At 46.5% G+C, this 118783-nt stretch overlaps 8 protein-coding genes across 14 annotated transcripts; 4 read left to right on the top strand and 4 right to left on the bottom strand.

Annotated features, from left to right (window-relative positions):
- Positions 1-5285: 5285 nt before the first annotated feature.
- On the top strand, positions 5286-16778 carry LOC136946118 (PDZ domain-containing protein 4-like). Its single transcript, XM_067240339.1, has 8 exons — positions 5286-5345; positions 11461-11514; positions 12046-12356; positions 12589-12676; positions 12802-12900; positions 12995-13057; positions 13203-13304; positions 14805-16778. The coding sequence occupies exons 1-8, from the start codon at positions 5286-5288 to the stop codon at positions 16776-16778; spliced, it is 2751 nt and encodes a 916-aa protein (XP_067096440.1).
- A 1173-nt stretch (positions 16779-17951) lies between these two features.
- On the bottom strand, positions 17952-31433 carry kdm5c (lysine demethylase 5C). Of its 4 annotated transcripts, XM_067240334.1 has the most exons (29): positions 31164-31433; positions 29722-29869; positions 29507-29584; positions 29261-29383; positions 28968-29138; positions 28667-28801; positions 27050-27106; positions 26033-26156; positions 25523-25782; positions 25058-25216; positions 24784-24903; positions 24509-24667; positions 24165-24346; positions 23883-24045; positions 23673-23792; positions 23379-23573; positions 23014-23195; positions 22802-22926; positions 22476-22623; positions 22273-22363; positions 21792-22156; positions 21530-21668; positions 21210-21389; positions 20911-21030; positions 19987-20760; positions 19728-19770; positions 19439-19638; positions 19105-19296; positions 17952-19025 (listed from the first exon to the last, which is right to left on the bottom strand). In XM_067240334.1, exons 2-29 carry the CDS (start codon positions 29863-29865, stop codon positions 19017-19019), a joined length of 4758 nt encoding a protein of 1585 aa, XP_067096435.1. In that variant the 5' UTR covers positions 29866-29869; positions 31164-31433; the 3' UTR covers positions 17952-19016. The 4 variants fall into 4 exon arrangements, with proteins under 4 accessions (XP_067096435.1, XP_067096436.1, XP_067096433.1 ...); XM_067240335.1 differs by lacking the exon at positions 27050-27106; XM_067240332.1 differs by having other exon boundaries at positions 24165-24667.
- A 3132-nt stretch (positions 31434-34565) lies between these two features.
- Positions 34566-41162, bottom strand: iqsec2b (IQ motif and Sec7 domain ArfGEF 2b). 2 transcript variants are annotated; one of them, XM_067240336.1, is made up of 14 exons: positions 41079-41162; positions 40649-40940; positions 40199-40519; positions 38955-40003; positions 38620-38781; positions 38384-38506; positions 38125-38291; positions 37793-37932; positions 37486-37611; positions 37247-37346; positions 36912-37073; positions 36540-36734; positions 36140-36189; positions 34566-35875 (listed from the first exon to the last, which is right to left on the bottom strand). In XM_067240336.1, exons 1-14 carry the CDS (start codon positions 41126-41128, stop codon positions 34697-34699), a joined length of 4116 nt encoding a protein of 1371 aa, XP_067096437.1. In that variant the 5' UTR covers positions 41129-41162; the 3' UTR covers positions 34566-34696. The 2 variants fall into 2 exon arrangements, with proteins under 2 accessions (XP_067096437.1, XP_067096439.1); XM_067240338.1 differs by lacking the exon at positions 36140-36189 and having other exon boundaries at positions 35727-35875.
- An 18582-nt stretch (positions 41163-59744) lies between these two features.
- On the bottom strand, positions 59745-91947 carry LOC136945804 (membrane-associated guanylate kinase, WW and PDZ domain-containing protein 3). 3 transcript variants are annotated; one of them, XM_067239866.1, is made up of 17 exons: positions 91648-91947; positions 81976-82265; positions 79902-80018; positions 76265-76384; positions 75167-75367; positions 73941-74118; positions 73735-73805; positions 72526-72687; positions 70800-71343; positions 70159-70711; positions 69998-70061; positions 69481-69900; positions 64505-64705; positions 64298-64374; positions 63890-64036; positions 63680-63818; positions 59745-62605 (listed from the first exon to the last, which is right to left on the bottom strand). In XM_067239866.1, the coding sequence occupies exons 2-17, from the start codon at positions 82253-82255 to the stop codon at positions 61584-61586; spliced, it is 4296 nt and encodes a 1431-aa protein (XP_067095967.1). In that variant the 5' UTR covers positions 82256-82265; positions 91648-91947; the 3' UTR covers positions 59745-61583. The 3 variants fall into 3 exon arrangements, with proteins under 3 accessions (XP_067095967.1, XP_067095968.1, XP_067095969.1); XM_067239867.1 differs by having other exon boundaries at positions 91635-91947; XM_067239868.1 differs by lacking the exons at positions 76265-76384; positions 79902-80018; positions 81976-82265; positions 91648-91947 and having other exon boundaries at positions 75153-75261.
- Positions 91948-92942: 995 nt separating this feature from the next.
- On the top strand, positions 92943-97310 carry gpkow (G patch domain and KOW motifs). Its single transcript, XM_067239773.1, has 11 exons — positions 92943-93196; positions 93373-93539; positions 93699-93838; positions 94365-94471; positions 95059-95263; positions 95400-95532; positions 95924-96101; positions 96290-96410; positions 96637-96706; positions 96835-96920; positions 97030-97310. The coding sequence occupies exons 1-11, from the start codon at positions 93015-93017 to the stop codon at positions 97156-97158; spliced, it is 1518 nt and encodes a 505-aa protein (XP_067095874.1). The 5' UTR covers positions 92943-93014; the 3' UTR covers positions 97159-97310.
- pqbp1 (polyglutamine binding protein 1) lies at positions 97302-98926 on the bottom strand. The gene is made up of 6 exons (XM_067239775.1): positions 98708-98926; positions 98497-98608; positions 98274-98374; positions 97957-98127; positions 97793-97850; positions 97302-97689 (listed from the first exon to the last, which is right to left on the bottom strand). The coding sequence occupies exons 1-6, from the start codon at positions 98772-98774 to the stop codon at positions 97539-97541; spliced, it is 660 nt and encodes a 219-aa protein (XP_067095876.1). The 5' UTR covers positions 98775-98926; the 3' UTR covers positions 97302-97538.
- A 302-nt stretch (positions 98927-99228) lies between these two features.
- Positions 99229-101262, top strand: timm17b (translocase of inner mitochondrial membrane 17 homolog B (yeast)). Its single transcript, XM_067240362.1, has 6 exons — positions 99229-99257; positions 99661-99760; positions 99857-99920; positions 100053-100181; positions 100321-100431; positions 100515-101262. The coding sequence occupies exons 1-6, from the start codon at positions 99232-99234 to the stop codon at positions 100601-100603; spliced, it is 519 nt and encodes a 172-aa protein (XP_067096463.1). The 5' UTR covers positions 99229-99231; the 3' UTR covers positions 100604-101262.
- A 743-nt stretch (positions 101263-102005) lies between these two features.
- Positions 102006-117832, top strand: cacna1fa (calcium channel, voltage-dependent, L type, alpha 1F subunit a). Its single transcript, XM_067239053.1, has 46 exons — positions 102006-102018; positions 103334-103529; positions 103633-103738; positions 105073-105212; positions 105356-105501; positions 105631-105783; positions 105953-106149; positions 106266-106369; positions 106476-106618; positions 106722-106796; positions 106876-106942; positions 107051-107077; positions 107204-107364; positions 107482-107707; positions 107879-108086; positions 108178-108298; positions 108463-108535; positions 108647-108710; positions 108846-108903; positions 108988-109084; positions 109204-109333; positions 109581-109640; positions 109756-109862; positions 109987-110074; positions 110203-110310; positions 110415-110467; positions 110676-110822; positions 110978-111179; positions 111295-111453; positions 111655-111765; positions 111883-111966; positions 112231-112254; positions 112441-112569; positions 112734-112799; positions 112934-113025; positions 113315-113474; positions 113608-113735; positions 113836-113932; positions 114400-114502; positions 114631-114732; positions 114870-115084; positions 115257-115504; positions 115609-115839; positions 115969-116501; positions 116593-117035; positions 117632-117832. Exons 1-46 carry the CDS (start codon positions 102006-102008, stop codon positions 117830-117832), a joined length of 6396 nt encoding a protein of 2131 aa, XP_067095154.1.
- Positions 117833-118783: the final 951 nt, after the last annotated feature.

Here is a 118783-nt window from a genome sequence, read left to right on the forward strand (position 1 = left end):
GAACATTGTTAAAATTCTTCGGGTATTCCATCGCTCCCTCTTTCTTTGCCAGCCCTTCTCTTCCCTGCTCCCTCCAAAGCAAAGCGAAATCTTCAGAAAGGGATGGAAACCACTTTTACATGTGCCTATCCCACCTTTTCTTTAATCTATCCTGCCTTCTCTCAATTCTATTTAGTCAAATGCAGCTCATTCTGCTCATTTCCTTTTCTCAAATATACATGCATGGCATTTTCAATAAATGTTGACAAGACAAAATTGGTTCTCTCCATAGGACTTTCACAGTTCCCTAGCCTTGTATATCATTAGCTGTTTATGTTATTTATTCAACATCTACACTGGTTTTGGTCTAGATTTACAAATACATAACGAGAGACAAGCAGGTGCAGAATTCAATAACTGATCAAATGTGTGTTAAGGTCATCTCTGTAGCACAGCTGGAGCGCTAGTGACAACATCTGCCCTTTGTAAAGATGCAAGAGTGAAAGGGATGGTGAGATGGCAGCCCCTGATATTTAGACTTGCCTATAGACTGTGGCAGTACTGCTGCCCCAGACTACTACATGTCATGAAGAGGAGACAGCTGATATTTTCCACTATTTCTCTTTGCTGGTTGGTCTGACCTTTTCTGTGGAGATAGAGATCCACTGCAGCCTAGTTTATTAGGGCAGGATGTGACTGTGTGTGTGCATGTGTGTGTCTGTCTGTAATTGTGTGTGTGTATGTGTGTACTATGTACGTGTGTGTTCAGTAGAAAATGAACCCTACAATGTAGTCCAACATGGTGAACTGATGGTAAGCCTGTTGAGTCAGACACAGACACCGTGAAATCCTGTTTCTAACTGGCTCCCTGAGAGGGTCTAAGGCTCAATACACCACACAGAAGGTGTGACTACAAGTGGAGTTATCTACACAAGGGAAGTGTGTCTGTGTCTGAGTGAGAAAAAGAGTGAAAGAGAGAGAGAGAGTGAGTGGGGGGAAAGAGTTGACTGGCAGTGTGCTGACAAAGCAATGGCATGTTCTCTGCGCCTTGGTCAACTGATAAATGACTTTGAGGTAAATGGGAGGGTGAGAGTGATGACAGCTAATGATGATGGAAGACAGATAATGATGGGGAGAAAGGAAGGCGGAAGGAGAAAGATAGCAGAACTTTTATATTATAAAATGACCAAACAGAAGCCCAACCCGACAAGAGCATAGAACTGCTATTTTTATATTGTTTTTCTGATGTTAACACCACCATGCTTTGTGTCTGGCCTGACTGAACTAATCCCCGGTCCCCAAGACTGTCTCGTAATGCTGGCAGTACTTGGCAGTGAGATGGCTACAAATGTGCCATCCAAGCTCTTTTAAATAGAAAATTAGTAAGTGAGTTTGGAAATGTAGCTGGCTATTCAGAGGGGAGACATACGTGCTGGGAGAGCAAATCGAAAAGAAAAATACTAAAGGCAAAATAGAGGACGTGCATAGCTGTGCTTATATGACCCACTGTCTTTATGTGTAGCCCAAATAAGCAAATGCTTTTTGTTATTGCGCATACTGCTAAATACACTCTGTCCACCCCACCACATCCACCCCCCCTCCACCACTCCCACACATCTCTTGGCATCATTCCATATCTGTAGATTCATCCCGTCACACCTGTTATACACTTTCTCTTTCTCCCTCTCGTTTCCCTCTCCTCTTCCCACTGTCTGTGTGCCAACCTTTCTCCTCATTTAAATTCACAGGCAGTCATGAGTGCTTTACCTGCTTTAGGCATTTATATCTACAGTGTATCCAAGCACTTCCTGCTTCATATGTATCCAATTGAATCTCAACTCCCAGGGACTTAAGGTGACTCTGAATTGCCTGTTTGTGTCACAGATAACTGAGAACTTAACACATGTCTCCTGATAGTGATACGGCATGAGTGCCTTGATACTGCATTCGCTTTAATCTACATCATTTGCCTCCTGCAAATGATGTACATCATTTGCCTCCTGCAAATGATGTAGATCCACCTGTCCACCTGTACTGGCTGGAATAAAATAAAAGATACTGGAGCTTGCCCCTACTAGCCTGTGGAGAGGCAGACAGAAAGAAAAAGAGAGGTGCATAAAGAGAGAGAGGGAGAGAGAGGTAGGGGTAGCATGTAGGAGGAGGAGGACAAGGAGGAGGGTGGGAGGGTAGCAAATGAGGTGAGGGCAAAAATATGGGGGGCCAGAGGAGGGAGCGGTTGCTTATTCTGTAAAGAGAGAGAGAGGAAGAGAAACTAAGGGAGGGTGGAATAGAAATAGAAACACAGAGAGAGAGGGGGAGAGGGATAGAAGGAGAGGACAGTGTTGCATCCAGAAGAATTCAGCAGCAGTCATGCTTCATGGTGCGACGTGCAGATCAGCAGGCTCCTTACCGCTGGGCAGAACCGCCTTTGTGTTCCCCGCTGCAGTGGGGGAGCACATTTACCGTCACGCCTGAGGGTAGAAGCCAAGAAGTCTCCTCCAATCAGTCGCCAGTTATTTCTCTCATCTTCAGAGTCTGGCTGATGGTGATTTATGATCAACCTAACAGATGCTCTGCTCTCTCCTCAACATAGCAACCACCTGGAATAATCCCAGCACTGTTGTTCTTCAAGACAAACATTGGATTCTTACTGAATGTTCAGCAGACAGACGGTGGATTACTACAGAGTCAATGCTTTGGGGGTTTTCCTCTGCAAGAGGAAGAACTTTTTTCAAGCCCAGCACAGGACACAATTTGACAGAAGTCCTTCATCGCTTACATACTACTCCTGTCTGAAAGAGGACAATACTTTTTCCCATATAATTGATCATCCCCACATTTCCCATGTTCTCTCTCCTTCTTTAGTTTATTTCCCCTGTTCCAGGTCCTGACCCCAGGCCAGTGACATAGCAGGCAATGTGTGACAGCAGATATCTGACTCTAGAAAGCAGGTAGGTGTAGTGTTCACATCCAATTTTCACATGGTGATGGAGAGAGTAGAGAAGCCTTGGGACATTTGACACGCCTGCTTGATTTGTAGCACCTGCTGTGGCTGTCTGACACAGTTCTGGAGCTAGACAGACTAATGTGTGCTATCTAGTCTACAGGCTGCAATGCTGTCTGGGAAACAAGCTGGGAGTGGTTCTTACCAGGAGTGTGATTTGTGTTGATGGTTTATGGGAGAGAGCTGGTGGTACATAGTGTGCTGGAGCCCGGGAGGGACTCCAGTGTGGGATTACACAATCTATCTGGGGAGCATGCAGGTGTAGAAAAGCTTTGAATGAGGATTACACTAACACCTTGTTGCTAAGAGCAGGGATACAGTAATGTACTTGGCTCTCACTGCTCAGTGATGTCCAGACTGCAGGGTCTATCTGGGGGACCAAAGATAAGAGTTACAACCTCAGCAAAGGTGATGAGAGGGAGAGAAGGGCAGAAGTGGGTTGAGATAGACACAAGGAAAGGTTACAGTGTGTCTTTTCCATGCATGAATTAGCACTAAGGACGCAAGAAAGCACAGCCTGAAGGGAAGAGAGATAGCCTTCTAGCCTTCTAGACCAGGTGAGGATTGTTTCAAATAAGACAATTGTATGAGAGCAAGCTGTAGAAGAGAAAACATGTTTTAGTGTTAGAAAGGACAGGACGCACAATTACAAAGGAGACACCGGGATGAACAAGCACATGGTTTATTTAATGGTTTACCTTTGGCGGTAAACCATCTTGATTTTTCCAATAGCACAGCAAACACAATGTCCAATTCATAGACTTGATATCGATTTTTTACACATGGCCAGTTTGGAGGGCTGTGTGATCTCTGCTTAAGAGATCCGTAATTTGATTATAATCTTCTGTTCACTAACACCCTTAAGCAATAGCCCTGAAGTGTTTGGTTAAATAAAAATTCTGTGGCTTCCATAATCAATGAATGAATCGATCTTATTATATCCAACTGAATCTCTCAGCCTATCTCAGTTAGTCTTTCACAGACAGCTGTGCTTCTGATAAACACCATGTTGTTCACATGAAACACACATGCATTTTGAATACAGCCATTCAGTGTGGAAACAGTTTTAAGTGGTTGTCAGTGACAGTTGGGGTGACAGCTACAGAACGTAACACAGAGTTGTTGAGAGAACCGCCGTAGCTGTTGTGCTTTCTTGCGTGTGCATGTGTGCGTGTTATTAGGTTTTGTCTGTCTTGCGAATACGGCTTATCTAGGCAGCACAGCCTGGGCTCAGATCCAGGGAGTGAATGCTTCAGTGGGCAGGCCCCCTACTCTTTCTCAGCCTAGCCTAGCCAAGCCCACACACCCCACCTCTCCTTCTGGAGGGTTTCAATGGACCTAAATAAGGAGATGTCAGTGACTGCCCCAACACCAGGGGGAGGAAAGTGCTGAGCAGGTAACAGTCCTGGTGAGAGAGCTGACAGAGCCTTGTCAGAGCCTGAGCAAAGAGAGGTTATCTCAGGAGCCGGTCCCAGCCATCCCCCTCTGAACCTAGAGAGCTGGGAAACTCAGTGTGGGAGTCGGGAAGAAAAAAGAAACGCGGAGAGGCTCTTTGATACCAGCGCGGTTGGTATCTGAAACTTTGAAAGTGTTTCGTACAGAGCGCTGTCGAACAGATTAGAGCTCAGAGGACGAAACCTGGGGGTGAGCGTGGGCGAGTTCAGTGGAAGTTGTACTGGGAAAAGCTCCCCTCTCTCAGCACATAGAGTCAGACTCTGTGCTGTATACCAAATAAGAACACGACACTGCCACGCCCTCATGTAGCTGCAGGGGAGGTCAAGCAGCCATCACTGACAAGTCATCTAAAACTGTTACATTGCATTCAGTCTAATGTACATACACATCATAAAAGGAAAAAACTGCTGTTGGTACTCAACCTCATTCTCTGTTTCCACCTATTCCTACAAACCTCCTTTTTTTACCTGTGACTCAGCAGTGCAAAAGCAAAGAAGTTGCCGACAACGTGATTTGAGACTGAAGCTACTCTGTCCACATGAACTTATCAGCACTTTGTCACTCTGCAATGGAGACAGAGACTGATGGATGGACTGCTGTATTTGTTTCGCTACTGCCTCTGAGAACACTTTGTACAGGATCTCCTCTCAATTGTAAAACGTGAAATCGGACTGAAAAGATAGAAGAACCAACTGGGAAACTCTGTTGTCCAGGCCTGAGAGGAGAGAGTCCAGGTGACAAGTGTCTCCACACAAAGCGACACCCCAACTCTTTTGGTCTGGGTGGGACAAACGTGTTGATTTGGGCATCGGTGTTGATCATCTGGGTGAGCCAGATCCAGGTCACCATGGGCTGCAACATGTGTGTGGTCCAGAAGCCTGAGGAGCAGTACCGGGTCATGTTCCAGGTGAGTGGGTCTGTTTCCTCCCTTGGTTCTTTTACCAGCATCTAAACACCCAGACCGTTCTGTTAAGCTGATGACATCTCTTTGCACTAGTTATCCATCACAATCAGCCCACCAGCATCAGCATGCTCACTGGTTTGGAGATCCCATCCCACCATACATATTAATCACCATAATCATTCCTAAGGATTGATGAACATGTCTGAACAATAATATCAACAACTCATTACTGAACAACTCATTACTGAATTTGGCTGAGTAAATCATTGTTCACAATGTCATTGAAATGATGATTGAAGAATTAGTAGACCCTAGATAGGAAATGCGTGATAACAAAAACATAGATAAGATCATAAAAGGATGCGGAAATTATACATCGCAACTTCTTATGCATCCTCAAAATAATACTGATATTATACTAATTAATATTTTAATACTTTCATCAAAGCCTGTGTGAAGGGCTAAAGTGAGTGTGAGAGGGAGATTGGAAGAGATTAGAACATGCATCCTCTGGGACTGAGCGAGGCCCAGAGAGAGAGAGAAGGAAGCAGGGGGAGGGTTACAGGCTGGCTGAAGAGTTATAGTAGGGGGTGCTCTCTAAGGTTGCCACGGTTACAACCTCAGCTGTGTCTGCTAAGTGAAACCAGACTGTACAGTCCCTGTTTAAGCACATATAGCAGAACAATTCTACTGAAAGGATTCTGTCTGGTGTTGCATATGTAAAAAAATAAATCAATAAAGATTGTTCTGGTGGAGCCCAGCTTTGGGATTCTGTGTGTGTCAGTTAGCAGAGCTGCATCTGGTAACTGAGGCCACGCCAAGACAGAGGAAAGGACAGAAGGAGGCTGGGCACAGCCAGAGGTACAGTAATGAGGCTGAGGGGAAGGAAAGATTGAAGAAAAAACTGGGGGAAAGAAGGATGGAGAGGGCTATTTTTCTGATGTTTGCCCTCAGATGACAGAAGTAATTGATTGCAGAGAGAGAAAGAGAGAGAGAGGGAGAGGGAGAGGGAGAGGGAGAGGGAGAGAGAGAGAGAGAGAGAGAGAGAGAGAGAGAGAGAGAGAGAGAGAGAGAGCATGTAGTAGTTTGAAAGGCCTGGCAGTGTTTTCAGCATTCAGCGACCCCTATTTAACAGGAGTCAGATATAAAGGCACGGACCATATGCAGGTCACACGACTCAAAATAGAAATGAAATCATGCCACCGATCAGGTGCTTAAACTTCTGTGAAGTCAGCAGTGCAGAAGGGTGTGTCTGCCTATGGGAACAAGCTCCAGCAGCCCACAATGCACCCCGCTCCTCCAGACAGCCGCATCCCCAGACTGACTGTGGTTCCCAGACATGGGTGTGGTTGGGAGCCGAGCACGGAAGATAGTTGTGTCTGCATGTCTGTGATTGTTTTATTTTGGGGTGAATGAGATTCAATCAAGGTTTAAGGTTTAACATTTAAGGTGGTGAAGGGGTGTGTGTGCTTGTGTATTATCAGATCTAAAACTCTGGATCCAATCCTCACAAAGAACACAAAGTGCATTTCTCTACTCTGAAGTGTTTGTAAAGAGTAAAACAACTACAAAAAGTAGCCTTTGTCAATTTAAAGCAAAAAAAGTCAAAAAGGCTAACAAATTGAACTGAAATGTAATTACCATGGAGTCTGTTACTCTGACAGTAATTTAGAAACAAAACAGATGGTTGTTTGGCTCAAACACCATGCCAAAAACACTGTACAGAGAGATTCTCTTCATCAAAAACACTTCATTACATTTCCTCCACATTTCACGGGTTTGTGCAACACTGCATGCCTCTTTTGAGGTTTACAGCTTTGTGTCGCATATTTTACAAACATGCCCAATTACACAACCAAATTAGAGTCAGTCCACTGAGTGTTATATTTTCTCACAGTTACATTAAAATGGACTGGGTCTATCTAGACTTTGTAGGAGCAGATTTTGTCATTTATTGCACTTTCGTTTGCCAGAGGATGTAATAATTACAGACTGCTGCACATTTTCACAAGGGAACACGCCCAGAATAATAAATGCCATCACTTCTGCCTCCTCTTTCCCTAGACTAAAGAGATACATGGTACTGGATACCAGCCAGCCTATAATATTTAGAGGCCTTGGTTAGAGGACATCACATGGGTGCAGTGCATGACTAACAAACTAACCAGAAGATCAATGTTCCCCAGTAACCATTTTGTGTTGCACCCCCCACACCAGAGTCTCCCTCACCACCCCTAAGCCCCTCAGACTCTTTCCCCTCTACTCTACTCTCTGTAGAATGGGTTTCGATGGGAGGTAGTTGCCACGGCAACTGAAGTCATTAAACAAGCCTAATGTGTTTTTTCTCGACACTGACAGAAAGACACTGACATGCACAGAGTGAAATCAGCGATCACCCATACATATCAATAACATGCTGACACAAACATGTATTAGGGGGGAATGTTCCTGTACTTACTTACTGTAAGTTGCTCTGGATAAGAGCGTCTGCTAAATGACTAAATGTATTAGATCAACACACACAGACTGGAACACACCCACTAAAACAATGGATATACTCAAAAACACCTCCCTCGGCTGGATCTCAATATGCAGCCATATCAATGTATTAATAAGTGAAATGAATTGATAAATGATTTGATAAATAATATGTGCATGATGTCGATACCATCGATATCTTAATCACTCCTGCCTCACCTCCTGGGCCTTTTGCCTGGATAGTTAAATGCAGTAGACATACCTGTTAATATGGAGTCTAGCGTTGCTGGACTGAAAGCATCATCATTACTATCTGCTTGTCATCCTGTTTATGAACTGTATTTGATTAAATCTGCCTCAGAGTGTGTTTACTGTGTAAGTGTTAGTGTGTTAGTTTGTTTGTGCATGTGTGTGTATATGTGGACAGATGTGCTCCAGTTCTTTCACCTTCAGGCTTGTCATGCTTATGATTGGGTGAAGGGCAGATGGAGAGAGTTTGTGGGCTGCACATCTCTCCCATTCCTGCATTGAACAGGAGACAGAGACAGGGAGAGAAAGATGGAGACAGAATTTTTAATAAGAGGGGGGGCTAGGAAGACAGAATTACAGACAGATAGACACCATTAAATAGTACATTATGAAGATAGATGGTGAAGTATCAATTTACTGTACATTGACAGAAGAGTTACGTACCCTGGTTGGACTTGATTCCAAACCAACTCTCCTCTCATTCCTTTGTTTTGATTGGGTATCCCTTCCCTTCCCTGTCTGGTAATTTTTCCCAGTTTGTCTAAATGTCTGACTAGTCCTTAAATCAATAGTAGCTTGAATTTGTCAATTTCTGATATCCAGTGGCCTACATAAATGTCCCCCAGTGATATCAAACAACTGGGGTTAGCAGTGGTGGAGACGAGCTGTGTCTCTGGATTAATTGATTTTCTGAAGAGGTGCAAGCTGTACCCTTCAAAGCATGGGAGATGAGAAAAATCAATTACTGAACAAGTAGAATTCAATATGTGGGGGGCAGGCCTGGGGCACTGTGGAGCATCTGCAATAAAATAAAAAACTCTGGACATTAACAATATGCCATTGTTAAGCATTATGCTAAAATGCGATGCAGAATTTTGGATTCTGTGTGAACCCCTCTGTGAACTACATATGTGTGTGTGTTGGTGTCTGGTGTCTGGTGTACTGTAGACCTGAGTCTGCACATTAGGAGCTTAGCTAATACTCTCATGTATCCCTCAGCCACTAGGACCTACCCATTGGGCTTCCTTTGCGTGTTCCTACAATTTGCCAAAAAAATGTAGAACTGTAAGTCACTCTCACTCAATATTTACCACACACTAACATTCCTCAAAAGCTCCATGTCTCTCTTTGTCCCACTATTTCATTACTCTTTACTCACCTCCCTTCACCCTTCCTCCCCTTCCCCCTGTTCTCTCCATCAGCATCTACCCAGAATTTTTCTCGCTCCTGCCTTTGAACTATGCTTCTCTTTCATCTTCCCCCTCCCACTATCTCCACTGCCTCCACCTCCACCCCCTGCCGTGTAACTCAGAATAAGGTAGGCAACGCCATGACAGGAATATACATCAGAGCTAATATCAATTCAGTCCCGTATAGTACACACCCTTACTGAAGGATTGGGCATGACTGTAGAGTGGCATGAGCAGAACAATTCAGTGGTCAGACTGGAGGTGTTGACCTCCTAACCTCTGTGTTTGCTAACAGGCCAGTGAGGTGTACAATGCATTCCACCTGTCAAGATTGTCCCTCTAATGCACCACAACCATTACCTTGTATGAAGTCATCCTCAGAGCAATCTCAGTAGCTCTCATAGATAATGAATGAGACCCCCCTCAGTCCTAGTGCTCTCAGACCTGTCAGTCATGTCCTAAGGGCAATCTGCTAATAGGCCCAGCCTCTCGCCGCTACTCAAGACAGTGTTGGAAAAACAACTCATGGTTTTCCTGTGGATACAAGCTGTAGGAACAATGGGCAACACCCATTCTGAGGGAGACCAGCGAGAGGTGGAGAGCGGAAAAGATAGAGGTTGAGGTAGACAGTGAAAATCGAAAGCCAATGTCTCCTCCTAAAGAATTACAAGCTATTTGACTGAAACAATTTCATTACACCTTGAAATAAAAATCGCTGTATTGCTTTATGTAAATTCCTTTTCACTGTGAATGAGAAGTGAAGAAGCGTTCTACTTATTTGTCTTCAAGTGAGAGAAGCCATTAAGACAGAAGGACAGCAAGAGATTTATGGAAGGCCATTAGCATGAGGAAGGACAAACAGGCAAGGAGAGGCGGAAAGAGAGGAGATAGGACAGGGGGAAGGAGAGGAGAGAGGGGGAAGGAGAGGAGAGAGGAGAGGGGGAAGGAGAGGAGAGGGGGAAGGAGAGGAGAGGGACTGGAAGTATTGTGCTCATGCCATCTCTAGGGAGGGGCTAGGGAAGGAAAAGTGCTGAGACAGCACTGAAAGGAACGAGACAGAGTCAGGACACAGGATGTGAAACAGAGAGAATGCACAGACAGAGATACCGAGAACAGCAGAGCAGAGGGGAGACAATTGGAGGTGAGGGGTGTGAACGAGGAATTCTAGGCGAAACGGATGAGAGAAATGGAAGGACGGACAGGGGGAGGGAAGAACAGGGGCAAGAACACCAAATGGAAAGGCGAATGTGGCAAGAAAGTTTTTGTGGTTGGCTGCACAGGGGAACATCAATTTGACATGCAATTATATGAAGGGGACAAGAAACGGGAGAGGAATGGGGGTTGGGGGGAGGCAAGAGAGGGGGCGGTATAAGGGAGACAGAGGGAGAGAGGGAAGGTAGTGAAGATGTGGACCCCCTCAGACAGCCAAGGTCAGTGTATGCACTGTGTACTTACACAATGGCAGTCTGGCTATGTGGCTGTTTCTCAAGGCTGTGTACAGCTCTCCATAAAACAAATGGAAGCGCTAACATTTCCACACACATGTACGAGCGCAATCACATGCAACATACTGTCATTCTGACAAGTCTCTAGAATAGTCTTAGATTCTGCCAATATCGTTACCATTTCATGGGAACAGTAATGTAAATAGATATTTCACCTTCAAACAGATTAAGGTTAGAAGTCTGGTTCCCTTTGACCAGGATCACTACTGTACATGCTGTCCTCTGAACACATCCCTGCTGTTTAAATGTGACTTCTTCAGCAGATTTACACTCACTAATCCCTAATTATGAATCACTCTCTCTGGCTCTCCCTGTGTGAACTGGCAGCGGGCATTCAGGAGATATAGGCACAAAGATAGAGAGATACTGAAAAGACTGCTTTTATTTTGAAATAATATTTACTTTCAATTCTCATATCATGAGGACTGAAAATGGCCACCTGTGTAATACAGACTGTGTCTTTTATGCTGTGACAGGACCTGCAGGTATCGGGTTATTTAGTGTAGGTAAGCTGTGTGGATCCACACTTTGAGAGTCATGTAGACCACAGCCTGGCCAGACTACTGCAGTATGCCAGGGATTGTCAACAGTTATTAACTGATCATAACCTGGTCTCCTCCAAGGTTTCTCACAGATTAACATTTAAACTCTTAATTTCTCCTCCCTCTTCTCCTCTCTCTCCTCCTCTCTCCACAGAAGAGTCAAATCAGTAGCATGCTGTGTTCTTTTGATGCAGACGGTCGATTGAAGGTTATAGTATACATATTTACTATCCCCCTGCTCTGTGTGATGTCATGTATGAACCACTCCTAGGTGATACATGTGTAGCTATTTAAAGCTACTTAGATACTACTGTATGTAGTATTATGTGTTCCGGGTGTTCTGAACACATTCTTTTTTCCTTTTTGCCTGATAGACTAACCACTCTACAGTAGATCTCTGTTTTAGGTCTGTATGTGTATACTGCTATAGTAACAGCATTTCTCTCTTTATGTTGTGCGAGTGATGTTTGTGTTTATGAGGGTCAGCTTGACACACCGTGAGCTAACCTTGCCTGTCTGAAAGTACAGCTGATGAGGGTCAATTCATCTGCTCACCTAACCCTCTGCAAATTATAGGCTGTCCTTGCACCAGTTCAAGACCTGTCCTGTCTCATTACAGTGTCTGTCTCCTCACTTTTCAATGTGGTGCCTTGCTTTCTGTACGCTCTTTCTCTCCCTCTCCACCAATCTCTCCCCTCCCCTCCTCTCCTCTCTGATCTGTGTTATCCCTGTGATCCAGGTGAATGGTAAGGAGCTGACTCGTCTGTCTGGGGAGCCCAGCCTGGACGTGCGGGACCCCCTGCTGTCCCACATGCTGAGGCGGGGGGCCAGGCGGAGGGCTGGGCTGGCCGCGGGCCTAGGGGGGCCAGGGGCCCTGACTGTGTCCATGGCTGACTGTGTGGACAGCTGCACCCAGACTGACATCAGCTTCCAGCACATGCTGACCCTGGGCAAGAGCAGCCACCACCCCTGTGGGGCCCCACCTCCTCCCCACCCACCCCCCTCCCCTCCTCTTCCGCCCCTGCTGGAGCCCTACCTGCTCAACGAGCTGTGAGTACACTGTGTGTCCGCGTGTGTGCGAATGTGTATGTTTGAATGTGTGTGTGTGTGTGTGAGACAGAGAGATACCGAGAGACAGAAAGATAGAGAGCCTAATGCAAGTGTCAAATCCCTGACATTAGTGGATGTGAAGAGTCTCATCCCATCCATTCATGGAGTCTGAGTAAAGGGCAGCCTGTTGGTCTCCATTACTGAAACCCCCTCTCTCATGATTCCCTCACAGGCTCATAGAGCCTGAATATTATGATCCCAACGACTACTTTGACATCGCTCATCATGAGGTGGACAGACAGGATGATCTGGAGTATGAGGTATTGCTTCATAATCTCTTCAGATTGTCCAACTTAGACCATTATCAACCTGTTTATCTTCTGCTTCAGTACCTCAGCGTGTTCTCAACTCAGACCCTATGTGTGTCATGGTGTGTTTGAATTAGGAGGTGGAGTTGTATAAGTCTCGCCAGCAGGACAAGCTGGGGCTGACAGTGTGCTATAGGACAGATGAGGAGGAGGATCTGGGCATATATGTAGGAGAGGTGAGGAAGCCTTCAAGGTTAAAGAGACACATATCATCTCTACGATATTCAAGACGCTTATCACCCAGCATTCACACTATCACCCTTTGTCTAGGTCAACCCAAACAGTATAGCTGCAATAGATGGCCGCATTCGTGAGGGAGACAGAATCCTGCAGGTACATCCCTTTGTACTGAACCGGTGAATCACCGCTGTTCACTGTGACATTTACACCCAGTAAAAATGCCACAATTCAACAGACAACTGGTCTTAATAATGAACAGGTGTCATAGCTCTGTTTCATATCGTGGTCTTTGTCTCAGATCAACGGGGTGGACATCCAGAACCGGGAAGAGGCCGTGGCCATTCTGACCCGAGAGGACAGCACCAACATCTCCCTGCTGCTGGCCCGGCCTGAGATTGAGGTGAGGCACACTTTCACTCCTGCCTGGGAAAGGGGCTGCTACCATGACATGAGAAGAGATGCATTGCAGTAACAGATCACAGATTATCTACAGTATACTGATGCTCAGCTACACTGCACCACCATCTTTATTTACACAAATATCTAGCTGTGCCTCCCTTCCCTCCAAGTGCACTTGAAAGTAGACGAGAAAGGTGAAAGGAGTAAAGACAATGAGTAAGGGGAAAGAACTGATAGAGAGGGAGAGGCAAGGAAAGATAACGAGCATAAAGGGGAGAAACGGCTGGTTTTCACTGTGCTAAGAACATGTTGCTTTGTTTCCCTCAAGGTCACCCTGCTCAACAAATTTGAGAACACAGTCCCGCTCTCAGGACATCCCATAATACTCACTCCCAAACAGCTCGTCACTGAGCTCACACACAACCAGATGGGGCGGCACCGTTTACCATTTTAATACTGAGTACACACACATCAAAATGCGTGCATGGGTATTGTACACAGAGAAATCGGAATTCTATTCACATGGGCAGACAAGAAAAAGCTAGAGGGCAGATTTAAGAGGCCATTAAAATGTAGTCTTCTCCCCAATCCAGACAGTCACGCACAGAGCCACGTGCATACAAATTCACACACACACACACGCACGCACACACGCACGCAGGCACGCACGCACACATACACTTTACTGCAGAGATGTTTAGAGCTTTTGTATCTGGGGAGCATTGTGATGTGTAGTATGTTAACATTGAGATATGATTACAAGATCTACTGAATCAACCTAGTCTCACACCTAACATACCAAGGTAGGGAGGCGGAGGGAGAATGATCAGGATAAATATATGAGCAGAGATTAGGGGCTTAGTTCACTGTCTGGGGAGCAAGAGAGAGATGGAGCAAAGGGCCTGCTAGACTACAAATGAAGATGAAGACAATCAATGCTATTGTCTCGCAGCCTGAAAACAATTCCAATTAGAATCATATCAATTAGGCGTGATCAACTTTGATTAGAGTAGTGAATTGTTTGCCAAATTAAACTAGATTATTTGCATATACATTTGATCAGCATCTCTGGGGAGGCCAATCACAATGCTATGCAGAAAAAACAAACAACATTAAAAATATCACACATAACATACACCAACAACATCATATTAACAGTTGTTTGGCCATTGTGTTCTCCTACAGATATCAGTTTCAAAGGAGATAGTTCAGTTCCTTCTTGTTGATTTTGTATATCATATGTATTTCATTGACGATAAATTCACTCTTACCCAGTCAACCCATTCAGAGAAAACAGCCCATGCCACAGAATCGTTAAGCGATGTTTAGGTTTCACATTATTCTGGCTCCACCTAGTGATGGAAATGTGGTAGAGAAACATTAGACATGGGCAGTGAAAAAGATATCATAATACATTTATCTCAATGTCTTTTTCTCCCTTTCCCTAAACACTCCACAATGAATATGATCTACAATCAACTCCATAAACCATTCATCTTAGAATGACAACCAGCTGGACCCAGACGAACTGGACCTGGAGCCTCTGGACAATTCTGTCCACCTGCCGAGCCCACACAGGCTGAGGAACAGCCCCTCCATGCTGGGCACGGGACCAGGAGGCGTGGGGGGCAGTGTGATGGGGGTGCGAGGCCGCCCCCTGAACAGGGACTCTCCCGGCCTGCTGCAGACCGTGCTGAGTAACAGCCAGGAGCTGGACAGCGGCGTGGGCCGGACCGACGAGAGCACACGCAACGAGGAGTCGTCCGAGCACGACCTCCTGGGAGACGACCAGACCAGCACGTCCAACACCAACGCCACCAACACGCCCGGCAGCATGCGCAAGTTTCTGTCCGGCCGCGGGGACACCCCACCCCTGATGCACTCTCGCGACCTCCACTTCAGTGCTGACTCCCTGCTGGGGCTGGACTGTGTGGGAGGAGGGGTTCTGGAGCAGGCGGAGAGAGGGGAGAGGGCCTACACGGGAGACCCTGTGATGATGATGATGCCTGGGCTGACAGATGAGGAGTACGAGAGGTACAGGGAGCTGCTGGAGATCAAGTGCTACTATGAGAAGAACGGTAACGCCCTGCTGCCGCTGGGGGGCCCAGGAGGGGGCGGCGGGGGGCCGGTGCCTCTGGACGTGAACCGCAACGAGAGCATGATGCAGCATGAGATGGCCCTACTGGAGGAGGAGCTGCGCCACCTGGAGTTCAAGTGCCGCAACATCCTGAGGGCGCAGAAGATGCAGCAGCTCCGGGAGCGCTGCCTGAAGGCCTGGCCCCTGGAGGAGGAGGAGGCCGGGGCCGCACGGGGGGCCGGGCCCTCTCTGGTCATTGAGGAGTCCTGTCACCACGAGCTGTCGGACATTAACGAGGTCCCTGAGAGAGAGCGCTCCGACAAGGACAGCACCAGCGCATACAACACTGGAGGAGAGAGCTGTAGGAGCACCCCTCTGGTCAACGATCATGGACACAGCCTGGAGGGGGTAGACTCCCAGCTGCAGCCTCGCATCCCCAGCCGCCACAGAGAGAGGGTGGGGAGGGGAGAGAGGGCCGAGAGGGGACAGGCTAACCTGAACCAGCCATATTCTCCAACCAGCCACAGGAGAGGAGTGGGGGCTAAGACCTCTAGCCCAGGGGCCAAGTTCAGATCCTTGTCCCGTGACGGTGGGGTCAGGAGGGGTTCAGACGGAGCGGCCAAGAGGAGCCCCAAGGCTAACAGCACACCAGAGGGCGGAGGGGGCCGCAGTGCAGAGAACAGCCCCTATCTGTCTCGCCGCCAGTCAGGCTCCAGGCTGCCCCAGCGCTACCAGAGCTGCATGCAGCTGCACTCCCCCTCTGCCTCTGAGGGTCTGGGGAGCACAGCCAGAGAGGGCAGCCTGGGGACTGAGGGTGATGCCAGCCCCATGAGCCTGGGCAGCACCTGCAAGGACATCCCCCAGGGCCCAGCACCTGTCCCCCTGCCTGTCCCCCCGCCCCTGCCGCCAGCCTCCCCCCGTATGGAGTGGAAGGTGAAGGTGCGCAGCGACGGCTCGCGCTACGTGGCCAAGCGTCCCGTGAGGGACCGCCTGCTGAAGGCCCGCGCCATCAAGATCCGAGAGGAGCGCAGCGGCATGACCACGGACGACGATGCCGTGAGCGAGATGAAGATGGGCCGCTACTGGAGCAAGGAGGAGCGCAAGCAGCAGCTCCTGCGGGCCCGCGAGCACCGCCGCCGCAGGGAGTTCATGGTGCAGAGCCGTCTGGACTGCCTGAGGGAGCGCGACAGGGAGCAGGGCGGTGGAGGCCAGCAGGGGGCGCCACAGCCACAGGAGCCTGCCACCATCCTGGAGCTCTGCCACCGGAGGAGCATGAAGAAACGAAGTCGCAGGATCCTCGACAACTGGATCACCATCCAGGAGCTCCTGGCTCACGGCACCAGGTCACCTGATGGGAAGAAGGTTTACAACCCCCTGCTGTCAGTCACCACCGTCTGACGGACAGGACACACGGATGGACAGAGAGCGGAGGAGGAGAGAGGGGGAAGCGGTAGAAATGCGGGACAAATTCTTGAGAAGGGCTGTGAAGCTCACAGCACCGCCATCTGTGCTCTGTCACTGTAGATAGGAGAGAGAGAGGTGGTGTGAGAGAGACAACACCAGCTGCTCCTGCTTAGTCATCACAGCCTGGAAGAGAGGACGATACGGCACAGAGAGAACAACCACAGTTAAGCAGAATGATTAGAAGCTGCCTGAGTGATGAAGCAGGTGAGGAACAGATCAAGCCCACAGAGCCTTCAGAGTGTGTGGTGACTGTGGGTGATCCGCCATGTTAGAAGCACACTGGGTACCAAAGGAGGGAATGCTAACTATTTCTAGGTACTTGATGGAAAATGCCAACAAATTAGACGGGACATTTAAAGGCACAATAATCCGTCTGGGCACACTGAGCAGGAGGAACAGGGAAGCACATGCCTGCTGGGTACGGCACAGTACAAAGGTACTCCCTAGGCACAGGTCACATGACTGCTACAGGACATGCGTCTTCAGGAAGGCTGAACATTGTGCACCTTGCAGATAGAAGTGAATAGAATTTCCTAATTCATTCCATGACAGATACTGTCCTTCGAAAAGGTACGCCAAACTCCCAGCTGTCAGAATTACTTTTAATCACCGGAGATGTTTGCTCAGGTCCAGAAAGACAACACCAGGATCTGGATAGGTACAGATGTACTCTGTGGACCAACCGTACAGTTAGGGACATCTTGGGTAAAATACTACAATACTGCTGGTCATTTTCTGTGGTACAAAGGAACAATCAAAGGTTTGAAAGGGGTTCTTCAACAGTCTTGTTACCTGCATGTTCAATAAATGTTAAAAACAACTTTTCATATACTGTACGTAAGAAAATGAGTCAAATCAGTGTGAAATTGTGGACGTGCCTGTGTTTTACTTTTTATGAACGTGAAAACTGTTAAGACTATAAATATAATGTGACGTTTGTTCAGTAGTGTTTGTGATGAGTTCAATAAACATTTCACAATAAAATGTTTTCTAATGAAATAGTTTAATTCAGGGTGTTTCAATATAATTCCAGAAACTTGCTGTGTGAATACATTTCATTTTCAGAATAGGAATAAGGATTTCCAAAAGAGGACAGGAGTCAAGACATCCTAAAACAACTCTAAACCTTTATTTTCTAACAAGAGTGAAAAGAAACAAAAGGCAACATTGAAATGAAAAGTTTATACACAAACTCACGACATCTGCGTGTCTGCAATATCAATATCAATAATAATAATAATAATATAATCTGAACCCAGAGAACAAGTAAATTGTGATAAAGTGAGTTACAGTGAAACTTTAATTTAGTTCTGAGTGAAAGCGCGAGAGCAAATGAAAGAGCGAGAACGAGGATCAGACTGTAAAAGACAGAATGAGTCAGAATGAGTCAAGATGGGGGTGAAAACTAATACACAAAATGAGAGACTGACGAAGGAGAGAAAGAGGTCCAGAAGTCTATTTTGGGAAAGTAGCACCAAAAACATGAATGCCTGTTTTTCACACTTCCCAAAATATTCTATGAATTCATTCAAAATGCAAGTCCCCTCAAATACCCTTAACAAACACAAGAGTCAATACAAAAAATACAAGTGTTACCACGGGGCTGTCATCTAAAACCGCCCCGCCACCAATTCGCTGTAGAACTCATGACCCATGAACGGACTAAAGGAAACCAAGGATTCATGTCTACTTCAGTAAGACGGGGAGATCAACTGAACGGCACTGTCCTGCGTCGACAGGCGCCAGTCGGACTTCCGTGTAATACAGCTGAGAACACATATCATACTGACGACTGACCTCTGAGACAGCTTCCCTATTAAGACCGAGAGCCTCTCTCCTGTGACAATGCCAGCTCACACACTCCAAACACGTTCACTGGGAGGGGGGGGAGGGATTGGCTGGAGAGCACTGGGGAGGAGAGGGAGGAGTGGATAGAGATCGGGTAGGGTAAGATGGGCGGAGTGTAGACGATGTGGATCTGTCAGTTAGTGTTTGAAGGGGAAACGTGTGAGAGAGGGATGAACAGGGGAGAGGGGGACGGGGGGGGGGGGGTGTCCTGCATCTTTTCAACATTTTGACACCGTCTCCTGGCCCATAATGATCTGTCCATTCCATCTCTCTTCCAACGCTTGATCCGTTCTCCTTCCCTCTAGAGCTGCATCCCTAACCATATCACAATATCTGAGGGAGAGAGGGAGAGAGGTTAGGAGGGCAGAGGTGAGGTGGACATTGGGGGAGATGAACAGAGAGGGAGAGTTACCTCAGGGGGCGTCTGGGCAGGTAGGTGAGGTGAGGGGGTGTGGCTGAGGGGGCGGGTTTTCTTGGACTCTGAGGCGTCCTGGGAACGTGGCCCCCCCTCTCCCCCTGAGTCGCCCCGCTGGCTCTTCCTCTTCCTCTTGGAGTCCTTGGCTCGCCCCCCGCGACCTGCCCCCTTCTGCTCCTGGAGCTCAATCTGGCAGGGGAGGAGAGAGAGGGCACAGGACATGACTCCACAGAGAACTGCACTGCACTGAAACCTCACTGGAGTCAAAGACAACTATTTGTGTACAGCAGCTGGGCTGTGAGGTGGCTGGCGTGTCCTCCTGGTCTCTCACCTGTATGAGTGTGCGCAGGGCAGGGCGCGGGGGCGTGGATGCGGCCTGCAGGACGCGGTACAGGGTGTGGGTCTGGTCCAGGGTCACCTCCAGGAGGTCTCCTTCCAGCTGCAGCTCCTCCAGCTGGGCCTTGGTGCTTGGGGACAGCTCCACCACAGGACCCTTTAGGGAGGGGAGGAGGCCCAGCAGGGAGCCCACGTCTGGGGGGGGAGGAGAGGGGGGGGACCGTCAGACACAGGACTGGCTGGCTAGGGGACCAGAGCGATGGAGACGCCTGCTGGCAGCTTACCTGTAACATGCGTCTTCTTACTGATGCCATTTTCACATCCAGTCTGCAGGTACACACACACACACACACACACACACACACACACACACACACACACACACACACACACACACACACACACACACAGGTTATTAGGGCACTAGAAACTGTCTGACAGTTCTCACCGCCTATAACAGCAGACTCAACTGGATGTATGTCAACTAAATTCCTGAGGGACTTTTAGCAAGGGAGGTCAAGTGGTAACATTCAAGTCCTTTACCCGACTGCCGTTCAACTCCTTGGCACTCTTCTTGGGAGAGTTCCCCTCCTCCGTCAGATCGATCACGCCGTCCTCTCCCTCTCCTCCTTCCGAGTCTGAAAGCACAATCACCGAGTTCCCTTTGCCTTTCTCCTCTTCCTTGTCCTGCTGCTGCTGCTCCTGCTGCTCTCCCTGCCGGCTCTCCCTGCGCTCCTCCAGCCTCTGCAGCAGCCCCTGCAGCTCGGGAGTGTCCAGGGCCTTCTTGGCCCGGCCCTGCCAGGTGATGACCCTCTCGGTCAGACACTGCAGGGCCTCGCCCTCGGGCAGGCGCACAGGGAGCCTCTGCAGAGCCACCAGGAGAGCCAGGATGGTCTCGAGGCGCGGGCGCCGCGAGCGCTGGCACCGTGGGCACAAGAAACGAGTGTCCCAATCCCACCAGCAGAGGGGGTCGGCGGGCAGCCCCGACGAGGGCAGTACGGCGGGGAAGGCGACGCACCCGCCATGGAAGCAGTCTTTGCACAGGTGGCAGCGGAGCTGGGGGGCGCGGGGACGCCCGCCGCACACGCACACTGTCTGGGGAGGGGCGGGGCCCATGCGGGCACCGCTCCCGTTCTCCTTCACAGAGTTCTCGGGGCAGAGGGGCGTGTCCAGCTCCATGGCGTCCTTGCCCCAGCAGCCGTTCTCCTTGTCCTCGTGGTGGGGGAGCTCCTCCGGGCCAGCCTTGGCCAGGTTCGCCTTCTGGAGCCGCAGCATGCCAGCCTTCTCCTGGTGCTCCCCCTCTTTGAAAGCCATCACCTTCACAGAGGCACAGGCAACACGCATGTTACACACACAGGAAGCACACTCCCCTCTTCCTCTTTCTGGGTGAGAGAAGGGTTGAAAGGTTGGAGAGTGGGGCAGGGCTTGAGGCAGGGCTAGAGGCAGGGCTAGAGGCAGGGTACTCACGATGGCTCCAGGGTCTCTCAGGTCCTGAGCTGACAGGCCCAGGGTGTTGACGTCAGACTCCTCCAAGGGCCCAGACTCCTCCCCGCGCTCCTTCCTCTTCTCCACACAGGGACACAACACCTGCAGGGCAGCGAGGGCGTTAGAGAGACACACACACGATAACCCAAGATGCATCACAAAAGGTCAACCTACTACATTTATTGAAACTCTACTAATCTGACTTGGCCTCTGCAATCATGAAAGTACAGGTGGGTTGTGTACCCCCCCCCCCCCCCCCTCCTCCCCCCGCCCCCCCTGACCTCCAGCAGGCTGTGCTGGCTGCTCTTCTTCAGGAAGGTCTTGGTGGCCTTGTCCCTCCAGGAGTGTGCGCTGGCCACCTGCAGCTCCAGCTGCCTCAGCTCCTCCATGCAGACAGGCAGGTCCCTGCCGATGGCCACCAGGCCCTCCAGGTCATCCAGACACGGGTAGTGTTCCCCGTTCTACACACACACACACACACACACACACGAGTCAGCAGGAGACAAGCTAATAGGATGTTTTTACAATTCACAAGGAGATATAACAGGGATGTAAGAACTAGTCAGTGTTGTTAGTTATGGAGCGTGGTGTGACGGGGTACCTGGATCTCCTCCAGGTCTGTGACCCAGGCACGTGCCCGGCTGAGGCAGCCCTGCAGAGACAGGATGTTGGGCAGCTTGACTGGGATCAGCTGGGCCTCGTTCACGATGGCCTCCAGGGTGGAGAGAGGGTGCTTCTGCCTGCAGGCCACCAGAAGACAGAGAGTGGGGGTGTAAGAGGTCTACAGCAGAAAAGCTGACCCCAGTGTATGACCCGACTCATGACTGACTGAGAGTGTGTGTGTGTGTGTGTGTCAGTCCCACCGTTGCTCCAGGCAGATCTGGGCCTTCTCCTCCCAGCGCTCCGCGATGGTCAGCAGCTCCTGCAGCTCCGCCATGGCCGTCTCCACGGAGACGCTCTGCGTCACGTTGCAACCCGTCTCCATCAGGTTCCTGAGGACGGCCAGGGTGACCTCGCCCCCCAGGGTCCGCCTCACCTCGCCCAGCCAGCGGCCCTGCTCCTGCAGGCCGCGCAGCTGCTCGCACTCCGGGGCCTCGACCCGCAGGCCCGCCCCCTGCTCCAGCAGGGCCTGCAGCCGCTCCGCGGGAGGGGAGTCCCTGCGCCAGTCCCGGTCACTGACCACGGCCTGAACCTGCTGCTGGAACTCCTCCACCGTCCGCAGGACCGCCTAGCAGGGAGGAGACGGAGCGATGAACCGACAATTTGGGCGCCACAGTGGAAGAGAGGTGTGGCGGCTGCCGTGTCGGGCGGGTCAACAGGCCCCGGCCGTGGGTCTCTGCTCACCTGCACCTCCTCCAGCTGGGTCATCACGCAGGGCAGGTTCTGCATACGCTCGACCAGGGCCTTCAGCTCAGCCAGGGTCATCCGCTGCTCACTGAAACACAACCACACAACGGCCGGTCACTCCCTGCGCAGCGTCTGCTGCGTGTGCAGAAGGTGGCTGTGACACTTTGGAAGGTGTGCGTGTGTGTGCGCGTGTGAGTAACCTGGTTTGAGGGTCGCTGAGGAGGTCAGTGCTGGTCTTCTGGCAGTGTTGAGTGTCAGTGAGAACAGTGTTGAGTCTCTGCAGTAGCTCGTTGTCGGGGAACTTCTTCTCTGCGGCCTCCTGCTTCAGCACCTCCAGGTCCTGGATGCCTGCACGGCAGCAAACAAACTCTCAGTATCTACCGTGCTACTTTCATGGCCCATGCTGAGGGGCATTGGTGTCTACAGGAAATGCACTGGTGTCTACAGGAAATGCACTGGTGTCTACAGGAAATGCACTGGTGTCTACAGGAAATGCACTGGTGTCTACAGGGCGATCCTCTCGTACCGATCTTGTTCCCCTCTTCCTGCTCCAGGGCCTCCTTCACCCGGTTGGCCCACGAGTCAAAGGACTCCGCTCGGACCTTGAGCCGGTGCAGCATGGACAGCAGCTCGTCCAGAGTGTACCGGTACCTGGGAGAGAGAAGAGCGGAGTGTGAGGAGTAGGCCAAAATTTGAGGGAGGAGAGAGTTAGAAAGAGATAGTGGTAGGGGTGAGCACCTGAGGTAGAGTTTGCTTGTGGGGCAGCTGCACAGGTCCTGGGTGTGGTAGAGACAGACGAGGCGCTCAGGACAGTTCTGACACGCCAGCGCAGACAGGAAGCACGTGGTTTTACACTTGTCACACTGCCTCTCATCGTCAGGAAGCAGCTCAAAGGCCTCCCGCTCCGCCTCCGTGATGCCCTGACGACACACACACACACACACACATCAGGCTTCAGGAAACCACAACCCCACTGCTGCTCCCCATCCTACGACAGCCACAGTCGTAATCAAAATGTCTCACGCCGACCACAGGCAGCGAGACTACCAACCAAAACAAACATTCACACAGAAACCATCCCCCATGTCCCTTGTCTCTAGCACCTTCTCTAGGAGCCCCTTGCGCAGCTTCCTCTCTTCCTGGACGATGGTGAACATTTCCTTGTGGGTGGCTGCTGCGAGGTTCAGGTCCAGCTTCTCTGGGCAGGCGGCCATCTTGCAGGTGAGCTCCTCGTGGGAGAACACGCAGTACCTCCTGAGGCGCCGGTAGTGCTCGATACAGGAGCGGCCCGCAGGGAGCTGGTACCGAGGGAGACGGGGAGAAAAACATGACCCACTTGACCCAAATATCAGGACACAGGGGAGTCGTTTGTGAAGACCCAAGGAGGGGAAGCTCACCCAGTCTGCGGTGCAGAAGTTGACAGCCTCGGCGAAGTTGTATCCCTGGTTGAAGCCGCTGTGGTACGCTCTGGGGAAGGTGATGACAAACTCACCAGCACACTGGTTGGTACGCACAACCTGCAAATACGCATAGAAACAAACATCCCTCAGTCTAAAAGGTCCAATCCCAGGACGAGCTCTGTGAATGCGAGTGTGACAGAGACTGACCGGGACCCCGTGGCCCATGAGTATGTTGGGGTTCATGATGGTGACCAGCTGGTGGAGGAGGTCAGGCTGGAACTCAAACAGCTCAGGGGTCAGCTTCTTCATCACCTCCTCCAGACGTTCGGCCGCAAACGAGGGAACCCCGTACCACGTTTTGGGCTCGCCCCTGCACCACACACACATGTTAACCATCACCCACTAACTATACACCTTCTGCTGCAACTCGTCTAAAACCCAACAACCTTTCTTCAGTTAAAACCCTGTTAAACAGCCCTGGTGTCTCACCAGTGCAGGTAGTTGATGGAGTAGCTCCAGTGGTCTTCAATGTGCCAGCAGAAGGCTGAGAAGCACATGCCCACGTACAGCCAGGGCACCTTCATGCCCGAGATGTCAGCGTTGATGTGGCACAGCACCGACTGCTCCAGCACCGGCATCACATTCAGGTTCCAGCCGCTGCGGGCGTACTCCTGGCCCAACCCAGCACGCGGCACAGTTTGATGGTTCGGTGAAAAATAAACACATCGCATTTGTAAGTAAGAAGGTAGTAACATACTGTGCATTCTAGCCAGAACATGGAGACGGACTAGTCTTTTATGGATGGTGGGGGAGGGATATGGTGCAGCTGGTACCTCCTCCTCCGGGGTGAGCTCCTTCAAGCCGTTGTTTATTGGGAAGCCGCTGCCAAACTCTTTGGAGTGAATGTCTGCTCCGTACTCCACTGTCACGTCCTCCTCTATACTGCTGACCAGACGCCAGAACTCCCTCTCCACCAGCTCTGTGGGAACCATCTACACACACACACACACAGTTAGATAAGACTGTGTCACAGATTGATATATTGCTTAGTTAGTTAGGTATTACTATGCTATGTATCAGGGTATATAGGGTAGACAGCTGAACTCACATGGACGGGCATGTTGAAGTAGTCTGCTTTGAAAGTGTCTGCCATCTCCCCAAAGCTCTGCAGAGTGTACTCCCGCGTGGCCTGCTCAAACCCAAAGGCCTCCGAAGGCCTCTTGCACTCCTGAGGAGACAACAGACAGATGCGTCACAGGCTGTGGTCTGCTAGTCACCAGCCAGGCCCAGAGGGTCATGCAGTGAGAAACTCTCAGAAATACTTGTCTCCACAAACACAGAATGCGCATAAAGGGTTGCATGAGTTTGATCGTGGTCCTCACCTCAGCCACACACTTGGGACAGCGCCAGTTTCCTTTAGGGGGGTCGGTGAGGGGCGGCAGCAGGCAGAAGGTGTGGTAGTTGTCATCACAACCGTCACACAACAGAAGCTTCTCATCCTCGTCACCACGACCACACATTCGACACACAAACGAGTCCACCTGGGACAGGACAGAGGGGGGATTGTGTGAAGATAGGAGGTCTTTGTTCACTGAGGCCGGCTCTTTATCTAACATGTATCAGGTGAAGGAGACGTAATGTTCATACTACACAGAGCCCCTGATTAAACCAGAGCAACGATTACCCTCATACTACAAAAATAGAACTTTCACAAATTTTTCAAACAAGCGCCTGCTTTTGTAACAAAAATCTATCCAATCTAGGTCCGCTGTACTCTAGTTCCCACCATGAGACTGCAGAGAGCAGTGGAGACGCAGTGAAGGATGCAGGAGGTGTCTGCTACTTACAAACTGGGGGTTGTTGATGTTGCGCCTGAGCCTCATGGTCATCTTGGTGCAGGGCCCCTCTCCTTCCCCATCCTCCTCCTTCCCATCTCCTCTCTCCTCCTCCGGCTCCTCCTTCACCTCACTTTTCACCGTGACGTCAGAGGGAGGCGCAGGGGGAGGCGCCGTGCTCGCGTCGCCCTCCTTGGCGGGGACCTCCCCCGGCTCCTCCTTGACCGGGCCGGCGGCGGGGTCTCGGACGGTCACTGTCTGAGGCAGCTCTTCTACGGGAGCAACAGTGTGACCGTCAACATACTGACTGACTGGATCATAGGCTACGTAGCATTACTGTGGTTAAAACCAGCTGTCTTATAAGGGACTTTGCATGGTTCAGCCCTTAGTACTCCCATCGAAATCGACTCATTAAACTTGTGCGCTGTCATTGTGCTGAAACAAGAACCTGCACTCCCCTATGTTCCACCCAGATTTCAGGTGACACACCTGGCACAGGATAACCCGTGGTGAGGTGAATACCTTTCTTCCTGACGCCCTTGTCTCTGGGCACCAGCCCCAGGCCCATCATCTTGGGGCCCGCGCCGTAGATCTGCAGCTTCTTCAGCTCCGGGTTCTTCTCTATGTCCTCCTCTGTGGGGTCCGGCTGAGGAGCAGAGGTCAGAATGGGCTCATCTCTGACACCTTGCCGAGAGAACAAGTGTAGCTTGAGGATGGATACAGGGTGTGGAAGGACAATGCGTAGCTCTGGACCACTGGAGGCTGTGATGCTAGCTTAGCTCAGAAGGGGAACTATAGGCTCTCCTTTGCAAAGCTGGGAAACCTGGGGTAGCATCCACCACTGGGATAGAGAAGAAGGCCATCCAGAGACACACACACACTTACCAACGGATGACTAGAAGAACAAGGAGCAATAATGGGGGTACGCTGTCTAAAATGATCTTCAACAGACTAACTGGTAAATTAATTATTGGAGCATCTTCTGCACTCTGAACTTATGTATCAAAACGATTTGCATTACAGAGGAACCACACAAAAACCTTCCCCTTTCCAACTGTGACAGATGCTTTGACTAGAACACATGCAGTCACACGGTAATGCTGCAACACTCAGCGACTAGGAGCTTCACTAACAGGCATATTAGCACAGCACAGAGGCACACAAGACTGCCTAGCAGTAAAGCAACCCAAGCAGAGTTCACCCAGGGACCGAGAGGTAGAGAGAGTGAGAGAAAGCACCGTGTGAGTGTGTGTGAGTGAGAAAGAGAAGCAGACTTGGACAGACAGGTGAGCTGGTGCCGTGACACAGAAGGACTGAAGCAACACAGTGAGACAACCACACACAAAAACAGCTCCAGTAAGCCAGGTTGCTGTTGAACCATTCTTGTTGTTAGTTGTAGGTAAGAGTAGCTGTCTGCCATCAATGATAAGGTAAGAAGGGGGGTGGGGGGGGGGCTGTGTCTAAAAGCAGACACAGCTAGACATAAGAGCCAAGAGCAGGAGAGCGAGCACACACGTGCGCTCTAGAGAGAGGCAGTACCGCAGAGATGTGTTGAGAGCCAGTGGTGAGAGGGTGGGGTGCCAGATCCTCTGGACCCTGCATGGGGAGACAATAACAGCAACAATGGACTAAGACATGGGGAGGGGGGAGGGGACCAGGAGATGGGGAGAGGTACACAGAAGAAAAAGAATCTGGAAATATACAGTATGGGGAAGGGATCTCATTTGATATATCAACCTAGATGTGTGTGACTATTTATAGCCTAGTAGTGAGGGTGCTGGCAAGAGGCTTCTGATACCTACAAAAGGATTCTTGTCAAACATGGTTATGCTTATTTTGACAATGCAAGCCCCTCTTAGTTCATTACAAAAACTAAGAGAATGCACAGCTAGTTAAAAGAATGAGAGCAAAAATGGAGGAATCAAGTACATGAAGCCTACTTGAACCCTATCATCAGATATGTATGGACGAAAATGAATCATCTGATGATTTCTCAGTGAAAAAGCTTTCCGGTTATTTTTATCCTTTATATGACATTTATATGATATGTTCTATCAACTTGAGTTAGGTTCATGGGAAGTAAATCAAAGATCCCAACACACCACAAACAAATAGACCAATGCTGTATGGGTATTGATGTATGGGTGAAGTGCATGGTGCTAAAGTAACTACAATGGGCGAGGGAAGTCTATGGTAATGGTCACACAATGAACAATCTTTATGTAGTGAGCATTTATATTGGAAGTCGCTTTGGATAAAAGCGTCTGCTAAATGAATAAATGTAAAATGTAAATGTTATATATATATATATATATAAAAAAAAGAAAGAAAGAAAGAGAGAGACAGAGAGAGAGAGACAGAGACAGAGAGAGACAGAGACAGAGAGAGACAGACAGAGAGACAGACAGACAGACAGACAGAGAGAGACAGACAGACAGACAGACAGACAGACAGACAGACAGACAGAGAGATGGTGTGTATAGTAGGCCTTTATAATTTGTGGCCGAAACGTGAAAGGAAGTAAACTGCATTTTGTCTGTTTAGAATAATTATTATTCCAAGTGCTTAACCGTGTGTCTGCTTGGCCCATTTCCAAATGAAGACAAGAGAGTCGAAGACAGAGAGACATGAGGCAGACGGCAGAAGTAGCAGACAGAATGCATTGCAGCAGCATGGCAGCACATGGAGCAAGGCATGCTGGGATGTGCTCTGAGTGCCTCATCACACCCCTACGTATTGGATCTCTCCGTTTGGCACTAGAGCTGGAAGGATTGGGTTTATTGCATTTGGGTTAGCTACCAATTTAGAATTAAGACAGTCAGTCAACACCACAATTACACTTAGAAGAGGGAAGATTGGTCCACTGACTGCAACATGTCTAAAAATGGAAACCAATATAGCAAGAGCAGGTGCTTGTTCTTCAGCTGTTAACAGATCAGTGTTAGAAAGTTAAGTTCCGATAGCCAGTTTCAGAAGCTAGACTATTAAACATGTATAGCTCTCCCCTTGAATGAGTCTATGTGATCGTCCTTGCTTTAAAAACAAAAGGGGAAGTGATCTGGGACAGAACATAATGCATTGTGGGGAAACAGATTCATGTGGGGTTCTACAGGTTGAGGGTTAAATATGGGTCACTATTGTCACGGTGCCACTCACGTCTGGCTGGAGGCGATTGGCTCTGCGTCCGTAGCTGCTGGTCTTGGAAGGCTGGACCGACTGGCGCAGGGGGATGGAGTGAGGCTTGTACTCCTTATCCACCTCCTCACTGTCGTACAGCTTTGGCTTACATTGCTGTATGGAGACAAACACAGCGGTAAACCTTCCACAACCATCAAAGCTCAACGGGCATCAGCCATGAACATTGAGAAACATTGTGTGAAAGCCATCAATGATCTGATAGATGACCCTTGCAAGCCCCCCAAAAAAAGATAAGGGGAGGGGGACAGTATAAAGTTACCGTCAGACTGGCACCAGAGTGGGACATTTCAAAGGGGTAGACGATCCTCTCGTAGTGCGAGCGCAGGAGGGAGCCGATGTTCTTGCCTGGGGGGTAGCCAAGCTTCTGGGCCACACGAGCCCAACGGCGCTCCTTACTGACCGTCTCAAAGCCCCCCTCCTCAATCACAATCTGCAACAGACCACACTCCATTTGTTATTTGTTTAGCGCAGTTTCATAAGGGAACAGTTTATAGCTAGCTGGCACAGGTCTGCATATGCAGGAGGTTTCGTGCATTTATGTGTCTGCAGCACCTTGGATAGGCTGAAGAGGTCCAGGATCCGCCTCTCAATGTTTGGAATCTTCAAAGAAGATCCCTGGATCTCCCAGAACTTGGCGATCCGATCTAAGTAGTTGAGTTTCACTCTGGTTTCGGCCTATGGGAGGACAGAGGGGCACGGTCAGTATGAATTGAAATCTTCTGAACAGACTGAAACTGAGTCCTGGGGTTAGGGTTAGGGTTATCCTCCACATATATCAGAAGTAGAAGAGAGACAAACCTCCAGCTCGTTGAGCCTCTGTATGCGAGGTGTGAAGCGGAAGTTGTCCACCTCTACAGCAAAAGGGGGCTGCCAGTTCTGTGGGGTACACAGTCCTCTTTTAACTCTACATTAATTCAAACACCATTTACTTCAAAACACAAAGGGCTTAAGAATACCATCAGTTCAAAATGACTCAGGGTTCACTTAAAGGTGTGTGAAAGTAAAGCACTTACAGCAGGTGGGCGAATCTTGCAGATTCCAGACTTTTCTGCTATTGGACGGATCTTGGCAATGTAGCCCAGGGGATCCTGAAACTCCTCCCATGAGGGCTCAAATACTGGGCACTCCGGTGGAGGCACAAAGTCTTCCCCCTCCATCGCCCTGGCAACAATAAGGCAAAAAGACCCAAGTGAGCTGAGTGCATCACTATTAGTTAAGATATGGAAACAACTATATTGTTGACTCCTGCACAATGTAGATACATTTTACTAGTTCACCTCCTTCTAATCAACTGTTTGGACTGGACTGTGGAGTGGGCTTAATTGAGCCACACTTAAAGCCTTACAGAGAGGTTCCAAGTTCTTCCAATTGGAAGAAACAATTGTTACTAGTAATGTTTACTCAATCTTACATTACACAACTTAACACTCCAATTTAATTTCAAAATAAATACAATTCCAGACCTTGGTTAACCCCAATCGGGGCAGGAGTTCACGTAACTACTCCCTTTTCTTACCCCTCCCCCACACTACAGACAACAATCAAATTAATTTCATTTCGCTTGCTTGTAATTGGATTTATATCCATCCCATTAAAGGGTATTGGACATCAACCCAAATAAACACTTGCATAGCAAATCTATGGCTGTTTATATGTGGTTTAACCCCCTTATGAAGTTTGTTTTGTGAGATCCAACTGATTGCCTAATCGTACCACGGTGGTCTAGACTCCTCGATATTTATAAGCCAACAAACGCAGACATTGAGCGTATCCACTCCAATCTGATTTTCTAATTAACACCTGGGCCTATTGAATCACAGTGGCAGGAAAGCCATTTAAACACCTACACAAACCACAGCAAAATACAAACAAGCGGAATCTTGATATTGGTCTATTTCTTGATTACATCGCAACCACTACTAAAAGACGTTGGCTAAACTACTGCCAAAAGAAGGACATTCCAAAGTAAAACGTCCACGACAACGCACTAAATATTCCAAAACAAGCTAGCAAGCATACTGACCAGACGTTACACTGATTAGTTTAGATTGGCTAGCTGGCTTATTTACATTATTAGGGACCTGGCCACGTATTAGTCATATTAAGTTCAGTCAAATAGGGCCAAAGGTAATGAAAACTTGGTGATAATATGGTGTATCCAATTCGTGTCTTGCGAGCTCGAGGGGTCTTTTGTTCAGCTCTGGGTCACGATAAGGTGGCTGCAGCTAACGTTACGGCCTCCACTTCATAGCAGCCCATCCCAGCAGCCCCGTCTCTCGGGCAGCAATGCAAACTTTGCAATCAGCTGCATTAGATACCAAAGAACTATCCCAGGTCTGTTAACAACTGACGTTTAATGGTAACAGTAGTTATCCATTTGGTTCAATTGACTCCATACAAATCACACTTCCTTCTCCTTGCACTCTGACGCTAGCTAGCGTAGCTACTGTCTTACCTCACTCTGTTGTTGTTTGATAGAGAACTAGCAGGCTTGCTTGGTCCAGTTAAGCTAGTTAGCTAGCTAGCAGTAGCGCTAGCTACCGACGAAGTTGGCCGTTTTCAGCTTATTTTACAAGTGTACTCCGTTCCGTTTATTTATGAACTGAAAAACATTCACTTAGTAAACTCATTTGGATGTTAATGAGTGTGCCTGAGCTCATTGGATATGTCCCCATCGAATGAATATGTGACCAACATCACTATCCCCCGTTCATCCTGTCTAAGCTAAACGCCATCTTAGTTTCATCACAGCCGAAGCACAGCCGAAAGTCTCTAGACGCCCACAAGCTAGCGTAGCTAGAGCTAGCACTACTACGCATACTACTAAGACGAGCTAGCTAACTGACTACTAGTCGGACATTTTTGAAGGCTAGGGGCATCCGGTTCTCTGCACATTGGGTTAGGATTTAATTTGATCAAGTGTTTATTCCATCGTAACGTGAGTTTCAGAAAGTATGTGTACATGGATTAGGCTATCTGTTAAATTTTCCTCAAAATATCCAAACAAATTGGTACTATTTGCAATCCCTGGTTTTTAGTACATGATTACGATTCTGAATCAAGGAGTTGTGGCGATCGCCGGCGTATAAAACACGCTTACCCTGAACAGAGTGGTGATTAATCCTTCCACATTGTCGTTTATCAAAAAATAGTCCGTATATTCTATTGATACCGGTTCAACTTTTGCCTCACCAATCGTTATAATATGAGGGGGGAGTTACATACATTATTTTGTTATTATAAAAATTTCAATTGAAATAGAGGTCGACATTTTTCACTGCAAGGACACTTTTTAATATATATCAGAAGCAATAAATAGAACATCTCAATCCTCTAGTCTTTCAGAACACTTACTACATAAAAATATATTTCAGAAATCATACTTTTTGTAGGATGTGACTTAAATAATATCAATAAATCCTCAAACATACAAACACTTGTACACATAGCACTCTTTCACCTTCACCTCTAAAATATAAAATAATGAATTTTATTTGCCATCCATTATTGGCCATCTCTCTCTCTCTCTCAGACAAAATGCAGTTTACTACCTTTCACGTTTCGGCCACAAATTATAAAGGCCTACTATACACACCATCTCTCTCTCTGTCTGTCTGTCTGTCTGTCTGTCTGTCTCTCTCTCTCTCTCTCTCTCTCTCTCTCTCTCTCTCTCTCTCTCTCTCTCTCTGTCTGTCTGTCTGTCTGTCTGTCTGTCTGTCTGTCTGTCTGTCTGTCTGTCTGTCTCTCTCTCTCTCTCTCTCTCTCTCTTTCTCACACACGCGCACACACAAACACACAAACCTAGTAAATCATACACACTCACCAAAATAACAGAATAAGAATAATTAATCCTGTAGACATTATGTATTTGTATAGTATATACACTCAGGTTTATACAGTACAATCCATTCAATAAGTGCAGATATATTCATGCAAAAAGTGACACTACAGAGGAATAGCAAACACAGAAAATCTTCCCATAACACCCAATCTTTACCCAGCTTTTTTTTGTTTTGTTTAGTGGATCTGTATTTCTGTTCTCCATTGTCGTTGGACTAACAAAGCTCAATTCTGAAGCTTTCACTTTTCAACTAAATGTCCAATCTCACTCAGGTCTACTGGCACTGGCCTGGGTCCCCCTAGGACCCTTGATATTCTAGAGAGGTGGATAGTATGTGAAAAGAAGAGAGGAACTGAATTGTACAGAAGCAGGATGTGGTAGTGTTTGTTCTATTTACAAGACTATAGGCATACTAGGGTGTCAGAGAATGAAGGGAGAGATATCTGAGATTTACATGGGGAGTTGGTGAATAAAAGAAGGCCATTATTGACTTAAGACACCACATGTGTGCAAAACCACAAAACTGCATTAAAGAAGCGTGCTTGTTTGAAGACATTGACTGTCCCAAAACACGCTGTATGAGTACATTTCAATATCACTAGATTCTTATGAGAGAGTGAGCATGTCAAGGGCCATGGGAGTGGCAGTCACCGATGGAATTGGGGTCATTTTACATGACCAGGTCAAAGCCCTTTCTAATGTTGGGAAGCTGGTCTAAATAAAAAGAAATCCTGAAAAGCTATCTATTAAAACATAAGTTCAGCTGTTTTTTCTGTTCAGATGACATTGGAAAATGACCCCATTTTAGAAACAGTGCCATTGCTTTCTCACATAATCACCAGTGTTTAAAAAAAAAGGAATAAGTAGAAGGTATATAATTCTATCAGAACAAAATAGTAATTAATGTTAACATTTTCAACAATCAATGATAATAGCTATAATAATAGAGGAAATCAATGGCAATCTTCTTAAAGAACAAAAACAAACCACACTCCACATATCATAACAGCCTCATGTCATATCAAGGTATGAGGACATTTCTGTATGTGCATATATTCTGTAATCATATACAACCAAATATACAGTGTGTTTATATCATTAATCACTGGTCAAAACAATTATTAGACAATATTCATCATACTCATAGCAAGTATATATAACATTTAGGCTATACAACAGCAAAAAGCTTGAAAAACATTCAAATATATTATTTGTTGTATCATTAATTTCTACATTCTCTGTAGGGAGTGTGTGTAAATTCTATGAAACCAGATGACTCATGTTGACATGTAAAAGACCATAGAGGCAAAGACTGTCATAAACCGTGCAAAGATCATAAAAGTATGAGACAAAGAAACATTTCTACAGGTCTACATTAGAAAAGGATACCTTTCAGCGATGAAGACCTGTATAAACTGACAAATACATTTTTAAGCTAGGTAAATTATTGCAAAGTCAAGGGACATTTTTTGCAACTTTCCTCTATGGCTGTTTACAATGTACAACCCTGCTGGAATGTATTAAATGGTTGAAGTCTTTTAACATCCATTTGGATGTAGCTGGTCTCTCAGATGTTCAGTTCTGTTCCAGCACTGCACAATGGTAAGTGTGTAAACAGTCTTGCTCATGTCTCTGTGCAGTCTGTTACCCCAACTAAATTTCAGACAGTGAAACACTGGGCTGTACTCTACATTTACTATCATCATTCATATGGCTATAGAAGTAGTTAATTGTGTATGTGTGTGCCTGTGTGGACGCAATCTGTCTTTACTTTTCACGTCTCTAATACTTTTCCTGCCTGAAGCCGTTTTCATACACCTGAGAAAATGAAACTCAACCTGCAACACTCTGTAGCATCTTAAAGACGACATGATTGTGCTAACATCTTTGTGTAAATAAAATTCTGATTTGTATGTTTGTCACAGCAGCCACACCAATGGCGCACACCAATCAGCGTAGATCCGACTACTCTCTCTACATGTGCGGAAAGCGGAGGTGGAAGTAACAGAGGCGAAGTAAGCTGCGTTTCTTCTTGTCACTGGGGCTACTGCTGTTACTGTCCTGCTCCGTCCTAGCCCTGGACCTGACCCTTGCCACCTCCCCCACTCTCCCTTTTGACCTCAGACATCTGTGTGGCCACATCCTGCTCAGACCACCGTACTGATCCGGTTGATAGGTTTGGATTTGGAACTGCCCCCTGTGCCTGTCGCCCCAGCTCCCGTTACCTGGGGCCCCTGCTGGGGCTGTCCGGGGTGCTGGGGGGGGTGAGGGGAGAGAGGCGTAAGAGGGGTAAGGGGGGAGGAAGGGGGGGGTAAAGGGGAGTGGGGGGGGGGAGGGGGGATGGAAGAGAGAGGAGGGTACTGGGGCAGATACTGGGCGGCGGAGGCTGCGTGATGGGCATTGACGGAGCCGGACGTTGACTGGTGGGGCAGCGTGCCGAAGATGAAATGTGCCTGATGGGTGGGGTGGGTGGCTGGGTGGGGCGTGTGTACGTGTCCGGGGTGGGTGTTGGAGTGTGCGTGGGGGTGGGGGTGCGGGTGGGAGTGAGACAAGGTCAGAGGAGGCTTGGTGCCAGCGGCGATGCCCCCCCTGACAGAGTGTGTGGGCTGTGTGTGGTAGAGGGCGAACTGAGGACTCGGGGAGTGTGGGGAGTGAGGAGAAAGGGGGGGAGGAAAGCCCACCACCATGTTGGCGTAGCGAGCCTGTATGCCATGCTGGGAGAGCTGGGAGAGATGGGCCAGCTGCTGGTGCTGGAAATGTGGGGGGCCAAGCGGAGGGCGACAGTGTAGAGGCCCTCTCTGTAGTGTATGAGAGGCCATGGGTTGCATGGGAGGGGGGCCAGTTTGGACGTGGTAGCGATGGTGATGGTAGTAAGGAGGCGGGGGCTGCACGCTGCCCGTGTGACAGTACTGTGCATGAAGTGCCTGGATCTTGGAAGGGCCCCCGTCGGACTGGCAAAGAGATGAAGGGGAGTGAGGGGGGGGCCCTCCAGTGGTGGGTGGGGGGACAGGGGCGGGGTAGGGTGGCCCCGGTGGGATAAGGGGCCCTGGCGGTTTGGCACGTTTGCTGCCGAATAGGGACCCCAGGAAAGAACCGGTGTTGCTCCCCCCAGGGCCGCTCCCCACCCCCCCCCTCTCTACACTGCTGGGTACTCCCCCAACTCCCGTCCCAGCAGGGATGTGTTGTTGCCCCGGCCCACCCCCCACCCCTGTTCCGGGGCTCAGGATGGGGCGGTGAGGCCGGTAATCTTCTGTTCCGTAGCAGCTAGGTACCACTCCTGGCACCGTGTAGCACTGGTGAGGCCGCGGGCTGCTAATTATGGAGCCCTGGGAGCAGGAGAAGAGGAAGAACCATCTGTATCTATGACATCATGTCTGAATACATTATCGCAGACACACATATTACCACATCTGTGACTCAAGGAGAAACCAACCAACAGACAGCATTAGTGAGAGCACAGAGGCATGCCAGAGATGCAAGGTCACTCTCATGCATTACACACACACACACACACTGCATGCTTTGGGTGTGCTAAGGGATTAGGGATGTGTTGGTACATTAGGGGGACAGGTCTATCCACTCAGACTTACTTCCATGGTACTGTCCAGGGAACCAACACTGTTCCTGCGACCACGTTTCCCTGCACCCGCCCAGGAGGAGTCAGGTTAGGAAAGATAGAAAAGATAGCAATAGAATCTTTAAGAAGAGTGATAATGAGTGTGTGTTTGCCTGTGTGTAGGTGTGTGTGTGTGTTTGTGTGAAAGAGAGATCAGAGTTGCAGCAGCTGCATTTTACTGTGCCGGAGGAAACAGAGCAAAATGTGCCCAGATGAAGCAAAGAAGACAACATGAGCTCTCTCAGTAGACCCCCCTGTCTGTCTACAGATCTATTAGCATCATAGCATGTCCAATCCTGTTCAGGTATTTCCCGACCAAACCTGGTGACATGATATTATATGGAGTTGTTTCTGTGTTTAGTGTGCTGCCTCACCTGTGTCTGACAGGTCCCTGAGAGAGGAACTGAGGGCTGTGCGTTTCAGCCCCTCCCCCGCAGAATAGTTGTCATCCAGACTGGGCCTTCCCAGAATGCCATTTACCACATCACTCTTCACACCCACACCTCCTCCAACCCCACCTCCGCTCAGCAAGCTGGGACGCATGACACCTTTCTGCTTCTCCAACTCCGCTAAAGAGAGAGCGAGAAAGAGAGAGAGAGAGAGAGAGAGAGAGAGAGAGAGAGAGAGAGAGAGAGAGAGAGAGAGAGAGAGAGAGAGAGAAAGAAAGAGAAACGAGTCAGTGAGCTTCATATTTTGTGTCCATAAATAGCTGTAGTTTCTCATCCAGACCAGCAGGGGGTACTCACACTCCACTCTGTACTTCTCCATCTCCTGCACCTCAGCGATGCTCTCTCTCAAGTCACTGACAAAGCGGGTGCGGTCCTGCTGACTGGGTGCCATGAAGACGATAAGGACCTTCCTCTCCCCACCCAGCACTGCCGAGGTCAGACGGATGCCGTGAGGGTAGTCTGAAAGACACAGGGAGAAATAAAAAACGACCTAGTCCAGCTGCCAAACACAACACACACCCACAGTCTCAAAAACTGCCACAGTTGGATTATTCTGTGGTCAAGGAGCACATTTTCACTCCAGTATTAGTGATGAGGAAGCTTAGGTATGCCAAGGGGAGACCGTTTCTCACAGGAGTTCTGGAACATGTGGACCTGCATCTCCACCAGAGGGAAGGACTGTCTGAAGCTATATGTCACTGAGGTCTTCTTCTTCTGAAAGATCTTGGTAACCTGAGGAGACACATGGACAGGGCAGGTTTTGACGTGGGAAAAGAAATGGCTGGAGTCATGACAACGTACTGTAAACACAATTGGGCCTTGATGCTCAGGTAGAAGTCAAGAGTCGAGGACTATTCACGGGAGTTCTTACCACCAGTAGGTCGTTGAAAAGGAAGACCTCTCTTTGGTGCAACCCTGTCCTCTGGGGTCGGTTAGCGTCAGGTACTTCATACAGCTGACAGCAACACACCAACCTGCGGTGGGGCAGGGAGAGCACCTACACACACAAACATGGACAACTAGTCAAATAGCTCTTCACAAGGCCATTTATAACCAGCGTCTGGAGTTTATTCTGATCAGGTGACATGACCAGGTGAAACCCCGGACCCAAGTTATAACCTAATAAACAAACACAAAATGTTATGTCCAACAATGGTATTTTTGTTCAGATATCTCACAGGCTTCTTGCCCACAATGACTCTCTCCACAGCCTGCACTTGGGACACATGGTCATCATTGGTCCGTAACTCCCACTTCTGAATGCGCTGGTAGATGCCAACTAGCAAGTCCCTGGGGATATCCTGACCATTGTCCACTCCTGGGAAACGCGTCCACACAGGCATTTACACACACACACACACACACACACATGCACACACACAGCTTATGAGCATCAACCACAAGGGGGAGTCATATCAAATAGGATAGGAAACTAGCTGAACGTCCAGTATGTGTTTTCTTAGTGTGTGTGTGTGTGGTGTGTGTACAGTATTTGTCTGTTCCATTTCACCTCTCAGGTTCTTGATGAAGTCCTCTATCTTCATCTTCCTCTCAGCCTTGACATTAGGGCTGTACATATCAGTGTTGAGGAGGATGATGGCAAAGGCCAATATGAAAATGGTGTCTGGGTTCTGGAACTGTCTGACCAGGGTCGGGTTACACACACAGTATCTCTGACTGAAAGACAGAAGGGAATAGGTGAAAAAGCTGTTGCCGTTTAGATACACAAGTAGGCACGTTCTTTCTTTCCCAGACACACACATACACACCTGAAAGCCTCTATTAGCCTTTCTACTTTCTGGGCCTCTCCTTGAACTCTGATCTGGGCTTGGAACTTTCTCAGCGCATCATCCAGGTCCATCCCTGAGAAGTCCATCTCATCCACCACACAGCTACAACACAGGAGACAGGAGAGTCAGTTGCAGACAGAATTCGATGTTGTTTATGTAGTGGCTGTGTTTCCCCTTAAATTTGACTCTGTATTAATTAATTTGGTTTCCCTTACTCCAGTACATCCTTGTTGAACTGTTTCTGCCGGTTTCCCAAGAACTCTCCAATCATCTGTCTGCTCAGGCCCTTCCTCTCCAGGATAAAGCGAGCGATCCCGACAGGGGTGTCCGACACAAAGCCTCTCTCGATCAAGTACTGGATCCCCTTCTCCGGCTTCCTGGGAACAGAAGTAAGATCTCAGGTGACGCAAAAACCTTAATCACAACACCCTTCCTACGACACCGAAAGCCATTGTATGTTCAAACAACGGTGCCTCAAGTATAACTAACATTTGGCATCCCATACAACAAGACTCTTCCAGTCTGCACAGGTCCATGTTCCCTGTCTTACTTGTTGAAGAGGTTGAGGCCGATGCGGTACTGGCGTCTCTGGACCACGTCGTTGTTGAATGGGGGGGAGTCCCAGCTGTGGCGGCTCTCCCGCTGGTACGTCTGTTTGCCCAGCGGGGGCAGAGGCTCACGCAGGCTGTCCTGGGAGGAGGAGCCTGAGCTGCAGTTCACCGTCTCGTTGGAATTGGTGGTGGAGTTGAGCGAGTCGTTGTCTCCATCGGAGCAGCAGGGCTGCTCCAGGCCACCAGAGGGCAGCGCTGTGGAGGAGGAGGAGGACAGGGGGGTGGTGGGCGGCTGCTGGGGGGAGGAGGAGGAGGAGGGCGTGTCTGGGTACTGGTGGTGGTGGATGGAGTGGTGGTGGTGGTGGTGTGCCACGTGATGGGGGATGTGTGTGGGTAGGGGCCGGCTGGGGGCACGGGTCTGGCCCTGGGCTGCGGGCGTGGAGGAGGGCCGGGGCCCCGTGTTAGGGTTGTGTTTTAGGGTTCCCTGAGGAGAGCCGGCTCCTCCCCCGGGCTCCTGCTCGTAGACCAGCTGTCTGCTGAGGGACCCCCGGTCCGAGCGGTCACTCATGTCCACCGAGCTGTCGCTGGGGGGCTCGATGGTGAGGAGGGGCAGGTGGGCGCCCCTCAGACGATAGTCCCGACACTCTGTGCAAGGGGTGCTCCGGCGGCTGTTGCTGCTGCCCCCTCCCTCGGTGTCCCTGCTGTCCTCGCGGCCTCCCACGCCCCCTCCGGGCCCCCAGTACTCTGTATCTGTGCTGCTGGGGGCGCGGTCCAGGGAGAGGGGCGAGGAGGGCATACAGTCATCCATGTATAAGGTGACGTCACTGTAGGAGGTGGCAGTGCTGTCACCGTGCATGCTCAGCCCCCCGCCCCCTCCCCGGGGCCTGTCTCCCAGGCCTCTTTGAGAGGACGGGTTGCTGCTGCTGCTCCACACACACTCGCCAAAGTCCTCGCTGAGGCCCCCACCCTCCCGGCTGCCGTCCTGGGAGTCATCCCTCCCGGGGCGGCAGGTCAGGGCGTCATCTATGGAGTCAGCCAGGGACTTCACCTGGGGGAGACAGAGCAGGCAGTCAGAGCTGAGAAAACATACTGGTCTATAACTGGCCTCTCCCCTACTTCACATTATCAACTTTGAATGAACACAAGTACTTTTGCAACATTATAAAAAAACGCCTCCTTCCACAGTCCATCTCATTCATCAAGCCAATACAAGACAAGATGGCTGCTTAAAATGCCAACAGACCTGTTTGGAGAAGGAGTCTTCCAGGTGAGTGTAGTCTGGCCGGTCGGTGTCCCTCTCTGGGCTGCACACGGGTGAGTGGGGCGGCCCAATGCCCACGCTGTGGGCAAAGTGCGTCTGGGCCTGCGGCTGCCGCTCGTCAAACGAGTACTGCAGCCGCATGTTGGACAGGATGATGCGTCGCGTCATGCGACTCTCGGAGGCGGAGCTGCGGAGCCGCTCAAAGTTCTTGTTCATGCGGTACTGACGGAACGCCGTCTGGATGATGCGGGCTGCTCTGCGGCTCATGAAGGACCCACCGTACTTCCTCTCCAACATCTCCACCTGACACACAGGATACAGGAGCTTTACTAATGGCTATATGTTTAGAGGACTGTGTAGTTATTTCTATTAGCCATGCCACACCTCGACCACCATAACCTGTCGCCACTACTATAGCACGAAGGTCGCTACCTTCTTGTCCTGCAGGTCTGTGGAGAGCTCATAGCTGTCTGAGAGGGCCTTGCACCTCTTGTTCTCCTCCTCCTCCTGTTTGCGCAGGGCCAGGCTGGCAGGCTGGTGGCGTGTCCGCAGGGCCCAGGCCAGGCTCGCTGTGCTAGGGGAAGCCACGCACACGGGGCCCCTCGGGCCCAGAGGACCGGCGCTGCTGTCTGTGTAGCGTTCTGAGCCGCGCAGGAAGGGAGTCTGGTTGTAAGGGCTGTTTGCGTGGGTGCCCGTCTCTGGACACTGAGACTGCCCTTCCACACTGGCGGGAGAGAGAGAGAGAGAGAGAGAGAGAGAGAGAGAGAGAGAGAGAGAGAGAGAGAGATAGACACGTTAGATCAGAGAGTTGGATATACTGTCCCTTTTCTCTTGAGTTGTAGACGCGGCAGACATCACTCACATGTACACATGAGACCGACGCGGCAGAAAACGTCTCTTGCTGGATGACATGAAGGAACACGACTGAACTCAGAAAATCACTTCGAAATGGTAGATCGAGATACTTTCATTTCAACTTCACATAAACTCCTTGGCAAAGGTCACAAGTGCAATAATATGTAGACTATTACAGGAAAAAGCCTTCAAGTCCAACTGGTGATCATAAAACACCATGTGAGCAGGATGTCCTATGGCTTTACACACTGCTTCTAGCAGAGAGACAACATCACATGCCATTTCCTGCTTTGGAAGCCAAAGTTCTGAAGGGGCCAAGGGTTCTGCCCTCTCTCTGCTCTCTTCCCTCCCTGTCCTGTATGAGGGAGGTTTATGTACTACTGCGTACTACTGTTGGAGTTATCTTGTTTAGAATATCCAGTCAGTCTCTTTCTCTCTATCTCCTCTCATTCAGAACTGGTATTAAACCAGTGAGGGGATTCGTCACTACCACATACCTGTAACTCCACACCTAACTGGAAAAAACAGGCTGCCACTGCAGTTCAAACAATGCTTTGTGAAATAACACCAACAACAACACACACCTCACCCACTGTACTGGGACGATGCTACCCAACCACACAAACACAGATTGTCTCAGAACTGTGAACACCAGCAATTCATGCTCCAACAAAAGATAATCCCATCAATATTTCCCAATTCACTTTTGACAGTCTATTAAGATCTACTGACATCATCCAGGTAATCCAACAAGCTCTCCGTCCTCCTCTCTATCCCAAATCCATGTGTGATATGAAGAGGACGAGTCTCCCAGCCAGTCAGTAAGAGAGTGAGGGCAGCCTAGTCCTCCAGCCCTCCAGCCCAGCCTGACCATGGTCACATGCCCCAGCCCACGTTTCCTCCCTTCCCTAGCCACACCTCCTTTGTCCCTGAAGACCGACTGGGGTTGGAAATGGAAGAACAGTTTAGGAAAGGAGGAAATCAAAGGCTCAGCCAAAGTGTTTAGCTATTTGCATACTGGAGAAGACAAACAAACTAACTAAGCCTACTTAGCAGGCAACATATAGAGCACATGTGTGAGGAGTCTGTCTTTAGGGTGAAAGTTCTCAATGTTAACATGTTTCTCTTCTCCCCTTCCTGCTCCCTGTTCCTTGGCTGCAGGAACTTCCTGTGTTTCAAATGAGATGAAAGAGGAAGGAAAACTCTTGAGGAGAGAAAAACAGACAAACAACATCATCAGAATCTGATGTGGCTGAGGGAGGGCTGTAATGGAAGGAGAAGTGGGAGCGAAGGAAGCTTTTTACTGCCTAGGGAGCAGTTTTCACTGCACTTCCAATCTGTTAACAGTGAGGTTGTGAGCAGATCACACAGGGGACTGGTGACATAATACAGGAGTCAGACTGGGGCTGTACATCTGAAACTCTGACCTCTATTGGGAGGTTTACCGTACTGCAACTCTGTTCTCTAAAGGCTCCATTTACTTGAAATATAGGAAGTTTTTTTTAGTTTTTCTCGATTGACCTGGAATCAAATCATTCAACTGGTTGATTGATTCCTCAACTTCAAGTTACATCTTCTTCAACGCTGACTAATTCTGTCAACTGTCCTTATGATCAGCTTTCACAGAGTCCACTGTTGACTTCCTCTCCTTCCTCTTACTCACATTTTCCCCTGTGGTTCATTTCTCCCTCCTCCTTCTCTGATCCTTTCTTTCTCTGCCCCCACATCCTCACAAATGGAGAAACTAGGGGGGTTGCTTGGTGACGGTTGCTGTGAGACCTCTGTGGGCGGTGAGGCAGTTGATGGGATGAGGAGCGTTGTTTCCATGGCGATAGATTGACTGTTAACACCGTTTAGGTGGGTGTAGATGTGTTGTGGGTTGTGGCAGTGATGGTTTTATTTCACTCCTACAATACAAACGTGTTTTGTACGCACAAAACATACACCAACATACACATTGAAGCAGATTATTCTGCACTTTCATAACTGCTGTTAACATGCCTGTGTTTTATTAGAACGTATAAATAGCCCATCTTCTTTCCTCAGTGGTCTAGAGCTCCCTTTAAGGAGTGGAAACCCAAGTAGTGTCCAAGTGGTGCTTTACACTAACAGGTAGGGACAGTTCGGGACATCAGCTTGCCACAGCCACCGCACATTAAAGGGAATAGCATTTCTACATTTTTGTCTCTATAATATACAACTCTGTAATATGCCAAAACACAGTTCATATCTGTGGTGATATATTTATTGTCCATGAGTGTGGTTTGGTAGGCCATGGTGGCTATATGAGTAAAATGTTTGTTGTATAAGTCATGAGTAAGGCCATAACACTGGTGGCATCGGAGCCTCATGTTTTATGCAGTAAACAGTGTAGTCCTGTTACAGTGCCACACAGAGGTCCTGCCAGAGAGCCTTCTAGGAACAGACGCCGGTGACATCGTGACGAGAGACACTGTATGGCACTGTGGCTGACAGATAACAAGCTGACAGAGAGGAAAAGTGGAGAAGTAGATAGGAGTGAAAAGTAGAGGAGAGCAGAGAAGAGACGAGGAGAAGTAAGGAGAGGAGTGGTGAGGAGAGGAGAGTTGGGATAACTGAGAGGAGCAGTGTGCACTGAAGCATAATGTCAGCTCCTGCCCTCTACCGCCTGTCCCTCCTTCATCCATTAAAGATGTCCTGTCAGTATGCGTGTGCGTGTGTGTGGTGTGTGTGTAAGGCAGAAGCAGGACAGAACAACACTTTGGGGTTTTGGAGTGTGACCACACTGGCCACTGAAAGGCTTGTATACATCACAGATCTGTCCCTCAGCCCTGGGTGGCCACCTATCAGGACATCCTCATCCCACTCCTCATTCACTCCTCTATGTCCCCTCTCTCTTTTTGTGTGTCTCTGGAGGCCAACAGCTTTTGGTTCTGTCCCCGGTGTTGACACCCCCACACACAGACACCAGTGGTGAGAGTGTCCAAAGCGTTAGCAACAGTCGCCCTGTGTACAGCTATGTGCGACATCTAGGACAAGTGAAAGAGGAACAGTCACTGTAGTATAGATCAGATGATCTGAGCAGAGCAGTACGACCCTGCTCTTCATATGACATGGCTACCTTCACTCAGCGTTCTTCTGAGACTTACAGAAAGGGATGACGCAGGCCTTGGCTTTATGTAAATAAGGGAATGACTGCAGCATTTTATCATCGCTATTGAGGCCTGCATTGTGAAGGTTCTTCGGAAAACAAAATTAATATTGTGGAGAGAACAATCCCATCATTCATCTGTCAGATTCCAGCATTCCCTTACCGCCAACTCTAGCTCAAGACATTCTGTCTGTCTGTGCTTTTCACAAGAACCTCTTAGTGTACTAACTGGACCTCTACACCAGAGAACCAGAGGCAACATGCGCATCAGAAGCTTTCATCACATCACATCAGTACTAATACAAGATGTCACTGTCCAGTGCACTATTTCTGTCCATGCACAGTTAATGAAAAGGGGAAACTCTACATTTCCATTTGATTTGTCCTCAGGAAATGAATGTATCACTAACTATATCCACTAACTTTATCCACTGCTTCAGTGGATGACCCATGGGGCAGAATGCATGTGTCCGGGTATGTCTCCACAACAAAATAGATCAAGTGTCAAATACAATGTATGTGCTCAAGTGTGATCTCATGCGCTCTTTTATCTGAGTGTTGGAAACCGTCCCAGGTAACACCCTCATTATCACGCTCCGTCTTTCACTGAATTCCTCTTGCTCTACTTCCTCCCTTAGTTCTATCTATAGTAAACATACAACATGGAGTACATGCAGAGTGCACCTCTCACTGACCCTCATCAAAGACTTCTGGATGATTAAAGCATCTAATGGTGTTCAAATAGGAGGTTAAGATGGACATACCTGGTCTGAAACCAAGAACCCACTCAGACAGCATGTCTGATACAGTCCAAAAGACTGAGTTGAACACATGTTGTACATTACCTGACACACACAGCAATTATAGTCCAAACTAGTCACATGAGTAGCAGATACCAGTTGGAGTGTCCCAACTCTTGACATTACTGGAAGCAAAAGACAGAACCCAGGAGTTCTTACCGTGCTGCTGCGGGTGCTAATGTGGCTCCAGTCCCACAGGGACTGGTGGAGCGTGATAACAAACACACCCTCTGACACACACGCCCTCTCTCTCATTCATTCACACACACACACACATAACCACACACACACACACACGCACACACTGACTTTTTCGATCGGTTACTCACCCTGCAGAGCTGTACAGGCAACATTCCTGAAAGTCTTTTGACAGTTCTGGGCTTACTCACCCCACCCTCCACCTTATTTCCTCAAGCCAACTCACGGCAGCGTGCACGCATGGACACACACGTACACACACACACACACACACACACACAAACAAACACACACACACACACACAGTAATATACATGACATTATGTCAGATGAGAACAGAGTGAGAGGAGGCCAAGCAAGGGGCCAAACATTTATTACAGTCATATAGAAATCATATAACATTTATGGCTAGAAATAAGTAGACATCAAAAACAGGTATCAATCTTATATAATAATCAAGTGGTCATTTCCAAGTGGTCATTTTTCTATAGCTTTCCTTATAATAAACAATGACTGGGTGAAATAAGGACCATCCTTTATAGTGCTATTGTATAGTCAAAACTAAATGTGACTGAACTGACACAACTCAGATGGAACAAGATGTGAAAGACATGAATAGAGAAGTGATAAACTCAGACAAGAGACCAAAGGACACAACTATGACAATATCAACATTCATGACAGTAAACATTGATAGTTGGAAAAACAAGTACTGTACTGCGTAATCACTGTCAATGAGACAAGAATTCACATGCAACTAGTCTAATTACAAACACCAGACTTAGTTTATATGGTGTGCGATTATCATGTACACAGTGAGTTCTCCATTTCCTCTCAGTCAAGGTGAGGGTCCCTCCAGAGTCCCATAAAGCAGGCCGATTGGCTGAAGGGTTGTGATTGACGTCATGAGAGATCAGTCAAGCTGCGGCTCATCGAGAGGAGGGGCTACTGCACCCTGAGGCGGGACAACAGAACTGATGGGCAGCATCATCCCCAAACTCCTCTCTATGAAACCAACAGGGACGGGCGAAGAAAGGGAGGACAGACAGAAAAGCAGACGGACACAATGGGAAAGGTAGGAAACACGTGGCAACACAGAAAAACAGCAGCGTAAACACAACATAGCAGATAATGCAAACATGAGACAGAAACGTGAGAAGAAGCAGAACGAAGCAGGCGGTAAAAGGAACAGGCTGTTACGGTCGGATCCACTGGGTGGCAGTGTTGGAGCACGAGGCGTTCCCCTCCAGGGCAACACCGAGGTGAGCAGAGAGAGTCCCAGCCAGAGGGAGAGCGTGAGGATTCAGTGGGCTCAGATGTGACTCAGCCCACCCTCAGCCGTCTCTCTTATTGAAGATGATTTCTCCCTCTAAGTGAAGGGCTTATTCTCCCTTTAATCTGCTAAAGAGCCCGCCTCCCCCACCTCAATCCCACTGTGCACAAAGCACATAACAGGCTCCTAGTGGAAAGGAGTGAGAGAAGAGGAAGAGGGAGGGGTGACAAGGATGATTGGGCCTGATGATGTGTGGTGATGCGTGGTGAGGTCTGGTGAGGTCTGGTGATGTGTGGTGAGGTCTGGTGAGGTCTGGTGAGGTCTGGTGATGTGTGGTGAGGTCTGGTGAGGTCTGGTGTGGTCTGGTGAGGTCTGGTGAGGTCTGGTGAGGTCTGGTGATGTGTGGTGAGGTCTGGTGTGGTCTGGTGTGGTCCACAGTGCAGACGCTGAGAAGATGAATCGTACATGAAGCGTTCAGGGGACAACAGGTTGACCAGGCAGAACATATAAAAGGGGGTGAGAGGTAATAGAACTAAGCCTAGGCATGGTGTTCCATGGGAACTGCACCGAATGAAATGGAGGAAATCTAAGGAAATCTTCAGCTGTGTAACAGTCCACCAGGGGGTACTGCTACCACACAGGTGGGAGATGGGGCAGGGAGGCTGATGCAGGTGACCAGGGGCAGTGGTAGGCGGGGAGTTGAGACAGGCTCTGGAGATCTTGGGGTTGACACAGGGGTGGTTGTGAGAGGTGGTAGGGAGTCTACGCCAGGCCATGTAGAAGCCCTTACCTTCCCTGCTGAGACTGTTTGTCAGTTGAGGGGCAGCAGTACTGATGGAGGCTGAAGAAGCTGTGAACAGTCATACTGGAGGGGAGGACAGTGGCAAAGGCAGCAGTGGCTGCTGTAGGGGTGGTGGGAGCAGAGGTTGGGTAGCTCGACACAGATGACTGCCTGACACTTAAAAGATAGCGATAAAGGAAAAGAGAGAGATAGAGAGAAGGCACACAGAAAAACAGGACAAAAACAGAGGACAGGAAGAAAGAGAACACCGAATTGAAGAAGCACATTCATGTTGACCGTGAAGCGGCAATGGAAATGTTTGTAATGGATGTTTGCTGAAAGGAAAAATGAGGTGTCTAATAGCCTTTGGATATGCAACAAAGGTAGTGATGAATACGACGAGGTGAGTCAACCAGTGGCTCTGACTACCCTCCATCCAACATTGCAAGACCATTTGCAGAGGAGTCACATAGAAAGGAGAGGAACAAGAAAACCCTTTTTATTTGCCGGACCAAGGAGTACAAACACCAAGGGGAATATGGGAGAGATAGAAAACTGGTGAGAGCTAGAGAAGAAAAGAGGAAGAATTCCATTTTAAAACTCCAACCACTCTAACCTATTATATAACCCTACACATCACAGGGAAGACGTTCTGCAGTCTGTAAAACCACTCATGCCATAAAAAGTGCAAGCATAACACGTGCCTTTCAAAGTTGTTCAGATTCTCCTTGAATCTAGTCAAATTCTATCTGGAAATCTTTGCTTCTTAGGGGAGAACTGTGGTCTGAGATTAGTATTTAAATAGCAGGCCTCTCACTGGGGCCAGCTGCTGTCAGACAAGGACACACAGTCCTGGTCACTTAGGCATGGAGTCAAACAGAGAGAGAGAGAGAGAGAGAGAGAGAGAGAGAGAGAGAGAGAGAGAGAGAGAGAGAGAGAGAGAGAGAGAGAGAGAGAGAGAGAGAGAGAGAGAGAGAGACAGAGAGAGAGAGAGAGACAGAGAGGGAGACAGAGACAGAGACAGAGAAAGTCAGGGAGGGAGAAAAGAGAGATGCTCATCACCACTCAGACACCCCAATTCAGCAGGCTCAAAAGCTGGAACTGTGGCAGGTTACCTGGAGCACACCTAGCAGAGTTCAATGTTTAAATCACCAACAGGGTTAGCCAAGTAGCTGAAAGTTACACGAGCATGTGAAGTGTTTATAAAAGTCTACAGGCCATTGACAGTTTGAGTGCTGAAGAGGGCACATGCTGGTTCTTTAAAAGCTTTGCTAAAGGTGACACCAGAATATCAGCCCAACCTGGGTGATTAATAAGAGACAGGGCCTTTGAATTTGACAGCTTCAAAATGGGTGTTTAAGATTATAATTATGTTTAAGGAGGTGGGTGATAAGAGCTCCTATTTAAAAAGAATATCCTGTCAGCAGCAGTTTTAACAACGTGTTTTTTTTATATCTATGCTCACAGCCCCTCTATTTTTAGTGACTCAACAGAAGTTATTCAAAGTTATCTTAGTTCTGATAAACCACATTACTGCAAATACATCTGAAAGAATAAAAGCTTTGCTAAATGAAGTCGAGAAACAATAGGCAGTTTGGAGCCTATTTATGAGACAGGTAAACAAACATGGTGGGAAAGTAATTATCTTAATAAGAGAATAACAATGTACACGTAAGAGCAGTTTCTTCTACATCCCCAATGAGCGCAAATGTGACAGTTTGGCGCAGACGCTAATGTCCTGTCCCATATTACAAACCATGTCTACTAATGCACATCCTTCATGGAGAACAGTAATGACAGGCTTATCTGGGAGCTGACTTATGCATCATGACTGTCCCTATTTATTTCTGAATTCCCCGCATACACATTGCCTACACACACACTGCCAGCCGCCCACTCCTCCTCCGTACACACACACACAACACACACACATACTGTATACACACATATCCTGTATACTCACACTACACACAATACACCCAGTGACTACACACACTACCCACACAGTTGCTTGTGTGTGCTGATTGCCTGACAGAAAGGGGCAGGGATAATTATTGCGGACAATCCACAGATATAGAAACGCAAGCACGCAGGTGCATATACAGGCCAACATGCATGCACACAGAACAACACTAAGCTATTCATGTTAAAAGAAATGGCGGCGTTCTCGACGAAGGACAGTGAGAAGAGAGGAAGGCGAGGATGAAAAAAAAAAAAGTGAATTGACAGAGTACCACTGCGCTGGTGTGTATTTAAAGCAGGAAGGCTGAAGACTGGAGAGAGAGAGAGAGAGAGGGAGGGAGGGAGGGAGGGAGGCGTGGGTGGAGAGTGAAGTACAGGAGAGTGGCAGAGGTTGCACACGGAGGAGGCCCAGGGTGAAAATAATCAAGAGGAGAGGAGAGGAGCGGAGCGGAGCGGAGGAGTGGCGATGTAGCGGAGGAGGTGGAAGCGGAAATCAGGTTGGGGCACCCGCTGCTCAGAGAAAAGACTTCCTCCAAACCCCAGCAGGGCGGCTACATCAGCAACAGTTGTCAGAGTGTAGGTGAATCTACCCCCAAACGAGAAAGGTGTGGGAAAGCAGACTCACGCAGACATGATTTGTGGAGAGAATCCCAGAAGCAGTCATCTCTGCCCGCTCTCCATACCCAACCACCTGTTTCAGGGAACCGCCACGCCCACTGGGAACGCCGAAACAGGAGCTGAGAGCGCTCACGTTCACGAGGCTCTGCTCGTGGAGCAGCCTAACCCATCCAGCCCACCTCTCTGTCAAAACCTGCAGCTCACCACCCTCTTCATTGTCTAGAGCCGTACATGTGGGGGCTGACTGCGTCATTCCCACCTCCAGCGGATGACCCCGTGACTCCTGCTGAGGAAGGGAGACATTTGGATAGCCACACTTGCTGCGCTGTAGCCTAAAGTTACGCGTGTGTTCTCCCTCCCCCCCCTCGTTCCGGGTTTCAGTCTCCCGCTGCTTGGCAACAGCGTGGACTGCCTGTGTGGGCGTTTGGTGCGCAATGCCAGGCGGAGGCAGAGTAGAGGAGGGGCACGGTTACAGTTATCATACGACGCCATCTTCTATATATCAACACCTGGTACTATTGGACACCTATAAACAATCCATCGTGTGTGAGTGAACGTGTGTGTGGGGGGGTGTGGGGGGGGGGGGGGTAGGTGTTTGTTTATGTGTGTGTGTGTGTGTGTGAGTGCGTGTGCATTTTTGTGTGTGTGGCGGCTCCAGCATGGCACTGTTTGTTCATCAGCTGTGATTTATGATTTATTCAGAGATGAAACATTAGGTGAAGAGGGGAGGGATATCTCACAAGGCTGACATGACTAATGGGGACATGATATTCAGGAAGGTAGCTGGTCTGTTTGGGGTTTGTTTAATGATACAATTCATCATGTAGAGACCATTCTGATAGCTCGTGCATGGCCACCAAAATAGTGATTCAACTTAGCAGCTGGAGTCCATGAAGAGATTCTCACTCACGCACTTCTCTGCATAGCTTTTCTCCTCCATCTCTCTCTTCCTTTCCATCATTCAAATCAGCTCATGTCTTTCACCGTCCTCTCCCCCCTGCCATGTCTCTCTCCCTCTCTCTGTCCTCTGTCTCTCACTCCTACCCTGTCTTCCCTCCCTCTCTCTGTTGTCTCAACCCTACCCTGTCTCCCTTCTCTCTGTCTCTCCCTCTATTCTGTCTCTCACTCCTACCATGTCTTCTCTTCTCTCCCTCTCGCTATTCTATGTCACTCGCCCACAGGGTTCTTCACAGAAGAGCTCACACCGTTCCCACGGTAACCAGTCTCCCTATTCTGCTCCATAGAGCATTCACATGTGTGTTTCTCACGTATCGTGTCGGAGAGGCACTTATCTGCATTTGGATAAAAGAAAGAGTGAATAAAGTACGTAAGCAACACAGGGTGGCGCAGCTACTACAACCAGTACCAAGGGCAAAAATGACAGTTCCATAAATTAAGCCAAAAAAGTACTGCCAATCCCCGTCCAGTTTGAAGAATCCGGAACCATACTGAACAGCGCTGTGAATGTGTGCATGTGGCCATCGGTTCATGCGTGAGTAATATAATGTAATAATGTGCACATTAATAATAATTTATGTGTGTTTAGAAGGAGCTGGAGCGGTTTATTGAAGCTGATCTAAAACACTTCCTCTTCTCCACTTATGATTTGGAAAAACCCCAAACCACAGGAGAGACTGTAGGCCAAGAGTGCATCAAGTCAAAAGTCACATGTAACCTCCTGGTGTGAAGAACAGGGCCACATGAGACCCTTGAAAATAATGGTGTGACAGAATGTATGTGTCATTGTTCCGAGACAATTATTGCTATCCGCACACAACCTCCAATTTAACTAATGGTGATCGCTGCCATTCCAAGCAGTTGGACTCCCATCAGGGGGGGTGTGGAGGGCTGGGCTGTGTGGTAGGGGGTTTGACTCAGCTTGTGCCTGGGTGAATGTGGGAGGTAAAGAGATGAGGGCGGTGAGAGGGCTGTGCGAGGGCAGGGGCGGGGGACGTGGGGCACGAGGCGGATGGATGAAAACACAATATCAGAACTGCCTCAGGGAAAGCTTACAGTTTCCACAGCAACCATGTCTTAAACAGAATTCTAGCAACCTAGGCCAAGGACATTTCACTCCCAGCTAAAAATGTTATAGTTTTGAACACAAATCAATAAGGATATTCAACAGTTTCTACAAGGTCATGTTACAGTTGGTAATGTAAGTTTTTTGGATGCTGCTGTGGATTCTGATCTTGGTAACAACACAAAAATAATCATAGCGGATCAGCTGAGATGCTAAATGAACTGTATTATCAAACTCCACACCAAAACAAGCACATGTGATGTGTGTGCCTCCCTGGGGAACAGCGCTACATACCCAGACTGAGCATTGAGGTGGAAACTACTACAGAGAGCTGAGTCTGAGCATGATCAGGGAGAGACAAGGTCATTGGTCAGGCCACACTGGAAACAGGAAGCAGGGGCTTCACTGGACAGTCATGATCATGACACTGCCCGGCCTCATGCTGACATATGATTAGACACAGAACAACCTCCCAGGAGATGAAAGATCTGCACAATCTCCTCCATTTTCATCAGCCTGATCCGGGCCATGAAAGCAGACACCGATCTTTGCATAATGATTCTTCTGTGGAATGGTTATTTCATTGCACAATGTCAAAGAGTAAGTAAGTAAGTAAGACTTTATTTATATAGCACATTTAAAAAGTAGGAAAACCCTTTTGAGATAAAATTACTTAAATGCTTCGGTAAAAAGGTAGGTTTTAAGCTGTCTTTTAAAAATGTCTAGAGTGTTTGCTTCCCTAATATTTATGGGTAATTTGTTCCATAGTTTTGGGGCGTAATTGACAAAGGCCGAATCACCAATCTTCTTATGACTGCTTCTGGTGACTTCTAATAGGCCTGTATTTGATGATCGCAGTGTTCCAACTGGTGTGTAGTTTATAAAGGAGTTAGCAATGTAGCTAGGTCCTTGTCCGTGTAGAGCTTTGTATGTGAGGAGTTCCTGACCCCAAGGCACTGACAGTGCTGCTGTAGAGTAGCAGTGGAATGGGAGGTGCTCAACTTGCTGAGGAGACTGCAGCCTGCAGCCTATTTCCACTGGCCCAAGGAAACCTCTTATCTTCTATCACACAGCAACATACTTGAACCGGTCAAGTACATCGGAATCAGCCAGGTTTTCCCATCTATTTAGTCTTTCGGTACCAGTATTTTTTATTGTAATTTAGAATGATTTTTATTTACAAATATTTGAAACAAAAGTCTGTCTGATACAGTAGACCACAGTGTATGGCGTTTGGCATGTGCTTCAGTGCTGTAGGGGCTTTGTAAAGAGCAAGCCATCATCTAATCTCAAGTGATTATCGCTCCTTGATTCCTTCACTCAATACAGGGAAAGGGAAAACCAGATGGTGATGAAGGAGGGAGAGAGTGTGTGAGGGAGGGATACAAAAGTAATTTCTGCAGCTCCTCTGAGTCATATCTGCAGCAGTGGGAAACAGAATCAGTGAGGGGGAGAGAAAGTGAAAGAGAATAAGAGAGAGAACGAGAGAGAGCAGGAGAGAACGAGCAAGAGCAAGAAAAAGTGTGTGTGTGTGAGTGAGAGAGAGAGAGAGAGAGAGAGAGAGAGAGAGAGAGAGAGAGAGAGAGAGAGAGAGAGAGAGAGAGAGAGAGAGACATAGAGAGAGAAAGAGGAACATTTTGGAGTGGAACCAAATTAGCTTTGCCTGAAACAACAACCCATTACTGCATTCTAAAACAGATTAAATGTCAACCTACTAAGCACAGCTATATCCAAGCAGTGCCCTGGAGAGGAGAGATATACAATTGTGAAAGGGAGAGCAAAAGCTGAAGAGCGATAGGAGACGATGCAGTCCCACCTGCACAAAATAAACGCAATAATAAAAGCTACCATCATGAGGGAGGGAGAGAGAGCTGCTTCAGTCTTGTTACACATGACATAACACACCTCAGTACAACACAACAGTCAGCAACTCTAACTTTTCGTCCTCGAGACCTCTACATTCCCCTCCTCATCCAGAGGGAATTTAGAGCAACCAGTTTAGAGACAGATGAAGTGTGTTACATGGTGTACGGTGTGATCTCTCACCCAGCGAGAACTGTCAGCCCATTCCAATAACCACCACTACAGTCTGTAGGATGGCATTAGCTGTCTAATAATGGACGTCCCAGGAGATATGACATACACACACATACCCTCACACATGAACTTGAACCTACACACACAAGTACACAGGCCAGCACTCACGCAAACACACACACAAAGTCACATTGATGCACACGCACATTAACACACTCAAACTCAGCAGTAATTATCACCCCTGTGCCAGCAATAATTATACTCTGGTCACACTAATTAATCTCTCTAGCTCCCTCTGTGTGCATCTCCCTCTCTGTTTCACACATGACACACACACACACACACACACACATGCAAGTGCACAGAGCCCCCAAACACACACTTTCGGTCCCATAAACTCTCCAAAAATAACAACAAAACAGCTGTGTTCAAACTGTGGCAGTGAGGCCCTAATCACTGCTGCCCATCTCGAGCTCTGTTACAGAGGAGACTTGACGTCATACCTAACCCGAAGGCTTCAGACTCATATTGTTCACATTCCCATTAACCAAAGAGGAGGAACGAAGGAAGGAAGTAGGTTAGAATATGGGACAGCTGTTTGGGCTATGCTGTGGGGTAAGGAGCTAAACTAGCTTGTTTTCTTGTTATGGTTTAGGACATGACACAGTTTACCATCTCAGCCTGTCGAGTCTAATTCTACGCCTTACCCAAATGACACATGGCACTAGAGCACAGAGAAGAGCTCCACCGCTGGAGTAACTTGAACCGAGTGACCGCAAATACTGTCCACACATCTCTCACAAGTCCTGTTGTTCTCTCATCCCTCCTCCTCTACCCTCTCTCTCTCTCTCTCTCTCTCTGTCCCCCTTGCTAGCAGATGGTGAATCAGTGTGTGTGTTCCACCGTTTCTCTTTTCCAGTGACTCATGCTGAGATGGGGTCGCTCTCGCTCTTTCCATTCCTCTTGTCATGTTTCTCTCCCTCTCAGCCCCTGTCTCTTGTTTCCATCATTCACCTGCTATGTTGTGAATGTAGGGTTCAGACAATGTTGTGATTGTAACCTTCAGCTGTTAGAAGTTAGATTGCTTTGGCCCAATACAAGGCCTGTGAGTGTTGGGGCCTGGGGTTGGAGGAGGACGATGTGAGGCTGTGTAGATCTCAGCAGGGGGCCGGTGGCAACTGTGTATCAAATATGACACGTCAAATGAACATGAACAGCAGCAGAATGGCACTTAAGAGGGAGAACAGCAGTCTGCTCCAGACACCACACACCATGAGCATGGGGGGGGGGGGGGGGGGGGGGAATCTGCAAGATCTACATCTGCGATTCATCACTGCGTTTACCACCCACATAAATAACTGATATGTGTTCCCATCTAATGACTAACTCGCCCCATGGGACGAAGAGAGTGGGGCATGCAGACGAGGAAAGGAAGAAAAGACAGCCCTAATCAATATGGGATTTAGACTAGTCTAAATCAAACATTGATAAGGGACTGAGAACATAAGAGTGTGCAGACATGGGTAGGGGATTTAGCCATAAGGCACCAAACTGATGATAATGATGATGGTTCTGTTGACTACCGTTGCTGTAGGTCAATATCTACTAAATAAAAATTGTACAAAGGAACTTGCCTGGGATTCTGCCTCCACAATTAGAGTTATATATTAATATTTCGCCCAGAATAAAATAAGATAGAACATGAAATAACCAAGGACAGATTTTCCTCTAGTTGACACTGTCTTAACCCTTGTGCTGCCTTCGGGTCACATGACCCAAAGGTTCATAACGAACCATCGTTGTGTTTACCAAATTTTACCCAACACAAAAACAAATAAAAATAATTTTCTTTTAACCATTCCAATGTGGGGGGTCTGAGACAGCCCGACAGAAAATGCTTCACTTTGTTTTTGTGTGAGGTAAATTTGTCGCAATACGACGGTGGGTCACAATGACTGATGGGTCAGAATGACCCGAAGATAACACAAGGGTTAACTCGAAAATAACCGAGCTCTGAGAAAGAGATGTGGAACTACGTTGATGAGATAACAGAAGGCTAGGTTTTACTAATCGGACGGAAGGATGAACACAACACACCAATTTCACAGGGAGGCACACACACATATTTTCTCTGGGTACTATACATCCACCCTAAATCAACCGACACACATCACACAATGCATTAAATTATTCTTTCTAAGATAACACTCAAGCTAATGCATTATCAGCCCACCCATTGCTTTTACATTGAACATACTGAATACTTAATTAGGAAACTGCCTGTGGACATACAGGCCACCACCCACACACCCCTTGAATGGAAGTCCCAGAAGTCAAAGTGTGACACTCACGATGGAACACTGCATAGAGGGCGTTATAGTAAGCACACTCCTCCTCATTCTAGGATGATCTGGATGAGCATAGCATTGCACTTAGCTCCCAGGTATCATAGGGAGTGGAAGTAAGTAATTGATCTACACTCAGGCCTAATGTAAACTATATACTGGGTTACTTTGCTGGGGAAAGACATCTTACTATATTCAATATTTTAGATTGCCATCATGGAACTTAATTAACCAGAACCTACAACAAGATCATGTTTTGTTATTCTGAGGGGCTTTTTAACACATACCACATCTGCTTGTGTAATTATTACAATGAACAACAATATTACAATTATTGTGTAATTGTACATTACACAGATTGTCATGTATCCCCAGACGACAACTGAATTAAAACAACTAAGAGAACACCAGGCTATAAAGATAAACGATGAACAATGAGGAACTCACTTTCTGCGTATTGTGGAGCTGTTGCTGGTGTCGGTGCTGTCTGTGTGCTCCAGCCTCTCCCGCTCAGCTGGGGATGAGCCACAGGACAGGCCTCGGGTCAGCCTGGTGTGACTCCTACTGGGCCCAGTGGTGGGTGCTGTGGGAGCGGGGGTGCTGCCAGAGCCAAGCACAGGCCCAGAACCCGGCCCAGTACCAGACCCAGGGCTGGGACCAGGCACAGGCATGGGCACAGGCACGGGCACGGGCACAGGCACAGGACCAGGAACAGGCCCTGGGTGTACAGGCAATGAGAGGGGCTGGCTGTGGTTGTGGTTCTGCTCAGGGGGTTGTGACGCTCGTGGAGGACGATCCAGCCTCAGACCCTTGTTCTCCTGGCTCACCCGGTCCAGCTGGCCCTCCAGCCTAAGACCCTTGTTCTCCTGGCTCACCCGGTCCAGCTGGCCCTCCAGCTCCTCGATTCTCCGACGCTGGGTCTCCAGGAGCTTGGCCTGGCTCTCAATGATGTTGTTGAGCTCCAGGAGGTACTCCACGGCCCGGTTTGGGCTCTCGGGGCTTGTCTCCATGTTGAGAGGCCCGGCTCCAGGGTACCACCTCTAGGACCCTGGAGCGCCAGATCCACTCCCCCCACCAGCCCTAATGAGTGGGGGGGGAGAGGGATGAAGAGACAGGGGTGCTAGAGGACGAACGAGAAGATGATCTCAGACCTCAGAGATTCAATCAAAACCTGTGTGCGATTCAGAGACAGGAAGTGACACAGCAGAGTGTGTCGAGATGGTCTGTATGATTACATATCCCAGAATCCCAGTGCAAACCAATAATTAGAGTTTCTTTACATGGATCAAGGCTGGCTACACCATGTAGGTGCTAAAGGGCAATAATGACTGGGTAGGACTGGCTGAATCTCCAATGTCTTCATGTTAAGCATCATGAAAGACCATTCCAAATCTGTGGGATTGAAGTTCAAGAGTTTGAGCACAATGTGTCATCACACTTCAACCAGAATGTGTCATCAGTTAACCAGAATCAAAATGAAAGATGGATAGAGGCAGAAAAAGACAGAGGAATCGTAAGGCTGAGAGATTATCTATAAAGCAAAGAATATACAGATTTCTGACCATACATAAACACCTTTATGAACTAGCAATGAACAGTTCTGATTTTAAGACCTGAATAAGAATAGGTAGAAGCAAGCTGAATATCTACAAAATAGACCTATTTCCTCAAACCGTATTTTACCTGCCTCTTACCTCAGCAAGGATGGGGAGAGAGGGGTAAATGTAGATAGATGATCCACTAATTGTCAATTTTTGTCAAGCGTTACATAATACAGAATATTCCATGTTCCCTCCCACATAGAATATCCCCGCAGTTTTCTCATGGTTTTCACCCCATGACTAGTTTTGTCTCTGTTAAAGACAAGGTAAAGATTTTGGATGACCGGTTCACTTCATTGTTGAGGTTAAAGTGCTCGCCCGTGCCCTGCTTTGAACACATCCGAGTAGCTTGAACTCACAGCCCTTGTCCAAGTGTTCTTCCAGGAAGACTGCCGTTTATTTTCACACCACGCATCCAACCAAACGTCTTCAAACTATAAGCCCTCGAATATTCTTTGGATAGTCCAACTTCTTCCCGGATGAGTAATGCATGTTTGTAATTTTTCTTACTTCAGGGTTTCACCTAAATCCTGAAACTGACGTTGTTCAAAACTCATCGTTTCTAGATTGCTTACACCATGTCCCTATGCAATAAAAATTTTATGTAACAGACAATTTCCCGGTGATATTCAGAATAAGTTATCCATTTTGACAACCCAGTTGTAGCACACACCAATACGTTGATGGACTCCGCAAATCTCTGAACTGCACTGAGCGCGCGCGGTGCTTGCAGAAGAGGAGCGCTCGTGTGCGACGCGCAACAGACTAAGATTCTAGAGTGCACATGTAAATTACAATATGAATTAAGTTTCCACCTCTTCTACAGAAATTCAATTGTCGTAACTTTACAAGCTGGTCTATTTAATGATCACAACATTGTTACAATAGCCTGTGTAATAAATTGTAGCTTATGGTCTTTGGCGCTGGTTACTTCCGTTTCCCAAATTCTAGTTAAATAGGCTAATTGTTATCAAAAGTCAGTTAGTCTTGAAAAGACTATTCAACAAAATATAACTTGTTGATCCAGATCATTTCTTTAGTAGCTTTAATTGAAATACATCTGTAGGAAAAGAGTGAGAAAATGCAGGCCTTTGCACAGCGTTATTTTTAGTATAACAGGATTATCTAACTGTACCATACTGCCTTAAAACCTCTATGTCACATCTGAGACTCACCATGTGCATGCAGGCTCTCTCTCTACTTGTCTCTCTGGCTATCTTTATAGCTTACAGGTGAGGCTTTTGCTGTGCACTGAGTGATTGTACTGTATTAATATTAGAGTGAGTGACCTAAGAAATGTGAAATCCCTGCTCTTTTATAGAGTAGGATAAATGATTCATGTGCTACAGAGCGATCAACCTTTTGCCTTCTCCTTCAGGTTTATCATGGCATCTCACCTCCTGAAAAAAACACCGCAATCCTCTCTTTTAATCATCAGTTTCATAATTCTCTTTCTATCCTGCTCATTCTAGTTTTTATTCTTCTAATTGTGCCTCAAATTGTGCCCCTCTGACCTTGCACACACACACACATACACACACCAGCCCTGCCTGACAAAATGTGCTGTTGATGATGTAGATTTGAAGGCTGTAAGTATGATTTCAGGGTAGAACCATGTCCCCATGTGCTCTCCTATAAAAGAACAGAAAGACCTCTCTCAAATACACATAAATAGCCCCAAAAAATCTTGTACAGCGTCATGAACACACAATTGATGTGACAAAGCTCAGAGCTAACAACGACAGTTCTCTCATTCCCCACCAATACAACCACCTTTAATATTTTGCTGCCATCTACTGCTTTTAGTTAAACACAGTCTTACTCCATGCATTTAGTCAAGAACATGTACAAATTCAAATATGGTGAATGACTGGTAGTCAAGACAAATATTTCCATCCATTTAAATAATTTATTTGTTGTTTATTGATAATTGTAACAATGTATAGGCTTATTCTCATTAAGAGTAAAGAAACACGTTAATATAACCAAATGAAATAACAGTCTTGATATTTACCCAAGCCAGACTGTACTGGTTTGGTCAGGTTGTCAGATGTTGATGGTTGTAATGGCAAACTCTGTGGGTAGAGTTACTATAATGAGCTCCCCCTGCAAGACGGTGACAGGTAGTGGCTGTGACAACCAGCAATTTATTTCCACATATTCATATTACAACTCAGTTTTGGCCGCTGTAATAATAACTCTGTATTCTCTGCCCACTAGAGCAGAGAATATATGGAATTATATATGTTAATTTGTAGACAGTCTGTAGCTACAGAGGATTCTATCAAACACCAAGTGCTTCCATAGAGATATACTGTAAACTAGGTTCTCATCACAATGTTTGTTACTTGAATAACAGTGTGTTAAAAAAGTATCTTTCTTCATCTTTATATCTCTGTATCAATGAATCCATAAATGTTTATCTAAAAAACCTGAGGATTAAAAAGTAACTTCTGTAGAAAAATACCATCTCTTCACCTCTACCCTCAACTGGCCAGATGTCAATGTAATTGAGTAATAAGTGACTGTGAACAGACTAAATTTTGGAGTTGTAAATTACATAATTTCCGAGCTTCAAGATTCAGCTTTTAAGTTGAAATGGTTCAGAGATTGAAACAATGTGGTTTGTGTTACCAAGGCAACTGTGCATTGCACCAGAGGGGCACATCTCTGGCTAAACAGTGGCCACAGAATGTTCTTCAAGTAAATAATACTGGTTCATATATGAGATGTTCATGTTGGATGTCACACATACACATAAACCAAATCAATTGCTCCACATTGTACTGTAACGTGAGTGTATTAACCACAGTCACTATTGCAGTATTTGTTTATCAGTCTAATATATTGTTATACATCCTAATTTCACTACAGCCTATGGCCAGTCAAACATTGTATTATTATTAACAGGTATCATTAGTATTCATATCAAATGTATCTTAATTTAACAGTGCCAGCATATAAATTAGGGCTCCAATAAATATTGTATTTTAGCAGTTGTTTTCGTAATTTATTTTCATAAAAAATATTTTTTTTTACAGGATATAGATTTCACACAATTGCTGACAAAGTTTTATATGCTCTTCGACCCATCACAATCTAATAACCAGATACATGAAACATTGTAGAGATTTTCTGTGTGTCCACTTGAGATAATAACAACAGAGCACCACCAATCCCCCTGAGCATTGTATTGCTCGGTTCATGAGGTATGAGTAAATGAAGATTCTGTCTCTGTATAGCAGAAGGTTCTAGAGCATCAACAGTAGGTACAGTAGCCTCTGCCACCATATAGAGAGTGGGGACCTAGAGGAAGAGAGACTGGATGTGGCTGAAAGCAGGAAGGTATCCTCAACAACAAATTCAAACTTCTTCCAATGCCCCTTAAACTACATTAGAATGTATCTCACATCCTGGAAGAGAATGGACAGAAAGCTTCCATGAAGAGAGGATAAGAGGAACAATGTGACTAAATGATTGTTGCTCGTTCCTGTTCAATGTACCTGTACAGTATGCTGGTCGCCCAAACTATTTACAAATGGACACAGTGAACATTGACTAACATCAGCCAGAAAACAGCTGTCAAAAGGCACAAAGAATATTTAAACTACATATCAAAAGAGTGGCAGAAAACTAAACTGAGTCAATGTGTAGTTTTCAAACAGGAGAGAGAGGTATTGGTTTGATTCTGACTCAGGGTGTGATGTCATGATCAGATAAGGTTTTCTATAGCTTCTGAGACAGTCACGAAACAGCTCCTCTTCCTCCGCCAGCCAGCCTCCTCTCCTGTCTGAGCTGGGCCATGCTGGGGGATCTGGGAGGGAGCCAGGGACCAGGGAGCAGCCTGGCCCCCCCGGCCGGGGCCAGGGAGAGGCCCGACACACTGGCAGCAGACACGCTGCCATCGGAGAGGCTGTCTCCGGACTCCGACTCGGCGCTCTCCAGCTGTGTGGACGTGAGGAATGAGAAGGGCTCTCTTTGTAGCCTAGGACTCAACACAGGACCAGGAGAGACCAGACCAGGCTGGTTCCTCTCCTCCCACTCGCTCGTCTCGTCCTCCTCTCTCCTCAGTCGATCCCTGTCCATCTCTCTCTCCTCTCCCCTTTCACCATCCAGATCACTCTCTCTCATCATTTCATACTCCCATACCCTCTCTCTTCTCGTCTCCCATTCACTCTGTTCCTCATTCAAATCCTCCTCATTTTCCTCCCAGTCTAGTTTGGGTTTGGGCAGTCTTTGGTAAGGGATGGGTAAAATGGCATCAGGTTGTTCCTCTTCCATCACCTCCTCCACCTCATCCTCCTCATCCTCTCTTTTCTTTTCGGGCTCAATCTTACCAACTCTGTCTTCACTCTTGCTTTTCCTTTTCCTGTCTGTCTTTCTGCTCTCCTTCCTCCCTCTCTCCTCCTCCTCCTCATCTGCTTCCTGCTCTGTGTCCTCCTTGTGGAGGTTTCTGAGGGCCTCTCTAGGTAAACTCTGAGAACGTACTTTGTCCCTCATCCTCTGGGCCCTCTGTCCTCTGCTGACATTCTCCTCCTCTGACTCAGAGGTCGGGCTCTCTCTATGTGACCCCGCCTCTTTCTCTGAACCCCGCTGCCTCCCCCTCCTCGAGCCCCCCTCTCTCCTCTTCCCTTGCCCCTGTGAAGACCGCCCTCTTCTCTTGGTCTTGGCTTGGTGGCTCCTTCTGTGGGTGGGGCCTACTGCAGCCAGACCCTGCTCCTCGGGGGGCTGTGGGCGGGGAGGGGAGGTGACTCTGCGCTCACGGCCTGGACACACAACCAGCACCCCACCAAGCATCCAAACAAACACATACACACAAACACACAGAGACATAAGGACAGGTAAGAAAAAAAAAACACACAGATTGAGCAGGTATGTAAGAGGGAGAAAGGGCTCTGGCAGGGTATATTATATAACCAGAACATTAAATACTGTACAGAGGTCCATCTGAGAGACCATCAGAGTGAGGCCAGGTTGTGTAAGAACTGATCCTCCCCTACGTCAACCCATCATCATGAACAAAAACAAAGTGCTGCTCATAAACAACATGCCTTCAATGTTCATTTCCCTCTCTCAAATAAAACATCATTATCGACTGCAACCCTGCAAGAACTGACTGGGACTGAGGCTATCGAAATACTGTATATATCTCTACCAGAGTGCAGAGAAAATAAATACAAACACAGTCAGAAGACATTCACAACACAGTCAGAACACAGTCAGGACCTTCATCAGTCAGGGCCAACATCACCAACCAAAATGTTTGTGAATGATCCTGATTTCAAAATGGGGGTGCCAACAAACAGCGACACAAAAGGTATTTTCAATGAGTAAAGACTACACACAGTTGGTAGTGATAGAGGAGAGGGATGTAGAGGGACAAGAAAAATGGAGAACTAACAGGAACAATTACCAACCGCGTATTCTCTGTCCGGCCGATGACATAGAAGCAAGGCTCCCCTAGCTTGGAGTTGGTCATACACAGAGACAGACTGGAGAGCTCCACTGGGAGAGAAAGAGATGAAAGGGATAGAGGGAAGAAGAGAAGCAAGTAGAGGAAGAGAAGCAGGAAACAGAGAGATTAAAAGAAAAACAGAAGCTGGTTATGAGGAAGTAGAACAAAGATCCCAACCCAGAAGAAGAAGGGAAAGAAGGATTAACCCCAACAGACCCAAGTTTCAGGAACCGCACCAGCAGAGAAAGAAGAGTTTTGCACAGAAGCCCTTCTAAGTGATATGTGGAAAAGTTGAAAGAGTTTGGAGACTGTGTGGTAGCATATCCAGCATATCCAGCATAGCATATCTTCCACACAGCAGGAGTGGCTCTCTGGAGGTGCTTACCGTAGTCAGGGACGTAACCGTTGCCCTTCTTGAGGACCAGGTGGATGCGGTGCCCCCCCCTGCGTATCTGCTCCACCGCCTGGCTGTGGGTCATCCCCACCGTACTGTCCCCATTGATCTCCACCAGTTGGTCACTCACCTGCAGGACACAGCACAGGACTCAGCATGGATAGCGTGCGCATCCATACACGGACACACAGAAACACACACCTGTATTTTATGGCTCCGTGAGGCAGGTCCTCCCTCCATCAGTCCCAGCACATACAGGCCCATGTTGTACTCACTTCCCCCTCTTAGACTGAAGCCAAAGCCTGTTGGGCCACGGTCCAGGTCAACGCTGTAATACCTAGAGTCATGCTAGGGACAAACACAAACTTAATGGATGGAACAATACAAGACATTATTGAGCCACTATCTGAGAAATACAAAGACTAGATGAGTTAAGTTAAGGTGAAGCAAAGGCTTAAATGTGCACATGTATTCAGTCCATTATTTGTATTGTGTGAGAGAGAGGCAGAGAGGTACAGTAACAAAGGACATCATGCTTCTTTGAAAGTTCGCTGAGCCTACACTGACATTGTTACTCGGACACAGATATTGGGCAGCCTCCATGCTTACCTTGGGCCGAGACCGATGACCTTTCCTGATTCTGTGATTAGGGTCGTAGTCTGTGGACTCTGATAGGCTAGAGGAGTCTGGGGGAGAGAATTGGATGAGGTTAAATTGTGGATGGGAAAACAGGAGATAGTTCAAAATACTTTTGAATTGAACAGAGCTTGATTATAGCATGTGTATTTGTGTGTGTGTGCTAGGCTCTGTGTTTACAGGTGCTGGGCCGGGGGATGATGGTGAGGCGCAGAGTGTTTCCAGCTCGCCGCAGGATGTGGGCAAGCTCCCGGTGTGGCAGGTTGAGCACCGACCGTCCCTCCACTGCCTCTAACCGGTCACCAGGGCGGATTTGACCACTCCGGGCAGCCGGGCTGCCTCGATGCACCGTTACAAACCGGTGAGGGAGGAGGGAAGCGGCTGGAGAGAGAGATGGTGGGAGAGTTAGGGTGTTGAAGAAACACTTACACAATTTTACCAAATTTAGCTGTGGAGGATGTGAAAATGTTTTCTCAGGAGAAAACAATTTGAGCTCATCTTCAGAGACCAGAGGCCCATTTGCCGTCTATACAATTTCTCCTCTAATGAAAAAGTATTTGATTTAGAGAGTGACTAATGAGTAAGGTCAAAAGTAAAATGCATAAAAGAGTGCCAACTCTAAATTTAAATCGTAAAGATAGGAGCCAAATTCTAAAACAAGACTTGGCTGAGATTTGACAGTGGTTATATAATAAATCACTGCACTAAATATCCTCTCTTTACTCCCCCCACTCCATGCCTCCTTGAAATACTCTCCTTTTCTCCTTCATCCGACCATCAATCAAGCCCTCTCTGTCTGCTGACACACCATGCAGGGAGCACTTTTTTCTGCTCATTGATTCAGCAGCGTTTTCAAGTACAGCCTGTCTTCTAACACAGGGTCACTCAACCTCATTTCCTCCAAGGTCCGGAAGGTAGAGAGCAGTGAGGCTTCACACCAGCAGTGAGGCTTCACACCAGCCGTGAGGATTCACACCAGCAGTGAGGCTGCAGAAAGGTCCACTCTCCTGCTTTCTACACAGACATTCTCTCAGTCCATATCTCTTCCACAGAAAATCCCCATACATCAGCAACTCTTTTTCAAAGGCAAAGCCTTCATAAGACTACAATTAGTGCTCTCTCTCTCTCTCTCTCTCTCTCTCTCTCTCTCTCTCTCTCTCTCTCTCTCTCTCTCTCTCTCTCTCTCTCTCTCTCTCTCTCTCTCTCTCTCTCACCCATATATAAACTAACCACACACACACACACACACACATCGAGACACTCTGCATTCGTTCACTCTTTGATGTTTGTGCTTGCTTCAACATTTTCTTGTGTGAGAAGAGCAGAGTCCACTTCTTTCCATCCGTTACCTTCAACGTCCAAAACATCAGTCACACATCAGTCACACTGACTCAAGCCAAAACGCCTTGACGAAATGAGAGTGCAATCCAGGTGATGCATGATGTGACGCATCATATGTGTGTGTTACTATGTGTTTGTGTGTGTTAGTGCACACTGGAGCAAGTCTGAAAATGTTATGCGACGGTTAGTTAGGGTTAGGGTTTGGTTATGTAATCTCAGTTTGTTCTTTGATTCTGTCTGTTTAAACCAATCACATCTTGGCCTTCATGTTAAATTCACTTTCTCACATCAACTAAATCCAGCCCAGAACATCACAAACCTGTTTTAATATAAAATGAACGAAATGCTCCCTTTCGCTCAATAATCTCCAGCACTAACCAGAAATCTTCTGAGAATTCCTTCACATTCATCCACCTCCATCTGGCTTCTCTCTTCCCTCCCTTCCTTCATCCCTTCATCCTTATTCTGGCCAAAAGTTTACACCCCAGTGTCAGCTCCTCCATAGTGACAGCTGGTGGGTCCATGTTGCCTACGTTATTATATAACCGATCAGACAACATAAGCATCCCGGCACCAGTCCTCCATCAGGAGGGCCTCACAACCTCAGATATCCTCCTGTAACCAGCAGAAGCGGAGGGAAACATTGCCTTTACACACTTCAAATTCCCGTTGACAGTCAACGTGACATGAATTAGGGCCTATGAATCTTGAGTGTTCCGGTGATGATGACACCCAGATGAACATCTAGTCAGTAATCAGGCCCTGACTCCTGGCCAGAGGACACATCTCCAGGTCTGGGCAGAATCTGGGTGACCCAGGCCCAAACTGCAATCAAAGCAGAGGCACTTTCATATAGTCTTATCATACATAAAACATAAGTAGTTCAAGACTGCTACATCAACGTGCCAATGTGCAAACAGGCACAGAAATAAAAAACTTACACACACACACACACAGACACACACACACACACACGCACACGCACACGCACACACACACACACACACACACTCGCTAAATATAAATGGACTTCATGATATACAGTGTATTTCCTTTGGCTTTCCTTGTTCTGCTGCCCAGAATAATCCCACTGCGGTTATGCCCAGCAGTCTGCCAGCCAGCCAGCCAGCCAGCCGTGCTGCACTGATCACCTCTCAGTGGTGAAAACGGCCCCCCTCCCCTCCATCGTAAAAGCCCTCTGCAGCTGAGACGCAGAGACCCCCTCCAGCCTGCCGGCGGAGCCTGCAGATAGGGAGAACACCACCTCCTCCCCTCAGCAGAGGGGAGAGCGCGGCTGACACCCTACCTTACGAGGGGTTACACATTTGCAGTCACGTCACATTCCCCACGGGACGGCTGCCTGCCCGTTACAGCCAACACAACAGCAACTAATTGAACCGCTGTGTTCCGCTGCTCAGGCTATCGCAACTGAAAGCACCATTACACCTGCCACGGAAATGACTACCACGACCAATTCTAAAGCACCTGCAAAGCTCTGCTGTCACAGACGTCCTCCCACCACCCCTGCTCCACTCCTGCAGTGTCTGCACCTGTTTGGGATAGCAACCGTTATCTCCTACTCTCTCTCTCTCGCTATCATACCACTTGTAGGATCCCAAACGCATCTGACCATTCTTCTAGTACCCCAGAGCACCAGTTTGAACTATGGCGGTCGAACAAAACACTTGAGGACGAAATGTCCATCTACGACCCTGCTACAGATGTTCTATATTAGTCGTCATGCACACAATATTCTTAATCACAGTGCTACCAATTGATAAGAAAGTCAGCACAGAACAGCAGCAAGGCTCACTCTTTCATACATCAAATCACAAACGATTACACATAATCGTAACAGTCCATTAAATGGCAACAAAAGCCCACAATTACGTTTGGAGTCCTTCACAGTTTTCAAAGCAGACTGTAGTCTTTCCAACATGGCTCTTTGAATATCATGCAAAAAGGTCAAACTGTATATTCCAGCAGGACAGCCTGAAGATGCTGAGGTCCAGAAGCATGTGAAGCTGATCAATAGAAGAAAACCAAGAAGTAAAACAGATCACTGTTGTTTCTCTGCTGGGGAAACGTTCAGTGTAGCGTCTCACTAAAGCATTTTAGATAGAGGAGGGGTGAGAGAGAACAGATGAGAGAGAGAGAGAGAGCAAGGAGAGAAACAAATAGAGAGAAGGAGAGAGAGAAAAATATAGAGGGAGAGAAAGATAGAAAACGAGAGAGTGGATGGTGGTGGATAGAGAGAGAGAGATGCAGGGAGACAGAGGGTATGAGGGAGAGAGAGAGTATTTTAATCTTTAGTGAAACCAGACTGAATCTTTTTACTGCAGAGTAAAGGGGAGAGAGAGGGGGGGAGCTTTAGGGAGAAAGAGAGAGAGAGAGGGGGGGGGAAAGAAACATAGATGGAGAGATACAGAGAGGGAGATAGGAGAGAGTAAAAAGAGAGTGTTGAGGAGAGCGAAGAGTGGTGGAGCTGTCAGAGGGGTGAGCTGCAGGGAGGAATGAGGACACAGAGACAGAGGGAGTCTGTACTGCAGAGAGATGGAGAGAGAGAGAGAGAGAGAGAGAGAGAGAGAGAGAGAGAGAGAGAGAGAGAGAGAGAGAGAGAGAAAAAGTGAGTTAGAGGAGGAGACCTACAACCTTAATCTTACCATGACAACATAAATGCATGTAAGCTCAGTCCATGAAGCAAATTGAATTGCATGAGGATTGAACAGAGGGAAGCCAATCCCCAGAGAGCCTGGGAAGGGGGGGGGGGGGTGAGAGAAGACTAGGTCATTTATCACACGGATGCTCAATACACTTAAGTCTAATAGGTGATCAGGTGTTTTGCTATTCCTTGCACAGGTAGGACATAAAGTAGCAGTATGGGGTCTGGCTATTGCACCCCATGCAGAGAGGAGTCATGACTGTATTGAGAGGGGGCAGGTTATCATCCAGAGGTTATAGTGTGTGGGATCTGGGGCTGACAGGGTGATTTAAAAAGAGAACAGACACAAATAAAACCGATGCAGCTTAGCCTTAATATCCCAGAGCCAGCAGCCCTTCACTCCGGATAATCTGCCTATTGATTTCATCGATTTCCAAGGAGGGTGGCATAGACATGCATGCACTCACAACTCTGACACACATCAATCAAGCGCACCCACACACTACAAACCCCAATACAGATGTTTGCACCACAAAACACGGAACATCCACGCCCAAAAGCAGGGACTGATGTTCTCACCTTCTGGAAGAGTCCAGAACAAAATCCCGGGGGGAGACAATATTACATCTTTATGATCCAATGGGGGCATCAACAACAAATGAATTTGCTGTACAAACATTAGGGGGTCTTCACATTTCTAAAGACTTGGTGTGTCATAGTCCCGTAAATATCCCAAAAAGCCTTTGGTACTAAAGTTATGGAAACAGGACAGCCCTTGAAAAGGGGTCACTTTCTATTCTGTCATCCTCGCTGTACAAGTCTGCTGAATCTGTATGTTGTACTGTAGGTAACCCAGAAAACAGTGGTTTCAAGATCACCATGCTGAATACAAAAACCATGGGAAAGACGGGGGTCTGTCTCAGTTTAACAAGCTCCATGACTCATTATGGATATACTGTGGTATCAGTATCGCTTCAAGAACCGATAACATGAACAATATGTTTGCTATCAGACCAATTGACCCTTTTCAGTAACACATGATAGGGAACTACAAATAAAACAGCTGTGAAACGTCCCGAGTTGTCAGAGCATGGCAGAACACAATGCATCATGATGAATGTGTCGTATGACATGTGACTCGCTCGGTTCTCACCCTTGCCGTTCTCCACATCCTGTGAAGCGATGACAAATCCAAAGCCCTCTCCCGGTTTCCTCTTCAACTCCACCTCAAATCCCTTGGGCAGGCGCGCCCGTCCCACTCCCTCCTGTCCTGACACAGGGGCCGCTGCCCCTCTCTCTACCTCATCCTCCAGACCCACACTCTGCCAGTCTTTGGGCTCCATGGTGAGGGTGACGGGCACAGACTCCAGGAAGCTGGTGCTCTGGACCAGGGAGGAGTGCCCCCGTCCAGGGGTGTGGCCGGGGGCATGGGGAGTTGCAGAGGTGCGTGACAGTGGCTGGGTGCGTGCTGGTGGGGAAGGGTTGTCGGAGGCTGCAGGGGGAGGAGGGGGGCGGAGGAGAGGTGGGGGCAGTCTTCTTATGGAGTTGGGGGAGATGGAAGGATGGTAGGTGCCTAGAAGAAAGAGAAAATAAAAGGTTTGTAGAGGGCCTTATCAACGATGCAAAAAAGCAAACAAACTGTGTTTGTCTAACAGTAATCCTCCTCTTACCCCCTCTGTAAACCAATAAGACCACCTCTCCTAGTTTGGTGTGTTCCTGAAGGACCTTTTGAACCTGGGACAAGAACAAATGAATACAAATATTGAGCGGTTATTTTGCAGACTTTACACAACATGTCTGTCTTTCTCTCTACTCCTTTCACATGCAGTACCTGTGCAAAGCTGAGACTCTGGATGTCAGCTCCATTGATTTTGACAATGACGTCTCCTGGCTGTAGGGAGGAGCATTGCCTCCTGTCCCACACCCTCTTGACCACAGCTAGCTGGCCGCCTTGGCCCCCCGCGGTCACACCAAAGCCCAGCCCCCTGCCCCCCTCATTCTGGGCCAGGGCGACGGGCACCAACTCCCCTTCACCCCCACCCCCACCCCCACTACCCAAACTCATTGCTCCCGGAGATGACATGCTGCTGGGGCTGGCACTGCCGCTGGTGTTGCCATGGTAGCCATTGAAGGAGTTTTGTGGGCTGTCAGGGGTGGGAGGGGGTCTGAGGAGGGAGGTCTGGGGTCTGATGAGGCGAGAGTAAGCCCCCCTAGGCCCCCTGAGTGAGGAGGAGGGTCTCCGGGGGGACTGGGGGACGGGCAGCCTTGACACGGGGAGGGTGCAGGTGGACAGGTCACTCTCAGAGGACTTGCAGTTACCGTAATGCTGGGCATGATGGGGAGCTGACAGGGTGTTGTTGTTATGGTTACGAATCATCGATGCCCTACAGAGACAGATAAGGGACAGGTATGACATTCTGCATGTGATTCAATGATCTAGAAAATACATTGAAATACTATCAACTGTGTTACCTGTGTGAGCCGAGGGCGGAGACCACTTCACTGTCACTCTGGCAACCCAGGGAATTGTCGAGGGGCTGCAGCCTGGGAAGGCCCCTCAGGGAGCGGGGTGGGCGTGAGGGCGCGGTGGAGGGTGCCAAGCTGGCACTAGAGCGCCTGGAGGAGGGAGCGGGCAGTCGGGGGGCTAGGAGGGGGGCATTTCCATTGGCATCCAAGCCCGACCCCACTCCTAAACCCATGTAGCCACCTTGGTAGACACCGTTGAGGTTGAGGTGCTGAGCAGAGGTGTAGGGGGACGGCGCGGGGAGGAGAGCAGGTAGGCGCTGGTGCAGAGGCTGGGGCTGCGTGGTTGTGGGGGGCGGCAGGGGGTCCCTGCTGTCCGGTAGCCTTGGAGGGGGCTGCTTGGGACAGCCGTCAGGGTTGTACAGCATGGGGTAGCCCCTCCTCACCACCACGTCCACATTGTGGCCCACAGGCACCAACTTGAGCATCTCCACCACCTCTTTATGAGACACGCCCAGCACACACGTGTCGTTGATGTAGACCAGGATGTCAGCTGTGAGGACGGAGAGAGGGAGTTCTGATGCAAATGCACGAATGATATGGGTAAACCTGATGCATTTTGTAAATATAGTACCAAAGGCATTTCTGTAACCTACTTTGCCAGCAACATCTCTCGAGCACAGTAATCCTCTACTTGGAAGTCGTTACCGGGAGGTTACAGGGCAATGTGGTTCATAAGTCATACACTATTTGTGTATTTCAATTGGAGCGTGCGTGTGAGTGTGTTCTAATCCAGGCATCTAATCCCTCACTAACCCAGCCTATTATCAGATAGAAAGTGAGAGCCTCTCTGAGGAGAGCCCGTGATGCCTGTCACCATGTGCATGTGTGGGTGATGTGAGTGCGCGCCTGCCTGTCCTTGTTTATGTGTGTCTGTGTGTGTGTGTGTGTCTATGCATATGGATGTGTGTTGCTTTATGTGATGATAGCTAGATTATGGCAACATGGCCATTAGGATTAGAGACCGATCGAGATATATACTCAATGAGAAATAAACAATCTCTCCACTTTAATCCAAGTGGGAAGAGAGGGAGAGCGAGAGCGAGAGCAAGAGAGCAAGAGAGAGAAGGAGATTGATAGTTGTAAGTAGATTGTAAAGCAAACTGTCGTCACATGTAATATCAATGCAAACAGAGTATCACATCTGTAGAGACAACACTGTTCTTATAAAACAAAAAGAGACGGTTTATTTTCCAAGCTGTTTGAAGACGTCACACTGACCCCAGACATGGAAAAAATCAAGGGTATAGGCTGTAAACAAAGTCCATCTGGAAAAGCTAGACATTGTGTACCAGGCAATAGCTAATGGTTTAGCCGGTATGGGCAAACTTTCCATGGAATCATTTGTCACTAGAACATTATTAATCAAATATTCTGTCTGTCACCATCTCTGGATGCTGACCAATAACTGTGTGTGAAACTCATAAAACATTCTAAGTAATTCAGGATAACAGTATTTAAGCTCCAATCCATCTGTACATTTCTCTGCAGTCCTATTGAATACTGCACATCGAAAATAATTGCAAGCTAGGAACCACCAGAATAATGTGATTTTTTTGGTTTCAAACTTTCTTACAGTTTACTCTTTAAGGCTTTGCAACAAACATTTTTCAATCCATCATGAGATGGCAGTGAGCGGTTGGTGGATGCTGCTGCTCCTGACCAGCTCTCCTACCTGTGTTGAGTGCAGACGGCCCCCCTGGAGTGACGCTGTAGACCTGGAGGAACTCCCTGGGTCTGCTGCCCCCTACGATGTTGAAGCCGAAGCCCCTGGAGCCCTTGGAGAGCCGCGTGTGGACGGAGAAGCCTCTGAGCTCTGCCGGCTGGGCTGTAAACCCTGCCACTGACCAACACACACAGCCAGAGGGAGAGACAGCAAGAGAGAGAGACAGCAAGAGAGAGAGACAGCAAGAGAGAGAGAGACTGAGGAGGACAGGCTTAGCTGTGTGCAATTCCGGTTCTCAGAATATAAATGTCACCGTGAAGCGTAGTGAGACTAGCAGAGTCTGATGCAGTGAGTTGGTGGGTTACGTGAGTAGAGATGTGTTGGGGTTTTATGACCGAGGAACAAGAGACCCACACGAAACAACGCACCAATCACCAGATGGCACTTAGTGCTAAACATTTTGAAATAAATAGAACTCATGCGGCCAAAGTGTTTTTCCTGTCATAATGGCCCATGAAGGAGGCTCAGCTTGCCTTTCACAAGGCAACCCCTTCTGTTACTGAGTTGCATTTCCCCCTGTTGGCCATAATAGTGTACTGCAACTCAGTTTGGCCAGCCTATTCCATGGCATTACAACAGATGGAGCTGCTTTCACTTGAGTAATCAGCTATTTGGACATATATCAGAAATCACATTAAGCTGTACTTATTTTATCTGTATGTATCGCATGACAAAATGATGACTGAAAGTTGTCAGTCACATGCCCAACACATGCCATCTGCCAGGCTAGTCAAAACAGGTAGAACCCTGCCAGTTGTTCTGGCCTAAATCAAAACACATCTGAATTCAACAAAAAGCTTATTGGATTTAATTTAAGTCTATTAACAGGTCAACTAGCCAGGTCTGTGGTTCCTAGCTTAACTAATGTGGCTACAGACATGCTTCATTAAGCTCTGTCGCGTTTGAACTCTTCAACAGTGTTTCTATAATTACAGTATGCAGAGAGACATAGACACTGAGAAAGACTCAGAGAGAGAGAGAGAGGAGAGCGATGCAGAGAGGGGGAGAGACACAGAGAAAGACTCAGAGAGAGAGAGAGAGAGAGAGAGAGGGGGAGAGAGATGCAGAGAGACACAGAGAAAGACTCAGAGAGAGAGAGAGGGAGAGGAGAGAGATGCAGAGGGGGGAGAGACACAGAGAAAGTGAAAGGCGGCTCACATTCGTTTGTGTCCACCGACTCTCTCCTCTGGGCTCGAGGATCCTGCCAGCTGGTGGTCTTTGAGTGGTGACTGAAAGAGAGAGAGAACATCCTCCTCAAAATCACAATAGCAATGATCACGTCAACACATTGGAAATAGACTTATAGGGCTTATTTTTACAAAACGTCTTGAATAGCAATCAAGCACTTTAGTGGTCAGGCTCACTCTATATAGTAAGGCTCTCCTGTTTCACTGAAGGCCACTTCCCAGTTCTCGGACATCACTGCCTGCAACCTGCTGCTGCTGCTGCCCTCGTTCTCCATGGCACAGCCATCCCCCCCACTGGAGCCCCTGGGGGAGGACAGGGGGGCAGGAGGCGCACCCCTGATGCCCGCAGAGCCCCCTGAAACAGAAGAGGAGAGGGAAAGAGACCAATCATGTCTGGTGAATAGAGTCCTAATCTGAGGATGGGTCATTGGAAAAGGTTGCTGAAAAAAAATCTAGGAATCGTGCCATATCATGCTTAACAATTATGAGTGCTGACTAATCTGAAATTAGTTTGGAAATAGCCTGGAATCTCCTCTAAATCTGAAAAAAGAACTGCTTTGTAATTAGAAAATATAGAAATAGACTGATCTCTGACCTTAACCAACAGGGGGCAGATCCTACTCTGTCCTGCCCAGTCGAAGTGAGGCTGAGGCATGCATCCTACAATGACAGCTGGGTGAAAATAAGCATCTTTTTCCTGACTGCCCTTGTTTCTGTCCTCTATATTGTTGGTTCTCTCTCCGAGAAGAGGAGGAGGGAGAGGTTGTGCTCCACTGCACATGCAGTGTTGCACAGTCCATCCAGCTCCCCCCTGCCCAGACTCAGAGATGACTCAGCAAAGGTCAGGACCATGGACAGCTCACTGCCACGAGCCTCTATGTTTACCCTCCCTGCCTCAGCCTTCCCTGGCCCTGCCCTCCCTTCCTGGCCTCCTTCCCTGGCCCTGCCCTCCCTTCCTGGCCTCACTCCCTGCCCTATCTGTGTATCTGCCTGCCTGCCTCCCTGCCTGGCTCTCTCTGCTTGCATCTGGGCAGCAGGCTGACCCCTCCCTGGATGAAATCAGTAAATCGATGAGGCCACACCCCCACTAAATCTGGAGCATACTAATCATGCTAATGATTGATTCATTGGGGTATCAAAGTCTGAAGCTATAGACTGAGGGACTATGGAGTCTCCAGATCCTGGCTAGCACTACCACTCTACTTCTACTGGAAGATAAGTTAATCAGTCAAACCTTTTGGATCTAAAAAACCTTAAGGGTATTGCTATAGTCCCCGTTCCTCCTACAGTCTAACTACCTTAGTGAGTTGGACCCGTACAATCCTATCACTCCTAGTCTACAAATTGCCTCTGCCAAATGCCCTATGAACGTGGTATAAACTTGGTCACCCATGTGGTCTTACGCAGCAGTCTGTCTGAGGGACACCTGCCTGCCAGGCCACGGTCCTCCTCGCTGTCGTCCCCCTCGTCTGCAGCCTTCTCCAGGTTGCTGAGGGACTTGCTGCGCGTGCGGAAGTTCCTGAGCAGATTGCGGTGCTCCTGGTAGGTGATGGGGGGGCTCTCTGGGCCGATGTGCACCGGCCGGGGGGTGCCGTAGTAGTTCCCTGGGAGACCGCCAGACAACGGCGGGGGGGAGGGTGGGGGGTTGGGTTATGAACACATCAAAACCCATGTGTGCCTTTTGCATTTCCGATACACTGTATTCACTTCTTTTTTTTGTACAGCAACATTGCGTGGCAGCAATACCAAACAGAAGCGCTGCTCAGAAAATGTGGGACTGAATCTAGTGTAGAGGGCAGGGATCGAAACAGAACCCATGGCACATGGCAAGCATATTTCCACCAGGCATCTCTGTTTAAAACAAACACATCATCAGCCCGTGTAGATTATCTCTCCCGATGGGGATCTGCAAAGTCTATTCTTTTTTTCCTTAAAGTCTATCCATCTGTTCTGGAAGCAAAGCAAATCCCTTCCCTCTCTCCATGCTGCTGTGGAGACCAGTGCTGGGTGAAACATTAGGCTGCTGAACCTCGTCAAGGTTACAGTAGCAGCCACCATCCTGGTCCTGTTCTGAAGCTCTGCCACTGGTCCCCCTGATTGCTTTGCAGTAGCAGGGCGTCCATCAATGTCACACGCAAGGCAAGGTGAAGATGACATTTATTGCGCCCGTTAAATTCTTATGAATTATGGATGCAAATCTGCAGTAGTCTTTTAATCAGAGCAAGAGATCCAACCCTCAGCTGGGGGGCGGAGTCTGGGGTGGGAGGGGGGCCTATCCTACACCTGATGTCATTAACGTGCAGAAATGCCTAGTAGAGCCTCCTGGGAGATGGTGTTTCTACGCTGAAGTTTGAGTCTCAGTGCCATATCCATAAGCCAGCCGGAGGCGGATACTTTAACTTTATTTAACATTATTGTTGTTCATGACAGTAAGTTGCCATGTTGCACCATTAGTCTACCACTTTGTAGACCTTGGAGAGAGCACATACAGCTCTCCTCACCTTTGAACTTGCCGCTCTCCAGCAGAGCTCCTGACTCCTCCAGGGCAAAGAACTCCTCGATTGAGACAAAGTTGTAGTCCACCCCAGAGATCTCCCCGTCCCTTGGCGGTCTGGTTGTGCCTGAAGGGGGAGGGCGGGGGGGGGGGGGGGGGGGGGGGGGGAGTGGGGGTGAGGTAGGGTGCCAACAGAGAATAACACATTACCGTACATCTGTGGGTCAGATCACAACTACCTCCCGTGCCCTTCAGTCTACAACTGAGACAGTGACTTCTCCAGAGTTTATAACAAATGTGTCAGGTAAGATCGTATGATAGAACACATAGCAAAGGGCCAAAATAAACAAAACAATCTTGACCTTGAATTTTACAAATTATTTTACAAACAAATGACACCTACCGCAAACAAAGGTCATATCTCCTTCCCTGTGGACCACATATCATGGCTGAGAGGGAACCATGGAAGGGAGTCATGCCCAGTTACTCTATAAAACCTATGATTAATGGACTGCTCTCTCAAGAGCAGAACTCCCAGCCACAATGGCATCCACACACACACACACACAGACACACACACACAGTTTCCCCCTCTGAAACACAGACCTAGACAGACTACAAATCCGCCCAGCCCCTTCTCTCCTCTAAGTCTGTTCATACGCCTCAATCAGTGGGAGACGAGCAGACTCTATCTCTAATTAAACATGTGATAGCAAATCATCCGCTAGCCTCTGACGGCAGTGTCATTCTTCATCAGTCCTCAGGCCACTCTCTCTAATGCTGATTCTGAGGGAGGCAGGGCCTCATTACCCATGCTGCCTCCTCACAGATATATATATGACATGTCAGCAGGTGACAGGCTGGATTATTGACATCTTTCTCCCTGCTGCTCCCCGCAGGCACAGCACACACACACGGAAGGCTCCCACTGGGAGAGCAGAGATAGTGGCAGGGGTAATTACACACGGCTCCTTATCAACACGAAGCGAGAGCTGCCAGTCAAGATGGCTGTGTGGATAGACAGACATGATCCCTACAGTAAGGAGAACAGCCTGACAAAACCGAGGGCCACAGACATTTTGCATGATCCACTGCTTTATGTCTGATCTCTGAGTCATTCAAAACACAATGAGACAACTCCTTCCTTCAGCGGTCACAGTCCCCTAGACATGGAGCCATCTCATGCAGAGACATGTCGAGAGACTCACACACTGATGGGGATTTGAGAAACATAGGTCATGATGTTCTGTTCTCCAGGAACACAGAGCAGTAAACTGATGACGTGTTCTATATATGTGAACAGTATGTGGATATGTGGTGAAATGTTCCACAGCCTTTAGATAGAAGTCTCCTCATCCTCTGGCACAGACAAACACATCAGCTTTTCATTTAATGATGTCTCTGAATAATTTATGAACGCCTTTGCCTAATTCTTTTAAGTATTTCAATTTTTCATGTCTTTTCATCGTGTGAGAGCTTTTATAAACTGGGTTTCTAGCCAACATTGCCATAGTACATTGTATGTTTCAAAACATAAGGGGATTTCAGGTTAATCCCAACTCTCCCGTGACAGATGCAGTCATTATTACCAGTTTCAGTGTTTTAGGATCTCAAAACAGAATTCCTAATCTCCGACAAAGAAACAGTAGTAGTTTTGTAAATTACTTTAAATAAATATCACTGGTCTACATATTACATTTGACACCTAACGTTGGTGAAAATATCAGTCTGTTGATGTAGTTCATGTCCATCCATCAAGACAACATTAATTTACTGTTACTTTGTAAACACAAACTGATCTGAGACTAACGCAGGCCTCCATAGCGATGCATTGGTACTGTCCAAGCATTAAGACATAGGGTTATATTCATGTTGCTTTTGTCCCTAAGACCTTAATCAGATTAATTACAGTACATTCAGTGGTTCTACATTTGTAAAGTAAATATAAAATTCTAGTCAAGAGCGGTCTAGTCAAGTACTGTATCAGAGGAACGTACAGTAGGTCCTGAAGAGGGCCACACTGAGCCACTGTTGAACTCCTCAGCTTCAAGTTCCTGATTTATCCACCATGGCTGCTTCCTCCCGGCAAAACAACAAAACAAAACAAAAAAGCGAAATGGTCTTCACTTTTTGGGGGGATAAATGCATTTCTTTTTCATTGATGACCGCACTTTTATCTAGCTTGCTAGCATATTCACAATGTGGTGTTGAATTAGGATCTAATGGATTACACGTATTGTCGGGATAAAGAGTTATTCTGCTAGTAAAGAGAACGGCAGGAAGGCTGCAGCATCTTACTGAGACATCTCCAGCAGCTCAGAGGATTATGTAGCCGGGGGCAGAGCTTGCCTCGCTGTCACTCCAACTTAGAGGAATTCACTGAGCAACAGGAAGTTGAGTCATGACGACCGTTTTTTGCAGCACTAGTAGGGAACAGGCTCGTGCAGACATGGCGGAGGATCACCTAATCTGCCAGCACACAGCTTATTTATAGTGCCAATGCAGGAACCTCTGCCAGACTAAAGATCACAATGCTCTGTGGCGCTGTGCCATCAGCCCTCCTATCTAATTACCAAATGGATGGATGAAAGTATTACTGCACACTGGGGAAATATACCCACCATCAGCAACTAATAGTGGATGTGAGTGTCAGTGTGTGAGACTGTGAGCACATATGTGTGTGCCTGGTTGAGTGGCATTGTTTATGGTGCGTCACAACTGAGACAAAATGTTTTCCATCCTGGCCTCATCTTGGAGTAGTGACCTGTGTCAGGAGGATGGGGTTGGGGTAGGTGTGGTGGCATGGTGGCAGACTGCTCCAAATGACCTACTTCCTGATGAGATTAACACCACACTGCCACTGTCTGGGGCTGGGCTGGCCCAGACTAGACCATGCCAGATACTCCATGACAGCAGAATAATACAGCCACAGTGCATGTCATCCCCCTGCCCTGATACACACACACAATCCTCTTGTGGCCCAATAATACCCTCCGATAGAGGGTTATGATAGCAGAAAATATTATAAACAGATAAATAATTGATTTTGGGACAACACAAGTTGACAACCCATTTTAATAGGGGGTTATAGCCAGTAAACAAAAACAAGGAAGTTAAGAGAGCAAATTTAAACTGGAGGGAGTATTTCCAGACAGAGCCAAAGTTGGGAGGTCAGGAGAGAGGATGAGAAGTGATGACACTGTTACCAAGGATAAAAGCAACAGTGTGCGCATTCAAACAGTTGCCATGGAAATGGTAACGAACACTCTTCGAGGTACTTTGTCTCACCTCAACTTGCACTGGGTGACAAAGCTAAGGCGAGATGTGAGATTTTTGTTAAGTCAACACATATACCAGCTGAATATACTAACACACAGAGGTGTCAGGGTGAGCTTCCAGGACCCTGCTGGAGCAGCAATCAACACCAGAATACTCTCCTGGAGGCAGGTGCATCTTCCCTCCAAGATCATGAACAAACTCCACTTAGTAGACAAAAACTAAGATAGAACAGGTGGATACTGCAGCATTTACCATATTGGTAGTAGAATTTCAGATGTATTTGCCTTAAAGTGCCTAGTACTGGATCTATAGGTGACAGCAGAACCTAGAGTAATACTAGGTCTTGAGGTGACATCAGGACTTACAGGGAACTGCTCGGAGGTAGAGGTTCTCACGAATCACTTGCTGCAGCTGGCTGTCCATGGAGCCTGGTGTGAAGCACTTGCTCAAATACAACCTGAGATCCCGGCACAGCGTAGAGCCTGGGACAGAGGAGGGGAGGGGGAGAGACAAAGAGAGAGAAAAAGAGAGAGAAAAAGAGAGAGCACAAAAAACAGAGCGGGATAGATGAGAAAAAAAGAAAGAGAAGGGGGGATATTTTGAGTTTGAAATATGTCATGCACATTCCCCAGTCAGAACACAGTCGTATATCCACCAGCAATATTAATTTGTCTAAAAGGTGTTTATGGCACATCAACCACAGAAACTGACAAGCCATGCAAACATTCATATTTATAATCCAACATGATTTACCACCTTCCTCTACCCACTCTTTAATGAGGCATTTCCCAGCCCCTCATGCACAGCATGGAACACGGAGGAGGTGTGCACAAAGTCCTATGTTGGGGCTGTTACAAAGAGGCAGGGCCACAGGCAGACTATCTCCCTCCCCTCTCTCTCTGATCTATTCATTTAATCTCAAGTGCTTTATGGTCTCTGATGACAGGTCACTTGCAGTTATAGATGGCTTGAGAGCATCTCCAGCTTGTCGCTCTGACGGACGAGCACCCCCCCTGCTCTGACACTCTTCCCCCCCCCTCCCCCCCCCCCCTCTCGCCAACTCCCCTGACCCCCCCAACCTGCTGTTCCACTGGCTCAGCCTCGGCTGGCCCCCCGAGCAGATTGGATTTGCTGCGATATTAAAAGCGCCTCTGTAATAAAACTTTATTAGCAAGGCCGGTCATCCACACACACGTACCTGTCAACATATGGCAAGTGCTACGGGGGGGAAAATGCCTGACCTACAGCTTTCTGGCTGAAATAGTGGTCTTTTGTTCCCAATATGAAACAGCTGCCAAGCCACGTGCCAAATGAATCAAAAAGAAAAGCTGACTCTGGTATCACTAATGCGGCGCTGCACATTAATGATATGGAATGCTGGCACAGTTGACTTTTTTAATGAAAAATGCTTTAATGAAAGCAAAATATCAACATCTTTGAATTCCTCACTGCATCATAAGTAACATGCCACAGACAGTATATGCTTTAATTTGTCCCTCAAGGTTATCAAAGCTAGCCGAGTACTGGCCATTGGAAACACAGGGAATATTGACTGGCCCTAATCATCAGAAGCATGGCATGTCGCTGATAGGATCAGCAACGTCTAGTTTTTGTACAGCCTTCCTCGACTCTCTCTGAGGGCCTGTACGGTGGACTTCTGTTTAGAAGGAGGAGCAAGAAGAGGAGGAAGAGTAGGAGGAGAAGGGCCAATACAGCAGCAGAGAGCAGATCATCCATCACTGTCTAGACTACATGCAGTCAGAGTACCCAGGGAGGGCCGGTCAGGCCCCAGAATGATAATGGATCCTGCAGTGGCAAAGGGAATAGGAGTACAGCCCCCCATTTACACTCCTGTGGGCCATTTAGCCATCAATCTAGCCAGCAAGGCCATGGGGTATCGTGGTCAGGTGACACCATGGTGACATATTGCTCTGTTCAGACCTAACAAAGACATCCGTCACCCCCACCCTCCTCTATAAATACCAAGGCCCCTCAAGGGTGACAGACAACTGTATCGCCACATCCCTGGCCTGATGCCTGTCACATGTGTCATCGGGAATCTAAACCCCTTCCTCCCACATATCGACCAGTGCCGACTGCAGCCATTGACACCCCTGATTGACTAATTGAATGGAGCAGGTCCTCAACAGCGAGCTGTAGATCTGCTGGGTCTTCCAGTGTCAATGACTACTTAGCATCAACTTAAAGACCACTAGAACAGCATGTATGGATACATATCCATGTATGGAACATCATTCTTTTAGTGGCCAGATGGAGGTGTGGCCAGCTTCACTGGATTTTATTTGTGGGTTTCTGAATTTAACATGTGCAACGGATGTCTTTAATTATTAAGTAACTGTTTACGCTTGCAGTTTACTCAATGCTGGCAACATTCCGAATGTTCTGTGGACAGAGGAGTGAGGGAGGAGCCAGTCCTACCTGGGGAGACAGTCTTGACGCGAACAGGATGGGGACAGGAGTTGAGGACACCACGGACGTCTCCCAGCGTCATTCCTAGCACAGGTGTTCCTCCGATCTCTAGGATGACATCGCCAACTGTGAGCCCTCCCCCAGGAGCGGAGGTGACAAATGGGAACTCTCCATAGTCAGCCCCGCCTCCGACGGCCACACCCAGGTCCCCAGAGGAGCCCAGCAGAGGGACGAAGGTCTCCAGCACCTTGGAGCGCCAGTGCAGCTTCTTCACCGCTGCCTTAGACATGGCAAATGAACTGAGGGAGAGAGAGGGAGAGAGAGGGGAAAAGAGGGAGAGGGAGAGGGAGAGAGAGAGAGAGATAGAGAGAGAGAGAGAGAGAGAGAGAGAGAGAGAGAGAGAGAGAGAGAGAGAGAGAGAGAGAGAGAGAGAGAGAGAGAGAGAGAGAGAGAGAGAGAGAGAGAGAGAGAGGAGTTTGAAACAGAGAAACGCAGAGCAGGATGTCACTGATATGACCTTATTAGGGTGTAACTTTAGGACTTCAGGCCAACAATTCGATGGCACTTAACAATGGACTCAATAGCAACAACAAAAAGTAATGTTTGACTAAATGTGAAAAGAAAATTATTATGACAAAAAAGTTAAACTGCCGAAGTAACATCATAACATTTTGAAGCACCTGCATATCAGCTAGAAAGACGTGGAAACTGTGTGTGTTATGCAAACACAGATGAGGGCTGTCAAGTGAGGGTTGAACTGAAATCAACAAACTGTCAAACAAGATCATTTGATCATACTGTTTGCTAGAGACAAAACTTGTCTTATGGTTCTACTTAGACTATTGTATTAGTATAAACACGCAGTCTGGATAGAGGTAGCCACAGATTGCGATTTATCTCAGAATCTCATGGGAACATGTAGTGTTAAAGACATGCCTCATTTAATGCAAAAGAAAATAATGGACCCATTGTAATATGTTAGATAAACTGCTATGACGAACAAGATTCCCATACATAAGCATTTGCCTTTGTATACTCTATGGACAGAAACACAAATAATGGAATCTTATAAAACCCTTATTTTTTGCTATGAATGATCATGATTTTATAATATGTTTTCATGTGTTGATCCTCCTGCTGGTTTAACATCTGCTTGGAAAACGTGCAATTAAACTATAATGCAAGTTGTAAATCACCAATAAGATATGTAAATATATAGTCAAAAGGCTCAACGTTCTCAAATAAGGGCTTTCATGGCTTGAATTCAAGTTGGAAGTTCAGCCACAGACCAACTGTCCGAACTGCTAACTTTTGGGCCTCATAGAGGTGTTCTGTTGGGTTATGCTGCTTTGAAAGAAGGGTGGGTGTTCCTGTATAGGGTGACAGTATTAGAGCAGCACTGTCACCTTGGCACAACAGGACAGGAACTGCACTGGCACAGAGACAGCTAGCTAACACAACAGTGTGTGGGAGAACCTGGCACACCGTTCACACAGTTTATATAAGACAACTAGAGAGGGTACAATTTCTGGGGAAAATGTAGGGTGTGCTTGCTTGCGTCGGTTGTACAGGGGTCCGTTTTTAATGACATTTTTACAACTAATAATTCTGTATATTTTATATAAAAATGCATAGGGCCTACTTATTATTTATAAAGATTACATAGATTTAAAAGCATCTTTTTTTTGCTGCTCATTTACAACTCAAAATACGAGTTAAGTGTAGAATGAAATATGACGTCTTCTCATTTCCCCTGCAAGAGGCAGCCTCATAGCTGAATCAACGAATACATTTGGCAGACCGGTGTAAAAATTGACCTAATCTCTATGACTTAAACGTCCTTTTAAGTTTTCCCTTCTGGTGATATTTTCAGGCATTTAGCCTACTCATATTGCATTCATTCATTCATTAATAAAGGACCCCCTTTGAAGATTATTCTACGACGTTACCCGGCAGTAGAAGATGGAATCGCGATTCAAACATTACCATCTGCTAACTGAAAAATGTAAATAAGCTAACTGATTATTTACATTATTTACATCTGCTTACTGAAAAACGTAAATCAGCTTGACATTTATTTAGTGGAAAATCGCTCATTCATAAAAAGCTCACTGGTAGCGATCATTGTCAGTAACAACGCAAAATGCGATATAGCCCTGTGTGGAGAAGCTGCCCCGGTAAATTCTACTACGCTACAGTACTAGACTACTGCTGTGTTCGTCTTGGTAGCGATTGCGTTGGTTGAATTGGATTTAACGTTCCGTTGTACGGTTTAGGCTGAAATTAATTATTTTCATGAACAGATTGACAAAGTTTAGGCTGTGGCAATGAAGTTCAGGTTAGTGGTCAGAGACTTTTGATTTAAGTAAGGGGAGTGCCGAACATGTTCTGTTGCCGTTTGATTTCCTAAACAGCTGTGTAGATGTTTTTGTAGTGTCTCGCGTAAGCTACAGCGTTGCAGTGAGCAACACTGGTTTGAAAACGCAGGTAATGATAATTTCACCAACAAATCGTGTACTTGTAATGTAATGTCATAATAAATCCTACAACGAAAATGTATTTGTGAGGAATGTTTATTTTAACGATTGAAAACAGATGCATCATAGACCACTGAAGTATGTGTTGCTCGGGCAACAGAGGCTAATGTCATGCTAATGCTTCAGTGAAATAGTAGACTACCGTTTCCGAAAGTAGATGTGGGCCTACTTCCTTAATAATATCAGCTAATATTGTACATTACATTTCACAATTGTGTTTCACATCACAAAGTAAAATGAGTAAATAGTTATCACCCTGGCCTCTTTGCTTGTGGCGTTTCTGCAGCTGCCTTGCAGTAAAGCTATAGTTAGCCTAGCTATCCCCCAAGTTAACAGATAAGAAACGAATGTTCTGCCAAAGGTAGTCACGCGTGTTTTCGTGACGTTAGTGACGTAGTGACGTTAGTAACGTCAGTGACTGTGGCTAGCAAATTAGCCACCGTTAGCTTCACTTTTCACCACAAAAACGCAATTTCTACTTAAACCATGCAACGGAACGTAAATAAAAATACAACCAACGCAATCGCTAACAAGACGAAACTTTTGACACCGACGTTGTGTATGTAGTCAAAATATTGACTGATCCTTACGGGGGCGAAAATAAACAATAATAAATAATATACATGTGAGAGAACAAAGGTTGTGCCCTTGCCGAAGGCAAAGCACACCCGATAACACTATCATAAAGATACAATGACATCAACAACATTTTATTAAATGTATCATTATTTGTATCCATATCCTTCAATAGCAAGTGGCAACATAGTTATCCCTGTCTCTGGCAGTAGCTCCAACATTATGTGTGATTGTGATTTGAGGACCGAAGGGCAGGGGGAGCGAGTGCAGCAGGGGTTCCCCTCAGGCCCAAACGACCCTGCCATCTCCCAGCCACCTCCCCAACCACCTCCCCAGCCACCTCTCAAACCACCGAGCCATCTCCCCAACCACTTCCTCAGCCAACCAGCCAGCCATGTCCCCAGCCACCCAGCCATATCTCCAGCCACTAGCCCAACCACCGTCCCAGCAGGCCTAACGAGGCTGTTTAAAACAGCGTAAGGAGGACACAGCTAATTTCTTCCACTCGACTGACGGAGCACTTGATGGGTCATGTATCCTCCTCTGTCTTTTCTTCCCTGGTGGCTTCACAGCTGACAGAGGAAGAGGGTCTCTGGTTTACTGGGAGCAGCGACTGACAGATGGAGAGGGGGGAGGGAGGGGAAAATGTGAGGAGGAAGCAGAGGGAGAGACAGTGGGAGAGAGACAGGTGTAGACTGGAAGAAAACGAGGGGTAGAAAGAGACAAAGAAAAGGAGATAAGGAGGGAGGTTGCGGAGGGTGAGAGATGGAGTACACAGCCTGGGGTTGGCAGTGGAGTTGCCAGTTTGACCTTGCAGGGCTCCAGCCTCCAGCTCATGCGACATGAGTCAGTGCCTGTAACAGCCAGTCTGTCTAAACACTGGAGATTCCATCATGTTATCCAAACACAAGTACGTTGGTGCTTGCTGCATCGTCAGTCTTTTGCAGCTACTAGGTCTACCTCCTGAAATTCATCAATTTCCTCACATAAACGTTGACATCTCATTTAAACGTAAACAACAATCATCCAGCGCATTTTTAGAACATTAATCTCTGAGAAATATAAGAATTTGACACGTGCAGTCTTCATCACACAGAGAGCATTACTGACGGCATTGAGTTGTATAATATTACAATAAGCTTCCAGGCAAATAGTCTTAAGAATTTGTCTTCTGAGAATCACATCTATAGATGCTTAAAATGCTATAAATACACCAGCTGTTTTGACCCTGTGGTATTATCCCTTCCTGTTCTCCTAAGTTATGTGGCTTTGGCTGTGGTCTAAATGCAACAGACAGCCCACTGTGGAGATCATGGCTGTGTTCCTGATCACATGTGTCTTTTCATGAGCAGTGGTCTGCTGGGTCTGCCGAGGCTGGGACTCCAGCAGTATGTGTGGATGTATGCAAACAAGCATGCACACGTACACACTGACACGTTGAACAAGTGAGACATGGCCTTTTCTAGCCACCACATTTTAACGGCCCCTGTGCTTCAACTGGTTGCATAAATATGTTTTTGTTTTGTTCTTTTCAGTTATGTGGCAAAACAAGATCTGCTAAAGCCCACCTCAGCAACTTGAGAAAATCCAAACCGATGCAAACGTAAGAAAGCGTAAGAAAATACCCTGTCTAAGGCTCGTATTACAAATTCATAACGAGCACTTCTGATTGCAAAGGAAGCACGTGGACGAGGAGAACACCACACCAATTCAAGAATATCTAACCCTATAAAAAGCCTGTATTGAAATCGCTGACCTTGGGTCGGGAAAGAGCTGACCAACACATATCCTGTTTCACAGACTTCCTCTGTCCCAGCGATCTGTTTAGTCTCTCCACCTTGCCATCCTGGCTTTCCAGCGTTATTTCATACCTGCGCAATCTGACAAGAGGAGAAGCACCACACACTCCCTTGAAAAGCTAATCTTAGAGGTCAATATTTATTTCCACGCACCATTCTTTTATTTCCAGCTGATGCTGGAAGCCACGTAGTGAGGGAGAGCAGGGGAAGTAAACAGCTGAGACATTCTGTCTTTATTTCTCTTTGGAGCATGATGCCCTTTAGCTCCTAGCAACATTCATGCATATGCTTGTTTTCTGGATACTGAACCACCACATGATGCTTTTGATCGGTTTTCTGCCATATCACAAATCTAACACTTGAAAGAATTTCATTCTAAAATTAAACCAAACACACTCAACATCCTCCTCATCCCCATGACTCTTTAATTGTCATTGTACAGAGATAAGCAACTAACTTCCCAGGAGAAAACAGTGTAATATGTCATGATTATCCCACATAAGAAAGAACTTCACAGATAGTCTATGGTATATACGCAATATCTACATTTAACATCAAATTGTTCACACAATATTTTCAGGTTAGACCTCCAGGGTGATCATTTATTCAAAACACAAATGACACACTACAACGTCTTGTGGTACAGTTCAATAATTCAAAGTCAAGATAAAACATGGGGCACAAGATTGTGTTTGACATTGGAGGGCACTAATCTTCAAAGACATTCAAGAAATGGGATGTAAGCAAAAACGCAGCAATTAGGACAGTGTGTAATTGTATTCTGCAGATAAGCGTCTCCTGCAGGGCAGTGGAATAATGGTGGGGCTGGACAGATTCATCAGAAGAGAAAGAGACCAAGGGACAGCAGTTAGCCAAGCACCATTTAAATCAGCACATGTTCAACAAGGAAAAAACATCACAACTTCTAGGCTGCCTGTCGCTATATCTAACATTAGCATGAGGCTGGTGTCCCCTCCTGTGTGGCTAGCTCACTCCCAGCTCTGCTGGTGTACCTAGAGCATGTCCTACTCAGACTGCATGGTGTCAGGTCTGCTGAGTATCTGAGTGTTCCTCTTGTCAATCAAGCTGCCGTCTCTCATCCACATCACTGTGCCCTCACTGGTGTGGAGCTCTCTTTGACATGATCAGTTCTGACCACAGCAACTTTACTATGGCCTTGTGAGGAAGGGAAACTTCCTCAAACTCCATGCAATTGAAACGACACACGTTGCACTATGCCTGTTAAGTAACACAAACTCAAACAGATGAGATTACGACGATCTGCTCTGTTTTGAATACTTTTCAGGGTTAGTTGCTTGAACAGCTAGTCTGTTTCAATACTTTAACAGTCAATCTGATATTTCATAAGCTCAGGTGCATCCTAGTAAGTGAATTGGCTGACTGTATCAGTCACAGTATCTATGCAAAAAGCCATGACATGGATCAGAGAGATAATACCATGAGCCCAGCCATACCACATATTCCCCCTGGGCTCTGAGCCTGTCCCTCTATTCTAACCTGTATTAGACTCAGTTCTAAATCTCACACCATCCTGCACTGAGTTGTGCTGGAGGTCAGCCAAACAAAGCATCTGAAATAATAATTGACCTAAAATTCTTTGTAAACAGACAGAAAATGCAAATGAGGGTTCTCCTAGTGCTCATTGTTTCACCTTTTTCAGAAGATTTCTTATGAACTCTGCCTCTGAATATTTACACAAAATGCTCAACGATTGCACGGTGTGTTCAAACTCCCCGTTGCTCACTCACTTTTAAATCTAGGGCACGGGAGTGCTCAACACACAACAGACCGCAGTGGCAGATTTAAAAATGAAAGATTAAATGCTTGTTGGATGAAAAACACAAAATAACTCCCTGTCATACCCACGCTATGAGGCAGGGAGGTACATGCACAAACACACACAACCTGTGGCACACTTAAATCCATTGTACGATGCAATTCTGAGCATGCCGATCTGCCATTGAAATTCAATCAAAAATCTGTTCATCCATAAATCCATAGAAATGTACGCAACACTTCTTATACAAGCCTTTTGTGACCTGCTGACAATGTCAGACGGAGTATAACGCTGGAGAGGAAAGAGATATGACCCCAAAACAAGATGCACACGTACACACACACAAAGCTGCCGTATCGCCATCTTACTGAAGCCAATATTCAATCGTTAAGTTCAATCTCAGAGGAACAAGGTCATACAGGAGACAGGAAGACAGTGTTGTTTTGTTCAGCAACTCAGTACTACTCTACTTTTTTGAGTGAAGCAACAACAGTTTAACAGTCTGTCAGGAAGCAAGAAAGACTCTTTACACTGAGACCAGACAGCTCTCATCAGGCAGAGATAACAGTTTAATTAAAAGAGTCAGAGAGGCATTTTAGCTCCTTAACAAGGATAATGGATGTGAACAGTCAGTGAGAAGTGAGGAGATAACTGAGAGGAAATGAGAAAGACAGAAGGGATTGTGGAACGACAGAGAGAAAAACAAAGCAGTTTGAAGGAGAAGGAGTGCTGAGATAAGAGTTGTGTGTCTGTTTAACCTGTGTGTTTTGTGAGGTCACATAGTGGTAACCCGATCATGAGTTAGTGTGTGTACGTGTGGTGAGTGTGTCTGTGTTAGTTTGTGTGTGTTTTTGTGTATGGGATACTGCTGATTCAGTAGGGATGGATGAAGGTGACCCTGGCTCGCTCCCACCGGCTGCATCACCACCTGATATTGATCCCAGTTTTCCAACTCAGTTCTGACTCAAGGATAGCATGCTCTTCAGAGCCTTCTTGACATTTTTGAAATATTGCTGTGCAACTGTTATTTCACACGTTGTTATTGATTAATCATTACATTGATTGGCAGAATCTATTTTAGATGTATTCATCTGCTCACTTAGCGAACACTCAGAACACTATTACGAGTATTTAATATAAATAATTTAAATGAATTATATTATTTAATATTTAAAATATTTAAAATCCTAAAATGTATATGCTAGTTATTTGTCAAATGTATTGCCCAGACCAGACATGGGCTGCAATCCTAATGATGACTTAGAATACATGGGGCTACAACCAGAGAATTCTAATGCAAGAGCCGAGAGCAAAGGTTTAGTCCACAGATGGGGGAGTGTCTGTGTAGTCCTGCCCTGTCAAGGGTAAACTGCCGCACACACACCCCCTCCCCCTAACCACACCTTAAAATGTCCACATGAATATGCATGAATGTGAAGGACACAATGTGTACATAATTAGAGAATCAACAACTCCCTGGTGACATGCATTATAATTACAGGAGAGGATTTTCTTCATCCTATTTTCACATTAGCAAGAAAACAGTAAATGGATACGTTACATTTCCATTTTGATTGGATTCATTCTGAAGGATGGAAACTTGACAGTAGGGAAATTGCACACAAGTACTTAAAAAATCCCAGTCCCAAATAGGTCAACCCTGGGGGTGTAGTAGGTGACAAGCTGGGGATCCAGAAACACCTGCAGGGACCCAGGAAAATACTAACATGTGCAAGTCTTAAAGCAGACATCTCTAATAGCACCACATGTCTCTCCTCTTCCACTTAATTAATGATTCATAATAACAGTATAACCTTGACTGCTCTCAGAGCCCAGAGCAACGTACACTTTAAAGTCAGGGTCACACATCCATCACTTCAAAACAAGCTCCTTTACACTAGCAGGGACACACCCTGCAAACACACACTGACAGGAAGATTTGTGCACACCCACACACAAAACCATATACTGTTTACCTACTTTTACCAGACCCTTATCCTGATTCCTTATATGATAATATAGAAAAGAGCAAAGAAGTTTCTAAGAACACACACACACACACTCATGGTGCACAGTTTGTGTGATGCCAAGTGGTCTGAATAAAGTCTTGAATTAGGCAAACATTTGTCATTTACAAATGGTTTGACCATTCCATAGTTTGACAGACATGACAATTAAACAAGGAATGATAACCTTGGGATGTTTGCATTAAGGTGAGTTTTAGGGAAGTAATACAAACCAATCTATAATAACTGAACAATTAGTGAAGAAAACTACAATTTCATCATAACAAACACAACTTCATGACCTAAAACTTGCAGGTGAACTCTTATCAGTGATGGATCTTTATCAGCATCATCCCCTCCCTCATTCTGTCTCACAAGCATACTCTCACACACGTATTCACACGGTCGCAATATTTTAGGAAACATACTGACCTGCCTTGTCGCTGACATACACACATTCTTTTCAAGCAGTTCAGCCTTTCAAAGAGAAGCCGTTTAAACGCGTCTATATACATTGACCCGAATAAAATATTTCTAAATTGCTGCGAGATAACTTAAACTCTCGTTTTTAAATGGCCTGAGTATTGTATTTCTAGCTATTTTAATAAAGCCAATTTACTGACAACAAAGCGTAATAGTCTACTTCATGTAGGGAAACTCCGAAGCGATGTGCACGCCAGAGGAGTATTTGGACTCTGTAGTGGCGAGGATGCTCTACTCTATATCTAAGCACGAGACCCGTGATGATCAGGGGGCGAAAAAAACAGTAGGGCAAAAGAACAGCAAATCTGACAGCGTTTGCATTACAAATTCAGAGCTTTTAAAACTTAGCGTATAGACCACAGATAAGCAGAATAAATAAGTTAAAACTTCTGATACGATGTGTAGGGAATAAGTGATAGGCTAAATGTGGAAAGTAAGGCTCTTGATAACACATTTTACAAATGCTCACCTTCATAGCCTACCTGTTTTCATCTCGGTATTGTCCTTAATTTGAATCTTCTCGAATCGACCATTTTTGTTTACAGAAAATGAAACAGATTGAATATAGGCACTGAAACCCATTGAAAGGAGGCACCCGCGGCGACAGTATTGATTTTAACTGGCAGTGTCATTGAACTGCAGATGCTGTGTTTAGACGGTTCGCAAGTGCAATAGTCATACCTTGGGGTGGCCGCACAATGACTGTGCAAGACTTCAGAATTTAGAATAATTAGACTATTGCCTTGTTCTTTCTAACAAAAGCTGTAAAGAAATAAGGCGAATGAGTGTCTGGAAAGGTGCATGAAAGGAGGAAGTGAACACAATGGAAAAGAACCGCCCCCTGTGAAGTCGCCTCTTTCAAAACACCTGCCGCGTGTTGGTGCGCTATTCCTACACCCGAGGAATTATGGCCCAAATCTTGGCAAACTTTCTTAGCAGCATAAACGCACGGGGTCCTCGCTGAAACCCGTTCTAATTTCCGTTAAATCAACAGTTTCCAAAAATAAATAATGCCTACAACTTGTTTTAAGACTTTTTTTTATTTATTTAGGGCCTAGGGACTATAATAAAACAATCTAAAACAGCACAATAAAAATAAAATAATGCCTGCCCCACTCAGTTTGACCTGTGATTAGAATGTAGGCTAATTGCAAAAAAGGTTAAGGCGTTCCAGTGCTGCCCAAACACCTGAACAAATTTAACTGAATCAAAAGGCATGGGATGAAAATCAAATGGCAATCACATTTCATTTCGTGCATAAACTACGACAGATTAGATCTACATTTCTAAACAAAAGTTTGTTGGATTATGCCCACTATCAGGGCTGGTCCGAACGAATAAACAACTAAACATTTGTTTAGGGCCCCGCAATTGCCCCCCCCCCCCCCCCCCCCCTACTACTACTTTACAACAGAGACAGAGCCTTTTTCATTGGCTCTGCTTTAGAAAGGGGCCAATTAATGCATATTCTGAAAATACCGCTGAAGTTCGTCATGTGTAGACTGGACGTCATTAAATAAACCGATTGAAACGTGACATTGGGTAAATTCAACTTCATTCAACGCCGGCGGCGCCAACAGCCGGCTGCAGCCGGATGACTAGTTGAAGCTGAGAATGCCATTGGCTGCTTCAAGTCAGCCGGGCTACAGGCGGCTGCAGGCGACGCTGGCGCTGCAGGAAGTCGAACACACCTATTTATTTTGAAGGTTTCTCAACGCGAGATTGTCGTTTATAATTTGCTGCCCACTGGGAAACTGAGTTTCTTGCATGGGAAAGCTGGCTCTCTCCTCCTCCAGAAAACTACAGAAACCAAAACTTGCTTTCTCTCCGCTGTTTTCGCAAAACAAACATGGCGTCTTGCAGGGACGAAGACAACGTCGGCATCTCCCAGGACCAAGAAGAAAAGAAAGCAGCAGCGGTATCTTTTGGTTTTAACAAAACTGTTAGCAAATTCAAATCCAGCCGTGAAGGTCCCATCAAAGAAGATGAGCGAGATTATTTAACCGGAGTTGATGGGAAAGAATTGCTCAGGTATGCGATCCAGTTAGGCTAACCAAGTTAGCATTTGCTACTATTCAGCAGCAATTTTATGCTACAACTGTAGTGGGTCTGTTGTAGTCTGTAAGAAATGTATAGTCTCGTTAATGTGGCTAGCCAACTTAAGTCCGTTGTCTACACGTTTTCTGTCTGTTTATGTGTCGGCACAGTACCAAGCCTCAGAAGAAACCAAAAGAGCTCATTATCCCCCTGATACAGAAGAACCGATGGTGCAGGCCGGATAGAGGGGCTGATGGAGACGAAACTAAACCTCAGACGAATGTTTCCCAGGAATCGAATTCGGTGGAATCTCAAGCCATCAAAGAAATTATTGAAGGTGTGTCTGTGTGGCTGTCTAGACAGTGTATGTAGCTCGTCTATGATGAGTGTGTGTATAGCGTGCGTACCACACTGTTCAATTGACCACACAATGTGCACACAAAACATTTATTTTGGGCTAGATTAGAACCCACGTTTAACATCACCTACAATTCAGATTCTCAGAGACAGTTGGAGCAGTGGCAGAATGGCTCACAGGCGGACCCGAACCTCACAATCCCCCTGCTGATGCAAAACCAAGCTCCTCAGGGCTTCGAGGACGGAGACCGGGTAAAGGTGGATCTGCGACCAGAGTCTGTAAGTCTAAAGAGTTGAACAGAGTAATGTTCTGGGCTCACATAGTTAATGCGACATAGGATATCATCAGCCAGATTTTATTGCAGGTGTTTAAAGGTTGGTTAAATGGAGGATTTACAATGTTAAAATGAACATTTGCCACATTGTAGAGGTATCAGTAAGACTAAAACATTACTGTAATAAAGGGCTGACATCTGATTATACCCACCAACCAAGTTGTGCATTCCTTGGAGAAATCAGTTTTTCCCATTGTACAAGATGGCCCTCTCTTTCCCTTGCCCCAGATAAAGCAGAGTCACAACTTGTTCTCCCTCTTAGAAGACCACCAGACTTCTCATCACTGCCATATTTTTTCAACAAACATGGACTGTGTACAAGTTGTATGGATAACTTACACGGACCAAACATAAAATGATGCTTCTAGTAGCAGGCTTGTTTTCTATGTGCCAGAATTGTTTTGCAGTTCATAAGGCACAATATGTGTGACTTTACTCTCTGCTAATAGAATGTGTCGCTGATGTGTTAGTCCACAGAGGCAGACTATGATAGTGTTCCTGTTGAGGCATATGGACTAGCCATGCTGAAGGGGATGGGGTGGAAGGCAGGAGAAGGCATTGGAAGGACATTTAAACAGTGAGTACTCTCTCCCCCTTGTGGTTCTTACTTTCTTTCTTTCTCACAGCATTCCAAAAAACTTGTCGCTGTCTCATTCATCTTTGGAATTGTAATTGACTACTTGAGTCATAGTGACACATGGCTGGCATTAATGTATCTTTTGTATAAATGTTTTGTTTATTAATATACATGTTGTTTATAAATGTTTGTGACATATGATTTTAGTTTTGTGGATTTGACACATTTACAAATCTACAATGACCTTAAAATATACAGATTACAGAAATGTCAGTAATAACATTATATTATTTTTTCTTTCTTTTTTTCCTCTAAAAGTGCAATAAAAAACAAATGATAGCAATAATACCGTGTTACTGCGACAGGCTCTCTTTTGTTAATTTTTCTTGCTTTCAGCCATCTTTTGGCTCTGAATTTGGAAGTCTAGTAATGTTGGGTTCTATATTTATCCTCTCACACCACATCCTCCCTCTCTCATGTCCTGCTTATTGATTGGATGCTGTCCCCTCCCCTTTAAGAGATGTGAAGCCTATAGAGTATCTCTCATGTCTTGCTTATTGATTGGATGCTGTCCCCTCCCCTTAAAGAGATGTAAAGCCTATTGAGAACCAGCTGCGACCCAAGGGTCTGGGTCTGGGGGCAGACCGCTCTGCTGTGAAAGACCTGGAACCCAGTGGGCCCCGACGGCCCCCCAAACCAGGCGAGGAGCAGGGGAAAGAAGAGACCCTTGTACTGGGGCCTGGAGGCTTTGTGTTGGTAGAGAGCGGAGCACATAAAGACCTGTATGGGAAGGTGAGCTGTGTGGGCCTCTTTGTCTATGTATAGAATCTGTGCTTTTTTCTATGTAGTTAGGATTTAATTGTGTCATTATTTTATTTGTATTGTTACATTTTTTTTTTACACCTGCCTTACTGCACTTCAATTTCAGATAGAAGGAGTAGATCCAGACAATGCACGTGTGGTGGTGAAGCTTGCTATTGGCAGCAAGACTGTCACAATTAGTCAGTATGGACTAAAGCTGGTTGATCGCAAAGAATATGAAAAATACAGCAAAGACCTCAGTAAGTGTTGTAATGCTACTGCAGCATAACCATGCCCCCTCAACATTTCCAAAGAGGGAAGGGCACTGGCTTGTTGTTGAAGGATGTGCTGAGTTGAGCTGGTCTCTCCTTTAGCTCAATGACATTTGAGCCTCTGTGTGGGAAATGGGCCATTTCTACCCAAAACAGTCAAACAGTCACTGCTTTTATTATCAGTAAACAGAGGTTACCTGACTAGATTAGATTCACAATGATCATTTCAGTATACAAAGGCCTGTGTGTAGATCAATTAAATGTATTGCTCTTCTACAACATGTATGGTATGACAAAGAAATTGATACATTACTTAGTAGACACTACAGGAATTGCTGAGGCTGGCACTTTGTAACTCACAATATTGTATATGTAACAGGTCGCCTCAGCAGAGCCCACAAAGAGAAGGAGAAGGAAAAAGAGAGAGAGAAAGAAAAAGAACAGCAGAGGCAGACGGAGAAGGACAGGAAGAGCGATGACAGAGAGGAGACGGGGAAATACAGGGATGAAGGGAAGGATCAAAGGAAAAGAAAACACCAGGAATCAAGTCACAATAGGTATGCACTGCAATATGATCAAACAAAATAGCTGTTGAAGACATAAGTAGCAGCTCACCTCAGCTGAGGTTATGGTATATTTGGTAAGAAAAGATACAGGTATGCTTGGGATTTGTAATGAAATTGAAAAAGTGTTGTTCACTGAAAAGGTTTCCATTATTCACCTTCATTTTTGGGGTCTTTCTCAGAGAAAAGCCTCCTCTGAAGGAAGCACGAAGGCCCCCTGCTGCCCCCTCATGGCTTCAGAGAGACCTGAAAGTACGCTTTGTAGACAAGACCTTCAAGGGGGGCCGGTACTACAACTCAAAGGTACTAACAATGCTGACTGACACCATAGCACTAAAATGTTTTATGCTTCTCAATGATCAGGGTTTTTGGATATGCTAGAATGCATAGGCATAATCTATTGATACCTTTGAAACAACACCTAGTTCTGGACTTGAATTAATGTACATTTATTAAGTCATTTATATGTTGGGGGTTTGGTTTCACAGACCGTTGGTATTATTTAAAATATGACATTATTTTCTTGTAGATGCGAGTGGAGGATGTGTTGACGCCAAACACCTGTGTGTGTCGTACTGAGGAGGGGAGACTCCTGGATGGTGAGGCTCTCATGCTTCCCTAACTGCTGTTACCTTAGAACTCTAACTAGATCCTGTTATTGGATGTAATTTCCATTTTTGTAGTTACTTTCGTGACTTCTCACAGATCTATCATCTGTCTTCCACAGATGTGAAACAGGGAATGTTGGAGACCATCGTGCCAAAGCGTGACTCTGAAGCCATCATGGTTGTACTAGGTGAACAAAAGGGCCAGGTTAGTAAAGGTGGAAATGAAAATGTACTGTATATGTTAGGGTTGATGCACCTGTGTTCATGTTGTCAAAGTCATACTGTTAATACATCTCTCTTCAACTTTGTCTCAGGTGGGCCGTATCCTTCAGAGAGACAGGGACAGGTGCAAGGCCATGGTTCAGCTGGACAGGTATGAGGAGAAGGTCTTTACCCTGGACTATGACTCCATCTGCCACTACCTTGGAGAAGGGGATCATTAAGAACTCCCTGATCCCAAGCCCTCACAACCCCACATCCTCCCCATGTCTGTATAGGCTCCTGGTATATTATGTTATGCTTATGAAATCCTACAAATGACTAATGTAACTTGCTGTATTGTACCTTTTGTAATAAAATCACGTCATGCATATGTCACAAATGTGGTACATTTATTAAGTGAAGACATCTTATTAGAGCATAACACAGGGCAATACAAAAAACCAAGTGATATTTACAAAATATACCGATGAGCATGAAACAGGGATTTCGCATTTATACATTGAAGTCTGCTATAATTACTTTATAAGACAGAAAAAAACGAAGGGGGCAACAATTATCAGATTCCATAGTTTCCTTTTCCCAGAGTTTCCCAGAGCTGTGGTCACTCTTTGGGTGGCTTATGCTCTGCGTTTGCTCTGAGCACAGCTCCAGGGCTAGGGTAGGGCCGCTGCTGGAACAGTGGGCCTGCTGCGGTAGTATCTGCACCAGTCTTGGCCTCATTCCTCTTGGGCAACCCAGTGGACCAGTTCCCTCTGTACAGAAGAAAGGTAACCTCTTAATGAAAGGCAGATAAATTGGTGTTCATTGTAATTGTATCGTCCAAATAACATTACGAAGGTAGGCAAAAACCAAGACCTGGGAGCATCAGAATAAGAACTCGGATCCATGGGGTCCATCTCATCATCCTTCCTCCCTGAAAGACGAATGTTTACCAATGATGATACCGTTTAACTTCACTGAGCATATTTCCAGGCAGGAATGGGAATTTGAGTAGTGTTATGCTTTGGGTAAAAGATTACCTCGTTTGTTCTTGCTGTAGGGGGCAACATCTTCTCTCCTCTGCATCCGTCTGTCTCTCTCCCTTACATCGTCTCTCTCACGCTCCCTCTCTCGGTCTCGTTCCCTCTCTCGCTCCCTCTCTCTATCTGGCTTCTCAAACTGTCTCTCCACTCTGTCATCTCCCCCCTCGGCTGAAAAATAGAATGTCATGTTCAAAGAATTCAACCACTCGTGGAATGAAATGGATTGTGCAGACGGTTGCCTATTCAATGTCAAACAGGACCCAGCCGTGAAACATTCATGGTCAATTTTGCGATTAATATGAAGAGATCCTCACCCCTCAGTTTCTTGGCAGCTTTGGTTATCACAGATGAGGAATCGTTTGGAGACAGCCAGGCAACAAGGTCTGTCTCCACATTCCAGTAGTAAGGTAGACCACTGATGATTACAAAATATACCATATGTGAGGGTGAAACCCTTTTAATCTAAAAAGGTGTCTATTGACTAGAAACAAAGGACAGTCTTTGGTGATGGCGAATGACTGGATGGAGACCACTTACCAAATAGGGTCAAAAACTTTGTACCAGTTGGGAGGCAAATTCTCCACTCTTGTGGCTTCATAATCGACATTGTTGTCATCATAATCCTCAGCAATGATCTCCTCATCCCCCTCTAAAGGAAATATAGTAGACAGAAGGGTCACAAAGTCTGTCGGTAAACGAGTTGAGTATTTTAAGACTGCAGTATCTTAAAGTATTGCTGGCAACTTACCTTGGTCCGAGTGCTTCAGAATCCCTCTCTTGGCGAGGCGAGCGAGTAACGCTGGAGGCAGAGGCATCTTGTCTCTAGTAAGAGAAATTGAATAATCATAGAAAGATACCAATCATTAACGTGACTGATCGGCTTGGGGCGTGTGATAAATATATAACTAGAATTTTAACTTCTTTGTTTGAAACTTCAATCGCCCATACATTCGTTGTGATCAACACAACCACGACAGGAAACGGCAACTACAGCGCACTTTGATTACGTCATTAAGATCTTGGGGTCGGTGGAGTGTTCGAAAGGATCAATGTGAAGCAGAAATGCGCAGTCAAATATCTTATTTCTGTTTTAATTGTGTTTTGTGAATGGGTTTCAGTAATATATACGCGTCATATTTTATACTAAGATTACAAGCTTACATAAAAATAAATTTACCACGCATGTTTTTGTCCCGGGAATTGCAAGCGGTTCATGTTCAAGTTGCGCTTGAACATTTACCGTTGTGGGTCAAAAGCATTAGCGAAACAAACATGGAGGAATATTCCCGGGAACCTTGGTAAAGTGCATTTCTACATATTAGCTGGTTTCAACGAATTCTTACTTTGCTTTATTTATGTATTATTTCGGCAGAGATAATATGGGCATGTTCTCTGTGATAAGTCCGATTTTCATAGAAGAAAGTTAAATCTTTAAATTGAGGTTTGAATTTAGGATGACAGTCGCATGACAGGGAGGTCATGTAGCCTAACCTCTTTATATTTCATAAATTACGATATTGTGATATATCATGTTCAATATGGCATTAATTGGTGTTTATAAGTTTTAATTTTCGTTAATGTGCTTTTACTTAACTCCAGCGTTAACAATTCGATTGTGTACAGTTACTATGTGCATCTTACCTCACATGAAACAACTTTGTCTAACATCTACTATTCCTTCTTATCTTGAACATGGCTTAGCCCCTGGAGGATAGTTGATGATTGTGGAGGAGCATTTACCATGGGAGCCATTGGTGGCGGGGTGTTCCAATCAATCAAGGGGTTTCGCAATGCTCCTGTGGTGAGTTCAGCATTGAGAAGCCAAAGGTTGTTAGCACTCCAAGTATAATAGATAGGTCACATTATTTTAATTTTTGCAAAAAAAATGTCTTCTCAGGGTGTTCGTCACAGATTGAAAGGTAGTGCCAATGCAGTGAGAGTACGTGCGCCACAAATTGGTGGTAGGTACTGAGGTGGCAACTATATGAGATTGAGTTTGGGTGTCTCACAACTATTTGTTGATAACAACAAGAGTCTCCATTCAGCTAATCAACAGAACCATTTATCTGCCTTTTCTTGTTACGCTTTTACAGGTAGTTTCGCAATCTGGGGTGGTCTTTTTTCCACTATTGACTGTGGGCTTGTTCGTCTGAGAGGAAAAGAGGATCCCTGGAACTCTATAACAAGTGGAGCCATGACTGGTGCAGTCCTGGCTGCACGCAGTGAGTGAAATGGGACATCATGGTTTAATATACCATACCTAATATCCTTAATCATCTGAAACCATTCCGTGCTCACAGTCCCAAAAAACGGTTTCCAATCCTGGTTCAGTGGTGCTACATTGCAGCCATATCTCCTCAGGTGGTCCTTTGGCGATGATGGGCTCTGCCATGATGGGGGGCATTCTGCTGGCATTGATAGAAGGCTTTGGCATCCTCCTCACCAGATACACCGCACAGCAGTTTCAGAATCGTAAGTTGCGCACAGTCATAGCATACCACAAAATGCTGTACAGTAAGAACGTTTTAACTGTATCTCTTATGTTTCTGGTCCAGCAAGCCCTTTCATGGAAGACCCCAACCAGCTTCCCCCTAAAGATGGCAGCCAGCAGCAAAGGAGCAAGGGGACTGGCCAGTTTCAGTAGTTTGCTATACCAGGACTCGTAGGCCAAGGGAAGAAAAAGTGGACCCCTAGTCCTTTTCATGGTTTATATTAGCATATATCAAAATTTATCAGGGTCTGAGTTCTGTGAATTCTAGGTTATTGTATGTATGTTTATTTATTTATCTATTTATTTATTTATTTATCTGTAAATGTATGTACATGCATCATGTTTGAATTGATTGTGCTCAGTGAAATTAAGGAAAAGGGGACTGCTTTTGTGAAGTGGTGGAATTGTGGAATTACTGTTGAATTTATGTGATCAACATACATAAGTAAAGGAAACAGGCCTATTGAAAATGTACAAAAATATATATAACCGGATGAAATGTAAGAAATCAAATGAAAATCAGGTCTGTCTTTTTTCATGTATGTGTGCATCTCAAACATTCCATGAGGCAACTTTTCTACCCAATTAATCACATTATAAATTAATGTTTTGTGTGCACAAATCAAGTATTTTCGTTTGGGAAATATTGATGGCCGAAGCTATTCATTAATAACTATAACGTTTTAATATTTTCCACAATCTAGGCACTTTATGGCAAAGAAGCACTTTCAGACATCCTCTCCGTTCACTACTGAATTGAAACGGATGCAAGCGAGACATTTGAACGTTTTTGTAATGCAGAGCTTATTTGAAATGACAAAAATAAAGATTCTAAATTACTTGGAACTACGTTATTTTTCTTCACGTCTCAGATAAAGAAGTCCGACTAAAGCATGATTCTGTATTGGGTACGTAGGCTACTTCTAAATTCACCGTTCAAGCGCTCAACGGATTAACAAATGTAAGCTAGGTGCGACCCCTATACCTCTTCTTGGCCTAGCAGGCTAAATCGATGGGATGCTATCCATGGTACTGGAATACCCGCTCCAGAAGCAACAGGTGGTGGTGTCCCAGTCTCGAAAGAAGAAGCCATGGGTTATATTGATTGATATCGTAGAATCTTTAAATCATGTTCTCCAGAAGTTTCTCTTAAATTTCCACTCCACCCTTCCCTTTAATAGATTTCAGAACGGTCATCCCTTTAAACGGCTCAATTAGTTTAATCCTGAGTTCAAGGCGAACCGAGTGGGTCCCTGCAGTCTTTGGATACATAGGCTATCTTTTTTTAAATTCTTCCAACATTACCTTTGCATTGTCTACCCTTGTGTAGTTTTCGAAATATACATGTTCCTGCAAACATTCTTGCTAACCATTTTAATTGCGAGATTGGGCCATGATGGCACATGGCGCACGTAAACGGTGAAATGCCTATGTAGAAATTCACATTTTCCACCAGAGAAGAGTTCCTGTGTTGTATGTTAGTTACGCATCAAAACCTATCCGTGGATTTCATGGTGGGTTTCTGTGAAGACATACCGTGGTACTGAACTACAACATGGAGCGAAAAGGTAAGATTTTTCTTTTATGAATATCCCCATCGTTTAGTTCTCAGTGTGATGTGATTTCAGTGTGTATAAGTTGCCATACAGGTAATTGTTAGCATGGCACAGCATGGCAAAGGCCTGATAAGGGCCTATGCAAATAAATTACAATGTAAACTATACATTATCATTACAGTAAAGCTACATTCTATAATCATATGTCCAAACTAGGAACAGGGCATGAAGGAGTATTATTCTCTATAATGCACCACAACCTGGATAATAACATTAAACCCATTATTTGTTTACAAACAAAGGTATATCACACCAATAGCCTCATGTGTTCTTACAGTTATGGCACATAGTAAACACACCTCACGGTATTTGTTTAATAGTAAAACTCATCCAAAGGGTTGTTAACGGTTACACTTACACTAGCCCGCATCACAATATATTATAAAAAAATGTCACATTTGGACAGGGGCCATGTGAAACCTTTAGGGCCCGGTTCAACAGGTGCAGGCTGCCCTACCCTGGGGTTGCACTGTGTTAAATCTCGTGCTGCTGCTCTATAAAGAAGTAGGTCACATCTGGTCTTCTAATATGGCGCCTCACCTGGTCTCAAACTGTCATTATCAGGAAAAAATACTGAATACCCACCAACTATAAACCATGGCCACATGTCAATAAACTGCCCCCTATAATGTGACCCAGTTAGATTATTTAGATAATATTATGTATATATGATATTCTTACAATAAATACCTTATCAGTGCATACCAAGGTGTTAACTAGCCAAGTGTATAGGCATGGGGGTATTAGGCAAAAAACTGGACACATGTATCTACTAAATTAATACAATGTTAAATAAAATTAAATTTACGTGTGATTCTTGCTCATTTGAACGTCACAGGGATAAAGAAAATACATACACTATTATGGGGTTGAAATACATATGTACAATACATTTAATATTTTGAATATGCCTCTAGACATTGCACAGCACAAACAGTACAAATCCAGTACAGGACTCATCTTGAGTTAACCCACAACATTTGATTAGATTAGGAAGAACTTTATAAATTACTGAAGAAAAAATCCGATGTCAGAGCAGCCCCAAATAAATTAAAAAGGATCATAAGGGTCAAATAAAAGTTAGGTCAGAACAAAGTTAAGTTTACCCACTACACTGACTCAAGGACGTGTATACAATACACAGCTCGACTCAATTTTCTTGTGGCAGCTGAAAGGAAGGCCACCTCTTTGACAGAGGGTTGTCCCCTAAAACAGAGCCTGCCCTCTTTATCAAGACTGTCTATGTCTGCCTTTTCTTCTTCTTCAGACGGCCTTGATGGGGCGGGCGGGGATGGCGGCGCCAAGGCAGACTCCGCCTCGGCTGGCGGAGCCAGGAAGAGAGGAGCAAATGCCAAGAAGGCCATGCAGGCCAACAAGTCTGCTCTCCGCGCCCCCAGAGCTCTCTGCTGCCTCACCCTTAGCAACCCCATTCGCATGGCTGCCCTGGCCCTTGTGGAATGGAAATATCCTTCTAGGTTTATCTGCTTTGTGTTTGCTACTCTGTGACCGTTATTCGTGTCAGGGCTGCATGCCATTGAATGTGTTCATCCTTAACAGTTCCTTTACGCCTTTTGATATTTTCATTCTACTTGCCATATTTGCCAACTGTGTGGCCATGGGGGTAACCAAACCTTACCCAGATGATGACTCCAATGCCACCAACCACCAACTGGTGAGGGCTTAGGAAGATGTCACTAACTAGGCCATGAAAACAAACAATGAATAGTCCTAAGTCATCTTTACTGCAAATGGTTTAAGGGAGGTCTTTTGAACAAGGTGTAATAACATTTCAGCATTTACTAAGAAGGATAGGGAGTTTAATTGGTTCAAGCATCATGGATTTAAAGAAGAAAAGTTGTGGTCAGAATATAGGCCAGTCAGAGATAATGGCACTTAAGAACTGACCATCTGCTTCTCTCTCTCTCTCTCTCTCTCTCTCTCTCTCTCTCTCTCTCTCTCTCTCTCTCTCTCTCTCTCTCTCTCTCTCTCTCTCTCTCTCTCTCTCTCTCTCTCTCTCTCTCTCTATCTCTCTCTCTCTCTCTCTCTCTCTCTCTCTCTCTCCACTCTCTCACTCACTCACTCACTCTTTCTTTCTTTCTGTCTTTCTTTCTGTGTTTTAGTACTAGTATAGATTGATTTTGCACTCTGTAAGGCATGCATTATGGAGATCACAACATTCAAATTAACTAAGATATCCAGTGTAGAAGCAGCAGGTGATTCACTAATTAGGTCCTCTACTATATAGTTTACATTGAGCTGCAGGTGATATCATCAGAGAAGACCTGTGCTGATCAGCACACTGGCCCGTCCCCCACAGACCATATGCTGAGGTGTTGTTCTATGATCCCTGGTTTCCCTCTACTCTTGGGAGTAGATCCCTCTCTTGGATTTAGTTTGGAGGGTAAAACCTAGAGTGGATTGTCACAAGTTACTGTAATATTCCATCCACCATAATTCCAAATAAATGAGCAGATTCCAAATAAACATATTCACATATCCATAAGGACACAAAACAACAAATAAGCCTCTATGATCTGCGTACATTTAGTTTTGGCATCTTGATCACAGGTACAGCTACCCCCACTTGTAGGCTGCAGTCAGTGGATGTCATTGTTGCTAAATTAACAGTAAAGTTATAAATATACAGTAGGCTGAAGTAGAAGTCTAGTAACTCTGGTGCTAGCGATTAGCAGCATTAGGCTAAAGGTGACTGACAAGGCTCTGGTGACCAGCTTAAGCTTGTCCTGGGCAGTAGGTTATCAGGGTAGAAAGCTGTTTCAATCTGCTCCAGAAATGTGTTCAGTTGAGCCTCCCATGAACTGTACACCAACAATATCATTACTAGTATCGTAAAGCACAAAAATATAGGTTTATATCAAACTTACTCCTTAAAGACATTTTAAACTATTCTTTATTTGAGCAGCTATTGCTTCATTTATCCAGTTTCAAGAGTGACAGACTCCCTTACTGCTTTACAAATCTGACTAATAACCTCTGGGATTTCAGGAACAAGTGGAGTATGTCTTTCTTGTAATCTTCACCATTGAAACTTTTACAAAAATTCTGGCCTACGGCTTGGTCATGCACCCCAGCGCCTACATACGCAGCGGATGGAACTTGCTGGATTTTGTTATTGTCATTGTTGGGTATGTGTTTTACTATATGTCTGCTTCCTGTTTTCCTCTGTCATCACCATCACTGTTCTTCAGTCAGGATCACCTGCCAGATATATGTTTGTGTGTTTATGGCTGTGTGTGTGTGTGTTTGTGTGTGTGTTGGATGGTTCCAGGTTGTTAAGTGTGCTGGGTGAGGGAATGACCGAACACAAGCCTGGGGAGGCCCACCATGCTGCAGGAAAGCCAGGAGGCCTGGACGTCAAGGCTCTCCGAGCCTTCAGGGTGCTCCGACCTCTGAGGCTGGTGTCTGGAGTCCCTAGTGAGTTTGGAGATGGACTCTGTGTGTGTGCATGTGTGCATGTTTGAATGTAATGTTTTGAACGTTATCCTTTCGTTATGGTATGGAATACAATTGGAGTGAATCTCAGCATTGTCTGTGTTTCTCCAGGTTTGCAGATTGTGTTGAACTCCATCATGAAGGCCATGGTTCCCCTGCTTCACATCGGTCTGCTAGTCATGTTTGTCATCATCATTTACGCTATCATTGGCCTGGAGCTCTTCATCGGCAGGATGCACAAGACCTGCTTCTTCTCAGGCACAGGTCTGCACATCTGCTCAGTCACACATAGAAACCTGCCATGTATATGACATTGAATATTGAATGAACTGTACGATTAAGACCCTATTAGAACCAAAACCATTTATTAGAAAGTACAAGTTTTCCATCAAAACAGATGTTTCACGGCTATCCCTTTCATCTGCTCTCCTAGAGCTGAACGTGGATGACGACCCCACACCATGTGCGTTCGCTGGAAACGGACGCCTGTGTGTCGGAAACGGGACTGAGTGCAGGGGCAAGTGGGAGGGGCCAAACGGTGGGATCACAAACTTTGACAACATCTTCTTTGCCATGTTGACAGTGTTCCAGTGCATCACCATGGAAGGCTGGACTGACGTGCTCTACTGGGTAACAGGAACATCTTCCCCTTTAACCTCCCCAATCTTACTCATAGTCTCTGTAAATTTGGAGGAACAGATAGGTTAAGCCTTTTCTCCCTGTCTCTATTCTCTTTCTCAATGCAGATGAATGACGCCATCGGCTTTGAGCTTCCCTGGGTTTACTTTGTGTCTCTGGTTATCTTTGGCTCGTTCTTTGTCCTCAACCTTGTATTGGGAGTGTTGAGCGGGTCAGTGATGTCAACATAGGAGAATTGTTGTTTTACCAAACGTGTCTGTGAAGGCCATTATCTTGTGTTTATTCTGGTTTTGGATTGTGTGTGATTTTGTGTCCAGAGAGTTCTCCAAGGAGAGAGAGAAGGCTGTGGCCCGTGGAGAGCTGCAGATGGCTCAGGAGAAGAAGCAGATGGAAGAGGATATGTGTGGCTACATGGACTGGCTCATTGAGGCAGAGGAGAAGGACGAGGATGGAAACAAACGTGAGCTAAACACTCACTCACACACACACACACACACACACAACACACACACACACACTCATACACCAGTAAAATCCTAAATTTCTTCTCGCATCTCCTTCAGGTGCTGCTGTTGCTAAAAAGAAGATGATGAAGAAATTTGGCTGGTACAAACACAATGAGGATGGAGGTATGGTCAGTTTGTTAACCCAGTCCATAAAGGTCTGCTTTCTAGTTCCTTCTGTCTGACACCAGTGGCTCTACTCTGTGTGCTACAGAATCCGATTCAGACTCGGAGTTTGAGGCATATCTAGATGATGACAATGGCTTCTGCGCATCACTCATGTAAGGAGACAGAAAGAAACATTTAATTTTGGGACTGTGGTCTTCCCTATCAAGAATATTCAGTAATGATCCTGAAGACATGCTCTGATTGTTTGTTTTCCTCCACAGGGCTAAGATGATGGCTAACAGTTTCTGGTAAGCTTCTCAGACATCACAGCTGTGTAAAACAACAGACTAAAGACTTCTACTGTGACGAAGCTGGTGACAAGTGTCTGTCTGCCCTGTCCCCTCCTGGTGACTCGTCACTCTGTCTTCCCCCAGTGACCAGCTGTGCCAGCTGAACCATGCCTTCAGGAAGAACTGTCGTGTCGCAGTCAAGTCCACTAACTTTTACTGGCTGGTGCTGCTCCTGGTGTTCCTCAACACAGTCGCCAGCGCCTCCGAACACTACGGCCAGCCAAAATGGCTCACCGACGTGCAGGGTCAGCATCCCCTCTCCCCCTCTCCGTCACTCCATCTTTCCTCTATGTGTAAACCTGATGTATTTGAAAGCAACGCACTCAAAGCCTTTTCCCCCCTATGCCCTACCTGTTTACCAGAGCGAGCTAATAAAGTCCTGTTGATGCTGTTTACCATGGAGATGCTGATGAAGATGTACAGCTTCGGGCTGCAGATCTACTTCATGGCTCTGTTCAACCGCTTCGACTGCTTCGTTGTGTGCGGTGGCATCCTGGAGACGCTGCTGGTGGAGATGGAGTTCATCCCTCCCATCGGGATCTCTGTGCTGCGCTGCGTCCGGCTGCTCAGGATCTTCAAAGTGACGCGGTACTTTATAGCTGAGAAGGGGAGAGAGCCTACAATCACTGCTGTCATTGTCTGTTGAGATTAACGGGATTTATGCCCTTGCAGTAGGGCCTTTTTCTGCAACAGTGTTGTAATCATGGCCTCACTGTGAAGATAACCTATCCCTTGATCTGTCACCGCTCTCCTGCTCAGGCACTGGGCTGCTCTGTCAAACTTGGTGAATTCGCTGCTCAACTCCATGAAGGCTATCTGCTCCCTGCTGCTCCTCCTCTTCCTCTTCCTCATCATCTTCGCCCTGCTGGGCATGCAGCTGTTCGGGGGCAAATTCAACTTTGATGAGACTCAGATGAAGAGGAGCACCTTTGACTCCTTCCCTCAGGCTCTGCTTACTTGCTTCCAGGTGCTGTTTAACTCAGGGTTCCTCCTTATGATGCTTTACAATCCTGTGCTGTTCATTTGTTAAGAGCTGGCTCTTCCTCCACCCTCTCTAGATTCTTACTGGGGAGGACTGGAATGCTGTCATGTATGATGGCATCATGGCATATGGAGGACCATTATTCCCAAACATGATTGTGTGCATCTACTTTGTCATCCTCTTCGTTTGTGGCAACTGTATCCCATTTGAATCTACTCTTGCTTACGTTGGTTGTTCTCATGTGTTATTTGATCAAAGAATACAGATCTATAGACCCATCCAAGTACCATAATGTTGACTGTTTGAATGAGGCTGCACTAAGTTGATGCTGTCACGTTCATGGTCCTTATCCCCTGCTCAGACATCTTGCTAAACGTCTTCTTGGCTATCGCTGTAGACAACTTGGCTGGAGATGGAGGCAAAAAGAAGGTGGAGTAAGTACTAAACACCACACGAGTCCAGGGACAAAAAAATAAATAAATGCCATCCAGTCTGTGCAGCACTAAGCCAAGTGTCCTCAGTGCTGATGGAACTTTGTCTCGCAGGGAGAAGAAAGAGGAGGACGATGAGTGGGAAGATGATGAGGAGCGAGAAGATGAAGATGCTGGGGTAAGCCTCCGTCCTTCTCCATGGTTGCTGCATGCTGTTTACGATCTGCTTCATTCGTGGGGTGAGATATCTGGGCTTGGATCCCAGTGTGTCTGATCCTGTGTGTGTTCACCCCTGCCTGCTGTGTGGCTGCAGAATGAGATGGATGACTGGGAGGAGAACGAGGAACTGAGAGCCATCGAGGGGCTGGAAGGTAAGTGTGACGTCACACCGTCTGTTGTGGTCGTCAGCTTGTGGTGCTCTCTCTGACCCCCCCTTGGTCTGCTTCCTGTTTCAGGGGTGGTGCCCCTCAAGCCAGACTTCTCCCCACCTAAAGAGAAGATTGTCCCCATTCCTGATGGAAGCTCCTTCTTCCTGCTGGGGAAGAGAAACTGGTCAGTCGTGGTCACAATTATCATCATCAGATCCATCAGTGTGAAACTGGTATACTTTTGTATGATTCTTAAATGGATTCGTGTCGAACCAATGCTGACATTACTGTCTTTCACCTCAGTCTCCGAGTGGCCTGTCACAACCTCATCCATCACCCCTACTTTACCAACCTCATCCTAGTTTTCATCATCCTCGGTAGTATCTCACTGGCTGCTGAGGATCCGATCAGGGCTCATTCTTTCAGGAACAACGTAAGGCCCCCCTCACCAGTCTTCCACATTCTCTGTTAACTGTTAACCCAGCTACTGTCACCCTCACTGTCTAGCACTGACACTCATAGCAACCATCCAGCTTCATCACCTTGTTGTCCAGAGCCACCATCCACCTTGTCATTTATCTACATTCATGGTCTAACCACACATCTGCTTTAATGCTCATACTAATGTTATCACTTAAATACACTAATTATTTCATGCTTAATATTTCTCCTATTGTCAGGTGTTAGGATATGCTGACTACGTCTTTACCTCGATCTTCACAGTGGAGATTGTACTGAAGGTAAAAGTCCACGCTATGGATCCAGTATTATATAGTCTCTGTGATCAGCAAAACCCAGGATGTTTGTACTGCTCTAGCCACAGCTCCTCATTCTACCCTCCATTGTCCTCTCTAGGTGACAGTGTATGGAGCCTTCCTGCATCCAGGGTCCTTCTGTAGGAATGCTTTCAACATGCTCGACCTGGTGGTCGTCAGTGTGTCTCTCGCCTCCTTCTTCCTCCAGTGAGTATGGGAGCTCATGTACAGGACTGACTCCTGACTAGTTAGCATGTTAAAAGCACTTCTGTTCCTATACAGAACATGCCTATTCTTCCCTCTTTCTCACTTTGTGTGATGTTATCTTCAGTTCGAGTGCCATCTCTGTGGTAAAGATTCTCAGAGTGCTGCGAGTGCTCAGGCCTCTTCGAGCCATCAACCGAGCCAAGGGCCTCAAGGTAAGAGTCAATACTGCAGTGATGGCCAACACTCTCTGTGTTGCGTGAAACTTCAAAAGCTTGTTATACTAATATATATAAATAAACTGATCTTACTGGTTAGCTTTTGTTTGTTCTTCTGTTAACAGAATGTCGTGCAGTGTGTGTTTGTGGCAATCCGCACCATTGGTAACATCTTGATTGTCACGACACTTCTCCAGTTCATGTTCGCTTGCATTGGAGTGCAGCTTTTCAAGGTACTTGGTCCTACTTTGTACATGACAAAGAATATGTTATTTGCAACTATTGTCATAATTTTTTCAGTTATCATAAAGGAATTTGTTTATTAACTCTGTTACAGGGGAGATTCTATAGATGTACCGATGAAGCAAGACATAATCCATACGAGTGCAAGTATGAGTCATTATGTTATTTAACAAAAACATTTAGTCTACATCATTTTGTTTTTTCAATGTTACTGCATCACTCACACTGTGTGTGTGTGTGTGTGTGTGTGTGTGTGTGTGTGTATGTGTGTGTGTGTGTGTGTGTGTGTGTGTGTGTGTGTGTGTGTGTGTGTGTGTGTGTGTGTGTGTGTGTGTGTGTGTGTGTGTGATTTTAGGGGCACATTTGTGGTGTTTAAGGATGGTGATATGAATCACCCCATGGTGAAAGAGAGGATCTGGGAGAACAGTGAATTCAACTTTGACAATGTTCTCATGGGCATGCTGGCTCTATTTACGGTGTCCACGTTTGAAGGCTGGCCCCAGTGAGTGATATAATGACTCTGTTCATGTTGTAGATTAGTACATGATAAAGATAGTTATTGAGAGGATGAAAACAATGACTTAAACGGATTGAGAGAAGGTATGTTTTCAAAACACGAAGATGATTTGTCTCTTTATCTCTTGTACCAACTCCTAGGCTCCTGTACAAAGCTATTGATGCCAATGCTGTGAACCACGGTCCTATCTATAACTACCGGGTGGAGATCTCCATCTTCTTCATCATCTACATCATCATCATCGCCTTCTTCATGATGAACATCTTCGTGGGTTTTGTCATCATCACCTTCCGTGAACAGGGAGAATCAGAATTCAAAAACTGTGAACTCAACAAAAATCAAGTTAGAACTTTTCTATCCTACAGTTGGATTAAGCTACATCACAACTTAGTCACACGACAACAACTTCAAATGAAGCAAATAGGTTCTCTTTCATCACTCCACTGTTTCCCTACAGAGACAATGCGTGTACTACGCCCTGAAAGCTCAGCCCATAAAGATCTACATTCCCAAAAACCCGTCTCAGTTGAAGTTCTGGAAGATCATCAACTCCAGCCAGTTTGAATACATCATGTTTGTGCTGATTGTTCTCAATACCCTCACTTTGGCTGTGCAGGTATGAGACTGTTGTGCACCCTGAATTCTCAACACAAATATTATACAAGTAAACCCACAGTATGTCAACACGTGAAGTAATTGTAGTGTAAACTTTATACTTTTAAATCATCTTTTGAGAGCAGGAAATATTTCAACACTAAATGTATAAAATTCTGTGAACATGCGCTCAAATAAAACCATGTTACGTTGTCCTCCCCAGCACTATGAGCAATCTAAATTGTTCACCTCCATTATGGACATTCTCAACATGATCTTCACTGTTGTCTTCACCTTCGAGATGATCATCAAGCTACTGGCCCTCAGACCTGCTGTAAGGTTCAACTTTCTCCCCTCGGAATGTTCAGACCTCTATGTCATATCATGACATGATTGTGTGGTAGAAGTGGGTGCTACTGCTAACTATGTCTGACCCTGTTTTTGAATGCAGCACTATTTCATGGATGCCTGGAACTCCTTTGATGCTTTGATTGTTGTGGGGAGTGTGTTGGACATTGCAGTGTCTGAATTAAGTGTGAGTTATACATTTTTAGAATTCCAAACAGGTAGCTTGAATAGACACACAATTATAAGTAAGAATCCAGGTGTATCAAATTAAGTATAACATCTGTGCAACAACATTACATATAGTTACATATACAGTAGGCCCACCTGAAAAGTCTCTTGAAACTCCTGTTTGTAGTTGGCAGGAAAATGTTCTAATTATTGACTCAACAATAATATAACGTGTGTTGTGTTCTCTTTCATCCTACACGTTGTCCTTTACTTACGGATCCAGAGTGGAGGTGGGGGTCATGGAGAGGTAAGAATCTAAACCACAGAATGGTTTGTCTTTAACACTGTGTGTGTAACTTTCAGCTTCACTTCTTACATAACACTAACATGTCTCTAAAAACCTCTCTTTTTCTCTCTTCCTGTCTCTCTTTCTGTCTTTTTCTCTCTCGTTTCTCACTTTCTCTGTTTTTTTTCCCTGTCTGTCTGTTTGCAGGGCAAAGGGGAAAGCTCTAAAGTGTCAATCACATTCTTCCGTCTATTTCGAGTCATGCGACTGGTCAAGCTGCTCAGCAAAGGGGAGGGTATTCGAATCCTTCTATGGACCTTTGTCAAGTCCCTACAGGTCAGTAATTTTTACAATGTCTTACACTTGATAATTTTGTTACAGTGCATCATATGTATCTCAGTGCATTTTCTCTCTCTCTTTCTCTCTCTTCTCTCTCTCTCTCTCTCTCTCTCTCTCTCTCTCTCTCTCTCTCTCTCTCTCTCTCTCTGTCTCTCTCTCAGGCCTTGCCGTATGTTGGTTTGCTGATTGCTATGATCTTTTTCATCTATGCTGTGATTGGTATGCAGGTATGTGAGATCTCTGTGTGCTGTCTGTGTGTTTTTTGTATTACCTTCTGCTTGTATTCCCACTGTGACGGTGTGACGGTGCCCTTGGTTTGTACAAGGTATGTGAAATTGAACTCTGCTCTCCATCCCTGCAGACGTTTGGTAAGGTGGCTGTAGACGACAACACACATATTAACAGGAACAACAATTTCCAGACCTTCTTCATGTCTGTCCTGCTGCTGTTCAGGTGAATGTTCCTCACGTCTCCTCACCTCTCCTCTTTTCACCTCTCCTTACCTCTCCTCACCTCTCATCTCCTATCCTCACCTCTCCTCTCTTCACCTCTCCTCTCCTCACCTCTCCTCACCTCTCTTCACCTCACCTCTCCTCACCTCTTCTATCCTCACCTCTCCTCTCCTCACCTCTCTTCACCTATCCTCACCACTCCTTTCCTTACCTCACCTCACCTCTCTTCACCTCTCTTCTCCTCTCTTCACCTCTCCTCACCTCTCCTCATGTCTGTGCTCTTCTCTAAGGTGTTCCACCGGGGAGCAGTGGCAGGAGATCATGCTGGCTGCCCTGCCAGGCAGGCGCTGTGACCCGGAGTCAGACTTCGAGCCTGGGGAGGAGTTTACCTGCGGCAGCAACCTGGCTTACCTCTACTTCATCAGCTTCTTCATGCTCTGTGCTTTCCTGGTGAGAGAGCAAGCCTGGGCTCAGCTCCCTCTCACTTCACTGAATAGGGTTCCCTGAATTTCCCTCTCAGGTCCTGAATTGGAGCTCAGTTTTAACCGGTTCCGTCTTTTTGTGCCTGTGTCTCTCTACTCAGATCATTAACTTGTTTATTGCTGTCATCATGGACAACTTTGAGTACTTAACAAGAGACTGGACTGTGTTGGGAACCCATCACCTGGACGAGTTTAAGAGGGTGTGGTCTGACTACGACCCTGAGGCCACGTAAGACTGTTCTCACCTCTTTTTCGTACCTTTAGTCAACTCACTCCCAGGTATACAGTGATGATTGTTAATACATGCTGTCTTGGTCAACTTGTTTCAGGGGTCGAATCAAACACATAGATGTGATCACCTTACTGCGCAGGATCCAACCTCCTCTTGGTTTTGGCAAGCTGTGTCCCCATCGTGTGGCCTGCAAGGTAACACACACCCGTCAAGAGGGACACTAATTTGAAAAAGAGTCAAATAGACTTGATAAATCTATATTCTAATGCATCCAAAAACATTATGAAAGAAGACTACATGGTGTGGTACATGCATATTGTAACGGACTCCCAGGACAGAGGGTACCGGATCCAAGTGTGGGTTTTATTAGGCTTAGTCAAACAAGCAGAGGTCACACACAGATACACAGAGCCAGGGAGGAGATCTGAAACTGTGACCTGACTACTATCAGGTCACAAGCGCAGGTCGTACGGGGGCAGACCGGTCAATGAAGGCAAAGGCTAGCTCAGGTTCCACGGGACAGGCAAGGTTGGGATCACAGCATCTAGGATGAATCCAGGTAAAGCAGAGACAAGCTCGGGGGCAAAAACAAGGTCAGTATTTCGAAGTATCTCTGTCAGAAATTGCTCAGAATGGGCATCTCATCTGCTTGTTCCATCAGAGGCTGGTTGCAATGAACGTGCCACTACAAAGTGATGGGACAGTCACCTTCAACGCCACTCTGTTTGCCCTTGTCCGAACCTCACTCAAGATCAAGACTGAAGGTTAGCCCCTTAGCATGCAAGGCATTACCCCCCCAAACCCAGCCTTCACACACACATAACACAGTAGATTCCACAGTTCATTAAAACCAGCCACCTATGTGACCCCTAAACCGTAATCTCTCCACTAGGGCCTATTGATCAGGAGAACGAGGAGTTAAAGGCAGTTATTAAGAAGATATGGAAGCGCACTAAACCCAAGCTCCTGGATGAGGTCATCCCACCCCCTAGAGGTAAACCTCAGCACTTACAACTTTTACCACGCAGATCCGAGTCCTTCTGAAGATATTTTTGTATTCATCCTCCATCTCTTCTATCTTTTGTCCTCTCTCACTTTGTCCTGGTTTCATCACACCTCTCTCTTGTTCAGGGGACGAGGTGACATGTGGGAAGTTCTATGCCAGCTTCCTTATCCAGGACTACTTCAAAAAGTTCCGCAAGAGGAAGGAGAGGGAGAGGAAGAAGAAGGGGAAGGACAAATCTGCTGCTCTGCAGGCGGGCCTGCGCACCCTGCAGGACCTGGCTCCAGAGATGCGCCTGGCCATGGTCTGTGACCTGGAGGATGAGGAAGGGTTCGAGGGAGAGGTGGATGAAGAGTTTTTGAGGGTGAGCAGAGCTATTGTAGACTTTTAACTGTCCATCCGATCACCACGGAAAGACCTTTGTCATCTGAAACATATCAAATTATTGCGATCATATTAAGTGCTAACTATTGCGTGTACTCTGTGGTTTTTATTCGGGCTCATTCCTGATTTAGAATGACAACGTTTTTGACGGTGGAGAGCCTGGCACCTCTGTTACCATGACCCCTGCCGCCACCCACATGCCCCCCCATGAGATGGAGGAGGTTAGTGTGTTCATCGAGCCTGAGCCCAACGAGGTCATTGACGAGGTGATCACAGAGCAGGTGACGGGCATGTCTGAGGACAGGAGACCAGAGTCCCAGGTGTCAAATATCAACGTTGTTGTGGAGCAGCCCCAGAGATCTGATGCTGTCCCTTACCGGTGTGTATGTGTGTCTGTGTGTGAAAATTATGCATATTCACCCTCTATATTTTCGAGTTACCTTCCTTCCTTTTTCATAATATTGTTTTGTTCTTCTCTAATAGGATGGACTCAGTTCAAGAAACGTACCCTCCAGAGCCTACCTGGGTGCCTCCAGAGCCAGTGGTGGAGACAGGTGGAGGAGTCGAGGAAGCAGCAGTGGCAGTTGTGATATCTGAAGTACAGGTGGTTGATGCTGGAGACGTTGGAGCAGGAGGAGGAGGTGAAACGTACACGTCAGAGCAGACATACTACAGTAGTCAGGAGGCTGCACAGACCACAGTGTCCCAAGAAGGGTGAGATAAACGTCACACAAAATATTCCAATCCTCCTAAAGGGAACTTCCGTGTGTTTGCGTCAATACTCAAAAAGTAATGTAAAAGCTCATGTAAATATGTTACATGAGCTTGTTTCTTCCCATTTAGGTATGTGTATCAGGAGGTCCCTCAGGAAACCCCTGTACCATCCACCCCTGTATCCTATACCCCTGTACCCTCCACCCCTGTACCCTATACCCCTGTACCCTCCACCCCTGTACCCTATACCCCTGTACCCTCCACCCCTGTACTCCCCTCCCCTGTACCACCGGAGACACAATACGAACAGAGCCCAGCCCCCAACGTCACCAATGGGACTGTAGGTGGAGCACCCTATGGGAATCACAATGGGAATAGCTTAACTGTTACTGGATACAATGGCAACAACAGCATCAATGGTAATAGCACGTATGCAGCTAGCATCACTAGTAGCATCAGTGGCTATACTGGAAACGGATACAATGGGAATGGCTACAATGGGGACGGCTACAATGGAAACGGCAGCATAGTAAGCGGCTACACCGGAAATGGCAGTATCGGAAATGGCAGTACCGGAAACGACGGCACAGGGAATGGCTACAATGGAAACGGTACCGGAATGCAATTTGTCCGAAGACGCCTCCTGCCTGCCACTCCTTCAGGTGAGATAGGCGGATTACAAAAAACGTATTCACCCCATCCCATCAACTGTTAATGGCAGGCCTCATTCACCAAGTGTTGATTCTCTTGCAGGTCTGAAACCTGCCTTCAACCTCCAGTGTCTAAGGCCGCAGACCAGCATGGATGAGATCCCCGTCCCAGGCACCTACCAGGGGAACTCTCGCTTAGACTCTCGCCGCAGCAGCGTGTCCACCCTGTCCTCGTCCTCCTGGGCCAATAACACAACAGCAGGCACCACTGCCCCCAGCATATCTGGGGGGGCTGGTCGGCGAGGGAGGCTGCTCTACACCCCTATGATCGTAGTGGATGGGGCCGAAAGTTCCCAGCAGGCCATGTGGGGCGACGGCTCCAGCAACATCACCAGCATGCCAGCAAGTGCCCGGCCTGGTTGGTACCCTGGTGCCCAGGCTGGTACCGGGCCCCCATCGCAGGCTAGGACCTACACCAGTGTGCGGATGCCGGCCATTAGCCAAAGTTATGTGGAGAAAGGCAGCGCAGACAGCCTGGTTGAGTCGGTGAGTGGTGATTGTTGTCATTGGTGTCACTGCCTGAGTAACATAAAGTCTGGGCCTCGGTTTGGGTCTAGGATCAGGGCCTTGTCTTATTTCATGGTTAGATATGATAAAATAATTTTTACTATTTGAGTACTGTTTGAAACGCACTTCTACTTCAACAGCCTATGTCTATGTGAATAAGCGTTACCTGCTCGGTCTTCTTCAGTAATGCAGGGTGCAATAATGCTCAGAAATACAGATCTACTGTAGCTGATGAGGCATCTTCTGTGTAGGGTTCATTAATATTAACCCTCGTGCTGCCTTCGGGTCACATGACCAAAAGGTTCATAACGAACCATCGTTGTGTTTACCCAATTTTACCCAATACAAAAACAAATAAAAATAATTTTCTTTTAACATTCGCAATGTGGGGGGTCTGAGACAGCCCAACGGTTAAAAGAAAATGCTTAACTTTGTTTTTGTATGCGGTAAAGTTGTCGCAATACGACGGTGGGTCACAATGACTGATGGGTCAGAATGACCCGAAGATAACACAAGGGTTAAGCAGACACTCTCATACTGCTGGTGTGACACTTCTCAATACCTCCTCTTCTCAGATCTTAATTTCAGAGGGCTTAGGCCTCTATGCCAGGGACCCCAAGTTTGTGAACTTTGCCAAGCGGGAGATAGCTGAGGCCTGTCACATGACCATTGATGAGATGGAGAATGCTGCCACAGACCTGATCACCCGAGGAGCAAGCCAGGCCATAGGACGCCTTGAGGAGCAGCTGGCGGATGAAATGATGATTTCCTACTAAAACAGAGACCGGAAGAAGTGGGGGTGCAAAAGGAAAGTTGGTCATTGTACACCTAATGAGATTGGATAGAGAGCCAGATAAAAACATAGTGTATTTGACATTGCATATACTGCTGAGGCTCTATAGACTCATATGGTTTCTTGTAAGAGTGCTAAAGAATTTACTGTAGCCTGCCGAATATAATTGCAGTTCTGTGCACATTGTCATCAAGTATCATTTGATATTTTCAAAAGTGGGATTTTTGCATTGTACCCATCATTTTATAGAGCAGATGTTAAGCATTGATACATTGTACAGTTTCTGCTGGTACAGTCCATTTATAACCACTGGAAATTGATATGTCTCATTTCGAATGTATATGCCCTATGAAGCTATAAAAGTATGTATCTTTTGTATGGTCAGAACAAGAAGAACATAAACTGGAAAATTACAGATGTTTAAAATTGGTTTTGCTGCTACATAAAGACGTAAGTTATTACTATGTATGCAATAAATTATGTTTTTCTCAAGGCTTTTATGTTATTTGCCAAGAAACAGAAATTACATTTAGAGAGACAGGAAGTGTAATACAGATCTGCTGCCTGAATGTTTGTTGCTTAATGCTTAATTTCATGAAGAAACATGGGAACTCAAACAACATCAATGCATCACCAGATGAAGAACAGCTGTTTTCATTGACTCTATTTTTAGGAATTAATTTTAAATTACAGAGACAATAGTTTGTGGCATATACAGTATGGGCTCCAGTAGTTTTGGCATTTTGATGGTGATATGGAGTGATGCGTTTTCACATGCAGTTTGAACGTTTTTACATGCAATTTTATGGAGATATGGAGTCAAACTAACTAGATAAAACTATATAAAACTAACTAATAATTACAATTTTAAAAACGAACATATAGGCCCATGCAAAATACACACCCACCCTCTAATCTTTTTCTACTGGCTTGA

The sequence above is a fragment of the Osmerus mordax genome, chromosome 7 (genome assembly GCF_038355195.1).
Source record: "Osmerus mordax isolate fOsmMor3 chromosome 7, fOsmMor3.pri, whole genome shotgun sequence".
NCBI classification, from domain to species: Eukaryota; Metazoa; Chordata; class Actinopteri; order Osmeriformes; family Osmeridae; genus Osmerus; species Osmerus mordax.

Bases quoted from the DNA above. Each gene is read 5' to 3' on its own strand.
- LOC136946118 (XM_067240339.1), top strand. From the start codon at position 5,286: ATGGGCTGCAACATGTGTGTGGTCCAGAAGCCTGAGGAGCAGTACCGG. The intron at 13,058-13,202 runs GTACATCCCTTT...TCTTTGTCTCAG, and splicing joins AGGGAGACAGAATCCTGCAG to ATCAACGGGGTGGACATCCA. The intron at 13,305-14,804 runs GTGAGGCACACT...CATTCATCTTAG, and splicing joins TGGCCCGGCCTGAGATTGAG to AATGACAACCAGCTGGACCC.
- kdm5c (XM_067240332.1), bottom strand. From the start codon at position 29,865: ATGGAGGGGGAAGACTTTGTGCCTCCACCGGAGTGCCCAGTATTTGAG. The intron at 29,585-29,721 runs GTAAGTGCTTTA...TGTACCCCACAG, and splicing joins GCAAGATTCGCCCACCTGCT to AACTGGCAGCCCCCTTTTGC. The intron at 24,046-24,164 runs GTGAGACACCAG...TGTGTGGTGCAG, and splicing joins TCCATCAACTACCTGCACTG to GGGCGAGCCCAAAACGTGGT.
- iqsec2b (XM_067240336.1), bottom strand. From the start codon at position 41,128: ATGTCATCCAGCAAGAGACGTTTTCTGCCGCGTCGGTCTCATGTGTAC. The intron at 40,520-40,648 runs GTAGCGACCTTC...CCTGTGTGTCAG, and splicing joins CAGACCTGCAGGACAAGAAG to GTGGAGATGTTGGAGAGGAA. The intron at 38,782-38,954 runs GTAAGACAGGGA...TTCTGTTCCCAG, and splicing joins GGCCTCAACCTCTTCAACAA to GAAGCCGGAGAAGGGGATCC.
- LOC136945804 (XM_067239866.1), bottom strand. From the start codon at position 82,255: ATGTCTAAGGCAGCGGTGAAGAAGCTGCACTGGCGCTCCAAGGTGCTG. The intron at 64,706-69,480 runs GTGAGAACCGAG...CTCTCTCTCCAG, and splicing joins GGATGTGGAGAACGGCAAGG to CCGCTTCCCTCCTCCCTCAC. The intron at 62,606-63,679 runs GTAAGCACCTCC...TTGTGTGTCCAG, and splicing joins CGGTTACGTCCCTGACTACG to GCCGTGAGCGCAGAGTCACC.
- gpkow (XM_067239773.1), top strand. From the start codon at position 93,015: ATGGCGTCTTGCAGGGACGAAGACAACGTCGGCATCTCCCAGGACCAA. The intron at 96,707-96,834 runs GTGAGGCTCTCA...TGTCTTCCACAG, and splicing joins GGAGGGGAGACTCCTGGATG to ATGTGAAACAGGGAATGTTG. The intron at 96,921-97,029 runs GTTAGTAAAGGT...ACTTTGTCTCAG, and splicing joins TAGGTGAACAAAAGGGCCAG to GTGGGCCGTATCCTTCAGAG.
- pqbp1 (XM_067239775.1), bottom strand. From the start codon at position 98,774: ATGCCTCTGCCTCCAGCGTTACTCGCTCGCCTCGCCAAGAGAGGGATT. The intron at 98,609-98,707 runs GTAAGTTGCCAG...TATTTCCTTTAG, and splicing joins TCTGAAGCACTCGGACCAAG to AGGGGGATGAGGAGATCATT. The intron at 98,128-98,273 runs GTGAGGATCTCT...TCTATTTTTCAG, and splicing joins AGCTGCCAAGAAACTGAGGG to CCGAGGGGGGAGATGACAGA.
- timm17b (XM_067240362.1), top strand. From the start codon at position 99,232: ATGGAGGAATATTCCCGGGAACCTTG. The intron at 99,761-99,856 runs GTGAGTTCAGCA...ATGTCTTCTCAG, and splicing joins GGTTTCGCAATGCTCCTGTG to GGTGTTCGTCACAGATTGAA. The intron at 100,182-100,320 runs GTGAGTGAAATG...ATATCTCCTCAG, and splicing joins TGCAGTCCTGGCTGCACGCA to GTGGTCCTTTGGCGATGATG.
- cacna1fa (XM_067239053.1), top strand. The intron at 113,736-113,835 runs GTAAGACTGTTC...AACTTGTTTCAG, and splicing joins GACTACGACCCTGAGGCCAC to GGGTCGAATCAAACACATAG. The intron at 115,085-115,256 runs GTGGATGAAGAG...TTCCTGATTTAG, and splicing joins AGGAAGGGTTCGAGGGAGAG to AATGACAACGTTTTTGACGG.